Source organism: Oncorhynchus mykiss, chromosome 2, assembly GCF_057628025.1.
Source record: "Oncorhynchus mykiss isolate SJ-2025 chromosome 2, ASM5762802v1, whole genome shotgun sequence".
Classification (NCBI taxonomy): Eukaryota; Metazoa; Chordata; class Actinopteri; order Salmoniformes; family Salmonidae; genus Oncorhynchus; species Oncorhynchus mykiss.
The window spans coordinates 77853523-77993329 of NC_143023.1; the positions used below are offsets into that span (position 1 = coordinate 77853523).

General features: G+C 42.6%; 6 protein-coding genes across 9 annotated transcripts; 3 read left to right on the plus strand and 3 right to left on the minus strand.

Moving 5' to 3' along the window:
- The first annotated feature begins 27086 nt into the window (after window positions 1-27086).
- On the plus strand, window positions 27087-32619 carry LOC100135906 (vitelline envelope protein alpha). The gene is given in 8 exon segments (NM_001124273.1): window positions 27087-27851; window positions 28130-28317; window positions 28589-28686; window positions 29062-29222; window positions 29534-29726; window positions 31591-31744; window positions 32085-32157; window positions 32459-32619. Coding segments are annotated over 8 exon segments (1716 nt in total). The 5' UTR covers window positions 27087-27100; the 3' UTR covers window positions 32557-32619.
- Window positions 32620-36026: 3407 nt separating this feature from the next.
- fbxl13 (F-box and leucine rich repeat protein 13) lies at window positions 36027-63691 on the plus strand. 2 transcript variants are annotated; one of them, XM_021572820.3, is made up of 21 exons: window positions 36027-36417; window positions 36613-36719; window positions 37306-37399; window positions 37668-37735; window positions 44033-44187; window positions 44916-45025; window positions 45676-45780; window positions 48476-48571; window positions 48795-48930; window positions 52059-52111; window positions 57454-57554; window positions 59748-59877; window positions 60819-60917; window positions 61062-61182; window positions 61630-61792; window positions 61886-62005; window positions 62103-62229; window positions 62313-62396; window positions 62536-62670; window positions 62749-62912; window positions 63009-63691. In XM_021572820.3, exons 1-21 carry the CDS (start codon window positions 36343-36345, stop codon window positions 63229-63231), a joined length of 2466 nt encoding a protein of 821 aa, XP_021428495.1. In that variant the 5' UTR covers window positions 36027-36342; the 3' UTR covers window positions 63232-63691. The 2 variants fall into 2 exon arrangements, with proteins under 2 accessions (XP_021428495.1, XP_090064581.1); XM_090208455.1 differs by having other exon boundaries at window positions 61630-62005.
- Window positions 49051-60191, minus strand: LOC110496798 (leucine-rich repeat-containing protein 17-like). The gene is made up of 3 exons (XM_021572824.3): window positions 59818-60191; window positions 51059-51196; window positions 49051-50938 (listed from the first exon to the last, which is right to left on the minus strand). The coding sequence occupies exons 1-3, from the start codon at window positions 59847-59849 to the stop codon at window positions 50641-50643; spliced, it is 468 nt and encodes a 155-aa protein (XP_021428499.3). The 5' UTR covers window positions 59850-60191; the 3' UTR covers window positions 49051-50640.
- An 11974-nt stretch (window positions 63692-75665) lies between the features above and the next one.
- Window positions 75666-85900, minus strand: LOC110496807 (uncharacterized). Its single transcript, XM_021572831.3, has 2 exons — window positions 81838-85900; window positions 75666-80783 (listed from the first exon to the last, which is right to left on the minus strand). Exons 1-2 carry the CDS (start codon window positions 85664-85666, stop codon window positions 80074-80076), a joined length of 4539 nt encoding a protein of 1512 aa, XP_021428506.3. The 5' UTR covers window positions 85667-85900; the 3' UTR covers window positions 75666-80073.
- A 21998-nt stretch (window positions 85901-107898) lies between these two features.
- On the plus strand, window positions 107899-127354 carry LOC110502077 (lysine-specific demethylase RSBN1L). Of its 2 annotated transcripts, none has more exons than XM_036956097.1 (8): window positions 107899-108488; window positions 108754-108882; window positions 109070-109752; window positions 123316-123453; window positions 123600-123742; window positions 123964-124131; window positions 124246-124354; window positions 124551-127354. In XM_036956097.1, the coding sequence occupies exons 1-8, from the start codon at window positions 108026-108028 to the stop codon at window positions 126324-126326; spliced, it is 3609 nt and encodes a 1202-aa protein (XP_036811992.1). In that variant the 5' UTR covers window positions 107899-108025; the 3' UTR covers window positions 126327-127354. The 2 variants fall into 2 exon arrangements, with proteins under 2 accessions (XP_036811992.1, XP_036811994.1); XM_036956099.2 differs by having other exon boundaries at window positions 107994-108473.
- Window positions 127355-131672: 4318 nt separating this feature from the next.
- On the minus strand, window positions 131673-134658 carry LOC110496818 (transmembrane protein 60). 2 transcript variants are annotated; one of them, XM_021572849.3, is made up of 2 exons: window positions 134618-134658; window positions 131673-133558 (listed from the first exon to the last, which is right to left on the minus strand). In XM_021572849.3, exon 2 carries the CDS (start codon window positions 133480-133482, stop codon window positions 133150-133152), a length of 333 nt encoding a protein of 110 aa, XP_021428524.2. In that variant the 5' UTR covers window positions 133483-133558; window positions 134618-134658; the 3' UTR covers window positions 131673-133149. The 2 variants fall into 2 exon arrangements, with proteins under 2 accessions (XP_021428524.2, XP_021428517.2); XM_021572842.3 differs by lacking the exon at window positions 134618-134658 and adding an exon at window positions 133856-134273.
- Window positions 134659-139807: the final 5149 nt, after the last annotated feature.

The window sequence follows — 139807 nt, forward strand, 5'->3', positions numbered from 1 at the left end:
GACAGCTTTTTTTCCATCTACGTAACATTGTAAAAATCAGAAACTTTCTGTCCAAAAATGATGCAGAAAAATTAATCCATGCTTTTGATACTTCTAGGTTAGACTACTGCAATGCTCTACTTTCCGGCTACACGGATAATGCACTAAATAAACTTCAGTTAGTGCTAAATACGGCTGCTAGAATCCTGACTAGAACCAAAAAATTTGATCATATTACTCTAGTTCTAGCCTCCCTACACTGGCTTCCTGTCAAGGCAAGGGCTGATTTCAAGGTTTTACTGCTAACCTACAAAGAATTGCATGGGCTTGCTCCTACCTATCTCTCTGATTTGGTCCTGCCGTACATACCTACACGTACGCTACGGTCACAAGACGCAGGCCTCCTAATTGTCCCTAGAATCTCTAAAGCAAACAGCTGGAGGCAGAGCTTTCTCCTATAGAGCTCAATTTTTATGGAATGGTCTGCCTACCCATGTGAGAGACGCAAACTCGGTCTCAACCTTTAAGTCTTTACTGAAGACTCATCTCTTCAGTGGGTCATATGATTGAGTGTAGTCTGGCACTGGAGTGTGAAGGTGAACAACGGAAAGTCTCTGGAGCAACGAACCGCCCTTGCTGTCTCTGCCTGGCAGGTTCCCCTCTTTCCACTGGGATTCTCTGCCTCTAACCCTATTACAGGGGCTGAGTCACTGGCTTACTGGTGCTCTTTCATGCCGTCCCTAGGAGGGGTGCGTCACTTGTATGAATTTACGGTTGGATCAGAATCGCCGTTATAATCATTGGCCAGTACAGAGAATTAAGTCCAAATCCCTATCTCCATCCATGGCTAATTTACAAAAGGGGCAATTTTAGCTAGCTAGCTGGCCACCGGAGGACAACAACACAATGAGATGCAACAATTAACATTTTTCTGTCAATGATATGCTCTCAATGGGATTTGATAGGAGGGATGCCAAAATCCAAGCTGGCTTCCTTTTACTTTTTTTTTGGTGAGCCAAGACCATTCACAGTTGAGCTCGCTCAGTTTAGCTCAATACTGATTGGTTAATTTTGTATACATTTTTTTATCAAGGGAGGCCAAATGCCTTGCCTTCAATGCTACAAGCGGCAACAATGTCATACTTATTTGGACCAGACAGCATCAGATAGATGGCCTACTTGTAGAGAGACAGAGGGACTCTGTGTCACTCGCTTGGGTGCTTTCTCATGTGAGATACATTCAACCTCTTGTGAATTTAATGAAAATCATGAAACACAGAGAGACGAAAGATAAATAATGGTATGTTTTATTTTTATTTTAAACATGCGGCTATTCTGCATCGAGTGGTTAACAAAGAAATAGGTACTCCTATATGCTTAATTTATAGTTATTAATTGTTCTACAAACATTGTGTCACATAATTAGATTTTTAGCACATTGTAAGGTTGCATGATCCGACTCTGCTGCAGGCAGAACAGTTGAAACTGGAGCAGCAGCACGGCCAGATGGACTGGGGACAGCAAGGAGTCATCATGCCAGGTAGTCCTGAGGCATGGTCCTAGGGCTCAGCTCCTCCGAGAGAGTGAAAGAAAGAGAGAAAGAGAGAATTAGAGAGAGCATACTTAAATTCACACAGGACACCGGATAAGACAGGAGAAGTACTATAAATATAACACACTGAACCTAGCCCCCCGACACATAAACTACTGCAACATAAATACTGGAGGCTGAGACAGGAGGGGTCAGGAGACACTGTGGCCCCATCCGATGATACCCCCGGACAGGGCCAAACAGGAAGGATATAACCCCACCCACTTTGCCAAAGCACAGCCCCCATACCACTAGAGGGATATCTTCAACCACCAACTTACCATCCTGAGACAAGGCCGAGTATAGCCCACAAAGATCTCTGCCACGGCACAACCCAAGGGGGGGCGCCAACCCACACAGGAAGATCACGTCAGTGACTCAACCCACTCAAGTGAGTACTGTATGACAGAGTGATAGACCTTTTCATCAACATGAAAGAAAGGAGGACGGCATTGGCGGTACTCTACAAGTAGCATGAGTCAACATGTTTGTCTACTTGCACGAACCCGCACACACACATACAAGCATACAGAAATCAGAACCATGGACAGCCACATAATTTGATGATGTTGAATTTGAAATGGTGCTGGAATAGTGGATGCAGCTCCTGTTTTCTTTGAGACTTGCGGTAACTGTGGTTCTAAATCAATAGTTGTTTATTGGTCCGAATATGTTGGAAACAATAACCTGCTTGACCATGCTGTAGGTCATGTAACTGATTGTTACTGTACATGCAGGGGGGGCACTTCCCCAGGGATTTTATCCACGCACCGCTAGTGAACACATCCCTTATTTGAAGTGTTTCTAAAATCCCTGATGGGAAAAAATTAATGGTGGGAGAACTTTTGGAACCATTTCCCTGTTTGACCGCTAGGTTTTATGGGTATTATGACACCTCCACTGTTGGGCTCTATGATGTATTGCTCTCAATGTGATTGAGGTGAAGCCAAATCCAAACGGGCATACCTTGACACTTCTTTGGGTGTGTCAAGACCATTCACAGTTGAGCTTGGTCAGTTTAGTTAAACGCTGACTGACTATTATTTTATACTTTTTCTATCAAGGGAGGAGTAAATACTCATGGGCTTCCCTTGTTTCCAATGTTACTCCAGCATTCAATGCTACGAACGGCAACAATGTCATACCTTTTTGGCCAGACAGCATCAGATAGATGGCCTAAACATACAGAGACAGAGGGGTGCTGTTTAGCTCGCTCGGTTGCTTTCTCCAGTGAGATATATTAAGCCTCTTGCTAATTGAAGGAAAGTTATGAAACACAGGGAGACAAAAGATCAATTATTTAATGCATCCTTTTCTTTTTTTCTTTGATTTCTTTTTGGCATTCATGAATACAAGTCACTGCATTTCACTTTCATTTGTGAATAAAACATTGTCAAGTCTGATCACTTTTATACCCAAATAAATGCTGCAGTAGCTGTTTTCAAAAGTATTTCTGACATTTTGTTTCATAGCTGGTAAATTCATCGCACAAAGTCAAAACTACAAATCCTAGCCTATCCCACCTGGCGCAACAAGTGAAGTGTTGAGTTAATTTGTAGGAGCACTGTGCACAGGCATAAAAGTTGGTCTAATTTACTTGAAACGAAGTCTACGGCCGTGAGACTTTGCCTTTGTTTTTGGCTATTTACATTGTTTTGTTCACAAGTTAGTTTGTTTTTCAATGTTTGAGTTCCAACTGCCAGGAAAGAGAAGACGACATGGCTGCTAGTCACATAAGATATCCACATAGCAAGTTAGGCGCGCTGAAACAACTGAAGCCCATACATTTTCAATGATAGTGTCGAATTTGGTCAACAAAAAAAGAAATTGCGTATTTGATCTAATAAAAGTTTTGTAATGCATAAGTTGTTATGAGTATAAAGATATAAGTAGGACACATGACATCCTGGCAACTGAATTGGCCAACTCCCATTCGTAAAATTTGGTATCATAGCTAGCATACAGAAATCGGTGGTGATAGTCAATGTAGTTTTTAGGATGGTGACATGAACATGGATGGTGACATGAACATGTATTGGGGTCAGATGCAACCCGTCATTCAGGGCAGGTGAGGCAGAGTACTTCTTACTAGCAAATCATGTACTTTTTTGAAAACATTACAAAGCTGCTCATCTGGGGGGTTTTGTGTTTTGTTGGTGTAATTTTAGCGATTTTATTTGATTTTGGCTGGTAAAAAATCTAAGTGGTTGGTGGACCGAAAAGTTAGTTTCAGGCCCTGGACACACCTCTCGCTGTGTTAATTGGCTGCACTAATTGTACTGTTTGTCTACATAACCTGCTTCAAGCATTTACCATGTAACCCTGAGGAAGGCACTGCATGCTGAAACGTTGGTTGCTACACCAATTAAGTGCTTGGGAGCATAATTAGAGTGTGCAACTTTCTTTCTTTTTATAGTATACTTTCCGTTAGTAAGCTTCTCAAAAATGTTAGCGGGTGTGCATCAGCTTATGCCTTTTACTAAAATGTGTAACAGCAACATTTTCTCTGAGCCTTATGGAGAAGGACACAGATGTCAGTTCAATGTGTAGTTTTGATTTACATTTGGTTGAGTTGTCAATTTACGTGAATTCAACGTCAAATCAGCAAAAAAATGTCACTGTGTTATTGGATTTAGGTTAAAAGTTAGGTGAAAAAAGACTAAATTCCTTTAAATTGATTACTTTTTAATAATCCAATAAGTATTCCACGTTGATTCAATGTCATCACATTATTTTTGTTGTTGTTGAAATTACATGGAAACAATGTTGAATCAACCAGTTTTTGCCCAGTGGGATGAGATTAGCTATAAAACAGAACATTTTGATCTTTGGCATATGTTAAAAAGTTAGCTGTTCGCCACTGTGCAGCAGGTAATCAGCAGGTCATTTTTTAAAGTCATCACTTGTATTGAGTTTATATAGGCGACCATTTTTAAATTGATAGGCCACTGTGGAGTGGATTCACAGTGGTTAAAATGGACATGTAAAATCAAAAAGTCAATCAGTCAGCCATTTGTTTACCAATCCCTTAGCTATTCTCAAACTAAGTTAAGACATTTACCATTCCAAATTTGGTGTCCTTTGGTTCTATGGCTCACTAGCATAAGAGTTAAGTATTTTTTTTATATTTTAGCATATTAGCGTATGTGCTAATATGAATATACTGGTATAGTGTGGCCATCTTTGAAGGCATCAATGTTATTTTCTCAACTTCTTTAGGGACTTTTGTGATGATGTCACGCCCTGACCTTAGAGATCCTTATTTATTCTCTATGTTTGGTTAGGTCCGGGTGGGACTCGGGTGGGAAAATCTATGTTTTCTATTTCTTTGTTGTTTTGCCAGTGTGGTTCCCAATCAGAGGCAACTGTCTATCGTTGTCTCTGATTGGGGATCATATATAAGTTGTGATTATCCGTTTGGGTTTTGTGGGGTGTCGTTTTCTGTTTAGTGTCTGACAGAACTGTTCGCGGTCGTTTTTGGATTAGTTATTTTTGTTTGAGTGTTTCTTGTAAATAAATATCATGAACACTTTCCACGCTGCACTTTGGTCCACTATCCCTACCATCAACGAGAGCCATTACAGATGAGTCCTAAGACCAAATTTGGAGTGAATCTGACTTTTAGTCAGGGCCTGAAATGTTCTTTTTGGTTTACCAGCCACTGTGTCAGGTAAATCTACCAGCCACTTAGATTGTTTTGGCTGCTAAAATTACACAAACAAAACACCCAAAAAATGGATTAGCATGATTTGTAATGTTAAAACAATACATGTATTACTAGTAAGAATTCATGTTGTATTTTGTTTCATTTCATTACATTTTTTACCAAAATATCACAGATAAGACAAATATTCCCATTGTGCATGTTTTTACCTCTGCGATTGAGAGACTGACTAGTAGCCGCTTCATCTTCTCTTCCCTAGCAGTTGAAACTCATACATTTAAAAAATTGCTTCGCTTGTGAACAAAAATGTAAATAGTGTGGGATCCTGTATTTTACATTATAGCCATTAGTGTATATATATGATTAAATATTATCTGATGTTGGTTGTGTGAGGTGTCTGCATTTGTGCACTGGAGCATCATAATGAGATTAAACAACTGCTTGCTACTTGCCTGTTTGTGTGTGACAAGAACTGAGTAACATGGTGTGACCTGCATGTTGCAAAACTGTAGATAACAGCCCAGCAGATGCTTTGTCCTTGTGTTTGTATGTAACAATATTGAGCACATGGTGTGACTTGCTGTATCTTACAAAGTTGTTATAGGGAGGGGTGGTCATCATGAGGTTTAACTGAGATGGAAAAATACTGAACAACACAATAGCAGGAACTGAGCAACTGTTATAACTAGGGGGTGCTACCAGAACAGTAAGGATCTATACATCGAAGGAGGGAGGACTCCAAGAAGCACCAAGAGGCGGGGACCCGCCTGAGCGCCTGCGATAGGCTGGGTAGGCCAACAGACGGGTTGGAACTATGTCTATCACAGTATAAAGAATACTGTTTACATACATCCTGTCAGTTCTCTGTTCTGCCCTGCGTGGTATTACAGAGAGCCCGTATATACGAAAGTTGCATTTGCCATTTATTACTTAGCTAATAAAAAATACATAGAATACAATCAGTGACTCATTGTTATATTTATCCTGATACCAGATTTGAATTTACGCAACCCTAACAATTTGGTGGCCCCGACGGGATCTGGTAAAGGACATCGCTGGACATTGGTGTGCCAGCAGATTGGCCAGTACTGTCGTCAGACGGTGTGTCTCACAAATCCTGACCGGTCAACTAAAAAAGGTAAGCAGACACCTGTTGTGAAAAACTAAAGTTCTACACATTGGAGTTATCCAAATTTAGTTTTGTGAGACACCTGTTTGATGTAAGTTACTAAATTTAAACTATTATGATGTGTGAGATTGGAAAATAGTTGAGAAAGTAATATCTCCATTGGCAACAATACTTAATGATGCATTGTGTATGGGATGTACTGGTATGCCTGGCTGGTAGGTGGTAACAGAGAACACTTACTACATGTATGAGTGGTGGGTAACGGGTGACCACCAAAGCGTGAATGGATAGTCTGGGACTACATGTATGATTCATTCTAGTTGATTATAACGCAACAAATAATCTGCTCAACCAAGGAGCATCAAAAGTCGTGCTATAAATTCTCAGACAACCCAAAGATTTCTTGATGCCCTTCCAGACTCCCTCTGCCTACCCAAGGATGTCAGAGGACAAAAATCAGTTAAACACCTGAGGAACTAAATTTAACCTTGCGCAATACCCTAGATGCAGTTGCACCCCTAAAAACTAAAAACATTTGCCATAAGAAACTAGCTCCCTGGAATACAGAAAATACCCAAGCTCTGAAGCAAGCTTCCAGAAAATTGGAACGGAAATGGTGCCACACCAAACTGGGAGTCTTCCGACTATCTTGGAATGACAGTACCGTGCAGTATCGAAGAGCCCTCACTGCTGCTCGATCATCCTATTTTTCCACCTTAATTGAGGAAAATAAGAACAATCCTAAATGTTTTTTTGATACTGTCGCAAAGCTAACTAAAAGGCAGCATTCCCCAAGAGAGGATGGCTTTCACTTCAGTAGTAATAAATTCATGAACTACTTTGAGGAAAATATCATTATCATTAGAAAGCAAATTACAGATTCCTCCAAAGCTCAGGTGTCCTGAGTCTGCACAACTCTGCCAGGACCATAGGATCAAGAGAGACACTCAAGTGTTTTAGTACTATATCTCTTGACACAATGATGAAAATAATCATGGACTCTAAACCTTCAAGCGGCATACTGGACCCTATTCCAACTGAACTACTGAAAGAGCTGCATCCTGTGCTTGGCCCTCCTATGTTGAACATAATAAATGGCTCTCTATCCACCGGATGTGTACCAAACTCACTAAAAGTGGCAGTAATAAAGCCTCTCTTGAAAAAGTCAAACCTTGACCCAGAAAATATTTTAAAAACTATCGGCCTATATCGAATCTTGCATTCCATTCCTATATATATATAGGACAAAACACATTATGGCCAGTCACTTGTCCGGGCGAAGCCGGTGAGGGAGGCGCACCCTGCTCAAATTGAACAGTAATCTGTGTCGCTCAGTCATGTTGTCTATAAGGCATCATGATGCATTGTTCAGAAACATACATCTTATTTACATAAAATATGTGTTTCAATTTTCGAAGTAGATTTCATTGGTTATGCAGATAAAGCGTTTTTCTCAAAAGCAATCACTTTTGCATGTAAAAACCGGATCCTACTCATTACCCCACATGCTTATCCTACGTCACTTTTGTTTTCAGCCGATAAGGGAAATCCACCTGTACCCCTCTGCTTCCTCCTCTCTTCCTATCCAAACCACCTCCTTTTCCTTTTCTCTGCCTTGTAATGGTTGTCGGTCAACTCCACCTCTTCTCTTCCTTCCTGTTCTCTTCCATCACTTGAGCTTCAAATCATCCCTCCTAGTAAGAGTCTCTCTTCCTCTGATTGGCCCCGGTTCCTCCTCTCCTCACTCCTCTCCAGCTTTCACTATTGGACCAGGGAGGCTTTCTCTCCTTCAGTGTCTGTCTCTGGGTTTGGAAGTACGTTTGTCATGGAGTGGTGTTCTCTGAGGTCTCGCTTTCTCTGTTCTATTTATCTATGAGTCTGTTATGTGGTGGTTATTGTCATAATCATTATAGGAAACAATAGACCTGTGTGGCCCCCTATTTTCCAGTGTCTGAATTTTTTAATACACCTCATCATACTGATATGACGGATGGGCAGTTAATCATTACACACAGTAAACTAAACTACCTCCCCATCCACAGTGCAGATGTTACAAAGCATGTCAATAAGAAATAGTTGATTATTCATTTAACCTGGTGACTATTTCCAAATGAACTTGTCGTATAGAGAGCACATTAAACAAATGCTTGCTATTCTGATGTTTACTTCGTGTGTCACGCCCTGACCTTAGAGAGCCTGTTTAATGCTCTATTTGGTTAGGTCAAGGTGTGATTTGGGTGGGGATTCTAGTTTTCTATTTCTTTGTTGGCCGGGTATGGTTCCCAATCAGAGGCTGTCTATCGTTGTCTCTGATTGGGAATCATACTTAGGCAGCCTGTTTTTTTTTTGAGTTTGTGGGATCTTGTTTTTGCACAGTTGCTGTCTAGCCCTGCAGAACTTTACGTTCGTATATATTTTGTTGTTTCGGTGACGTTTCAGCATTAAATATCATGAATACTTTCCACGCTGGGATTTGGTCGCATTCATTCAACGACAGACGTAACATAGTGTGATCGCTAGCCCTATTTAGCTAGATTCTTAAACAATCCAAAATATTTAAGCATATGCATCTTAAAAGCTGCCTGCTTGTGTAGGTGTACACAGTGCAGTCATGCTCCTGGTAATCTGTGCAGCAGATTATAGAATTACTAGAGGGATAATGGCTCTGTGTAGAAATCTGCTGGAAACCCACTGGATTACTTCACCGCAGTTTATTATACTAATTTATGTCTCTAGGTCCGCTGTCTATAACACACCAATGCGAAATGACAGAGCCTAGGCCTACACGTCTATGGCTCTCCAGCCCATGCAAATCATGTAGGGGAGGTCAAGTCAACAAGGGTAGAGGTGCAGGATACACATTTTTAGATTGGAATCTAGACAATGTTTCAGGGCTGCATTCCATTCCATAACGATCCCCTCCACTCTATGGTTCCCTCCTGACCTCACTCCCCCTCATGGATATGGCTGGACTAAATCAGTGAAAACAATATGGCAGATCAAAACTAGGTGGCGCTATTGCTTACATCTACATGGTTATCTCCCCCACCTCAGGTTACTGTGCCTTCCTAGCGCGCAGTAGGCACCGGTGTGTGGCAGACAGTGCCAACCTGTATGTTTTTGGAGGGTACAACCCTGATTTTGAGGAGGCATGCGGTACAGGGAGCTGTGGAGATTCCACTTCGCCACGGCTACCTGGCAACAGGTCCACACAGAGGGCAACATGCCCACCGAGCTGGCTTCAATATCGGGAAAGAGTTGGAGATCGTCTGTCTTTCTGTCCATTATATGTACATCTATCCATTACAGAATTAACTTGTTAAACCATTCATTTCAGTCCCTGGTCAGACTAAGAGCAGACAGTTTAACAGTTTTTTTTTCTGTGTCCCAGCTGTCTTACACAGCAACAATCTATTGATGTTTGGGGACACTGGGATTCCTTTTGGAGAAAGCAACGGGAACGACATACGTCTGCAACATTCACAACAAACACTGGAACCTGCTCAATTTCCGAGGGAAGAAACCCATCCAAATCTACGGGCAGGTAAAGAGCTGTCATCTGCTCCCCACTGACACATTGTGTGGTCTGTGGAGAGTTGGCGGTTAGCTACAAACCTGCGCTGTGGTATGTTCCAATGGTCCTGTGTGGCTTCCTTTCCCTATCTCCTTTGCTTTCTGACCTCTGATCTAAAAAGATTGGATTGGTCAAAGTGAATAACTGACACATAATTACCTTGTCAAGTTATTTACTTTGTTACAGTCAAACCTACTACATAGGATGATCACATTGAAAATACTCAAATGTAGGCCTACACACACACACACACACACATACATACACACACACACACACACACACATGATGCAGAAACAAGAGACAATGGTTGTCAGAATATCTCAGAATATTTTGCCAAGGAAACATTTTGAGTGGGTCTCAAGGTATGTCAACAGTTAGGGAGACTTTTTCAAATGGGATTGAGTGAAGTAGCAGCAAATATGGTGAATGAGCAACTAACGAGCATAGAGAGCCTCACAAGTTTGACGAAATTACATATATTTTTGTATAATATGTCTCTTGACTTACTTTTGTAGCTCTTCGTTAGAAATGCGCATTTTGTAAGAAGCCTAGTTATCTATCCTTTCCAAGTTGAGCTGGATTCCTTTTGGAGAAAGCAACGGGAATGATGTACATGTCTACAACATTCACTACAAATGCTGGAACCTGCTCAACAGCGAAAGGAAGAAACCCAACCAAATCTACGGGCAGGTAAAGAGCTGTCATCTGCTCCCCACTGACACATTGTGTGATCTGTGGAGAGTTAGCGGTTAGCTTCAAATCTGGGCTGTGGTATGTTCCAATAGTCCTGTATGGCTTCCTTTCCCTATCTCCTTTCCTTTCTGACCTCTGATCTAAAAAGATTGGTTAAAGTGAATAACTGACACATAATTACCAAGTTATTTACTTTGTTACAGTCAAACCTACTGCAAAGGATAATCACATTGGTGCTGATGCACACCAGAGAGAATATAGTAGACAGTATGTGTCAAAAAGGTATTGACGAGCTATTTCTGTGTCCATGTCCTTTCTGGATGTCCTCATGCTATTTATGGTGTGCTTATGTAACATGATAGTGCAGCTGTTTCTTTGAAGTAAAGCAAATGTTTGTAATTAAAGTAATGGCCTGATGATTGATGTGTGGTGACCTTGTTGAACTGAAAGAAAAATGTGATACAGTTGGGAATTTTTGTTGTGAACTTGTGGAGCTGCTGTACATCTTGTGACCCCTTGTATTGTAAGGACAGACGCAGGACATGAGAAGCAGGTACGGGGCGTCAACATTTAATCAGCAACAAACAGGTAACAAGACAGGCACAGCGTCGGCACATGGGTAAACAAGGACATATGACAATCCATGCTGAAGCAGGGAACAGAGCGGGGAACCATACATATATAGGGAAGGTAATGACGGAGGTGATTGAGTCCAATAATCGCTGATGCGCGTGACGGGGGGAAGGCAGGTGTGCGTACTAATGGTGGAAGGAGTACGCAATGCTGGGGATGCCTTCAAGCACCAGGGGGGTAAGAGCGGGAGTGACATGTATATGGAAAAGTAATGTCCGGGGTAGGTCTGCCTGAGTATAAGTAAGTGTTAGACTTGTCTTGTGCCAAGTCTAACACATATAAACTACAGAAAACATGTCTCCTATACCAATTGTAGGTGTATTGTGTGGTCTGGGACACGATGAAAAAAACATCTTAAGCCATTTTCTCCTGCGTTTCTATCAAGTATGAAGGTAAGACCCAGATGCAGACCACGTTGAATAAACAATAGTTTCATTATCCAATAGGGGCAGGCAATAGACAGGTCAAGACAGGCAGGGGTCAGTAAACCAGAGGTGAGGCAACGGTACCGGATGGCAGGCAGGCTCAGGGTAAGCAGAGGTCAAGAATCCAGCCGGGAGCAAAGGTACAGGTCGGTAGGCAGGCTCTGGGTCAGGTGTGGTCATGCAGGCGGGCCTGGAAACAGGAGACAATGGGCTGTGAGACATGGGTTTGACTCTGGACACATGAAAGGTTGGATGGAAATGAAGGATACTGGGCAACAGAAGACGAACAGCAGAGGGGTTATTGATCTTGGAGATTGGGAACGGGCCGATAAACCGGGGGGAGATCCTGGGTGGATAGCCATACCTTCTGCCCGAGACGATACCGGGGGAGAGGAATGAAGTGGGCGGCCTTGGAAAAGCGATCCATCACAGTCAGGATGGCGGTGTTGCTATCAGACGGGGGGAGACCCGTGACAAAGTCCAGGGAGATGTGAGATCAGGGGCGATGGGGGACGGGCAGAGGTTGGAGGAGGCCAGCCAGAGCTTGTCGAGGGGTCTTGTTCCGTGCACAGACCGTGGTGGCAGCGACAAAGGCGGCGACGTCTGGAACCATGGTAGGGCACCAAAAGCGTTGTCGCACGGAGGCCAGGGTCCCACGGGAGCCCGGGTGGCAGGCAAGCCTGGAAGAATGGGCCCACTCCAGGACCGCGGAGTGGACAGCGTCAGGCACGAACATTCGGTTATCTGTGCCCCCCCTGGGTTCGGTTGGGACCGCTGCGTCTCCCGGACCTGTTTCCCGATACCCAGCTGAGTGCCGTCGCCAGGCACGAGGTGGGAAGAATGGTCTCGAGCTCTGGGGTAATTTGATGTTCTTTTACAAAGAAACATACAGCCATATTTATTTGAGGTGGAATACAATGAAGAGGATTTGAGACAGCGAATACAAATCATTGCGAGACCAGCAAGCAACGGCGGCAGCCTAGACAAACTGGACCAGGACTCAAGAGGGTAAATGACAAACAAGTAAGTTATTTTGTTGTTGGTAGCTAGCTAGTAATATAAGCTCTCTTTTTACAGACGACAGTGTTGTACAGTACAATTTGAAACATTAAAAAGGTCATCCTTTTTAGATAAAACTCTACTAAATATATTCACATCTCATCAATTACTAATTAAAACACACTATTTTGCAATGAATGTCTACAGTAGCCTCAACAGCAGTCTCTGGAGTAGCTCCATGGTATAGCCGGAGGACAGCTATTTTCTGTCCTCCTCTGGGTACATTGACTTCAATACAAAACCTAGGAGGCTCATGGTTCTTACCCCCTTCCATAAACTTACACAGTAATTATGACGACATTTGCAGGATGTCCTCCAACGTATCGGAGGTCTTGTCCACCCAATCAAAGGAACAGATAATTAATCTAGTACTGTAAGCATAAGCTACAGCTAGCTAGCACTGCAGTGCATAACATGTGGTGAGTAGTTGACTCAAAGAGAGAGAAACACAACAGTTGAACGGTTTTGAAGATATTAACTTCTTCAAAAATTAAGGAGAAGCAGTAGAGCGGAGAGAGCTAGCTTTATTTTGTTACATTTTTTTCACTTAAACTTACTTAGCTAGCTAATGCAGGGAGGGTTTTCTGGGTGTGGAATGACCAGTGGGTGAATTTCCCTGTGAGTCCAGTTTTTGTTACACATCTATGGGTTTCTCAACACTAAAGATAACAATTATATCATTAATATAACATTATTTTCTGAAAAACAATGGCAACACTAGCTATTCTCTCTTACCTTAAATTGTCCTATCAAACGTTTCAGCTGACTCCTATCAAGAAACCATATTGCGGAAACTCACAAATAAGGAAATTCTGGAGATTTTGAAATATTCTGACAACGAGTCTGAAAGTCAGGAATCAGATTCTGACAGTGAGGAGCTGCCCCCCAACCTTGTAGCCATTGAGAACCCTGAATCTGAGGATCCCTTGTCCACTGCCGAAGTCCCAGGTCCCTTTGAAGATGCTGGTGGTGATGGAGGCAGACGGACAGTGGATGAAGTACAGGAGTTCTGTGGTAGCTGGAAGGCCGCCAGCCATTTCACCCCTCCCGGCCCTGCTGTTTGCTTTGATGAGTCTCAGTCTGGAGTGCAACATCCCTTGCCATTTCCATCTGAGTGCTTCAAGTTGTTTCTGACAGAGGAGCTGGTATGAGATATAGTAGAGGAGACCAATTGCTATGCCTTGGAGGTACAGGAGAAGAGAGAGCCAGGAGTGGGGGGGAAACTCGCTGAATGTCACCCAAGTAAAAGAAGAAATCCCTAAGAGAATACTGGAGCACAAATCCTATGTTTGCAACTCTCTTCTTTGCCTCTTTTCCCAAGACCGCTTTCTAGTTCTGCTGCGATGCCTGCATTTCGTCAACAATGTTACTGCCATCCTAAATGACCCGTTATACAAAATAAGAAATATCTTACCAGCCTGACATCAGCATTTGGTCGGGTCTTTGTGCCATACAAGGACCTATGCATTGATGAGTCCCTGATGTTATGGAAAGGTAGGCTGGCATTACATCAATATATTCCCTCCAAAAGGCAAAGGTTTGGGGTCAAGTTTTTTGTCATGTGCGACGTGAAGACAGGATTTGTCCAGGACATTATAGTTTACACAGAGTCCACCACTGACATCCAACATTATAAGGGGTTGAGGTGTCCGGTCCATGGTGATGACCATGCTGGCTCCTCATCTTGGCAAGGGACACACTTTGTATGTGGACAATTGGTACAGCAGTCCCACACTCTTCCAGCATCTGCTCTCCAACAGCACAGGGGCCTGTGGCACAGTCAGGTCGAACAGGAAGGGGATGCCGGCATTCAGATGCAGAGAGGGAAGGTGGAGTTCAAGGAGAATGGTCAACAGCTTGCAGTAAAGGGGCATGACAAACGAGACGTCCATACAGCAACCATGTCGGCCACAGGAAAGGTGGACCACCTGACGGGAGAGAGAAAAATCAAACCAGACTGTGTGCTTGACTATAACCTCAAAACGGGGGCAGTGGATAAGGCGGACATGATAAACAGCTTTGTGGAATGCACTTGGAAAACTACCAAGTGGTATAAGGAGATATTTTTTCCATCTGATCGACACTGCTGCCCTCAACGGCCACATATTTCACCGCCAACTAACAGGTGAGATGATTACTAAACAAGGTATTTTTTGTAATTGGACGTACAGTTCCATTATGCAATTAGTGACAATATCGCACCCACGTACCCACTGCCTCATCATCATCTCCCTTCCCTGATAGGTAAAGCAATTACCCACCAAAAGTACAGAGAGATCCTCGAGAGAGCTGCTGGAGGAGCACCACACCCCTCGGCGCCCATCCATTGGGGGTCGTCCCGCTGCAGACAATCCCCTGCACAGCATTTTCCCTGCAAGTCCCTCAAACTGCTCAAGGTAGTCGCACACGGAGGCACTGCAAAGTCTGCCTGTCTGGCACCAGGAGAAGTAAGCAGAGGAAGTTGACAAAACACATGTGTTTAGCATGTGATACACCTCTATGTATTTCACCATGCTTTGGGGAATATTATATGCTCAAGCACTATTGAGCACATCTGCAGCAATTACTAACTGAATGACCTGACAGGTGACCTGCCATGATACTATGCCTTTAGAGGTGGGGGGTGGAAATGCAGTTGTTCAGTCACTGCAGTTTTTTTTCCTCAGGTAAAGAAAGTTGTTGAACCAACCACCACCAATACTGCAATAAAATAGACGACTATTACATATTGGCCTGTGTGTTCACTAGCATACAAAAGCTGGCCTCAATCTTCAGCTCGAAAGATGTCCAGCTCCAGTTATGATATTGGTAAATACTGTTTGTGGTTTCTGAAAGTGCAGAATAAAGGAATTATTAGTAATTAGAATACAATAAGGATATAGCAATAAAACAATATTACAAAGTAGTAACATAAACACGGCTATAAAAATAGTATATTGCATTGACAAAAATCACAAATTTGAGTTTATACAGTAAGACGGAGGGACAGGAGTCACATAGCGACATCTTTACCTCAGACAGGGTGGTCGAAGACTCTCCTCATCTCCTCCGTGAAGCTGAAGTAGGAGGAGCAGAAGGGGGACTATTTCTCCCACACAGCCTTGGCCCAAGAAAGCACTGTTCCACAGACGCTGCCAATCAGGAAGAAAATCTTGGCCCGCTCGCTAGCATCAGCGTAGGGCTGTTGCTCGTATACCAGTGAACATTATACCAAAAAGGCTCTGCAAGCTCCGAGGTTGCCATTGTAACGCTCGGGGGCTGGAACAAACAGCTCACAGAGCAGATGAGAAGAACTAGGGCCTGGTTGCGAGCTCTGGGCGAAGGTTCGACCCTGCAGGTCCAAAAGGCTCCGCGATGTGCTCCAGAAGGATTTTCAGGGCTTGGTGATGTTGTTCGAGCAGGGCGCCTTGGCTGGCGAGGGTTTGGTGGAGAGGATCTGAGTCTGCTGGGTTCATCTCTTTGGCCAGATCGTACTGTTACGCAGAGCGGAACAGGTGAACACGAGAGCAGTCTCAGATGAGGAGACTGGGATGAAGTAACCAAGGTATTTATTGAAACACATGGGGAAGATGGGGTGCAGGCCAGGGGAAGCTCGGGTGGGTTGCCGGAAACCAGGTGCGGAGGCTGAGCCTGGAGCGAGAGGGGTTGGGACAGGGTAAGCAGGTCCGGAAGGGAATAACAGGGAGTAGTAGAGTGGGGTATCCAGGACAGAGTAGCAGGACTGATGAGCGTGGGACTGGAGACAGGGACCAGAGTCAGAGCGGGCAGAACTGTAGCGGAGAGGAAAATGGCGTCAGGCAAGGGAAAACAGGATAACAGGATCTAAACAGAAACAAACGGCAAGAAACGTAGACTGACTGAGCAGAGATTATGATCTGGCAGCGTGGAAGTGGCAGGGCTGAGTATTTGTAGAGGTCTTCATTATGGAACAGGTTGCAGCTATTGGGGATTTGCTCTGACTCCAGCACACCTGTCAGATTGATGAGGGGGGAAAAACGATTTAATCCATATTAGAATAAGGCTGTAATGTAACTAAATGTGGAAAAAGTTAAGGGGTCTGAATACTTTCCGAATGCACTGTACATTGGTGGGCCAAATATGTTGACAGTGCTAATTTGGCACCCTTGCCCCTTTCTTAAATAATTCCATATTTCTTCTAAAATAAGTTGATATTGAAAAAAACTTTTGGACATATTGTAATTGGATTGTCAATCTTGCACATGTTCAAGGCCCCCCAGTACCAGAGGCAGCAAAACAACTCCACAGCATTATCAAACCGCCCCCATCAACAAATAGCTGCCTGTTAGCTCTTATTTGAATGAGCCTAATACTTTAAATCTCGTAGGGTGCTTGGGATAATGCACCTTTAATATGCAAAGTGTGATTTCAAAAATCAGCAAATTGACATTTGGATACAGGACTCATGTCCTGACATTCAGGTTCTCTCAGAAACATGGTCAAATGTTTCTGTCTCTGATAAAGGCTTGAAGTAAATGATTACAATGCATTTAAATTTGTCAATTATTATAGAAAGGGGGAGGAGTGGCCATTCATGTAAAAATCAAATTTCATCGGAATCCCAATCTTTAAATATTTATGTTTCCAAGAAATTTGAGCCCCTGGTTGTAGATGTGTCCATAAACCAGAATACACATGTATTTCTTGTTGGGATCTACCTCACCCCTGCTGCCATGGCAGATGGTTTTGGTGCTATATCGGTGTTTAACACACTGTCCTCGGAGTTGGTAATTTTAGGGGATTTGAATCTGTATTGTTTATCCCAGGATTCAGATCAATTTAGGAGTATTTGCATTGATTTTAATCTTACACAACTGATCTCAAAACCCTCCCTGGCTAAATGTGAAAAACCTGTTAACTCTTCATTGATTCATTTTACTCTGACTAATAACCACCATAAATCAAATGACAATCTATGATTATTACTCACATGTGCCAACAGGTTTGACCTTACTGTGATGCTTACTTACAAGCCCTTAACCAACAATGTTTAGAGGGGTGTGTCTGCAACCTGTCCTCCTGAACGCATCTACGTCCCCATGGAGGGGGATCGGCTGTTGACCTGGTCACACACATCCCTCGCCGCTGGACACCAAGGTATCACCCGCACTAGTCAATCCATCTCCGCTAAGTACTGGTTTCCCAATTTGGCACAGGACGTCGCCCGTTATTTGAATTCATGCTCTGTCTGTGCCCAAACAAAATCTCCCTGGCACACTCCAACAGGGAAACCCCACCCCCTTCCCATGCCCCAGAGGCCTTGGTCCCATCTGTCCATAGATTGTGTCACAGATCTTCCTCCATCTGTTGTTTTCATCACTATTATGGTTGTTGTGGACAGATTTTCTAAATCCTGCAGTTTTTTCCCTCTCTCTGATCTCCCTACCGCATTCAGGTCACGGAGGCACTGTTCCAGCAGGTCTTCCGACACTATGGCCTTCCAGAGGGCATTGTCTCCGACCATGGCCCCCAATTCATGTCATGGGTGTGGAGGGCTTTCATGGAGAAGCTGGTGCTCACGGCCAGCCTCACTTCCGGGTACCGGCCTCAGTTTAAGGGGCAGGTGGAGATGAACCAGGAGCTGGGGAGGTTCCTGAGGGGTCACATCCAGGACCGGCAGGTGTAGTGGGCCGATTCCTTCCCTGGGCGGAGTACGACCAGAACTCATTATGTCACTCCTCCACCGGACTGATTCCCTTCCAGTGTATTCTGGGTTATCAGCCAGCCCTGGCTCCGTGGACACAGATCCAGACCGAAGCTCCTACGAGTGGTTCGGGCATGCAAAAGAGGTCTGGAACGAATACTCTCCACCAGGAACCTCCCACTCCGCCTTCCCTGTAATAAGCTGAGTCCCCGATTTGTGGGGCCATTCAAGGTCCTCCGGAGGGTCAATGAGGTGACATATAGATTACAGCTCCCCACTAACTACCGGATCTCACCCTCTTTTCATGTTTCCCCCCTCAGGCCGGTGGTTCCTGGTCCCCTGGTTGAGGCTGTCCCCCACGACACACCTCCACATCGACGGAAGCCCTGCCTATGCTGTCAGATCCCTCCTGGACTCCCAACGTCGTGTGGGTTGGCTCCAGTACCTGGTGGACTGGGAGGGGTATGGTCCAAAGGAGCATTGTTGGGTTCCGGTGGATGACATTCTAGATCCCATCATCATCCGAGATTTCCACCTTCGCCTTCCGGACTGGCCCGCTCCTCGCCCTCCCTGCCATCCCCCTGGCAGTGAATTTCAAACACAAATTCAACCATGAAGACCAGGGAGGTTTTCCAATGCCTCTCAAAGAAGGTCACCTATTGGTACTCCACAATACTAACCTAACTGGCAGAGGAGAAAAGAAGGAAGCCTGTACAGAATACAAATATTCCAAAACATCCATCCTGTTTGCAACAAGGCACTAAAGTAATTCTGCAAAAAATGTGCCAAGCAATACACTTTTTGTCATAAACATAACGTGTTATGTTTGGGACAAATCCAATACAACACATTACTGAGTACAGTTCTCCATATTTTATATTGGGGGGCTGCATCATGTTATGGCTATGCTTGTAATCGTTAAGGACTTGGGAGTTTTTCAAGTTAAAAAAGAAGCAAATTACTAGAGGAAAACCTGGTTCAGCTTTCCACCAGACACTGGGAGATAATTCCAGCAGGAATATAACCTAAAAGACAAGGCCAAATCTCAAATCAAATTTTATTTGTCAAATACACGTGGTTAGCAGATATTAATGTGAGTGTAGCGAAATGGTTGTGCTTCTGGTTCCGACAGTGCAGTAATCTAACAGTTCTCCAACAGCTACCTAATACCCACAAATTTAAAAGGGGTAAATGAGAATATGTACAAATAAATATATGGATGAGCGATGGCCGAGCGGCATAGACAAAGTTCAATAGATGGTATAAAATACAGTATATGCATGTGATATGAGTAATGTAAGATATGTAAACATTATTAAAGTGGCGTTATTTAAAGTGACGAGTGATCCATTTAAAATCAAAGTCAAATCAAATCAAAGTTTATTTGTCACGTGCGCCAAATACAACTATACAACCTTACAGTGAAATGCTTACTTACAGGCCCTAACCAACAGTGCAATTTTAAAGTAAAAAATAAAAATTAGGGGAACAATAGATAAGTAAGGAAATAAAAAATAACAGTGAAAAGACAGTGAATAATAACAGTAGCGAGGCTATATACAGTAGCGAGGCTAAAACAGTAGCAAGGCTATATACAGGCACCGGTTAGTCGGGCTAATTGAGGTAGTATGTACATGTAGGTATGGTTAAAGTGACTATGCATACATGATGAACAGAGAGTAGCAGTAGCGTAAAAGAGGGGTTGGCGAGTGGTGGATGGTGGGACACCGGGTAGCGGGGGCACCGGTTAGTCAGGCTAATTGAGATAGTATGTACATGACTGTATAGTTAAGGTGACTATGCATATATGGTAAACAGAGAGTACCAGCAGTGTAAAGAGGGGTTGGGGGGACAATGCAAATAGTCCAGGGAGCCATTTGATTACCTGTTCAAGAGTCTTATGGCTTGGGGGTAAAAGCTCTTGAGAAGCCTTTTGGTCCTGGACTTGCCGCTCCGGTACCGCTTGCCATGCGGTAGTAGAGAGAACAGTCTATGACTGAGGTGGGTGGGGTCATTGACAATTTTTAGGGCCTTCCTCTGACACCACCTGGAATAAAGGTCCTGGATGGCAGGCAGCTTAGCCCCAGTGATGTACTGGGCCGTACGCACTACCCTCTGTATTGCCTTGCGGTCAGAGGCCGAGCAGTTATCGTACCAGGCAGTGATGCAACTGTAGAACCTTTTGAGGATCTGAGGACCCATGCCAAATCCTTTTAGTTTCCTGAGGGTGAATAGGCTTTGTCGTGCCCCCTTCACGTCTGTCTTGGTGTGTTTGGAACATTCTAGTTGGTTGGTGATGTGGACACCAAGGAACTAGAAGCTTTCAACCTGCTCCACTACAGCCCCGTCGATGAGAATGGGGCGTGCTCTGCCCTCCTTTTCCTGTAGTCCACAATCATCTCCTTAATCTTGGTTACGTTGAGGGAGAGGTTGTTATTCTGGCACCACCCGGTCAGGTCTCTGACCTCCTCCCATATAGGCTGTTGGTGATCAGGCCTACCACTGTTGTGTCGTCTGCAAACTTAATGATGGTGTTGGAGTTGTACCTGGCCATGCAGTCGTGGGTGAACAAAGAGTACAGGAGGGGACTGAGCACGTACCACTGAGGGGCCTATGTGTTAAGGTTCAGCGTGGCAGATGTGTTGTTACCTACCCTCACCACCTGGGGGCGGTCCAGGATCCAGTTGCAGAGGGAGGTGTTTAGTCCCAGGATCCTTAGCTCAGTGATGAGCTTTGAGGGCACTATGGTGTTGAACGATGAGCTGTTTTCAATGAATAGCATTCTCACATAAGTGTTTGTTTCATCCAGGTGGGAAACGGCAGTGTTAAGTGCAATAGAGATTGCATCATCTCTGAATCTGTTTGGGTAGTATGCAAATTCGAGTGGGTCTAGGGTTTCTGGGATAATGGTGTTGATGTGAGCCATTACCAGCCATTCAAAGTACTTCATGGCTACGGACGTGAGTGCTACAGGTCTGTAGTCATTTAGGCAGGTTGTCTTAGTGTTCTTGGGCACAGGGACTATCGTGGTCTGCTTGAAACATGTTGGTATTACAGACTCAATCAAGGACATGTTGAAAATGTCAGTGAAGACACCTGCCAGTTGGTCAGCACATGCCCGGAGCACACGTCCTGGTAATCCGTCTGGCCCCGCGGCCTTGTGAATGTTGGCCCCGCGGCCTTGTGAATGTTGACCTGTTTAAAGGTCTCACTCACGTTGGCTACGGAGAGCGTGATCACACAGTCGTCCGGAACAGCTGATGCTCTCATGCATGCCTCAGTGTTGATTGCCTCGAAGCGAACATAGAAGTGATTTAGCCCGTCTGGTAGGCTTGTGTCACTGGGCAGCTCGTGGCTGTGCCACCCTTTGTGGCCTGTAAGAGTTTGCAAGCCCCACATAAGACGAGCTTCGGAGCCTGTGTAGTACGATTCAATCTTAGCCCTGTATTGGCGCGTTGCCTGTTTGATGGTTCGTCAGAGGGCATAGCAGGATTTCTTATAAGCTTCCTTGAAAGCGGCAGCTCTACCCTTTATCTCAGTGCAAATGTTGCCTGTAATCCATGGCTTCTGGTTGGGGTATGTACGTGCAATCACTGTGGGGACGAAGTCCTCGATGTACTTATTGATAAAGTCAGTGACTAATGTGGTGTACTCCTCAATGCCATTGGAAGGATCCCAGAACATGTTCCAGTCTGTGATAGCAAAACAGTCCTGTAGTTTAGCATCTGCTTCATCTGACCACTTTTTTATAGACTGAGTCACTGGTGCTTCCTGCTTTCATTTTTGCTTGTAAGCAGGAATCAAGAGGATAGAATTGTGGTCAGATTTACCAAATGGAGGGCGAGTGAGAGCTTTGTACGCGTCTCTGTGTGTGGAGTACAGGTGATCGAGAATTGTTTTCCCTCTGGTTGTGCATTTAACATGTTGATAGAAATGAGGTCAAACTAATTTAAGTTTCCCTGCATTAAAGTCCCCGGCCACTAGGAGCGCCGCCTCTGGGTCAGCGTTTTCCTGTTTGCTTATTTCTTTTTACAGCTGACTGAGTGCGGTCTTAGTGCCTGAATCTGTCTGTGGCGGTAAATAAACAGCCACGAAAAGTATAGATAAAAACTGTCTTGGCAAATAGTGTGGTCTACAGTTTATCACAAGATACTCTACTTCAGACGAGCAACATCTAGAGACTACCTTAGATATCGTGCACCGGATGTTGTTTACAAATATACACAGACCCCCCCACCCCCCTCATCTTACCAGAGTATGCGGTTCTATCTAGCCGGTGCAGCGTATATCTGCTAGCTGAATATCCATGTCATCATTCAGCCACAATTCCGTGAAACATAAGATGTTACAGTTTTTGATGTCCTGTTGGAAGGATATTCACGATCGCACCTCGTCTAATTTATTGTCCAATCATTGAACGTTTGCGAGTAATATTGATGGTAACCGCAGCTTTCCCACTCGCCTTCTCCGGATCCTTACGAGGCTCTGTGTCGTCTGTACCTGCGTCTCTTTCTCATGCCAATAAAGGGGATGTCAGCCTTGTCAGGTGTTCACAGTATATCCTGTACTTCCCACTTGTTGAAGAGAAATCTTTGTCTAATCCGAAGTGAGTGATCGCTGCCCTGATATTCAGAAGCTCTTTTTTGCCGTAAGATATGGTGGCAAAAACAGTATGTACAAAATAAGTTACAGATAACACGAAAAAAACACATAATAGGCTACCCGGGGCGGCAGGGTAGCCTAGCGGTTAGAGCGTTGGACTAGTAACCGGAAGGTTGCAAGTTCAAACCCCGGAGCTGATAAGGTACAAATCTGTCGTTCTGCCACTGAACCGGCAGATGACTGTTCAGTCATTGAAAATAATAATTTGTTCTTAACTGACTTGCCTAGTTAAATAAAGGTTAAAAAAATAATAAAAAGAAAAGGTTAGACGCCCGTAAAACTGCTGCCATTTCTTCCGGTGCCATTTTGTTAATGTGGCCAGTGATTGGGTCTCCGTGTAGGCAGCAGCCTCTCTGAGTTAGTGATTGCTGTTTAGCAGTCTGATGGCCTGATGGCCTTGAGAAGCTGTTCTTCAGTCTCTCTAGCCCAGCTTTGTTGTACTGACCTTGCCTTCTCGATGGCAGCAGTGTAAACAGGCAGTGGTTCAGAAGGTTGTTGTCTTTGATTGCCTTCCTGTGACATTGGGTGCTGTAGGTGTCATGGAGGGCAGGTAGTTTGCCCCCGGGGATGCGTTTTGCAGACTGCACCACCCTCTGGAGAGCCTTGCCGTTGAGGGCGGAGCAGTTGCCATACCAGGCTGTGATACAGCCCGACAGGATGCTCTCGATTGTGGATATGCAAAAGTTAGTCAAGGTTTTGGGTGACAAGCCAAATGTCTTCAGCCTCCGGAGTTGAAGAGGCACTGTTGCGCCTTCTTCACAACACTGTCTGTGTGGGTGGACCATTTCAGTTTGTCGTTGATGTGTACGCTGAGGAAGTTAAAACGTTCCACTTTTTCCATTGCTGTCCCTTCAATGTGGATAGGGGGGTGCTCCCTCTGCTGTTTCCTGAAGTCCACGATCATCTCCTTTGTTTTGTTGACGTTGAGTGAGAGGTTGTTTTCCTGACACCACACTCCGACTGCCCTCACCTCCTCCCTGTAGGCTGTCTCGTCGTTCTTGCTAATCAAGCCCACTACTGTTGTGTCGTCTGCAAACTTGATGATTGAGTTGGAGGTGTGCATGGCCACGTAGTTGTGGGTGAACAGGGAGTACTGAGCATGCACCCTTGTGGGGCCCGAGTGTTGAGGGTCAGGGAGGTGGAGATGTTGTTTCCTACCTTCACCACCTGGGGGCGGTCCGTTAGAAATTCCAGGACCTAATTGCACAGGACTGTGGCTGAACAGATTCTGACAACATATCCCGAGAGAGCCCTGTTTCTGTGAAAAAGGTAATGTTACAATTGTTGATGTCTCTCTGGAATGCTACCCTTGCTTGAATTTCATCTACCTTGTTGTCAAGAGACTGGACATTGCCGAGTAGTATGCTCGGGAGGGAGCGGTGCGCGATGTGCATGTCTACGAAGCCTGACCATGAGGCCACTCTGTCTGCCCCTTCTGCGGCGCCGTTATCTTGGGTCGAATTCTGGGATTAGATCCATTGTCCTGGGTGGTGGTGCAAACAGAGGATTCACTTTGGGAAAGTCATATTCCTGGTCATAATATTGACAAGTTGACGTCGCTCTTATATTCAATAGTTCTTCCCAGCCGTATGTAATAAGACTTAAGATTTCCTGGGGTAACAAAGTAAGAAATAATTCATTAAGAAAACAAAATACTGCATAGTTTCCTAAGGACTCGAAGCGAGCCGACCATCTCTGTCGGTGCCATCTCCATAGGAGATCTACACAGGAGTTGCTTACCAAGAAGACAGTGAATGTTCCTGAGTGGCCAAGTCAGTTTTAACTTAAATCTACTTTAAAAGATATGGCAAGACCTGAAAATGGTTGTCTAGCATTGATCAACAACTAATTTGGCAGAGATTGAAGAATTTTGAACAGAATAATGGGCAAATTTTGTACAATCCAGGTGTAGTAAACTCTTAGAGACTTACCCAGAAAGACTCACAGCTGTAATCGCTGCCAAAGCTACTTCTAAAAATTATTGACTTGGGGGTGTGAATACTTATGTAAATTAGGTATTTCTGTGTCTTATTTTCAATACATTTGCAAAAATGTCTAAAAACATGTTTCCACTTTGTCATTATGGGGTATTGTGTGTAGATTAATAAAAACTGTAACACAACAAAATGTGGAATTGGTCAATGGGTATGAATACTTTCTGAAGGCACTGTATGTACTTGTGTCCCTGCTTACAAATATCTGGGCATCTGGATAGATGAAAAGCTGTCTTTAAAAAAGCATATTGATGAGTTAGTTAAGAATCTGAGAATAAAAATGGGCTTTTCTATAGAAATACAGCAAGTCCTGCCTCTCGCTAAATAGTAGAAAGCAGATTATTCAGTCGACATTACTATCGGTCCTAGACCATGGCGAAATCATATATATGAACGCGGCTGACACTTCATTAAAGCCGGTAGATGCAGGTGATCATAATGCACTGTGCTTTATTACGGGCAACAATTTTAATACTCATCACTGCATTTTCTGGTAGAAAGTTGGTTGGTCCTCTTTGATGTCACCTAGGTTGATACATTGCTATGTTTTCATTTATAAAGCCATTTGACAAAAAGTCCCACTGTACCTAACATCATTACTGAACTTTTGACATGAGTTACCAAACCTGGTCTCATGAATGGCTAACTCTGGAAATTCCTTTTGTCTCTAATTAGTTAGGTAAATCAGTTTTTTTATGATTGTGTTTATCTTTCTGCTTGCATTTTGTGTTTAGATTTGTGTATTTCCTGTAAAATTATCCCTGATAACATAAAGGTTAAATAGTATAAAAAAGTTTTGTAGGAATGCTGTTATTTTCTTTGAATGATTCATTTGGTCGTTGGTAAACATTATAGGAAGAACCTACTACTGAAAGAGACACGAGAAACAACATTGAACTTTGCAAAAGCCCACCTAAACAAGTCTAAATCCTGTGAAAATGTTCTGTGGACCACTGAAACAAAATTAGAGCTATTTGGCAATACAGATCAGTGCTATGTTTACAGATGACCAAATGAAGCTTTAAAAGAAAAGAACACCCTCCCTACAATCAAACATGGGGAGGTTTGATAATGCTGTGGGGTTGTTTTGCTTCCTCTGGTACTGAGGACCTTGAACATGTGAAAGACGTAGTAGATTATCAATGTGTTTTTGGTAAACTAGTGGGTGTCTGTTGAAGGTTGTGGGTCTTCCATCAGGACAAACACACATCAATAAACAACAGGAATGGTTAAAAAATTAACACTGGACTGTTCTGGAGCGGCCAGCGATGAGTTCAGATCAGAATCCCATCAAAAACCTATGGTGAGATATTTTTCACAGATAACTCCAGTACCTGAAAAGAAGTACCTGGATGTTCATATGTTCTTCAGATTTTGTGTATGAGATCTGAAAACAGTAGTTAGTGGAAGGCACCACTCAAACATTGAAGAATTAGAGCAGTTTGAAGAGTGACTGAAGAGTGGGACAAATTGCCATTAGAAAGGTGCAGCAAGCTCATTGATGGCAACAAGAAGCATTTTCTGGTGGTTCTGCAATGCTGACAATCCAATAACAACATGTCTAGACTGAAGTTTTTTTTAAATGTCAACTTATTTTTGAAGAAATAGTGAATTATTTAAGAAAAGTGAAAGGGAGGCAATATATTTATCTATATTAGAAATAGAATACAATAGATACATTTGTGTCTATTATTATTTATAAAATGTTTACTTCTTGAGTGTAGTTCTGCACACCGTGTGTACCTGCAAAATAAACATTTGTTAACAAATACAATGTTACGGTCACAAAGACCTTCAACTCTGGTCAAAGGCATGTCAGAGATCTATGTGACCTGAACATTGCGTTTGTCAATAAATGTTTGGGACTTCAGAGTGTGGAAAGCCTTGATTCCTCCGAACTGGATGTGAATGATTGGTCAGCCAAGGAGGTGGGGCTTTTCAACAGTTCAACACACCCCACTATGTATAAAAGCAGCAACAAGTGGCACAGTGAGCCTTGTGGGTTCCTCGGATTGTCTCTTGTTCTGAATCCATGGCCTTGCAGTGGAGTGTTGTTTGTCTCGTAGCAGTGGCCATGCTTGGCTGTCTGTGTGACGCTCAATTGAAGTGGCCTTACCAACCCCCTCAGAACCCTGCCCAACCCCTTCCTCCGAGGCCTCCTGAACCTCTTCCTCAGTGGCCTACCCAACCCCTTCCTCAGAGGCCTGCTGAACCCCTTCCTCAGAGGCCTGCCCAACCCCTTCCTCAGAGGCCTGCCCAACCCCTTCCTCAGAGGCCTGCCCAACCCCTTCCTCAGTGGCCTGCCCAACCCCTTCCTCAGAGGCCTGCCCAACCCCTTCCTCAGAGGCCTGCCCAACCCCTTCCTCAGTGGCCTACCCAACCCCTTCCTCAGAGGCCTGCTGAACCCCTTCCTCAGAGGCCTGCCCAACCCCTTCCTCAGAGGCCTGCCCAACCCCTTCCTCAGTGGCCTGCCCAACCACTTACTCAGTGGCCTGCCCAACCCTTTCCTCAGAGGCCTGCCCAACCCCTTCCTCAGAGGCCTGCCCAACCCCTTCCTCAGAGGCCTGCCCAAACCCTTCCTCAGAGACCTGCTCAACCCTTTCTTCAGAAGCCTGCCCAAAACATACCTCAACAGATACCCTACACCAAAGGCGACACAAAACAGACCTGTGAGGTTGTGGACAAGGACAAGGTGTTGTGTGGACTTTCTGGCATCAATGCTGCCCAATGCCAGGCCATCAGCTGCTGTTTTGATGGACGAATGTGCTTCTACGGGAAAACAGGTAGGTGTCAGACCATGCTCATTTTACTCTAGAACTCTTACTCTCAAGTTGTAACAGTGCGATTTTACTTTATGTTTTGCCCCCTCAGAGAAACTAGTATGTTTCTCTTAACCAGAAAACTAGTAATTGGATTCTGAACTCTTCACTCTCAACAATTTCACTTACCCACTTAGATATGGCCATTTTGTATCCAACAATCAACATGCACCAAAATGCTCCAGTTTACTCAGCGATTAGTACTACTAACTTCATGTTTCTCCTATGCTCCTTATCACCAGTGACTGTCCAGTGTACCAAGGATGGCCAGTTTGTGGTGGTGGTTTCCAGAGATGCCACTCTGCCCAAACTTGAGCTAGATTCCATCAGCCTGCTAGGGGCAAACGGAGCCCACTGCACCCCTGTCGGCACTACATCTGCCTTTGCCATCTACCAGTTCAAAGTTACTGAATGTGGAACTGTGGTGACGGTACGTGTGGCCAGGGTTTGTTTTCAGTACAATGATACGGCATCTTAACCAGAGAGTTACTGTGTTGCTCTAGCACCTAATTCAGATAATCAAGGTCCTAATAAACAGCGGATTAGAAGAATGGAGTTTGTTAAAACAGGGCAGGATTAAAAGCTTACTTACCCAGTAGCTCTTCTGGAGGAGGGATGACTATCCCTTGGCTATATAATGAGTTAGAAAGTACTTGTTTCTACTTTTTATTTCTACAATGTGATGCATGGTCTGTCTGCAGGAGGAACCTGATACTATTGTCTATGAGAACAGGATGTCTTCTTCATATGTAGTGGGGAATGGACCCTTCGGCGACATTACCAGGGACAGCCACTATGAGTAGGTGATCTTTGCCTAAAATGGGGTGTCATGCCCAATTAAATAAAGGTAAAAAAACTAAAAACTAAACATTCATATGTATATATATACAGTGTTTTTAAGTTATTAAAAATGTATATGGCATTCATAATGTATAATAATTTGTTCTTCTCTCTATGCAACAACATTTCAACTGACTTACAATGGCTGGTATTTAGTCAGGACCATTATGAGATGATTATAAGCTTGAGGGTACATGCTCATAACCTCATTATTGCCTCATAACGTGTTATACCTGTTATATAACATGTTATACGTGTTATACACCCCCAAAAAAAAGAAGTGGTGATATGTGATGTCTCTCTGATAGCTCTGAATATATTGCTTTATTCTCAGCCTGCTCTTCCAGTGTCGGTATACTGGGACTTCCGTTGAGACACTGATTATCGAGGTGAGAACGTATCCAAACCCCAACCCAGTGGTCAGTGTTGATGCAGTTCTCCACGTGGAGCTCCGACTGGCCAATGGACGTTGTCTCTCCAAGGGATGTGATGAAAGTAAGTCATAGTTTTGATATTGTTCCTGTGTATCTGATATGAGGTATACGGTCAGAGTTCATGTGAGTTTTTTCACCAGGTGTTCAGGTTTTCTGCAACACTTAATATTTTTGTATTGTATTTTATTTATTTTTTTACTAAAATATGAAGTATATATATATATACTTTAAAAAAGTATAAAGGGAGAAAGCCTGATATGAACCTAATGATGATGGAGTAATGATCACTTTTCCAAGTGCATGGTGGTTTAAGTGATTTACAGTCTATTTTAAGGTGAACTCATCCACTACCAATGTGATTTTCCTCCACAGTGCAAGAAGCATACACCTCTTACTACACGGTGGCAGACTACCCTGTCACCAAGGTCCTCAGGGATCCCGTGTACGCTGAGGTTCGCATCCTGGGGATGACAGATCCCAATGTTGTCCTGATACTGGAGCAGTGCTGGGCCAACACAAACCCCACAGGTGAAAGGCTGCCCCGGTGGGACCTTCTAGTTAATGGGTAACTAAATATTCTATACTTTTTAAACTTTTCGTTATATATATATATATATATATACAGTGGGGCAAAAAACTATTTAGTCAGCCACCAATTGTGCAAGTTCTCCCACTTAAAAAGATGAGAGGTCTGTAATTTTCATCATAGGTACACTTCAACTATGACAGACAAAATTTAAAAAGAAATCCTGAAAATCACATTGTAGGGTTTTTTATTAATGTATTTGCAAATTATGGTGGAAAATAAGTATTTGGTCAATAACAAAAGTTTCTCAATACTTTGTTATATACCCTTTGTTGGCAATGACAGAGGTCAAACGTTTTCTGTAAGTCTTCATAAGGTTTTCACACACTGTTGCTGGTATTTTGGCCCATTCATCCATGCAGATCTCCTCTAGAGCAGTGATGTTTTGGGGCTGTTGCTGGGCAACACGGACTTTCAACTCCCTCCAAAGATTTTCTAAGGGGTTGAGATCTGGAGACTGGCTAGGCCACTCCAGGACCTTGAAATGCTTCTTACGAAGCTACTCCTTCGTTGCCCGGGCGGTGTGTTTGGGATCATTGTCATGCTGAAAGACCCAGCCACGTTTCATCTTCAATGCCCTTGCTGATGGAAGGAGGTTTTCACTCAAAATCTCACGATACATGGCCCCATTCATTCTTTCCTTTACATGGATCAGTCGTCCTGGTCCCTTTGCAGAAAAACAGCCCCAAAGCATGATGTTTCCACCCCCATGCTTCACAGTAGGTATGGTGTTCTTTGGATGCAACTCAGCATTCTTTGTCCGCCAAACACGACGAGTTGAGTTTTTACCAAAAAGTTCTATTTTGGTTTCATCTGACCATATGACATTCTCCCAATCTTCTTCTGGATCATCCAAATGCTCTCTAGAAAACTTCAGACGGGCCTGGACATGTACTGGCTTAAGCAGATGGACACGTCTGGCACTGCAGGATTTGAGTCCCTGGCGGCGTAGTGTGTTACTGATGGTAGGCTTTGTTACTTTGGTCCCAGCTCTCTGCAGGTCATTCACTAGGTCTCCCCGTGTGGTTCTGGGATTTTTGCTCACCGTTCTTGTGATCATTTTGACCCCACGGGGTGAGATCTTGCGTGGAGCCCCAGATTGAGGGAGATTATCAGTGGTCTTGTATGTCTTACATTTCCTAATAATTGCTCCCACAGTTGATTTCTTCAAACCAAGCTGCTTACCTATTGCAGATTCAGTCTTCCCAGCCTGGTGCAGGTCTACAATTTTGTTTCTGGTGTCCTTTGACAGCTCTTTGGTCTTGGCCATAGTGGAGTGTGACTGTTTGAGGTTGTGGACAGGTGTCTTTTATACTGATAACAAGTTCAAACAGGTGCCATTAATACAGGTAACGAGTGGAGGACAGAGGAGCCTCTTAAAGAAGAAGTTACAAGTCTGTGAGAGCCAGAAATATTGCTTGTTTGTAGGTGACCAAATACTTATTTTCCACCATAATTTGCAAAGAAATTCATTAAAAATCCTACAATGTGATTTTCAGAATTTTTTTTCTTCTCATTTTGTCTGTCATAGTTGAAGTGTACCTATGATGAAAATTACAGGCCTCTCTCATCTTTTTAAGTGGGAGAACTTTCACAATTGGTGGCTGACTAAATACTTTTTTGCCCCACTGTGTATATATATATATATATGTATGTATGCATGTGTGTGTGTTCAAAATTAAAAGCAAGTAATTTAAATAAACTTCTAAATCCAGCTATTCTTTTTGAAGTTTGTGAACGATATAGTACTCTGATTGATCCATTTCTCCCCAGTTTCTGTCCTAGCTGGTCTCTGGTGCTCCTCACCATGACTCTCTCTCTCTGTGCGTTTATCTCCCCCCAGGTGTCCCTACCAGGATGACCGTTACCTGACCGTGCCCATCCGCTCGGACAGCTCCTATTTCCCTCCGGGAGAATTCTTCTCCCACTACAAGCGCTTCCTCTTCAAGATGTTCACCTTTGTAGATCCCACATCGATGGTCCCCCTGCAGGAGAACGTAATGAATGCAGTTCAATCCTAAATCACATTAGAACCCATAGAGACACTTGTGTAGATCTGAAAGCGTTGCATAGATGTAAAGATGGTTAAGATTCCACCTAACATCCCCTAGACCAATGTGTAGCTATTACCATATTGCTTGAACATGTACCTATTTTATACATATTGTAAAGTGCTTCCTCATACACCTATAGTGCTTTAAACATAGATAAAAACATCACAATCAGGTGAAGGAATACCTAACATAGATATAGACATAACCATGGTACAAATCAATGTAGACAAGGCTCTGTCGACCAGCTCCAGAGATGTAGCTGATTTCATTTCTGTCTCACCAGGTGTACATCCACTGTAGTGCAACAGTGTGCCACGCTCTAGCAGGCTCCTGTGAACAAACGTGCAACAGGCAAAGTGAGTGGTGCGCATGAGGACCAGGCTGTCATGTTTACACTGTGCAACAGTTTGGAGTGTGTTTTTATTGGCACAGGGGGTTGGTGGCACCTTAATTGGGGAGGATGGGCTCGTGGTAATGGCTGGAGCAGAATTAGTGGAATGGTATCAAACACATGGTTTCTATGCATTTGATGCCATTCTATTCGCTCCGTTCCAGCCATTATTATGTCCTACACTCAGCAGCCTCCACTGGAGAGTGGTTTATTTGAATCTTTAGTTTGGAGTCTTTGTCTGTGGTCTGACTGTCTTTTCTCTTCAGGGAGAGATCTTTCTGCTCAAGGCCAAAAGAAGACTAAAGGAGATGTTGTGGTTTCCAGTCAAAAAGTCATCATGATTGACCCACGTTTTTATGCTTAAATCAAATGTGTTATATGCTCCTCATTTATATGGTCTGACTTGACAATAAAAGATGAGACATCTCATTGCTTTTTTTTGTGGAAAGAGTTATGAAAAGGTTAAGTTACAAAACTTTTGTTGTGTGTTGGGGACTTTGTGGTCAGCGAAAAACCTTCAAACCTTTTCCCCTCACTTGGTCAGAGAAACCGAGGCAGGGCCCTGATAATATGCTGGCTTTGAACCACTTCCCAGCTTCAACACTAGAGGGCTTAGTCCCCCAGGCAAGGATATTGCACAGAGTATTTTACTGGAAACACTCAATGCTGGAGAACCTCAATTTTTTATTTTACGACATGCTAAAATAATGAGGCACGGACACAGTCCCCTTTAAATTAACAAAACATGTTTATTAATATATAAAGAAAACAAAAACAAATCTGTAAATTGTAAAGGCCAAAACAAGACAAACAATTTCATAATCAGAATAAATATTTCCTGAATAACTGTACTGTAGTAAATAAGCTTTACACAAGGGGGGGATACTGTTGGTATCAATACTACATGACCAAAAGTATGTGGACACCTGCTCGTCGAACATCTCATTCCAAAATCATAGGCATTAATATGGAGTTGGTCCCCCCTTTGCTGCTATAACAGCCTCCACTCTTCTAGGAAGGTTTCCACTAGATGTTGGAACATTGCTGCAGGGACTTCCATTCAGCCACAAGAGCATTAGTGAGGTCGACATTGATGTTGGGCGATTAGGCCTAGCTCGTAGTTTGCGTTCCAATTCATCCCAAAGGTGTTCGATATGGTTGAGGTCAGGGCTCTGTGCAGGCCAGTCAAGGGCTTCCACGGCAATCTTGACAAACCATTTCTGTATGGACCTCGCTTTGTGCATGAGGGCATTGTCATGCTGGAACAGGAAAGGGCCTTCCCCAAACTGTTGCCACAAAGTTGGAAGCACAGAATTGTCAAGAATGTCATTGTGTGCTGTAGCGTTAAGATTTCCCTTCACTGGAACTAAGGGGCCTACTCCGAACCATGAAAAACAGCCCCAGACCATTATTCCTCCTCCACCAAACTTTACAGTTGGCACTATGCATTGGGGCAGGTAGCATTCTCCTGGCATCCGCCAAACCCAGATTTGTCCGTTGGACTGCCAGATGGTGAAGTGTGATTTATCACTCCAGAGAACATGTTTCCACTGCTCCAGAGATCAATGGCGGTGAGCTTTACACCACTCCAGCTGACGCTTGGCATTGTGCATGGTGATCTTAGGCTTGTGTTCGGCTGCTGGGTCATGGAAACCTATTTCATGAAGCTCCCAACGAACAGTTATTGTGCTGACGTTGCTTCCAGGGGAAGTTTGGAACTCGGTAGTGAGCGTTGCTACCGAGGACAGTCCAGCTTCAGCACTCAGACAGTCCCGTTCAGTGAGCTTGTGTGACCTACCACTTTTGTATATATTGTAATGAAACAGCAGGGTGCAGGTATAACTTTAGACCGTCCCCTCGCCCATACCCGGGCGCAAACCAAGGACATTCTGCACACATCAACAACAGTCACACACGAAGCATCGTTACCCATCGCTCCACAAAAGCCGCGGTCCTTGCAGAGCAAGGGGAACCACTACTTCAAGGTCTCAGAGCAAGTGACGTCGCCGATTGAAACGCTATTTAGCTCGCACCACCGCTAACTAGCTAGCCGTTTCACATCCGTTACACAGGTCTCGAACCCTCGATCTTCTAGACCGAGGTACGGCGAGCTATCGACTGTGCCGCAAAAGGATGCTTGTGCGGCAGAGTCGATTTCCGCGATTATAAACCCAGGGTCGTTACAATATACTATTATAATAATTATTATTAAATTATAATATAATATACAGACCGATTTTGGCAGGCAGCTGCTATTTGAAACAATTCCAGCGAGGGCTAGCTTGTGTATGTGTGTGTGTTTGGTGAAGCTATACTTAGTCATGGCAACATAGTTCAGCGCATTGCTCAAATATGCCTACTATAAGTATTTGTTCAAGTCAAATATGCCGCAGAGCACAAAAAAACTAAATAATATTCAAGACAAATATGTTGCAGACCGACAAGTATTCCTCCACGCACCAGCGTCTTTGTGAAAGGCTGGTATATGCTATGGATTATGTTATTGAGACCACACTACGCGCACTTGATATTGAGCGCCCACCAGAGAATCAGGGATGAGCGGCATCATCAGGCACACATAAGATATTATAATAAGCAACTAACTCAACCATAAGCAATACATGACATTTAATTGATTACAAAATACATGACCCTTAATATTTTCAAAATACTGTGACGACCCTGGGTTTATAAACGCGGAGCATGCGTTTGCTCCGGACCTCGGGCTCGAAGGTCGAGGGTTCGAGACCTGCTCCCTGCCTGTTTCATTACAATACTAAACTCTTCCCCTACTGAAATTTAAAAAGCATGACCCTCCCATTTCCTCCTGGTAACCATTCAGAAAAACGTAGCTATAGGTTGTTGTAACATTTAAACTTAAAACATGTTTTTGCACTTGATGGACCACCGGTGGGCTGTATGGTGCACTCAAAATGTCTTGTAGTTGAGTAGCCAGCCTAGGCTACTTCTCAAATGTCTTGTAGTTGAGTAGCCAGCCTAGGCTACTTCTCAAATGTCTTGTAGTTGAGTAGCCAGCCTAGGCTACTTCTCAAATGTCTTGTAGTTGAGTAGCCAGCCTAGGTTACTTCTCAAATGTCGTGTAGTTGAGTAGCCAGCCTAGGCTACTTCTCAAATGTCTTGTAGTTGAGTAGCCAACCTAGGCTACTTCTCAAATGTGTTGAGTAGCCAGCCTAGGCTACTTCTCAAATGTCTTGTAGTTGAGTAGCCAGCCTAGGCTACTTCTCAAATGTCGTGTAGTTGAGTAGCCAGCCTAGGCTACTTCTCCAATGTTGCTGTAATAGGTTTCTCCTTTGTATGGCGCTTTGTTGCACGTTTTTTTTGTAAGCAGGATAAAGTAAAGCAGATTAATTTAAATTGAATTCACAGATGTGAGCGTAGATGACTCAACTGTTGACTCGCTTATGCGTCCTATTCGGCCTGCAGTGTTTGACACATACGCTTGCCTTTTAGCCACGTTATGACTGACTTGTGATCATTGCCCTTGCTAGTTTGATTGTATCGACATTCCCAACATTAGTTACAGTAGTCAGTTTTTGTTCAAAATATTGAGTTGTTGTAAGAGACTGCATCATAATATTGAGTTATTGTAAGAAACTGCATCCCGTGGAGGCAGAAAACAACGTACCAGGCAAGCTGTGATTTACAACCTGATGGCAATATTTTTAGACTACCAAAATATGAATTATGCATTGAACCGCATCCATCTATTCTAGCAACAATGCCTTTCTGTATGTCATGATATTTTGAGTCAAATAGAACCTATTTTGAAAACATTTTAAAAAAAGTTGTTTTTGTAGCATAACTAGGAATGTCACATTTTTGACTGATATTATGACTGTCTGTTTGTTTCATATTTGCATATATGTCAATTCCACTTTAACCGTTTTAAATGTCAACTTCAGTAGGTTAGGTCAGAGTTCGGACATCCCAAGGACCCAGATGAGATTTTTCCGTACACCCCCGACAACATGGAATCTTGGTTACTAGGTAACGGTAAACTGTACATGGAAGTGTCCAATCAGAGAACAGACCGGGGCCTGCTTGCAAACTTCTGTGTTGACAAATATTTTGATAATTTTCTATTTAGCTAGTTAACGTTATATTACCTACTTTGGGATGGAGTTTTGATATGGCTTCTTTACAAAATGCTGACCCGGCGTTGAGGGAATATATACTGAAGCATTCCTTGCCCCAAATATTTCAGGTGAGACTTTTACAATGTCACAAATTTTGCCATGCCAACTCTCGTAACCCTAACATAAAATAGCTAGCTAGCTACAGTGGCTAACGTTAGCGAGTTCAAGAGCCATATAGCAGTTGGTAGTTAACTTAATTAGCTAACGTTATATAGCTACATTTGTCCCGTAATATGTACAATACTCGTGTTGTGTTTCAACAGGCATTATTAACAGGTTTATGTGTGTCGTGTCCTGAAAGTCCATTACATTTTCTGGAAAGGAAGATTGTATCTATTCAGGAAAACCGGGACACTGCTGAGATTGATTGGTGAGTAACCTGTCACAGTATCCTACTTCTGAATGGTCTATATAAAATGGTTGTGACCTATAAATAAAAACATCTCAAAACTTCCACTTTATGAAAAACGGTGTAGGGAGTAAGTCACTGCACATGTGCATTTTCTTATTTTCAAAAAATAAATATTTCCAGGCACAACCGGAACTGGCCACCCCTCATAGCCTGGTTCCTCTCTGGGTTTCTTCCTAGGTTTCTGCCTTTCTAGGGAGTTTTTCTTAGCCACCGTGCTTCTACATCTGCATTGCTTGCTGTTTGGGGTGACATCTTCTGATGTAAAAAGGGCTTTATAAATACAATTGATTGATGGATTGATAAAGGTTCAATTTGGATACCCACTTGCTTTACTTATCAACACTCCTGAACACTGCAGTGCAAGGCCCACAGCACAATGAATGCAGTTTGGTCTGAGTATAATGACAGTGATAGTTTCATTGCCATGTTTGAAATGCAAGAGGGATTAGAATTTAGAATCATAGCTAAACTCAAAACTTTATGATACCAGGTTGATAAAAGCTGCAGTGAATTGCAGAAAATGTTAACAAAGCACTGTCTCTAGGCATACATGTGTTGACGATCCAGAACAAGTCGCCGTGACCTCACTGGCAGGAAGCATGGTGCATGACATCTTTGGGAAACGAGATGATACACTGGTAAATTTATAAATAAAAGCACTTTTCGTTGAACAAGTCATAAGTATTTGGACAAATTCACTTATACTGTATTAAAGTAGTCAGAAGTTTAGAATTTGGTCCCATATTCATTGCACTCAATGACTACATCAAACTTGTGGCTTTACAAAGTTGTTGGATGCATTTGCAGTTTGTTTTGGTTGGTAAGGTTTAGTGGTTTCCTACATACATGCTGTACATGAACATTTTGAAAATGATCTCACCTTTACATCTTTCCTTCCCTCAACAGTTTCTCTCCCATTTGTTTGAGAAGGCCTACTCCTGTTACAGAATAAGTTTAACAAATATGTGCTTCAAGTAAGTAACCCCTGTTATCTAAAGCTCACCTATTGAATACAAAAATGGTGTCCCATTTTGAGAACCATGTTTAGTTGGGATACCGAGAGGATGGATGGGCGAGGGGGGTTGAGTCTTGGGGCACTCTGGTAGCCACCACTGTTGGAAGACAAAGCTTGTCCATCCTGTCTGGAGGAAGAACTGGAAGGGAAAGGCCTTTGTACTGTAGGGGCATAGCCAGTTTGAGACACTTTGAATGGCTGCTTGACATTAGGGATTTGTTCACTCTGGACATCAAAACTGTTATAAGCACCACCATCATTTCTAAAGCTTGAGTCAGAATTACAAAGACTTCCATAGCTCTTTGAAACAGATTCTCCTGCAGGGACTTGGTTAGAATGATACAAGGGAACAGAATTAGGGCCTTTACTGCCATTACCACTGGGAGAGGCTGGACCTTGGGTAGAGATTATAGGATCAGGGACTGTGTCCTTGCAATTGGGCTTTGGACAGGCTCATGAGGCTGTAGGCTGGCTCTCTCAAACTCTGGGTTGAACTGCAGTCATTTTGGGCAAGCCCTTTCTCAATAGGGACATGGATAGTTTGGGATATTTGCCTTGGCAGCTGAATACGGGGGACATGTTCATTCTACACAGTGTCCAAGGTTTTTTGGAAAGATCTACCTGGCTTAAAAAAGGTGTTCCTCATAGACTTCACAAATTGTTTTAAATCATGAATGGTTGCAACACTGACATTCTTGACAATGTTACTAAGTGCTTGCCTATCATGTAAAGGGTTGTAGGGAGTTTGGACATCATTACCAGTGCTAGCATGTTCAGACTCTAGAACAAAGGTGCTGAGAGAGCTGGGATGAACTCATTGGGCTCATGCTGTGCGGAGATTCCGATCTGGGCAGAGCCAGAATGGCTAGAAACATGATCCCCATAAACACTGGAGTGACTGGGGTAGTTGACCTGCTCCACAGTTTATCTTGACTCATACTCGCTTGTGACAGTTCCACCCTTGGGCATTGGCCTTGGTTCAGTTGGAGTGGAGACAAGTTGTGTGAACTGCCCAGATTCCTGGGATTGGGTGGACAGGTTCTCTCTGCATAGAGACAAAGCTCGGGGATGGTTTCCTTCAAATGGACTGGTAGCTGGTGTCTGCAGAGCCAGAGTCTGGACCAGGCCCTGAGAAGCCTCTAGATTTCAAGAGGCCTGAGGCATCTCTAATTTTCTATTTGATTTATTTTACCTTTTTTAACGAGGCAAGGCAGTCAAGAACAAAGGGGACGGGGGCTGGGATAAAGATAATAAATAAATATAGGACAAAATACACATCACGACAAGAGAGACAACACTACATACAGAGAGATCTAAGACAACAACATAGCAAGGCAGCAACACATGACAACACAGTATGGTAGCAACAGAACATGACAACAACATGATAGCAACACAACATGGCAGAAGCACAACATGGTGGCAGCACAAAACATGGTATAAACATTATTGGGCACAGACAACAGCACAAAGGGCAAGAAGGTAGAGACAACAATACATCACACAAAGCAGCCACAACTGTCAATGATTCAGTCTTTGAATGAAGAGATTGAAATAAAACTGTCCAGTTTTTTATTTATTTATCTGTTATTTTACCAGGTAAGTTGACTGAGAACACGTTCTCATTTGCAGCAACGACCTGGGGAATAGTTACAGGGGAGAGGAGGGGGATGAATGAGCCAATTGTAAACTGGGGATTATTAGGTGACCGTGATGGTTTGAGGGCCAGATTGGGAATTTAGCCAGGACACCGGGGTTAACACCCCTACTCTTACGATAAGTGCCATGGGATCTTTAATGACCTCAGAGAGTCAGGACACCCGTTTAACGTCCCATCCGAAAGACGGCACCCTACACAGGGCAGTGTCCCCAATCCCTGCCCTGGGGTATTGGGATATTTTTTTTAGACCAGAGGAAAGAGTGCCTCCTACTGGCCCTCCAACACCACTTCCAGCAGCATCTGGTCTCCCATCCAGGACCAACCCTGCTTAGCTTCAGAAGCAAGCCAGCAGTGGTATGCAGGGTGGTATGCTGCTGGCAGTTTGAGTGTTTGTTGCAGCTCGTTCCAGTCGCTAGCTGCAGCGAACTGAAAAGACGAGTGAACCAGGGGTGTGTGTGCTTTGGGGACCTTTAACAGATTGTGACTCGCAGAACGGGTGTTGTATGTGATGAGGGCTGCAGTAGATATCTCAGATAGGAGGGAGTGAGGCCTAAGAGCATCAACCAGTGGGTCTTGTGACGGGTATACAGAGATGACCCGTTTATAGAGGAGTATAGAGTGCAGTGATGTGTCCTATAAGGAGCATTGGCGGCAAATCTGATGGCCAAATGGTAAAGAACATCTAGCTGGTTGAGAGCACCCTTACCTGCCGATCTATAAATTACATCTCCGTAATCTAGCATGAGTAGGATGGTCATCTGAATTAGGGTTAGTTTGGCAGCTGGGGTGAAAGAAGAGCGATTACGATAGAGGAAACCCAAGTCTAGATTTAACTTTAGCCTGTAGCTTTGATATGTGCTGAGAGAAGAACAGTGTCCCATCTAGCCATACCCCCAAGTACTTTTATGAGGTGACTACCTCAAGCTCTAAACCCTCAGAGGTAGTAATCACACCTGTGGGGAGAGGGGCATTATTCTTAACAAACCACATGACCTTTGTTTTGGAGGTGTTCAGAACAAGGTTAAGGGAAGAGAAAGCTTATTGGACACTAAGAAAGCTTTGTTGTAGAGCATTTTATGGGGAGGGGCCAGCTGAGTATAAGACTGTATTATCTGCATTTACATGGATGAGAGAGCTTCCTACTCCCTGAGCTATGTTGTTTATGTAAATTGAGAAGAGCGTGGGGCCTAGTATCGAGCCTTGGGAAAGCAGATGTTCTGATGTTATACACTGCACATAAGGTGCTCCGTAGACCTCCGTAGATGTGTACTGAATGGATATCCACGCATAAAAGGGATTCCTAAGGACATACACAGGGTGTAAGGTTGAGTCTAATATTATCAAGGTTGTTATGCTATTCAGGTCAATATGCAAGACATGCTTATCACCAAACGGGACAGAATTCTCAACTTTTTGGGCAGGAAAAAAGTTAGCGCTGATCAATATGGGTGTGACACATAGAGAGATAGACACATAGGACACATCATTGTATCACGAACTCCGTAGCTGATGTGAGTAAGACCTTTAAACAGGTCTTACTCACATCAACATTTACAAGGCCACAGGGCCAGACGGATTACCAGGACGTGTACTCCGAGCATGCGATGACCAACTGGCAAATGTCTTCACTGACATTTTCAACCTGTCTCTGACTGAGTCTGTAATACCAACATGTTTCAAGCAGACCACCATAGTCCCTGTGCCTAAGAACACTAAGGTAACCTGCCTAAATGACTACTGACCCGTAGCACTCACGTCTGTAGCCAACTAGCCATGAAGTGCTTTGAAAGGCTGGTCATGGTTCACATCAACAACACTATCCCCGAAACCATTGACCCACTCCAATTTGCATACCGCCCCAACAGATCCACAGATGATGCAATCTCTATTGCACTCAACACTGTCCTTTCCCACCTGGACAAAAGGAACACCTATGTGAGAATGTTATTCATTGACTACAGCTCAGCGTTCAACACCATAGCGCCCTCAAAGCTAAGGACCCTGGGACTAAACACCTCCCTCTGCGACTGGATCCTGGACTTCCTGACGGGCCGCCCCCAGATGGTAAGGGTAGGTAACAACACATCCGCCTCGCTGATCCTCAACATGGGGGCCCCTCAGGGGTGCGTGCTCAGTCCCCTCCTGAACTCCCTGTTCACTCATGACTGCATGGCAGGCACGACTCCAACACCGTCATCAAGTTTGCCGATGACACAGTGGTAGTAGGCCTGATCACCAACAACGATGAGACAGCCTATATGGGAGGAGGTCAGACACCTGGCCGTGTGGTGCCAGGATATTAACTTCACCCTCAACGTGATCAAGACAAAGGAGATGATTGTGGACTACAGGAAAAGGAGGACTTTTTTAAAAATTTTACCCCTTTTTCATGGTATCCAATTGTTTTAGTAGCTACTATCTTGTCTCATCGCTACAACTCCCGTACGGGCTCGGGAGAGACGAAGGTTGAAAGTCATGCGTCCTCCGATACACAACCCAACCTAGCCGCACTGCTTCTTATTAACACAGCGCGCATCCAACCCGGAAGCCAGCCGCACCAATGTGTTGGAGGAAACACTATGCACCTGGCAACCTTGGTTAGCGCGCACTGCGCCCGGCCCGCCACAGGAGTCGCTGGTGTGCGATGAGACAAGGACATCGCTACCGACCAAGCCCTCCCTAACCCGGACGACGCTAGGCCAATTGTGCGTCACCCAACGGACCTCCCGGTCACGAACCCAGGGTCTCTGATGGCACAGCTGGCGCTGCAGTACAGCGCCCTTAACCACTGTGCCACCCGGGAGGCCCCGCCCCCATTCTCAGCGACGGGGCTGCAGTGGAGCAGGTTGAGAGCTTCAAGTTCCTTGGTGTCTACATCACCAACAAACTATCATGGTCCAAACACACTAAGACAGTCGTGAAGAGGGCCTGACAAAGCCTATTCCCCCTCAGGAGACTGAAAAGATTTGGCATGGGTCCTCAGATCCTCAAAAGATTCTACAGCTGCTCCATCGAGAGCATCCTGACTGGTTCCATCACTGCCTGGTATGGCATCTGCTCGGACTCCGACCGCAAGGCACTACAGAGGGTAGTGCGTACGGCCCGTACATCACTGGGCCAAGCTTCCTGCCATCCAGGACCTCTAAACCAGGCGGTGTCAGAGGAAGGCCCTAAATATTGTCAAAGACTCCAGACACCCTAGTCATAGACTTTTCTCTCTGCTACTGCATGGCAAGCGGTACCAGAGCACCAAGTCTAGGTCCAAGAGGCTTCTAAACATCTTCTACCCCCAAGCCATAAGACTCCTGAACATCTGGTCAAATGGCTACCCAGACTATTTGCATTGCCCCCCCCCCCCCTCTGTTATTTTCTTTGTATAGCCACTTTGATTACTCTACGGACATGTACATAATGACCCCAATTACCCCGCACATTGACTCTGTCCCGGTACCCCCTGTATATAGCCCTCCTATAGTTATTTACAGCTGCTCTTTAATTATTTGTTATTCTTATCTCTTACTTTTTTGGGGGGGATTTTCTTAAAACTGCATTGTTGGTTAAGGGCTTGTAAGTAAGCATTTCACTGTTGCATTCGGCATGTGACAAATTAGATTTGATTTGATTTGTGTGAACAACACAAATCTGTCCACAATTTTTTCAGTGTGTTAAAAACAGGCACAAGTCTGATTATAAAGTCGTTTTTTTCAAAGTTTCAGAAATGCCACGTGCGTCCACTTATATCAGTGCTTTTGTAAAAAACCTAACCACTACGAAGCTTCTATTTGATCAAATAAGCCTCAAGTAGCAAATTAGCAATTCCATTTTTTTATTGACCAAATTCGGCATTCTCTCATTGACCTCATTGACTAAATTAAACTGGGAACATCTCTGGCATCTTCCTGAAGATCACTGATGTCATGATATGACCTCGTTTTTTGGGGGGGGTTCTCAGTTGTCTTGAAAGCACCAATAGAACACCACTCTTCCAATTGATTAGTCAGTTCCAAAGTAAATCATCAGCTTAGACATCAATATGAAGCTTAGATACTGTTTCAAAAATAGGCCTACAATGCAGTTGACAGTTAATAATTCTAATTTTATTAACACACTTTTGTCTATGAAGAGTGGCGGCCAATAACTTAAGATGTGTGATTGAAAGCAGATCTTCTCCCTGGGTCACTGGTGAACAAGCTGGGGGTTAGCTGGGACACTGTACTCTGTATTTCCTTTCACCTCCCTCTGTTGCAGGTAGTACAGGCCCTGGGAGGATGATATCAGTATCTAGTATCACCGACAGCTTTTGTCTAGGAAACATATGCTGCTTTCTGAATAGCTGAGTATCTGGGGGGAATAGCTCATTGAGGAAGTGAAACCTTTTGGGGTGTTGCAGATATAAATATACTGTATAGAACAATCAAAGACTTCAATTCAACAAGATAAGTGAGGCACATATACTGTAGGTCTATTCTTACCCCTATTGAATGAAAACGTCCTTGGTTCATGTTCTGCCCTGCTGAATGAATGAAGGTGTACAGGATCAGTCCTACCTGCCAACTCACTGAATTAATGATGGTTGTGTTTTGTGGGCGCCGGTAGGGCGTGGAAAAGGTTCATCTGGAATAAGCGGAAGGAGGCCAGGGAGTTGACGCTGAAGATGGAGACAGCTGAGAGGCACTACATACAGAGGGGCCTGAGGGTCGCACTCTGCAAGTGGGTGGAGTGGGTACAGGTCTGCAAGAGAAGGCAGAACGGTAGGCAACTACTATTGGCATGTGTTGCAGAGTCATTGATATAGCCTAAAGAGTTACTGTAGGTAAAGTACAGTTTAAGCATCTGGAATATTAATGGGTGCATTTTTGGCACCTTAAAAGATATTTACATTTTGGTTAAAATAGTTTACCAAACTGTAGGCCTATCTATGACTCTAATGCATATTTATGCATTACTGTCAGAGCATTACTTGTCTGACCTCAGTTCATTCATGTGCTTCAGTACAGAAAAAAAACAACTAAGTTATGCTTTAGTATCCATGTGAATCACCTGTCTTTTGCAAAGCTTCAGAATACAGTGTGAGAACATAGTTCTGAAAACAGCATGGCTTGTTTTTGGTCAGTTATGTTAAGTGGGTCAGCTGAAAGTCATTAGCTAATACTATATATCCAGACTAGTCTCTGCTGTTAGTTTAACTGATTTATGCTTTGACTAACTATGACTATTTATAGTACTCTGTATCATGGCTGTTGTCTTTTAAAAGCTGTCAGGATGTTTTGCATTATGAATGACTGTATACATTTTTATCATTTTTCCCTTGGGTCAGTGACTCAGTTATGCTTATTGTGTTAAAGTGTTGGCATAAAATACAGTTGCAACATCCATGTTTCTACCAAAAAGTTTTTTCCGCAAATATATAATTTTTCGACAGTATATTATTCACATTTTCATGCAGGACATGTATAATGCTTGTGTGTTTTCCTCTTAGATGCCATGAAAAAGATCCAGCGAGTGTGGAATGCTATCCACTGTAAGATTGTCATAGGTGCTTGGCGCTATGTGGTACAGGACTCAAAACGGACAAAGGAGTACTTTGAGGTATGGCTAGACGAGATTCATCTGATTAGTATTTACGGTATACCAATTAAGAATTCGATTTTTAAAATGTTACCTTTATTTTGACTTGGTGTCAGTGCTGAGACCAAGGTCTCTTTTCCAGATGAGCCCTGTTTAGCACAACAACAATACACATCAAAATACAATATACCCATTAAATTACACATCAATATTAACATTCAAATACACATTATTATGCTCAATACATGAAAAACAAAACACAATCATAAAAAACAACACCTTCTTCAGTAAAATGGTCTCCTAACAGCCTTAGAGGGTACAATTATTCCTATTTGTAGATCATTCCACACATAAGGTGCAAAATAACTAAAAGCAGATCTACCAGAGTTAGCTATCCCTGAGACCGGGTCTGGTATCTCTTGCATATATAAGTTAACAAGGTAAGGTACGGCGGAAGTTTAAACCGGAGGACTTGATAAACAAACAGAGTGCAATGCATTGGTCTACGAGACTTCAGAGAGGGCCAGTCTACTTTCTGATACAGAATGCAGTGATGTGTACTGAACCTATCGCCCGCAATAAAGCGTAGTGTGCTATAATAAACTGCATCCCATGGCTTCAATACAGTTGCAGCTGCATTCATATAGACAATGTAATGTGTGTGTTGTCAGAAACTGGAGAATGGTCTGTTGGAGATGAGCAGTAAGGACTCTGACGTTGCCATTGGAGAGGGACATGATGGACTCTCACTGCTACCTTGCAAGCTCTCAATAAAGGTACTCCTCTCTCTCTCGCTATTACTGTCTCCCTCATGCTCACTCGCTAAACTTGCCTCCTCTTCTTTCTCACCCTACATTCTTATGAGTCACATGTTCACCCCAGTTTTCTTCTTTAACTGTCAGATTAATTGTTTGTGAAGATTCCTAGCCTTCATGGGCAGAGGTCACCTCTATTGCATGCATCATGACTTATGATGACCCCAGTCCTTGTCCCTTCTAAGGCCACATGGGGGTCGTTCCATATGATTTTAGTCACTTTCTGACTGCTCCCCTTATGATTTGAACGAAACCTTCCCTACATGTTTGTCCATGGTAGAACCAGAAAGATGGTTGAAGGTCCACACATCAGAGAATGTTGACTTGAATGGGAATACACATTGTTTTGAATTAAACTGTCAGTCTTCCATAGGAAACCTATTGAAATCATAGAAATATAGATAAAAGAATAGACATTCCCATTCAAGTTGACATTCAATGGTGGCTGGACTGGCGGCCATATTTCTGGTAGTAATTGAAACTTAAATTTAAATATCAGTGGTGTACGAGCTGATTGGCAGAATCTACCGCACACCCAAAACTGATTTGTGACGGTGCTGTAGGCAAAAGACGAAACTGGAGAAACAGGAAAAAGTCTGCACACTACCAAATATATTTTAATTATAGCTGAGCAGTGAGTCAAACGTAATTACAGACACCTGTGGTAATCTAAAGTACCCAAAAGTGCCACTACATGTCATAATATCATATAGAAATACAGGATAGAACAGAGCATGTTATACTGTAGATGTATTTCTACTAGAACGAAACATGTACACGACATTGTTTCTCCAATGGTGTACCAGCTAAATTGCTGTGGTCTGAAGGGATAGGTCCATTCTCTTGAATTTAGCTTCTATGATTGAAATGACACCCACCCTTTATTCAAGAGAATGCTGTGTCTCAATCAATGACGAGCACAACACAAACACTTCAGACAATGTAAAATAGGGTCTATACTACAACATATGTGTATGAAAAAAAAGATCTGAGTTTACCCGTGTTAAGAGAATTGATGTTAAAGGTTAAGAAATTACTTAATTTTTATAAATAAAAAATAAATACAAATTAAATAAATTATTAAATAGCTTAACAACCCTGTTTGTAAGCTTTCAAATGGTATCAAACTCAACCCTTTATATTTTTCAGTGATGAAGACATGGAAGTCTCATGGTAGGGTGGGGTATGCAAAATGGGTCAACTTTGAGCACCTCTACTCCTGAATGTTTAGGCTTTCAGGTCCAAAACGTCACTTTCTGACCACTTCTAGAATGGGCAAACATGTTCGAAAGGTTTCGTTAAAGGCCCAGTGCAGTCAAACTTGATTTAACCGTTTTTGATGTTTTCACACTGAGGTTGGACTAATATTGTGACATTTTGAAAATTATGATACTGCTATTTTAGTGTAAGAGCTGTTTGAAAAGACTGCCTGAAATTTCTGCCTGTTTTGGTGGGATGGAGTTTTGGCCTGCCTGGTGACATCACCAGGCGCAATATTATTTAATAGATTAATAAGAAAGAGAGTTCCAAACCTCTCTGCCACTAACAGCTAGTTTTCAGTTTCCCCCTCCCTACTCAGACCACTCCCAGACAGTCCTAGCAAAATTCTTGCTTGAAAAATTGCTCTTAGCTAAGAAAGGAGGTAACTTAATTATTACCCCTGAATTGATTTGATATTGAGCTAGAAATGGCTGCATTGGAACTTTACAATCTATTATGCTCTATTATCGGTTGCCATTGCAGTTGTGTGTGTGTGTCGAATGACTCTCTCTCCCTCTGGATGATAGTGTTATTGGACCCATTTCTGAGAGTTGTTACTCAATAAAAACATGTTCCCCTGTATATTTTGTCTTCTGGCCAAGCAAGACTTGTTTTGAGTTTGGAGTGGCAGCGGGGGTTTTGTAATCAGCAGGGGTTCATGTTTAGTGTGAGGGGAAATGCTAGGATATGGTTCCTATATAGAAAAAAGTGAGCCTATTACATGCTATACAGGACTGTTTTGTCTGGGACCACCCCTGTAGGCATCTAGCAGTTAAGGCTTATTTCTTGGCAGTGATTACTACGCTGTTTTTGTCAAAAATGTTGCCCAAGAAATATTACTGGGACATGACTATGTTTCGGAAAGGAGCACAGCTCCTAAATGCTTTGTTGACATTCAGTATTTTTTTGTCTGTTTGTAAAGGTAAAATCAAAATAATTGTGGGAAAATAGCAAGAGGAATGGGGGCAGAGAGATTGTTCTGCAGTGTTTTCTTCTTATGAAATAGATTCAGATGAACTCACAATCGCATTGCAAAGGGCATAAACGGTATGGGTGAAACGTTTGAATTGACTTGCAGTAAATCAAGGCCTATGTTGAAGTGTTGTGTTGCGAATGAAAAGTGGTAGATGTGTCAGATGTTTTGGTCAAATTTGACATTGTTCTGAAATGACACCCAATAGCCTTGTAGTTAATTTGATAGGAAATAGGGTATACTTTCAGATGCAGCCATGCATAACATCTTTAAACACCAGATTGACTGAACAGTTGCTATGGCAGTGGTCACTAACGCAGGTCCTGGAGAGCTACAAGCTAGGTCGTAAAAATATCTCTATCTTCAACCTGTGCAGGGTTGGGTTGGTGACAACTGTTCCATCATAGTATTCTGTTTGGTCAGGTCTTCCAGAGACTAGACGTAGGAGACCTGCTGAAATGTGCAGAAGTGTGTCGGACCTGGAAGGCCATCGCTCAGACCTGCTCACTGTGGAGTCGGGTCAGTATAGCACACACTCACACACACCACAATGACAGGTACTGAAATTACCATAAACATTTAATGTAACATTAACTAATTGTTGTCAGTGATTTAACTCTTATGTCTACAGCATGTCTACAGCATGTTCCACGGTGCTTTCAGGTCTAATATATCCCTTGTTACCTGTTGAGTCCGGATGTGTCCTGTAATGTTTCCTCCAACATTTGTCTCTGAATGACAGATCAGTTTCTCTGTGGAGAGGGACTGGATCACAGACCGCATCGTGGAACAGATCCTACAGAAGTACCGGCCATTTGTAGTTCACCTTAACATGCGTGGCTGCACCTCTCTACAGTGGCCCAGCTTCAAATGTATCAGTGAGTACTAGCATATACACACAGACATACACACACACGCATGGGTGTAAAGATTACATACCTGCATGGAAGCGTATGCACACACACTAACACACATACAACAAAAATGCACAATTACGTAAATGTGATTGTGTTTCATTTCACAGCTACATGTACATTCAAATGACTCTACCAATATAACATTTTTGTCATCTCTAAATCATCTGATTGAGACAACACTGACAAAGCAGGAACAACAATATTAAAACAAAGTTAGTTTCACCATCTGATACAGACTAAATTTAAATGATCTATAAAATAAGACTAAAAAGTATTTAAAGAGCCACTGAACACACTGATTGGCACATGTGTTTTTCTGTTGCTCATTAGAAAAACAGGATTTCAGTCTTGGAGGTGTTTCCAGCCCGATTCCGTGTTTGGTTAATTATGTTTTTCCCCCAACCCTATTTCACTTCTTCAAAATCCCCAGAATGAATGTAAGATAACTCTCAAAAATCTGAAAATAATGTAGATGTTTTTGCCGAGGATGTTTTAGATGCGCAATTTTACATCTACAGTTGAAGTCGGAAGTTTGCATACACTTAGATTGGAGTCATAAAAAAATAAAAATAGAACTGTTTGGCCATAATGACTATCGTTATGTTTGGAGGAAAAAGGGGGAGGCTTGCAAGCCGGGGGTGCTTTGCTGCAGGAGGGACTGGTTCACTTCACAAAATAGATGGCATCAGGAAAACTATATGGATATATTGAAGCACCATCTCAAGACATCAGTCCAGAAGTTAAATCTTTGTCACAAATGGGTCTTCCAAATGGACAATGACCCAAAGCATACTTCCAAGTTGTGGCAAAATGGCTTAAGGACAACAAAGTCAAGGTATTGGAGTGGCCATCACAAAGCCCTGACCTCAATCCCATAGAAATGTGTGGGCAGAACTGAAAAAGTATGTGCGAGCAAGGAGGATTATAAACCTGACTCAGTTACACCAGCTCTGTCAGGAGGAATGGGCCAAAATTCACCCAACTTTTTGTCGGAAGCTTGTGGAGGGCTACTCTAAACGTTTGACCCAAGTAAAACAATTTAAAGGCAATGCTACCAAATACTAATTGAGTGTATGTAAACTTCTGACCCACTGGGAATGTGATGAAAGAAATAAAAGCTGAAATAAATAATTCTCTACTATTATTCTGACATTTCACATTCTTAAAATAAAGTGGTGATCGTAACTGACCTAAGACAGGGACTTTTTACAAGGATTAAATGTCAGCAATTGTGAAAAACTGAGTTAAGGTGTATGTAAACTTCCAACTTCAACTGTAACTAAGGTGTTTGGTGCAGTATTTCTCAAGTAAAACAATGCAGGACGTGTTGTCTTATGTAAACAGTCGGCACTGCTGAGCAGGTCTGTCTATTATATTGGATAGAGAGCAATCACCACAGTTGTTCACCCCATGTTAGTGTACAAATGGACATTGTCAAATCAAAACCCAAACTTAATTTACCTGTTGTAACGCATGGATTTTCCAAACTCCGTTTTCGACAAGACTTTATGACCAAAATTTTCCTATTTACACTTTGTAGTCAAATTTGACACTAGATTAACTGTTTCTGATTCATATCAATGTAATTTTCAAAGGGATTCATTGCTTTTTAAAGGCAGTCGCTCTTTAAAGATGTTTAAGATGTCAGTCATTCCATCCTTCGGTGGTTGTTTAATTCAATCTAGTGTTGCAGTATTTCGGCGGTCCTTTTAGATGTGCCGGCTCCACCTCCTCCTCCTCTAGCTCCCCCTGCAACACCATAGCAGTGTTCCACAACTCCGGATCTGTCTGGCCGTAATCTTTCGGGCCGTATTGTGTCTGATTGTGTTCTGTCTGGCCGCAGGCTCTGTTGTAGGAGTGGACGTAGTCCTCCACACTCTTTCCTCCATGCTTGGAAGGGGGGTGGCACAGCAGGCCAGAGTGGGTCACCCCTGGGTGCAGACGTAGCCAGTACACCAGGTAGTGGATGCTGGAATGTTGATTTATTTATTTCATGGTTTATTTACGAGAGACAGGGGATTTTGAAACATTGACACATTGAATGGTCAAATGCATTGTACCCATAATGGGTTAGTATTTAACTACCCACCTGTAGTTACAGACCCAGGGGTTTCCCCCCAGCCTTAGCAGGGACAGGAAATAGAGGTCTTCTAGAACACCATAGTTGAAGAAGTGCAGGCTGTTGTTGTACTGGTCAAACTCACGGAGGTGGAGGAGGCCAGACGGGCTGAGAGAGGGAGAGGAAATCATTTTTATCATCAATAGTAAGGTGAAATTAATAATTTCTTCCCTTTTTAAGTACTTCTAAAACTGTACTGTGGATGAGCATTATACAATTTGCCTATTCTAACATTCAATTGAAACTACCTGAATGCCTTGATGCCTGTCTACCTGCTTCATATAGCAAGCCACGGCCATGTGACTCACTGTCTACAGTAGCACACCATTTTCGTGAACGTCTAATAAACTGGCCACTGAGTGGATACAGAGTGAGAGTGGGGGAAGAGAGTTGATGTCTCTAGCTCTGTCAAGTGGCGCAGCGGTCTAATGCACTGCATCTCAGTGCAAGAGACGTCACTACAGTCCCGGGTTCAAATCTAGGCTGTATAACATCTGGTCCCATAAGGCAGCGCACAATTGGCCGGGGTAGGTTGTTATTGTAAATATGATTTTTTTCTTAACTGATTTGCCAAGTTAAATAAAGGTTCAATGTTAAAAAAAATAAATTAAGACTCCTCGGAGGAATGGGGGTTTGTCATTCCGTTGGCGTGACGTGGCCTATGAGATAATGAGATAAAAAAACATATCTGTCACACAAACTCACATGTACACACACTTACTTGTGTTTTAGTTCTAACCTGCTTGCCAACTAAGTAAATTAATGTAATTATGGTAATCCATATCTGAAGGGAATTTTCAGAGAAACACAAACATGAGGCTGGACAAAAACATGCTCAGAGACATAAACCTTTAATAACCCTCTACAGTCTAAGCCCTGTCTAAGCCAGGGGAGGGGTGGGAGGGGGTTCTACTAAGCTATATGAAATTGTTCTAAGAAGGTTGTACCTTTGTATCCCTCTCTTTCCCAGGTGAATGCAGAAACCTACAGGAGCTGAACCTTTCAGAGTGTTTCAACATTAAAGTGAGTAATGGCCAGGTCTACTCACGGGTACAAACTACCCTCTTGTCTTATATATTAATAGTACATTTGAATATATTAATAGTACATTTGAATAGAAAACAATTTGAAGTTTCTAAAACTGTTTGAATGATGTCTGTAAGTAAAACAGAACTCATATGGCAGGCAAAAACCTGAGAAAAAAATCCAAACAGGAAGTGGGAAATCTGAGGTTTGTAGTTTTTGAACTCAGCCCTATCGAATACACAGTGGGATATTGGTTATGTTGCACTTCCTAAGGCTTCCACTAGATGTCAACCGTCTGTAGAAACTTGAATGAGGCTTCTACTGTGATGTGGGGCCGGATGAGAGCTCTTTGAGTCAGTGGTCTGGCAGAGAGCCAGGTCCTGGTCATGCGCATTTCACATGAGAGCGACCTGCGTTCCATGGCTTTTCTACAGACAATGGAATTCTCCGGTTGGAACGTTATTGAAGATTTATGATAAAAACGCCCTAAAGATTGATTCTATACTTAGTATGAAATGTTTCTACAACCTGTAATATAACTTTTTGAACTTTTCGTCCGACGTTCAGCTGGACCTGCACGAGCGTTTGGATTTGTGTACTAAACGCCCTAACAAAAGTAGCTACTTGGACATAAATAATGGACATTATCGAACAAAACAAACATTTGTTACTAGGATTCCTGGGAGTGCATTCTGATGAAGATCATCAAAGGTAAGGGAATATTTATAATGTTATTTCTGATTTCTGTTGACTCCCAACATGGCGGATACATTTTTTTTCTTCTGAGCGCCGTTCTCAGATTATTGCATGGTTTGCTTTTTCCATAAAGCTTTTTTGAAATCTGACACAGCGGTTGCATTAAGGAGAGGTATATCTATAATTCCATGTGTAATGCTTGTATTTTCAAGATTTATGATGAGTATTTCTGTAAAATTGATGTAGCTATTCAAAATCACTGGATGGTTTTGGAACTACTGAACGTAACGCGCCAATGTAAACTCAGATTTTTTTATATAAATATGAACTTTATCAAACAAAACATACATGTATTGTGTAACATGAAGTCCTATGAGTGTCATCTGATGAAGATCATCAAAGGTTAGTGATTCATTTTATCTCTTGTGCTTTTTGTGACTCCTATCTTTGGCTGGAAAAATGGCTGTGTTTTTCTGTGGCTTGGTGGTGACCTAACATAATCGTTTGTGGTGCTTTCGCTGTAAAGCCTATTTGAAATCGGACACTGTGGTGGGATTAACAACAAGATTACCTTTAAAACGGTACAAGATACATGTATGTTTGAGGAATTTTAATTATGAGATTTCTGTTGTTTTGAATTTGGCGCCCTGCACTTTCACTGGCTGTTGTCATATTGATCCCGTTAACGGAATTGCAGCCCTAAGACGTTTTAAAGTGAGTAATGGCCAGGTCTACTCACGGGTACAAACTACCCTCTTATCTTATCTTCCAGAAGTGAAATAAAACCCAACTGTAGAACAGAAGGAAAAAATTCACCAAATCGCCCTTTCATCTTTAGTTTATATGCTTTTCATTAATTCTCTCCATAGCAGTGATGGAATGGCACTGTTCTGAAGTTCATCACCACTCATAAAGAGAGAGTTGAAGTCAGATTATGAAATCAGGGCTCAGGTGGAGGGTGCAGTTGCTTCTCGTGTATTGTGATTTACAGTTACGATTCATCTCTACTGATTACACAACATTCTTTAAATAACAAAATGCCTATAATAATAATAATATGAACATTTTCTACATTAAACATTTTGTCAACATACAGTGCCTTCACTTCAGAAAGTATTCACACCTTTTGACTTTTTCCACATTTTGTTGTATTACAGCCTGCATTTAAAATGTACTAAATTGAGATGTGTCACTGGCCTACACACAATACCCCATAATTTCAAAGGGTAATTATGTTTTTAGAAATTTTTACAAATTAATACAAAATATAAAGCTGAAATGTCTTGAGTTAATAAGTATTCAACCCCTTTGTTATGGCAGTGGTGTGTATTCATGGGTACCAAGGGAAGCCAGGCTTCCCCAAATATTTGACCAATAAATACCAACAATTATATAATCACTTATCTTTCTGTGTTTTCATAATTTTCCATCAATTCGCAAGTGGCTGAATCTCACTGGAGAAATCATCCGAGCGAGGTAAACAGCGCCCCTCTCTCTCAGTATGTGTAGCCCATGTGTCTGATGCTGGGCTAAAAGAGTATGACATATTGCGGCCGTAGCGTTTGATTGATTGATGACAGCAAGCATTTGGCTTCCCTTGATAAACAAATTATAAAATTATTAGCCAATCAGAATTGAGCTAAGCTCAACTGTGGGTTGTCCTAGTGCTGCAAAACGCCCCCAAGTGAGGCCAGTTTGGATTTGGCTTCACACCAATCAAATCACATCCTAAGCAAAACATCATTTTAGTTTCTGGTCTGTTTGTGTTGATGTCCTGCAATAACTAGCTTGCTAAATTGTCCCTTTCCTAAGCCATGGATGGATATGGGGATTTGGACTTGTGGTTTTGACTTAATTCTCTGGACAGGCCAATGATTATGACAGCAATTCTGATCTAACCGTAAATGAATATGGTGTGCCACTGGCCTGAGACGATTGAAGTTCAATATGTAGCCTGGCCATTTTAGACTCACGTTAATTAGCTAGCTAACTTACCTGGTGCATTGTTGCCCATGCTAGGAAGTTAGGCTATCAAGGATTTTAGCGAGGTAGCCTATGACAACAAAACTAAAAGCGTACTGTATGACAGAGCCATAGACCGTTTTGCCAACATGAAAGAGAGGAGGATGGCATTGCCGTTCAACTAGTCTACAAGTAAGGTGAGTCAAAAAATAATACTACTTGTGCACCCACCGCCCACACACACGCTCACACACACACTCACACACACGCTCACACACACACTCACACACACACTCACACACACACTCACACTCACACACACACACATAAATCAGTACCATGGACAGCCACATGATATTTAGCAACATTGATTGGACTAAATAGTTTTTGGTATCTTCAAGTTTGTTTTCAGTGTATTCAACTAAGCATATATAGCCTTGTTGATTTGATGGTTTGATCACAATATAGTAGCCACATCTAGGAAAACCAAAGTTCCAAAGGCTAGGCCATATATATATATAGTATATAAGAAGGCATACAATAAGTTTTGTATTGATTCGTATGACAACTTGGATGAAAAATTACTGAGGATAATAGCGGACGATATTGCCACTCCTATTTGCCATATCTTCAATCAGAGCCTACTAGAAAGTGTGTGCCCTCGGGCTTGGAGGGAAGCTCAAGTCATTCCGTTACCCAAGAATAATAAAAGGCCCCTTTACTGGCTCAAATAGCCGACCAATCAGCCTGTTACCAACCCTTCGTAAACTTTAGGAAAATATTGTGTTTGACCAGATAATACTATTTTACAATAAACAAATTGACAACAGACTTTCAGTACGCTTACAGGGAAGAACATTCAACAAGCACAGCACTTACACAAATGACTGATGATTGGCTGAGAGAAATTGATAAAAAAAGATTGTGGGAGCTGTTTTGTTAGACTTCATTGGGGATTTTGACATTATTGATCGTAGTCTGCTGTTGGAAAAACGTATGTGTTATTGCTTTACAACCCCTGCTATATGGTGGATAAAGACTTACCTGTCTAACAAAACACAGAGGGTGTTCTTTAATGGAAGCCTGGACCAACATAATCCAGGTAGAAACAGGAATTCTCCAGAGCAGATGTCTAGGCCTACCACTCTGGTGTCGTCTGCAAACTTAATGATTGTGTTGGAGTCATGCCTGGCCATGCAGTCGTGGGTGAACAGGGAGTACAGGAGGGGACTGAGCACGCACCCCTGGGGATCTCCAGTGTTGAAAATTTAGCAAGTTGTGACTAACCTGCTTGGATTTTAAATTGTCATGGTCAAAACATGTTGATACATCAGTAGCTAAGATAGTCTTCTATAATAAATAGCTGCTCTGCCTTCTTAACACTATCAACAAGGCATCTTAATCTTTTATTTTTATTGGCCAGTCTGAGATATGGCTTTTCCTTTGCAACTCTGCCTAGAAGGCCAGCATCCCGGAGCCGCCTCTTCACTGTTGACGTTGAGACTGGTGTTTTGCAGGTACTATTTAATGAAGCTGCCAGTTGAGGACTTGTGAGGCATCTGTTTCTCAAACTAATGTACTTGTCCTCCTGCTCAATTGTGCACCGGGGCCTCCCACTCCTCTTTCTATTCTGGTTAGAGACAGTTTGCTCTCTTCTGTGAAGGGAATAGTACACAGCGTTGTACGAGATTTTCAGTTTCTTGGCAATTTCTCCCGTGGAAAAGCCTTAATTTTTCAGAACAAGAATTGATTGACGAGTTTCCGACTAAAGTTATTTGTTTCTGGCCATTTTGAGCCTGAAATCAAACCCACAAATGCTGATGCTCAAGATACTCAACTAGTCTAAAGAAGGCCAGTTTTATTGCTTCTTTAATTAGAACAACAGTTTTCAGCTGTGCTAACATAGTTGCAAAAGGGTTTTCTAATGATCAGTTAGCCTTTTAAAATGATACACTTGGATTAGTTAACACAATGTGCCATTGGAACACAGGAGTGGTGGTTGCTGATAAGGGGCCTCTGTACGCCTATGTAGATATTCCATTAAAAATCAACCGTTTCCAGCTACAATAGTCATTTACAACATTAACAATATCGACACTGCATTTCTGATCATAATGATATTATTTTAATGGTCAAAAAAATTGATTTTCTTTCAAAAACATGGACATTTCTAAGTGAACCCAAACTTTTGAACTGTCGTGTATGTAAATTAGATATTTATGTATTTAATTTTCAATAAATGAGAAAACAATTCTGAAAACATGTTTTCCCTTTGTCATTATGGAGTATTGCGTGTATATTGGTGAGATAAAATATATATATTTAATCAGGCTGTAATACAACAAAATGTGGACTAAGTCAAGGGGTACCAGGCTCATCTAGATGGTTGCAGCTGTTGGGGATTTTCTTTACATGCCTTTGGCCACAGCTGAGTACCATAAAAAATATATTGTTGTTTGTTTAGTGGTCTTGTTTGTTTTTAGATTAGATTGGATAACACTGTCTATGAGACGTATAAAGAACTCTGAGGGCTCATTTGTAATGTGCTATGAGCTGTTATGCATGCTTATATAGTCATATAATGCTATAATATGTGTGATATGTGATAGGACCAGAGGCACTATAAATGTAAATACAGAGATGGTATGAATAAAATGTAACCTTGTGTTGTCCTTCACCAGGATGAGATGGTGTGTATGATTCTAGAAGGCTGCCCCACTCTGCTCTACCTGAACCTGTCCTTCTCATATGTGGCCAATGGGACTCTCAGAGAGCTCTCCAGGTAAACACCCATAGACCACAGCTACTCCAGTGATGGAAAATGTTTCCCATTTCATTAGAACACAAGGTAGAACACGACCGGTATAATGTCTATTGCTCGTGTTTCTTGGCCTAAGCAAGTCTCTTCTTATTGGTGTCCTGTGGTTTGACCATTTTTTGACCATGAAGGCCTGATTAACACAGTCTCTGAACAGTTGATGTTGAGATGTATCTGTTACTTGAACTCTGTGAAGCACTTATTTGGGCTGCAGTTATTGTTTCATGTCCCAAACACCTGTTGGGTTAATGTCAGTTGCTGCTTTTACCACCTCTTGTCAGCAAAGCCATTATAAGGGCCTGTTATTGTTCCCTCTGTGCTGAAGTACCCATTGGCCCAAGCAGACAGAGCCTGTACTGTGTCTATCTCTGTCTTTGCCTGTCTGTCTGTCTGTCTGTCTCTTTCCTTCTGTCTCTATCTCTCGTTCTCTTGCTCTCTCACTCTCTCCTAATCTTAACCATTTGGGTCTCTCTCTCATATCCTAATCTAAACCATTTGGGTCTCTCTCATCTCCTAATCTAAACCATTTGGGTCTCTCTTATCTCCTAATCTAAACAATTTGGGTCTCTCTCATCTCCTAATCTAAACCATTTGGGTCTCTCATCTCCTAATCTAAACCATTTGGGTCTCTCTCTCATCTCCTAATCTTAACCATTTGGGTCTCTCACTCTCATCTCCTAATCTTAACCATTTGGGTCTCTCTCTCTCTCTCATCTCCTAATCTTAACCATTTGGGTCTCTCTCTCTCTCTCTCATCTCCTAATCTTAACCATTTGGGTCTCTCTCTCTCTCATCTCCTTATCTAAACCATTTTGGTCTCTCTCTCTCATCTCCTAATCTAAACCATTTTGGTCTCTCTCATCTCCTAATCTAAACCATTTTGGTCTCTCTCATCTCCTAATCTAAACCATTTTGGTCTCTCTCTCTCTCATCTCCTAATCTAAACCATTTTGGTCTCTCTCTCTCTCATCTCCTAATCTAAACCATTTTGGTCTCTCTCTCTCTCATCTCCTAATCTAAACCATTTTGGTCTCTCTCATCTCCTAATCTAAACCATTTTGGTCTCTCTCTCTCATCTCCTAATCTAAACCATTTGGGTCTCTCTCTCTCATCTCCTAATCTAAACCATGTGGGTCTCTCATCTCCTAATCTAAACCATTTGGGTCTTTCTCATCTCCTAATCGAAACCATTTGGGTCTCTCCCCCTCTCTCTTCTGAATGGAAAATAGTCACTTAAATCCCAGGCCACAGCTATTACTCATGTCATAAGGATTACCCAACACTGTTATCCCAGTGATGTAGTGGAATGATGTGGCACGACGAAACAGAAATACTGAGAGGAACAGAGAGAGAAACAGATTGAGAAATAGAGAAACTAAATGTCTGTGTGAGCGCTTGCAGGACCTTGACCATGTTTATTTGTATCCTTTGTATCCAAAGAATGTTACACCTGAAAGCAATTCCATAGGCTCAGTTTTCTTTTAAACCTTATGAGCTTATAGACTAGAAATCATTGGAACCTAGCAGTGTGAAAATGCTTCACAGACCTGGCTGAGAATTAACCTGGAGAAATAGTCTTATTTCAGTTCAATTGCAAAGACTTTCAACCCTCAGCTGCTGCTGTCAACACATTCCTACACGCCACTCTCTCTCTATGGCAGTTCCCTTCTCTCCTCCTCTCTGTCTCTTTGTCCACCCTTCATCTCTGCTGTTCTTGTGGGATTTCTCTTGATTAACAATGTCTAAACTTAGGTTTCTAAAGAAAATATTCTCCCAATCAGATGCCACAGTCAATTGACAACTCTGCCAACCTCACGTCTCACCAACCCTCTCAACCCCTTTCCTGACATCCTACCTTGGTCGTTCAACTGCTGCAACCCAGCCAGATGTCAAATAATCATTCATATCCTCACTATCCAACCTCCACACCTTCACAAACTCAAGATTGTGAGAAGACTTGAATTAGTGAAATCAGGCTGATAACAGACTGCAGGTGCACATTGGCTTTAGAAATACTTTGGAGTATAACTTTTCCAATACAAATCATGGAACTTTAGAGGTGCCTTGAGCACATCCAGTATGGATATAAGGCTAATACACAGCCAGTTGTTGCCCAGTACTGCTCACATATTGATCTTAAACCCCCCGTCTGTCCAGGAGCTGTCTGAACCTGCAGTTCCTGAGTCTAGCATGCTGCCGTATGTTCACTGATAAAGGCTTACAGTACCTGGCCTCAGGGAAGGGCTGCCACAAGCTCATCCACCTTGACCTTTCTGGCTGCACTCAGGTCAGTTCCTATGGTCCTCTCTGATCTGTATGTCTCCTCTTCTATCTGCTTCAACTATATCCAGATGAGTTTGTGCTCCTCTCTTCTCCAACACGTCTGTGTCCTCTGCTACCCTGCTGTACTGAAGTCAGTTTGCGTGCTCCTCTCATTTACAAGTATGTAGGTTGATACTGGGATTTGAGAGAGGTTCTCTCTCTGACTCTAAGAGAGAAGGAGGTGGCTACAGCTAACACACTGGTTTTAGATTGCAACAGTCACCAGAGCCAGCGTTGGTCCAACTCCAGCTGGTTGAGTGTTTGTACTCTGCAGAGAGAGAGAGAGAATGGTCACACTGCCCACAAAATGAGGTGGAAACTGACCTGCACTTCCTAACCTCCTGCCCAATGTATGACCATATTAGAGACGCATATTTCCCTCAGATTACACAGATCCACAAAGAATTTGAAAACAAACCCAATTTTGATAAACTCCCATATCTACTGGGTGAAATACCACAGTGTGCCATCACAGCAGCAATATTTGTGACCTGTTGCCACAAGAAAAGGGCAACCAGTGAAGAACAAACACCATTGTAAATACAACCCATATTTATGCTTATTTATTTTCCCTTGTGTACTTTAAACATTTGTACATTGTTACAACACTGTATATATACACACACATATGACATTTGTAATGTCTTAATTGTTTTGAAAAATGTTTACGGTTCATTTTTATGGTTTATTTCACTTTTGTATATTATCTACCTCACTTGCTTTGGCAATGTTAACACGTTTCCCATGCCAATAAAGCCCATTGAATTGAGAGAGAGAGAGAGAGAGAGAGAGACTGCAGCCAACCTGTTTGTTTTAAATTACAAAGTGTACACACTGGCCCTCTCCATCTTTCTCTCACCCACCTACTCTCTAATGTACTCTGTGTGTGGTGTTTTGTCCCAGCAGATCTCAGTGGAAGGTTTCAGGTACATAGCAGCGGGCTGCCCTCTGCTCCAGCAGATAGTCTTCAATGACATGCCTACTCTGTCAGACAGCTGTGTGCTGGTACGTGTGGAGCTACCAGACAACTCATTTAGGTTCTGGACAAAATGATTGGGAGTAAGACCATATTTTTAACCTCCATTGGCTACCTGTCATTAATGAGTGAATGGACCTCTGCCTGTCACTTAGTCTGGTTTCTTCCAATAGGAGCTGGCCTCTAAGTGTCACTCTCTGTCTGCCATCTCCCTATGGGACACGCCCCATCTCTCAGACTCCGCCTTCAAAGCCATCGCTGAGGTGGCCAACCTCTCCAAGTTCAGTGTTGATGGTGAGTGTGTGTGCCTGAGTTGTGTCATGTTCCATGTCTATCTATTAGTGTTCTTTATTTGTCTTGGCAACAATCATTGTGGTGAGTCTTGTTCCCAGGGTGACGTCTACAGGAGCTCTGATTGGGTAACTGAGTGAGGCGCTAGGCCTCATTTCATGTGATTGGTCTGTGACATCAAACCATGATGCAGCAGCCAGCAGGTCATGTAGTTGGTCAACCCTGAAACTTTGCTGTCCTCGAACTCTTGGCCTTATACAGTGCTGTATCTGGCACAAGTCACTGTTAAGTGATTAGCCAATCATTATAGCTCTTCAGCCAAAGGAGATGGTCAGTTTGTTTCTGAGGATGTGATTAGTCATGTAAGACAAATGGTTCAGGGGCAGTATCAACACACACACTTTGTTTGTTATGGTGCGTGTTATTACAGTTGTCCATGTGTTTTTGTAGGTAACAGTCGTATGTCAGACATCAGTTGGAGGGCTCTGTGTCGTAGCTCTCCAGGCCTTACGAGACTCCATGCTGCTGACTGCCCTAGAATGACTGACTCCAGCCTAAAGTCCATGGGCGCCCTCAAAAACCTGGTCTACCTCAACATCTCACACTGCAGCAGGTGTGTATGTGCGCGTGTTCTGTCTCTCTACGTTAATGATATCGGGCTGTGCTACCTGACTGCTTGTGTGTGTGCGCTCGTGTGTGTTCGTAGGGTGAGTGACATGGGGCTGCGGTACCTGACTGAGGGGCCTTCTGCCTCTAAACTGAGGGAGCTGAATCTGAGCAACTGCAGCCGCATCAACGACTTAGCTATCATGAGGGTGGCTCAAAAGTAAGGTCATATAAAAACTTGCGCGCACACACACGCATATATTACACACAAGTACTGTACACACTGACAGACTGGCGTGGTGTGTGTGTGTGTACAGGTGCAGTAAGCTGAACCACCTGAGTGTGTCTTACTGTGATAACCTGTCTAATTCTGGTCTGGAGTGGCTCAGTAGCTGTTCCTCTCTCCTCTCTCTGGACATCAGTGGCTGCAACATCATGGACCAGGTAATGCTCCCATACGTTGCCGTGTAGGTGTGTTGTATTACAGTTAGCTATCTAAAACACTCCAACACAACTTATGTTTTCAGGGGTTGATTGCTCTAGGTGGGAACCCTGGCCTGAAGAAGCTGGTTGCCTCTGAGTGTGTCTGGATCACTGACATTGGCATAGAGGTACTGTTTACTTTGTGTTCTGCAGTCTGCACAGTACCTTTTGACTGTCTGTGATACCTCATTGAAAGAGTGTTAAAGGAATTCACTTCTTAAAGTAACCCTCCTCCTCTTCTCTCTCCTGTTCTCCCTGTGAAAGCAGAAGTTCTGCAGGCAGGCGAGAGGTCTGGAGTATATTGATGTGTCTCACTGTGTAGCTCTATCTGACCAGGCCATCAAGGCTCTGTCCTTCTACTGCAGGACTATAGTCACGTTACGCATGCCTGGCTGCCCAAAGGTATTCACACACACACACAAACAAACAAACAATATTACCAAAATGTCTTGCCTATTGTCTATGCACTTCCCCTATCAGATGACAGACCTGGCGGTACAGTACTTGACAGTAGGGCGTCACTTCCTGAGAGAGCTGGATGTGAGTGGCTGTGTCCTGCTGACTGATCGCACACCACGCTTCTTACAGACAGGCTGCCCACAGCTCAACACCATCAACATGGTCTACTGCAGGGGAATATCCAAGTAAGACACGCATACACACACTTCAACTGAAATGAAATGTCTAGAAACTAAAGATGTAACACTGGCAGCACAGTAGCAATGTGTGTGTGTGTGTAGGCAGGCGGCTCTGAGGCTCCAGCCCTGTGTTGAGAAGTGGGAGCACAGTAACGATGACGCCCCCTACTGGTTCGGCTATGACAGTCTTGGCCAGCTGCTGCAGCCAATCGGACGACCCGACAAGATCCAGGACACCTGGGAAGAAGAGGAGCCAGCACCAAGAAACAACAAAAAGAGGAATTTGATAAAGGCCTGTGGAGAGGACTACGAATACACAGCATGAATACACACACAGTCCATGCAGATAAACAAACGCACAACGACTTAGTTTATACAGTACACACACACCGCCTCACAATCTAAGGTAAATCAAATCCCTAACACATACACTGCACCTTACATTAACTCTAGCTCAGATATCAAGCAACGGGAAGGAATGGCCAAAGATTAATAACCAGAAAACAATATTTTGTATCTGAGAATCAATGCAGTATATACATTTATGCAGTTTATACAGAATATACATTTATGCAAAGCGTCTGCATCATACTGTTTCAAAGCTTTCTTCTATGCATTGCAACACAAGACAGATGATTGAATTTCATAATTACATCATAAAGAAAACAATTTTAGCTTGGAAATAATCATTAAAAAATAAATGTCCTCAATATGATTAGATTTATTTGTCTTTGTCAACACTTTTCCCAGTTTTTTGTATTTGCAGTAAATTGATCCCCCCCAAACCTATTTTGTACATTTTGCAGTTTCTACCCTGTGGTAAGAAAGTCTTAAGAGTTGTTCTTGCTTTGACTGTTGCACACACACTAACCACAGCAGTCTCTGAACTTCTCAAAAGTCCAGTTAGACTTCAAGCTCAATACCTGACTGAATATGTGAGACCTGAATGTTGTTCAGTGTTTCAATCTAAGAGCTCTGCTGATGACCACAAAGACAATGACTGAACTAGCCTGGCTGCCAGCATGCCACTATATTTCTGCTTGAGCCCTCTCGTAAAGCAGAAACATGACTGAGTTACCTCTACTAACCATGATCATGTGCTACAACTGTATATAGACATATAATATAGCCTGCAGTTTCCGTTATCACATATGTAGCATAGCCTTTACTTTCAGGTATGTTATTCAGTTCTAAAACAATAGATTGAGAACAGAAATCAATTGTAGACCGTTTGCTTGGGTATAATAACTGAAGGGAAAGGGGGATTGTACAACTGAATGCCTTCAACTGAAATGTGTCTTCCGAGGCCTCCCGGGAGTGGTTAAGGGCGCTGTACTGCAGCACCAGCTGTGCCATCAGAGTTCCTGGGTTTGCGCCCAGGCTCTGTGGTAACCGGCCGCGACCGGGAGGTCCGTGGGGCGACGCACAATTGGCCTAGCGTCGTCCGGGTTAGGGAGGGATTGGTCGGTAGGGATCTCCTTGTCTCATCGCGCACCAGCGACTCCTGTGGCGGGCCGGGCGAAGTGCGCGCTAGCCAAGGTTGCCAGGTGCACGGTGTAGCCTCCGACACATTGGTGCGGCTGGCTTCCGGGTTGGATGCGCGCTGCCGTACGGGAGTTGTAGCAATGAGACAAGATAGTAGCTACTACAACAATTGGATACAACGAAACTGGGGAGAAAAAAGGGGTAAAATTTTAAAAAGAAAAAAGAAGAAAAAAAAGAAACGTGTCTTCCGCATTTAACCCAACCCCTCTGAATCAGATGTCTTCGGCGCCAGGGGAACAATGGCCTTGATCAGGGGCAAAACAGATTTTTCCTTGTCATAAAATAAATCAAATACTGAGTGATATTATACGTAATATTTTGGGGGGAAATTAATGTTATACTAATACAATTTCTCAGAGAAAGAGATTTTGTTTAACAAGTAATAGTTTTCCTCTAATAGTTTTCCTCAAAAGGGTAGGTGTCAAAATTATTGACACCTCTTATGAATAAAGTAGTCAAAAGTTTAGTATTTGGTCCCATATCCCTAGCACGCAATGACTACATCAAGCTTGTGACTCTACAATCTTGTTGGATGCATTTGCAGTTAGTTTTGGTTGTGTTTCAGATTATTTTGTGCCCAGAAGAAATTAATGGTAAATAATGTGTCATTTTGGAGTCACTTTTATTATAAGAATAATGTTTCTAAACACTTCTACATTAAATGTGGATGTTACCATGATTACAGATAATCCTGAATGAATCATGAATATTTATGACTATTTGGATTTGTATTTATTATGGATCCAGCAGCTACTCTTCATGGGGTCCAGCAAAATTAAGGCAGTTTATACCATTTTTAAAACATTACAATACATTCACAGATTTCACAACACACTGTGTGCCCTCAGGCCCCTACTCCACCACTACCACATATCTACAGTACTAAATCCATGTGTATGTATATCGTGTGTGTGTGTGTGCCAATGTTTGTGTTCATCTGTTTTTTAAATATAATTTTACAGGTGGCATTAGTTACTTGATGTGGAATTGAGTTCCATGAATTCATGGCTCTATTTAGCACTGTGTGCCTCCCATAGTCTGTTCTGGATTTGAGGACTGTGAAGATACCTCTTGTGGCATGTCTTATGGGGTATACATGTCAATAAATAAAAGTAGTGATGAAGTCCATCTCTCCTCCACTTCAACCAGGAGAGATTGACATGCATATTATTAATATTAGCTCTCTCTATACATTCAAGGGCCAGCCGTGCTGCTCTGTTCTGATCCAACTGCAATTTTCATAAGTCCTTTTTTGTGGCACCTGACCACACAACTGAACGGTAGTCAAGGTGTGACAAAACTAGGGCCTGTAGGACCTGCCTTGTTGATAGTGTTGATAAGGCAGAGCATCGCTTTATTATAGACTTCTCCCCATCTTAGCTACTACTGCATCAATATGTTTTGACTGTCACGATCGTCGTCATGGTAGAAAAGACCGGACCAAGGTGCAGCATTTATTTATAAATGTCGCCAACAAAACAAAGAATAAGGACACGACCGTGATGCTTACTTCGACTATACAGGCCACTAACAAAGACAACTACCCACAACTAAGGTGGAAAAACAGGCTGCCTAAGTATGATTCCCAATCAGAGACAACAATAGACAGCTGTCCCTGATTGAGAACCATACCCGGCCAAAACATAGAAACAGAAAACATAGAAATAAAGAAACTAGAATGCCCACCCTAGTCACACCCTGGCGTAACCAAAATAGAGAATAAAAGCCGCTCTATGGCCAGGGCGTGACATTGGCCATGACGGTTTACAATCTAGGGTTACTTCAAGCAGTTTAGTCATCTCATCTTGCTCCATTTTCACATTATCTATTGCAAGATTTAGTTGAGGTTAAGGGTTTAGTGAGTGTTTTGTTCCAAATACAATGCTTTTAGTTTTAGAAATATTTAGGGCTAACTTATTCCTTGCCACCCACTCGGAAACTAACTGCAGCTCTTTGTTGAGTGTTGCAGTCATTTCCGTCGCTGTAGTAGCTGACGTGTATAGTGTTGAGTCATTCGCATACATAGAAACTCTGGCTTTACTCAAAGTTAGTGGCATGTCGTTAGTAAAGATTGAAAAATTGTGGGCAGAGCTGAAAAAGAGTGTGCAAGCGAGGAGGCCTACAAACCTGACTCAGTTACACCAGCTCTGTCAGGAGGAATGGGCCAAAATTCACCCAACTTATTTTGGGAAGCTTGTGGAAGCCTACCTGAAATATTTGACCCAAGTAAAAAATGTAAAGGCAATGCTACCAAATACACTCAATTAGTATGTAAACTTCTGACCCACTAGGAATGTAATAAAATATTAAATAAATAATTCTCTATTATTATTCTGACATTTCACATTCTTAAAATAAGTGGTGATCGTAACTGACCTAAAACAGGAAATTTTTACTCGGATTAAATGTCAGGAATTACGAAAAACTGAGTATAAATGTATTTGGCTAAAACAAGTTATGTTAACTTATGAATTCAACTGTACACTATATATACAAAAGTATGTTGACACCCCTTCAAAGTTGTGGATTCGGCTATTTCAGCCACACCCGTTGCTGACAGGTGTATAAAATCGAGCACACCGCCATGCAATCTCCATAGACAAACATTGGCAGTAGAATGGCCTTCCTGAAGAGCTATGTGACTTACAACGTGGAACCGTCATTGGCCACCACCTGTCCAACAAGTCAGTTCATCAAATGTCTGCCCTGCTAGAGCTGTCCCAGTCAACTGTAAGTGCTGTTATTGTGAAGTGGAAATATCTAGGAGCAACAACAGCTCAGACGCGAAGTGGTAGGCCACACAAGCTCACAGAACGGGACTGTTGAGTGCTGAAGTATGTAAAAATCGTCTGTCCTTGTTTGCAACACTCACTACCGAGTGCCAAACTGCCTCTGGAAGCAACGTCAACACAATAACTGTTTGTCGGGAGCTTCATGAAATGGGTTTCCATGGCCGAGCAACCGCACACAAGCCTAAGATCACCATGGTTTGTTGAGATCAGTATGGAAAAACTGGGCTGGCCTGCACAGAGCTCTGACCTCAACCCCATTGAACAATTTTGGGATGAATTGGAACGCCGACTGCGAGCCAGGCCTAATCGCCCAACATCAGTGCCCGACCTCACTAATGCTCTTGTGGCTGAATGGAATAAGTCCCCCAGCAATGTTCCAACACCTAGTGGAAAACCTTTCCAGAAGAGTGGCTGTTATAGCAGCAAAGTGGGGGGGGGGGGAACAGCTCCATATTAATGCCCATGATTTTGGAATGAGATGTCCATATACTTTTGACCATGTAGTGTATGTTGCCCACGGATAGGCTAGGAGTTTCTAACTTTGAATTTATTGGTATCTAATCTTTTCACATCTATAAGAGCCTTGGGATATAGGTAAGGGGTTAAAGCTGGCAATGCATGTCATCACAGAAAGCTACATGAGGCCAGAACCATTTGACTTTGGGTGGGGCCATCATTATTTCTTATGCTCAGCTGTCTCCTCCTTATACTTGCATTGACAGAGGGAGAAGGGGCTCCGGCATTATAACAAGACGACATGGCTGTACTTTTAGTCACATTATAATCTTATTCATATTTATCTTGACAGTACAGCTTTAATCCCATTCATATTTATTTTGACTACGTGCAACAGAGTTTCCACTCTCTGTCTTCAACCTTCAGGTATCACACTCCATCTTCTTGACACGCATATTGCCCTCTCCTTGAGTGGTGATGTAAAGGTCTGACACAGACAGACAGACACACACAGAGTAAGACATGTGATATCTGATCACTGGTTTTATAAGAGGGAGGGGAAGTGCTTGGTTACAGGTCGTCAGATCAATGATCAGTAATTATGAGCATCAGCTGACAGTCTGATCCTAGTACAGTTAGTACAACTAAGAGCTATTCTCTGATTGGCCTACTTTGATTCATGATGCGTGGCTCTAAACTCATGATTGAACATAGCAAACCAAAACACACCACTTTTAATGGGAGTTGTCAGCTCAACTGTCACGTTGCTGGTGACTTTCTTGGACATGATAAACAGTTCCTTGTTTTGGTCATCGTAGAGCATCTGAAAGTTGTCTAGTTTGACGCCCTGATCTGCGCTGGTACCGTGAATAGTGATGAAGGCCCGGTTCGCCTCGGGAAAAGCGTGCGGGTCTATACGTCGTATGGAGATGTTACATTGGCGCTGAACCTGCACTTTGCTAAAGGGGTTAACAACTAGAGTCCACTGCTTCGAGTGCTTATTCACCTCTTTCGTGGTTGAAGCGCAGGGAGAGGTCGAGAACACCGTCTGAATCAGCAAGGAAGAGTTATGGAGGTTATTTGGACATGCTGCCAGGGACCACCAACGTAAAAGTCTGAGACCGACACATTGGTTCGCAGAACAACATGGTCACCGACCATAAACAATCCTGAACATAAACATCTCACGAGGTGTGCTTACTGTTGAGTAGAAATAAGAAACAATTTGATGCGCTCCACGTCCTACGGAAAGACAAGACTATTTTGGTCAAGGACAGGTTCCAACCATAGAATGTAAAAGGTTCCAACTCCTTAATTAGGTAATCTTCTAGCCCTGGTGTGTAATCATTAGTCCAAACAGTTGCACCTTTCTTTTGGACACATTCATGTAAGTCCCTCCCAGTTTCGTTCAGTATGCTTCCGTTTATATAACGTTTTGAAACATAATTGGCTAATGACTACGCCCTTGTTCTATCAAAAACATCTAGTGAATGGGCCAGGAGGCTCACTAAAATATCTCTGGGTGTTTGGAAATGTAGTCCCAGATAATTGAAGGATGGCGTGAACATTGCCATCCAGAGGCTCATTTACCTGTTCGTTACTGCAGACTCATTGCCCTAAGACTTTCACTTTTCAGTTTGTGTAAATGTTAACTTAGTTCCAAATTAAGACGAACAAAGACCTGAGATATTATCCCACTGCTGCCACCAATGTTGTGATTGAGAGGGAATCGCGGGATTTGGGACTATGGTTATAGGGTGCAGCCAGACCTCTTGGTAGAGACTGTGGCTTCTCACACAGAGGAGACACATTTGGATAGTGTGATAGTGTTTAGAGAAGTATATATAGTAGCAGGGGCGACCCGTCATTCAGGGCAGCTGGGGCTCTGAACTCCACATTTATAGCTTACCTGTTTTGCATGTTATTTTGGCATTAATACATATCAGTTTGCAAACAATGTAAAAATATATATATTATTGAGCCGCATACAAAGTTGGTCTCTTGTTTTCTTGAATAAGGCAGCTCCAAAATGGAGGCGTTTCAGCATATCTCAGTGCTTTCAATTGTGGTGGGGCAAGCCAGCAGAAAATATGGAGCATTGCGTTGTGATTGGCTCAGTGTTCTGTCACTCATGGGGATACAACGTCACCACCAAGTCTAAGGGTAAAGCAAAATAATTCTAGCCCCTTAGGTGCTGCCAAAGAGTTACATTAGAAGTGCCCATCCAAGAAGGCTCAAGGTCATTGGCCACAAATAAAATGAAGTCAAATCACAGTATATCTACAGTACCTTTGATTGGACTGAAAATCTTAGCTAGCAGTCATCATGAATAATGGTGACAATCTACTGGCAAATCCTTTTTTAATCCTTGTCATAATGAAGAGAAATTACAGATAAAACGTATTAATGCTCATCGTCCATTACACAACAAGTTGGAAATCGCAAATTCAACAATGAATGGTTTGGGGGGAATCAGTGGCTAACTGCAAGCATTGCAAAGCAACCATTAGTCTGTTATTCAGTGGAGTGGCTGTGTGGTCCCATGTATAAGATGATTAAGGGTCTCATTTCCAAGTTTAAAATTATAAACATTCAACATTGGCCATGCTGCCAATGGAGCATGATTTGTGCTGCACTCAAAACTGTTCATTCGGAACTGTAAAATCTGACTTTAGTGAGTTCAAGACAACTGGGAACTCTGGGAAAAACGAGGTATGACTGGGAAAATACGTTTTGAACTTTCATCCAACTCGGAATTGTAAATCGGGAACTCTGCCTCTTTCTAGAGCTAGGACCTGAAGATCACAGGAGTTATGATTCAACCTTTTTTGGTGCTTTCAAGTTCCCAGTCTTGAAAGCACCATTGTCACAGACCGGCTCATAGCCTGTGGCAAAAATGAGGGGACGTGAACAGGTATAGGCCAATCAAAAAGGTCCTTTATTGTAAAACTATTAACTTTAAACAAAGAAAAGGGAATGTGGTGTGGAAGTATCATAATGTAAGGTGTATGTAAAGTGCAGGGATGCATGAATCTGTGTGTGTGAATGACTGAGTGAAAACTATGCAAAACTACAAAGGAACAAACAAAACAGGATCATACCTGGAGGAGCAGAGAGAGAGAGACAATAGTGATTAGTGAAACAGTTTAAATACTTTGAGCCCAGGTGACTCCAATCACTAACAACCCTCTGTCTGCAGGAGGAACCGCCCCTGCACTGCAGAGGAGCCGTGACACCCCCCTCCTTAAAATGAGGGTCCCAACATATTTCGACCCAACATATTCAAAACAATACAATTCTCCAAAAAGAAAAAGGATACCAGTCCCGGCTCCTAGTAGAAGCCCCGTGTCACCCAACTGACTGTCCGCCCCTCAAACTCAGCAGCCCTGGTACCTGGGGAGCAATTTAAGAGGAAAGAGGCGCAGACAGCCCGTAGGGGTCAGCAGAGAGAATATACAAACTAGGTTAAAGGAGCACGGGACAGAGCATCAGCAATGATATTATCCTTACCACTAATGTGTCTAATATCAAGGTTGAATGGTTGCAAGAACAAAGCCCAACGCATCAGGCGCTGGTTGGGATTTTGCAGGGACCTCAGAAAAATAAGTGGGTTGTGGTCAGTGAACACAGTTAAAGGGGTCAAACCAGAACCAACATAGACCTCGAAGTGCTGTAAAGCCCAAATGAGACCTAAAGCCTCCTTTTCAATCACAGAATAGTTTTGCTGATACTTATTACATTTCCGGGAGAAGAAACTGACTGGACACTCAACATTGTCATCATTCTCCATGGAAGGTTTCCCAAAATGTGGTGCTACCAATACAGGTGCCAAACACAAGAGCCTTAACTGCATCAAATGCCTCTTGACACTGGGTGGACCAGAAATTCAGCCTTGGCCTTCAGATTGGTCAGTGGGGACACTACTGCCGAAAAGTTTACAGAAAGCGCGGTAGTACCCCGCCATTCCCAGGAAGCGCATCAGTTCTTTCTTTGTGGAGGGCTGTGGGAACTGCTTCACAGCCTGGACCTTGGCTTCCACGGGACAGACAAAACCCTGACCAACAACCTTGCCTAGGTATGCGACTGTGGCTTTGGCAAACTCACATTTTGCTAAATTAATAGTCAACCTGGCCCACAATTCTTTCGAACAGGGCTTGCACTCTCCAAGGAACAAGGTAAAGGTCTGCTTTAGTAACATTGTTAACTTTTCTATAATCAGTGCAAGGTCTGAAAGTGGAATCAGACCTTTTGACTAAAAGACAGGGTGAAGCCCAATTTGAACATGGCTCCACAATACCATTGTCCAACATATACTGCACCTCTGTATCCAATTGCAGTCTCTTCTCCTATACACGATAAAATGTGTTTGATAGGCTTAGCATCTCCGATGTCTATATCATGCTTAATTAAGTGGGTTTGTGATAGAGTGTCAGAAAACAAAACAGGGTCGTTTCTAATAAGAGCTACCAATTCATCACGTTTCTCAGAGTCTAAATGATCTACCAAGACCAAGGTTTTGCAAAGTCTGGTAGTTTTTCAACCGACCTTGTAAGACCTCGTCCGAAACCCTAACTTCCTCCTCTTCTCCCCCCTCCACCAAATTAAAGCCAGGAGATGCAGTGACTGGAGCAGCAGTCAACACTGACCTCACCGCTGGAGTGCCTTCAACTTTGCCTAGATCCCGGGAGTGATAATGTTTTAACAGGTTCACATGGCATTGTTTAGAGGACTTCCTATGACCAGGGGTTTCAATAAGATAGTTCAAATCTGACACTTTATGAAACACAGTGAAAGGAGCACAGCATTTTTCCTTAAAAGGTGGACTTACAAGAGGCAGAAGCAAGTACACGATCACCGGGACTAAACTCACGCAGCTCAGCCTGTCCGTCATATTTCAGTTGAGAAGATTTTAGTTTCTTTCGCCAGTTCATCAGCCCTATACAACTTCAACCTAAAACCATTTACATCGTCAATAAGGTTCCGAGGTGGTTCCTCAGGCAAACAACCATCCTACAATACTGCTAAAGGCCCATGCTCCTTATGACCAAACACTAAGTCATTTGGGCTAAACCATGTGCTTTCCTGCACTACTTCACGAGCAGCTAGTAACAGCCAGGGTAACCCCTCCTCCCAATCTGCAGACTGTACAATATGCACGAATCAAGGATTTTAAAGTTTGATGAAAACGTTCCAAAGCTCCCTGGCTCTGGGCATGGAACGCAGTAGACTTGTTGTGTTTAACTTTAAGCTGTTTGAGAACCTGAGCAAATATATGGGAGGTAAAGTTAGGCCCCAGATCTGACTGGATGATTTTTGGAATCCCAAATGTTGAAATAAATTGAGTTAACGCTTTAACTACTGATTTTGAAGTTATGGTACTCAAGGAAAAAGCTGCCGGATATCTGGTTGCTTGACACATAACAGTTAAGTAGCTATGACCTGACTTGGACCTTGGTAAAGGCCCAACACAATTGATAATAAGATGCTCAAAAGGTTGCCCTACGGCTGGTATTGGATACAAAGGTGCTGGCTTTACAACCTGGTTTGGCTTGCTTGTGCGCTGACATGTATCACAAGTTTTAATAAACTGAGCTACATCCCACTTTAAACGTGGCCAGAAAAAATAACAAAGTATGCGATCATAAGTTTTACGAACACCCATATGCCACATCACCATGTGAAGTTTGCAACACTTTATTTCGCAGAGTAGTAGGTACAACTATTTGAAAGACTGGTTCTCCTAGACCCTGATCATAGTGTGGAACCCATTTCCTGACCAACAGCCCATCAAGAAGAACATAACACTGAGCACTATTCCACCACTGAATCAAGAACAACTTTATCAAACAAATCAGCCAAGTTAGTATCGGCCTTTTGCTCAGCCATCAATGAATCTCTAGAACTAGTCAACTGTTCTGTCTGGAGTTTGACTGGCAACTCAAGACTTTCTGGCTTACTCTCCATCTCCTTACGAGAGGCCGCGCGGGTAACCGCACAAACTGGAAATACCTCAGGAGACATACAGTTTTGATCTGGAGATTCCCTTACAGGTGACACTGAAGGTTGCTTCTTACAGATGTTTAGTTTGCCATCTGTCCACACCTTACTGCCTGCCAAGTCATTCCCCAAAATCATGTGGACTCCCTCTACTGGCAACTGGGGTCTAACCCCAACATCTACATCACCCTCTACCAGACCACATTTTAGGGTAACTTCATGTAAAGGACAAGAGAATGGAACTAAACCCATACCACTACACAACTGCCAGTATCAGACTCTTTAGAGAACGGGAAAACAGATTCCAGAATAAAATAATCTAAAGCTCCAGTGTCTCTTAAGATCTTGATTGAAACATTTGGGTTGCCATCTACCAGGGACACTACACCATCTGAAATAAAGGCTGAAAAATCACAGAGGGAAGACTGAGAATCAAACTCAACGAGTGGCTGAAAAAGCTCACACTTGTGGTCAGAGGCTGTAACAGGCACTGCCATCACAGCAGGTTTAACTTGACCTGACTTGTTTGATTTAAGCAGAGGACAATCTTTCTTCCAATGTCCTTCAACTAAACAGTAGCGACAGGTATTAGCATTAACCGGTGCTTTAAGTCCTCCAGACCCAAACTTCTGCTGAGGCCTTTGGAAAGAAGCTCCAAAAAAAGGTGACCTACTATTCCTAGGAGTAAAGTTATTTTTATGGTCACTGTTTGACTCAAAATGGCTTTTATGTGTTAGCCTGTACTCATCTGCAAGGATTGCTGCATCATTTGGAGACTTAACTTTACGTTCATTCATGTATGTAGCAACCTGATCAGACACAGCATTTTTTAACTGTTCTAACACAATCAAATTAGATAGACCCTCAAAAATACTAACTTCAGAAGCTGTACACCAACGATTAAATGCAATGTCAAATCACGAACAAACTCAGAATAGGTTTGTGAATCTGGTTTGTTTCCTGTAACGAAAACTTTGACGATATGCCTCTGGCACAAGCTCGTAGACCTTCAGAACTGCTGATTTAACTTTAGCAAAAACTTTACTGCCAGCTACACTCAGTGCTGCAAAAGCCTCACATGCTTTGCCTGTAAGTACACACTGCAACAACAGTCATGTTCAAATCTGACCAAGCACTAGCTTCCGCAATACGCTCAAATAAAACAAAGTATGTGTCTGGATCTGACTCATCAAATTTCGGCAACAAACAAAGATTCTGTGAAACAAACTGTAGTAGTCCTTCTGGTCTATTAGCATTTCTCAATCGCACTAGCTCCCTCTGCTGCTCAAAAGTTAATGAAGGGCTAGACTGAAAACTTGCACCCTCATTACTAGCAGACTGACCCCCCAAAAAACACCCATTTCTCTAAGACCCTGCTTTAATCTAGTTTTAACAGTTTAACAGTTTAACTATTTAGCGCCCACGCTAACTAAGCTAGCCGTTTCACATCCGTTACACTCACCCCCCTTTTGACCTTCCTCCTTTTTCCGCAGCAACCAGTAATCCGGGTCACGGCACCAATGTAACAGTTTAATTTTAGACCGTCCCCTCGCCCATACCCGGGCGCAAACCAGGGACCTTCTGCACACATCAACAGTCACCCTCGAAGCATCGTTACCCATCGCTCCACAAAAGCCGCGGCCATTGCAGAGCAAGGGGAACTACTACTTCAAGGTCTCAGAGCAAGTGACGTCACTGATTGAAACGCTATTTAGCGCCCACGCTAACTAAGCTAGCCGTTTCACATCCGTTACACTGGCATGCATCCCACATTTTCTTTTTTTGCCCCACCAAGATTTACCCGCTAAAATTCGCACTGTATACAGTGGGGCAAAAAAAGTATTTAGTCAGCCACCAATTGTGCAAGTTCTCCCACTTAAAAAGATGAGAGAGGCCTGTAATTTTCATCATAGGTACACTTCAACTATGACAGACAAATTTAGGATAATAAATCCAGAAAATCACATTGTAGGATTTTTAATGAATTTATTTGCAAATTATGGTGGAAAATAAGTATTTGGTCAATAACAAAAGTTTATCTCAATACTTTGTTATATACCCTTTGTTGGCAATGACAGAGGTCAAATGTTTTCTGTAAGTCTTCACAAGGTTTTCACACACTGTTGCTGGTATTTTGGCCCATTCCTCCATGCAGATCTCCTCTAGAGCAGCCACCAACTTGCACAATTGGTGGCTGACTAAATACTTTTTTGCCCCACTGTAGTAGGTATTTGAATCAGAAGATTAATAGGTATACTTCATTTCCTGGGCTTAGTTCAAACATGTTTGTATAGAAAGTCAAGAGACTGAACACATCAAAAAAGGAAATTAAGTTAAGTTTTTTTGACCGCATTACATTTTCTCCCGTAAAAATGACTGAGAATAAAAAAAACATTACAACAATCATCAATCATTCCAGTACAACGAAAAGTATTTCTACATCTTTTCATTACAATAATATATGCCATTTAGCAGTGACTTTTATCCAAAGCGAGTTACAGCAATGCATGCATACATTTGATGTGGTCCTGGGAATCTGACCCACAACTCTGACAGTGCAAGCGCCATTCTTTAACAGCTGATTCATACAGGACCACCCTCTGAGTATTTTTATTTCTCGTCACAGGCGAAAGACTTCTACGAAACCGCTTTCCAACAATACTTTCACACAGTAACCTTACATACCATAGATAATAAGGTATCTTATAATATATTACTTCAGGAACTCTACATCTTTTCCACAGATTAAAATTGTTCCATTTTAATCCATAAAAAAGTGGTGTTTCGTTTCAGAACACTATGTGGCAGTATTGTACCAACAAAGCAGGCTTTTCCAAGACCCACTGATAAAAAATAATTCAATCCCTTCTGTGCAATTTTCACAAGTATGTGGTACATTTTCACAACGCTTAGTACAAATGTCAAAACAGATACTTAAAAAGGCCGTTGTTTCAAAACTCTAAGCACATTTTAAATTCCCTAAGTACAACACACAAAAGTATTTAGTCAACTTAATCAATGTTTAATCTAGTAATACATGTTACATATTGCAATACATGTTCATATAAAGTAATTGCTTTTCATAATGCAATGCTCACATTACTTTTGATATGATTGCCTTCTCATTTTATGAAATACATTTTACTATTACTCAATCCGACTGCTCTTATTGATTGATGATCACTTAACCGATTGGTAAACCGATAGATTTTACACTGGTTTGTCTACAACAGATTTTGAGAACTACATAATGGAAATGTATGTTTGTGATATATACTGTAATGATATGATATACTGTAATGTACTATTATGATGATAACTATTATGATTTTACTTCACTGTAGGTAAAAAAAAAAATGATATTGACAAGTTCAGAGATGTGCTGTATGTAATAAATTCCCCTATACAGTACATGTATCCAAAATCGCTGGCCTCTTTTTGTGGGGGGGGGGGGGGGGGGGGGTTCACACTGCTTTACTAAAATTGCATTGGCCAATACAGTACTGTAATTCAGTAATATATGCCATTTACGTAGCAGACGGTTTTATCTAAAGTGACTACAGTACAGTGAAATACAATATATGATTACGATACAGGAGGAAGGTGTATGATCACCATCCCCATGAGTGTCCACCCTCCTCCATGCCGTGGATGAGGCATGCATTGACATCAATCCAGACCTACGCTATCGTCATCAAGGCAAAGGGTGGCTTTTGAAAAATCTAAAATCTCCAATATATTTTGATTTGTTTAACACTTTTCTGGTTACTACATGATTCCATATGTGTTATTTCATAGTTTTGATGTCTTTACTATTATTCTACAATGTAGAAAATTGTAAAATAAAGAAAAACCCCAGAATGAGTAGGTGTTCTAAAACTTTTGACCGGTAGTGCTTATATTCACCAAGCCAAAAGGTTTTTTCCCGTGTGGATTAACAATGACGATATTTACAAGGATGTCAATGAGAACCTTTGGGCAAACGTTCAAGACATCCTTGATGCAAACTAGTCTATGTTAAATGTCATGTTTATTTAATTAATTGAATTTGTTTAATTTGATTACAGTACACCTAAACTCAGCAAAAAAAATAAACGTCCTCTCACTGTCACCTGTGTTTATTTTCCGCAAACTTAACATGTGTAAATATTTGTATGAACATAAGATTCAACAACTGAGACATAAACTGAACAAGTTCCACAGACATGTGACTTAGAGAAATTGAATAATGTGTCCCTGAACAAAGGGGGGGGGGGTCAAAATCAAAAGTAACAGTCCGTATCTGGTGTGGCCACCAGCTGTATGAAGTACTGCAGTGCATCTCTTCCTTATGGACTGCACCATACTTGCCAGTTCTTGCTGTGAGATGTTACCCCACTCTTACACCAAGGCACCTGCAAGTTCCTGGACATTTCTGGGGGGAATGGCCCTAGCCCTCACCCTCCAATCCAACAGGTCCCAGACGTGCTCAATGGGACTGAGATCCGGGCTCTTCGCTGGCCATGGTAGAACACTGATATTCCTGTCTTGCAGGAAATCACGCACAGAATGAGCTGTATGGCTGGTGGCATTGTCATGCTGGAGGGCATGTCAGGATGAGTCTGCAGGAAGGGTACCACCTGAGGGAGGAAGATGTCTTCCCTCTAATGCAGAGTGTAGAGATTGCCTGCAATGACAACAAGCTGTCCGATGATTCTGTGACACACCGCCCCAGACCATGACGGACCCTCCACCTCCAAATCGATCCCGCTCCAGAGTACAGGCCTCGGTGTAACGCTTATTCCGTCAACGATAAACGCGAATCTGACCATCACCCCTGGTGAGACAAAACCGTGACTCGTCAGTGAAGAGCACTTTTTGCCAGTCCTGTCTGGTCCAGCGACGGTGGGTTTGTGCCCATAGGCGACGATGTTGCCGGTGATGTTTGGTGAGGACCTGCCTTACAACAGGCCTACAAGCCCTCAGTCCACCCTCTCTGAGCACTGATGGAGGGATTGTGCATTCCTGGTGAAACTCGGAAAGTTGTTGTTGCCATTTTGTACCTGTCCCGCAGGTGTGATGTTCGGATGTACCGATACTGTGCAGGTGTTGTTACACGTGGTCTGCCACTGCGAAGACGATCAGCTGTCCGTCCTGTCTCCCTGTAGCGCCGTCTTAGGCGTCTCACAGTACGAACATTGCAATTTATTGCCCTGGCCACATCTGCAGTCCTCATGCCTCCTTGCAGCATGCCCAAGGCACGTTCACGCAGATGAGCAATAGCCTGGGCATCTTTCTTTTGGTGTTTTTCAGAGTCAGTAGAAAGGCCTCTTTAGTGTCCTAAGTTTTCATAACTGTGACCTTAATTACCTACCGTCTGTAAGCTGTTTGTGTCTTAACGACCGTTCCACAGGTGCATGTTCATTAATTGTTTATGGTTCATTGAACAAGCATGGGAAACAGTGTTTAAAGCCTTTACAATGAAGATCTGTGAAGTTATTTGGATTTTTACGAATTATGTTTTAAAAGACAGGGTCCTGAAAAAGAGTTTCTTTTTTTGCTGAGTTCATGTTGTAATTGTATCTGAACAATATATTTATTTTTTGCATCAATGATTTTGAAAGTTGATCACACTTTTGATCACACATTGGATAGAAATGATGGAAATTCGATTTTTTGTCAATTGTGATGGGTAGTGCAAATGTATTACCTTCTGCTAAAACAGTGTAACGTACTGTAATTTACAGTACTGTAGCATATTACATTCAAAGGGAAATTTTGGACCATGTACCTTGCATATTTTTCTATTTAATTAACTGGTTGTTAAAACAACTAAATTGAGAAGATATCATTATGTTGTATTTTGGTGATTAAATCAATGTTATCATGATATTTCACTGTAAACTTATATTTTGGCTCAAAGGTTGTGTGGTGAAAGATGTCTCCAAACAAAATGAATGCACAATAAAAGGTTTTGAATAAAATACTTGCTGTGTTATATGTATTAGCAGTTTGGAGTTTTGTTAAAAAATTGTAGAAAATGTACCACATTCTTGAGAAAATAACACCAAAGCGATTAGGGGAAAAAACTGTGTCAAGAAATCAAGAAGATGTAGGTGTTGACCCACTATAATATTTCAAAGAGTAAATAAGATACAATATATTCAAACTGCTTGTTAAATAACAACCACTATAAACACCCAAAATATGAAACAGCAGTACAATCTGAATGTCTGCATTTGCACATTAATAAACAGTGCTCCTCCCCAAAAAATACATGTTTCCTGTTTATGTCGCGGATCCATTGAAAAATTGCTGAGGCCTTATAGGGTTTCCCAGCCCCGCTGTTTGACAATTGCAACAGCTGAGTACGCCAAACGAAGAGCCAGCTGTTTAGCTCACTTTGCATAGCCTCTCGGCCTGATCATCATTCTGACAGTCTTGAAAGACTGTCTGTCATTTGTTGGGTAGTACTCTGTAGATATATTATGCCACGTCCCCCAGTAGATCCCGTTCCTCACCCCTTTGTACTTTCCCACATAATATCTCCCGTTGAGATTGGCAGCCATGCAGGCATCAAACCACCAGCCTGAGCTGTAGTAGGCCCCACAGTTCCCTGAAGGGTAGCGGTCATAGTCCCTGTCAGGAGTCGTAAAGAACCTGTTGTTGTGGTTGTAACTCTTGCTGAATTGAAGTGCATCTCCCGCCGTGCCCGAGTACCCACCCACAGACAGGCGGTACCGCAGCCGTTCGCCAGCCACACGGAAGAGCCTGTACTCTGCGTACTCCCTCACTCTGTTAAAGTCTTCCAGCTCCACCCGGAGGACCATCTCCCTGTGTCGGGTCAGGAGATGGATGTGGTCATTGCCCAGCCAGAACTCCCCAGCCCTCATGTTACCGAAGCCCGTCCGGTATTCAGCCCATGTCCTGTTGAAGTTCACACTGCCGTCCTGACGGAGCTGAATGATGGTCCACCCTCCATCATGAGACTCCATGTCACAGAACACTGCGATGGTTACATTCTTAGGGTCAGGGGTCACTTGGTAGACCCCACTGTTCCTTTCCCCCTTGGCCATGTGGTCAGAGCAGTCTCTGGGTGCCATGGTAACTGTTGAGTGGAAGGATAATGGAATGAGAAAATAAGCTTAGAGTAATCCGTCATCCTTTCTGAAAAAAAGGTGCTTTGGTGCGTAACACAAACACAAATGTTCTTACTGTAGTCCTTTCTTACTATAGGCCTTGCTGTAGGCCTTTCTTACTATAGGCCTTGCTGTAGGCCTTTCTTACTATAGGCCTTACTGTAGTCCTTTCTTACTATAGGCCTTACTGTAGTCCTTTCTTACTATAGGCCTTGCTGTAGGCCTTTCTTACTATAGGCCTTGCTGTAGGCCTACGTTTGGTCATTTCCTGCAGTCAATGACCGAACGTGCCCTATTTGGCCTCATGCGTGGAATGTTTTTCTTTTTTTTTAAACAGACAAAAATGCTATGTCAAAAAGTTTTGTTATATTTCAGTCTTCTGTGATGTATATACAGTGTAATATTGGAATGCAAACTCAAAATGTAATACATTTCAACTCTATATCTGACATGGTACAGGTGTCTTGTTTTTTTTTAAGCCCATAACCATGTGTGTGAGGTGTATACCTTTGTTTTATGTTTTCACTGGTCTTTGAAGGGTCAACCAGGAGTAGAAAGAACAAAATGGTAAACAAGGAAAACACCAATCATATTTAACAGCCCTTGTTATTCAAAAGGTATTGAATACCTTTGCAATGAGTGTCAATAGAACTTTATAATTTATCTTAACCACTGAGGATAGCAATAGGGTTTTCGTGGACAGTATTCTGAATTTTTAATCGCCATATTTGTATAGCTTGATTATATAAAGTTTACCATTTTTTTTTATTTTACTATTAATAAGTCAGCACATTTGCTATCTACTACAGCTTACCTGGTACATAATATGTTTTGATATGGCTTGATTCAGTGAACCCTTACGAAAGATTGACTTTCAGTTTATTTGTATTTTTACAGGAACAGTGCACATGAACCAACGTTAAGTTCAAACTACACTGTATGTATTCATCAACTGCAATGTAATTATCATAATCCATTTAAATGGCAGACAATAGCAGGTCAAGTCAAATTGATTTATCTTACCTCCTGGTGAAATCTGTGCAGGGTTTTGAGGCTGGTTCCCTGTTCTGTCAGTCTTGCTGCCTACCTGGTCCTTCTCTGTGAGCAGGACCTTTGGGTGCCCTCCTTGTAAAACCTTTCGCCCACTTGTGTCCTTTGTGTCATTCAGACTAGCAGATACCCGGCTGGTCTTCACACTAAGTTCTCTCACACTGGGGGCGGAAGACTCAAGTATGGGGCTGGGGGTAGAGGACTCAGGGTTGGTGGTAGTTGGACTATGGTTAGAGTTGGCCAATGGGATGGGTTTAGTAGTGGAAGTTTTGGGGCTAGGGTTTATGCTAATCTGTTGGCTTGAGCTGGTCTTACGTTTTAGACTGGCAATAGTAGTGGTAATTGTGCCAGGGCTAGTGGTTGTTTTCCGGCTAGTGTTAAAGATGTTTTTTGAGCTAGAGCTGAGGGTAGTTTGTTGGTTAGGTCTTGTAGTTCTTGAGCCAGGGATTGCGGTCATTTGTGGGCTGGGGTCAGTCGTGGTCCTTTGGCTTGAGGTACTAGATGTCTTGGGGCTAGGTGTGGGAGAAGTGGTCCTTTGACCTTGGCTGGTGGTTTTGGACCAGGGCTTTGGAGCAGTTCTGGGCTTCAGGACAGGTTTAAGTTTTGGTCCCGGTTTATGTCTTGGACCTGGAATAGGGCTTGGGCCTGGCTTGAGCTTTTGGTCTGGTTTGGGTTTTGGGCCAGGTTTGGGCTTAATGCTTGTTGAGCTGGGTTCAGGATGTTGTGCAGAATTTGTCTCTGGACTGATGCTGGTACTGGGGGTCCTTGAGCTGAGGCTAGTGAAGCTGGTCATTGAGCTGGGGCTAGGGGTGGTTTTGGTTTGGTTTAGTGTGATGATGCTTGAGCTGAAAGAGCCTGTCCAGATCCTTGAACTGGTGATCTTTGAGCTAGAGCTAGTGGTGCTACTGCTGAGGTTGGCCCCAGGGCCGGAACTAGTGGTCTTGTAACTTGGGTTAGTTATCTTTGGGGTGATGCCTGGAGTGTGGCCCGGTGTGGTGCTACTTTGGCTTGTCGTCATGGTCTGACGACTGTGGCTTCTGATCCCAGGGCTGAGGCTAGTGGTGGGGGTTAAAGTTGCACCATTTATGTTACTGGTCTTTGGATTAAAGCTGGTTGGGCTGGGTGGTCTGGGTTTTAAGATGAGTTTTGATTGTGGTCTAGGTTTAGTCCTTAAGCCTGGAATAGGCTTTGGGCCTGGTTTGGGCTGTAGTTCAGGTTTTAGGCCGGGTTTGGGCTGTAGGTCAGGTCTGGGCTGTAGGCCAGGTTGGGGCTTAATCCTAGGTCTGGTAGTCGTTGTGTTGGGTTCAGGGTTTTGGACAGATGTCCTCTCAGGGCTGGAGCTAGTACTAGTGGACCTTAAGCTGAGAGAAGTGAAGCCAGTCCTTGGGCTGGGGCTTGTGGTGGTTGTTGTTTCTGGAGTTGAACTTGAGCTGGAAGTGCTGGCCTGGATGCTTGAACTGATGGTCTGTGGGCTAAGGTTAATGGTGGTGGCTGGAGGAGAACCAGTTCTGGGATTGGCCTCTGGAATGGAGCTGGAGGAGCCAGTTGGACTTGATGGTCTGAGCTTCAGGACAGGCTTTGGTTTTGATCCAGGTTTGGGTCTGGGGCCTGGAATAGGCCTTGTGCCTGGTTTTGGCTTTAGGTCAGGTCTGGGGGTCCACCGGGACCCAATTCTGGAGCTTGGACTGGTGTTCCTTGGGCTAGGTCTAGCAGTGGTTTTAGTTCCTGGAGTTGAGCTACTGCTACTGCTGGCCACAGGGCTGGAACTAGTGGTCCTGTAGCTTGGGCTGGTAATATTTGAGCTAGGACTAGTGGTGGTGGCTGAAGAGTGTCCCAGCATGGTGCTGATTTGGCTGGTACTTGTCTTAGTGGACTGTAGACTGGGTCTTGTAAAGCTGATTGCAGAGTTAAGGCTACAAGTAGGGGTTGAAGTTGAGCCAGTTCTGAGAGTGGTCTTAGAGTTGAAGCTGGACGAGCTGGTTGGGCTGGGCTTTAGAACAGGCCTTTGTTTTGGTCCAGGTTTAGGTCTTAGGCCTGGAATAGGCTTTTGGCCTGGTTTAGGTTTTAGTTTAGGTTTAGTGTTGAGTCCTGTTGTTTTTTTTGTCCTTGTCCATGCAGGGCTGGAGCTGGTGGTGGTGGTCCATGAGCTGAGGCTAGTGAAGCTGGCCGTTGAACTGGAGGAGCTAGTCGGACTGGGTGGTCTGGACTTAAGTCTGGGTCTGATGGCCTGTTTAGCTTGGTTGGGCTTGTGCTTCTGGACAGGTCTGTTTCTTGGGCTAGTAGTCCTTTTTGATGAGCTGGTGGTTGTTTGGTTTGTGCTTGTTGTGATACTTGGGCTGGTTCTGGCAGTCCTGTAGCTGGTGCCTGAACTTGGGGTTGTGATGGGGTCGGACCTGGTGGCTCCCTGGTGAGGTAAAGAGGAGATGGTCCTTTGACTGGAGCTTGTGTTAAGGTTTGAGCTTGTCCTTGTGCTGGAGATGGAGGAAGATCTGGGGCTAGAGGTTGAGCTGGAGGAAGGACTTGAAATATATCCACGGCTGGTGTCTGAGCTAGATCTTGGGCTGGGATTGGTGGCAGGTCTAGGGATGGAGTTTGATTTTTGATCTGGTCCTGAGGAGTCAGGTCTGGGGATTGAGTCATGTTTAAAACCATTGCTTGGGCTGGGTGAGGTCGTGTCCTGATCATCTGTCATCAGCGGTCCTATGCTGTCTCTCTGCACACTTTGGACAGTTTTTTCTACCTCTTTCTCTATCTTCTTCCCGGGCTCTTCTTGATCACTTTCTTTCTTGTCTTGATCACTCTCTTTCTTTTTCTCATTCTTTATCTCCTTCCCTTGCCAAGGATGTTGACTCTGCCTCTCCTTCTCCATCTTCCTCTCCCTCTCTATCACCACCTGATTTTCTTCCTTCTTCTGGATCTCTTCTCTATTTCCCCTCCCTCTCTCCTCCTCTTTCTCTCTATCCCCCTCACGCTTTCTCTCAGTCTCCAGCTCCTTCTTCCTTACCTTATCCCCCTGACTCTCCTTCTCAGTTTGCATCTTTGTTTCCCATAACCTCTCTCTTTCATTTTCACTCCCCCTGTCTATCTCACCCCCTCTCCCCCTCTCCCCTTCTAAAATGCTCTCTTTCTCCATCTCTGTCTCCCTTTCCTCCTCTTCCTCTCTCTTAGTCTCATCCTCTATTTTTCTCTCCCTCTCTATCTCCCATTCCCTGTTTTCCTCCTTTTCCCTTTCCCATTCGTTCTCACACCCTTTCTCCCGTTCTCTCTTTCTCTCCTCTACAATATTTCTCTCATTCTCCATGGCCCTTTCTTCCACTCCGTCCTTCTCCATCTCCATCTTCCTTTCTCTGCCCCCTTGTCTCTCTGACTTCTTCTCCCCCTCTTTCTCCTTCTCCCTCTCTCTGTCTCCCAATCTCACCTTCTCCTCTTCTTTCTCCTTCTCCCTCTTTCTGTCCCCCAGCCTCTCTCTCTCTCTCTCCCTCTGGCTCATCTTGCACTCCATGCAGGCTCTCTTCAGCTGCTCCACAGTCTTCTTTAGCCTTTGCACCTCCTTCACCGTCCTCTCCAACTCCCTGAGCTGCCAGGGCAGCATGATGTCCAGCGGAGGCAAGATAAATCGGTAGGGGCATGCTTCCTCTTCTATTCCCTCTCCCCCACACTTCCCTGCAGGCTTTAGAGTTACTAGGCAGCTCCCAGATTCTGTACCCCACTGGAAGGTTCCCTCGCTGGGGTTTGCATAGTTCCCAGGGGTCATGGAGATGGCCAGCAGGGCTCCGCACACGTAAAGCACAGCTAACCCCATCGCTATCCTGAGTTTTAAGAATGATGAGAGGGTGAGAGGGTGAAAGCCCCACCTCGGTGTGTGGGAAGCTGTGACAGAGAGAGGGAGGGAGGAAAGGAGGGGAATAAGGAGGAGGGGGCTGAGGGATTTCTTAAGAGTGGTGTCTGCATATGTGAGAGGGATGGAGAAAGAGAGAGAGAAAAAAACGGAATGGACGTGAGGGATAAAGAATTGGGCGTCCACTTCAAGGGGGTATCCATGTCTGTGAGAGAGACAGGAAAGGAGAAGGGAAAGAGTTTTGGGGGATTAAAGTAGTCTTTGGTTGCTTCAGCATGTCACCAAACAAACAGGTACAGAGCTAAATCGGTCCTAAAAGTGAAAGGCGTTAATACAGCATATTGTAATCCCTATTATTATTTTACACATGGTCTTTAACATAATCAAAACATCTAATGAGGGCCATTCGCAACGGATTCTCACTACATGCTGTAATGATAAGCACACATTGTTTTCTTTCCTTGTGTATCACTTCTGTGAATATGCATATGTGACAGTTGCTTTGGCTGGCATTTACCCATGCTTCCTGACAATAGGGCTGACACACATGTGAATGACAGATGAGACAGGTCCAAATATACATTTATAGCACAACTTTGTCAGATCCTGGGCGGTAGACAAATGTTTGTTGCATTACTGTTCATTAATACTATATCTCATATCTTTCTGTCTTCGGTTCCTCAGGCTTCAAAGAAATCGCAGGCAAGAATTGATCTTCACATATTTATTCCAGAGGGTTTGTGGTTGTTAAATACAGTGTATGGGTAATGATTTGTCTTAGTTAGAAGAATTGTAGGCCAATTATTACACATTCTATTCATGGAAATAAAATAGTTTTATTGCCTTTGGAATGTGAAATACAATACTGTACTTCAGATTTTTGTTTAAAAATAAATATGGAAAAACAATACATTCTGGGCCGGTTTCCTGGTCCAAGATTAAGCCAATTTCTGAAGATTCAACATTGAGCTTTTTAGTCCAGGAGTAGGTTTTACCTGGACCTGAGAAGGGTAGAGTTTCACCACATTTAAAGTCCCAGTTTATCCCATGGTGACAACACAACAATTACTTTGTATCTCCCTCTTTGCTCTCACTGACCTCTGCTATTTGATGATGGAGAGTATGCTTCTCAGATGTGTTTCAGCAAAGACAACCAGAAGTTGTATTTTCCTTTTGTTTGACAGGGACAGTGTGATGGTGTGGAGAGAGACATTGAGGGATGTAGGGAAAAGAGAAGGAGTATCTGAGGATATCACAGGCTCATGCGTCAAATGATAGTGATGAATTAAAGTGTTAAAAAACATACTTTTTTGGTGGTGTCACTATTTCTTGCCATGTAATCAACCTCCAATCCTATGTATCACTTATTATAGTGATTGAATGCAACAACAGGATTTGAACCATTGCACTACAGCACACTGCAAAATACTGTAAAATACTTCAGTAAAAATACTTTAAAGTACTTTTTAAGTCATTTTTTGGGTATCTGTAGTTTCCTTAACTAATTATATTTTTGACAACTTTTACTTTTACTTCTCTACATTCCTAGAGAAAATAATGTACTTTTTACTCCATACATTTCCCTGACACTCAAAAGTACTCGTTACATTTTGAATTCTTAGCAGGACAGGACAATGGTCCAATTCACACACTTATCTAAGAGAACATCCCTGGTCATTCCTATTGCCTCTGATCTGGCAGACTCACTAAACACACATGCTTGGTTTGTAAATCATGTCTGAGTGTTAGATTGTGCCCTTGGCTAAACATAAATAAAACAAAAACTAGAAAATTGTGCCGTCTGGTTTGTTTAATATAAGGAATTTGAAATTATTTATACTTTTACTTTTGATACTTAACTATATTTTAGCAATTACATTTGCTTTCGATACTTAAGTATATGTAAAACCAAATAATTTGAGACGTTTACTAAAGTTGTATTTTACTGGGTGACTTTCACTTGAGTCATTTTCTATTAAGGTATCTTTACTTTTATGACATTTGGGTACTTTTTCCACCACCGCCTTCCTGTTCCATAAAGGTTTACTCCTCTTCACTGATGCTGTAGTACATTTCAAATAAACAACTATACATAAAAGGGATGCTTGGCCGCATTCTCTCTTTCAAAGTGGCCATGACAAGGACACAAACCAGGACCAGTTATCCTGCCACCACTTAGCTGAAAAGCTAAAAGCAAATCCAGCCGTCTCTCAAGGATTGGTGTGAGAGAACTGTTTACACTCTAGCCATCTTTTCTCAAGAGGACCATAATGGAAATAAGTCCAAGACTTTATTGTGTGTTCTCCTCGATGATTTTACTCACGTACATTTGTCTTTTTCAAGTTTTATGTGTGCTTGTTTTTTAAAATGGTTGAATTAATAAACAAAGCCGTACGTACTAACCCTAATCCCTTGACTGATGGGTATTCATTTAGCAACCAAGAACAGACTATTTATAACACAACCTGGTATAAACTCACAATGCCTACGTAGTTGAAGAATTAAGTTGTCCTGAGACCCTAGACTAGACTCCTCACCCAATGGCTCAGGTTAGGATTTGGGTAAGAGAAGGCTGATCTTCTAGATCTGTGCCTAAGGGCGATTTCTACCCAGAGCGATAGCACTACACTGCACAGCCAATTTCCTTTATCATTTTTTATATCCAAGCCATTAATACCCTCTGCTGTGGCTGTAGCCATGTATGGTCAGGAGTGTTTTTTTTTTATCTTCAGGGTGCCCTCTCTCTGAACAGTGTTTTGAATTCCCTTGGTAAGCTGGCTTGGCCCACTCTCTGTCCTGGGTTGTGTAAGCACTACGCAGCACTGTATTTTTTCCATAAACCGGCTAAAATAAACATCTGACCATCAGTGAGGCTTCGCTGCCTAGACTAGACTAATAGATCAGGCCTCCTGGCAGGCCTCTCCATCTCTATCCACTCTGGGCAGAGAAGTGACGGTCGTCTGGCCTGTATGTCCGTCTGTGTGTAAGTGCCCTATTCCTGACTGAGCTGAAGTCACATATCTGTCTGTGACGCCATGCCACTTCCCTGTAATGCCATACTTCCTGGTAGGCCACTCCAACTCTATAGAGAGAAGTGGCAGTTATGCCGGCTCTATGCTTAAGTTTGCTTAGCAAACCAACCAGAGTCTCATCTGTCTGTGACACCATGCCCCTGTAATGCAGCACTTGGTCTGTGGATCTGATAGCATAAACACAGTAATATAATGAAGTACTAGGCATGACAAGTCACCTGTCATTGCCATGAGGTTATGTTCAGTCTAGAAACTGTTGTTGAGGCTGATCAGCTGAGTTCTGGCTAGATAGGACAAGGTGAGGTTAAGTACTCTGACAGGAGCTGTCAACTAATTACTATACTAGTATCCACAAAACACACACACATACACACAATCAGTAATAATGAATTCATATCTTCCCCAGCCTTTCAGGGTTGGGTCAATTCAATTTCAATATCAATCAATTCAGGAAGTACACTGAAATTCCAATTCCAAATCTGTTTAAATACTTTCAAAAATTTGAACATTTGGAATTGAAATTGGAAATTGGTTTACTTCTGAATTGACTTGAATTTAAATGGATGTCACCCTAATCCTGATATTTTTTACCTGAAGGAGAAGTAGTGTCCTGGAAAACAGTGTGTCAGTACCTTTATGTTTGCCAGCTAATTTACAACGGGACATTCTACATTTATAATCCTCATTGTGTGTCCTGAGGGACCACTATACTGTATAACTGTTATTGTTCAACTGTGCATGTCTCCATTTAGTTTCATAGTGCATGCAGGGCCGTAACCAGGACTTGAGTTTGAAGCTCATTTGCTGCATTTCTATACAATTTAAAAAATATATATATATATTTAGAGAAAAGCGAAAATCAAGCAAAAATGACCCCAGACATCATCACCTTGGCTGCTGTAGGCTTATTCACCTCAGTCGATCTACAAACACATAGCCTATTAGCTATACAATTGTAATGTTATACCTCTGAAAGGGGGAAAATATGATAAATTATTAACACTAACACGTAGCATCAGTGTTGAAACTAAAACATATTATATTTTTTGAACTGTATTTTTTGCCTTTTGATTGCATTTTAATGGAGGCCTACATATTGTCTTGGGGGACCCCACACATCTGCTTGCTTCATCTCTCATCGCATGCATTGCAGCCTGCCTCAGCCTCACCCCTCAGTGTTACATCTCTGGCTGTCTCAGTAGCCTACTCTCTGTAAAGCAAGATTATTATGAGAACTTTCTAGTGTATTTGCTCCTGCTGAGGTAGGCTCTGTTTAATGTTAACTTCCTTCATCCTTCTAGCTGGCTAAGTAATACTAGCCAGAGACCCCTTCAACGTGGCTGCAATAGAAGTCTCTATCGGCAGCTAGCCAGCCACCTGATTGACTGACATATCTGACATAAGCAACCATTTACAAGTTGTGCACTCTCAGAGTCGTTTATTGTTTGTTTGGGGGATGTCTGTAGACACTGCAGGTGGTCGTGGGACAGTTTATAAAGTGCTTTTATGTCCAGCATCTTGTTAAAGGCCTCAGGCTCTCGGCCTGTGCCATGAGAGGGTGGAGTTAGCTGAGAGAGTGGCGAATGTTTTGCTAGTAGAAGTCTTCACAGGTCCACCCAAACCCAAATACCCGAGACCCGACCCGGGAACCGAGCGGACCCAAAATGTGGAGGAGGCCGTAGGAGGGCAACAACCCAGCAGCAGGACCGCTACCTCCGCCTTTGTGTAAGGAGGAGCAGGAGGAGCACTGCCAGAGCCCTGCAAAATGACCTCCAGCAGGCCACAAATGTGCATGTGTCTGCTCAAATGGTCAGAAACAGACTCCATGAGGGTGGTATGAGGGCCCGACGTCCACAGGTGGGGGTTGTGCTTACAGCCCAACACCGTGCAGGACGTTTGGCATTTGCCAGAGAACACCAAGATTGGCAAATTCGCCACTGGCGCCCTGTGCTCTTCACAGATGAAAGCAGGTTCACACTGAGCACATGTGAAAGACGTGACAGAGTCTGGAGATGCCATGGAGAACGTTCTGCTGCCTGCAACATCCTCCAGCATGACCGGTTTGGAGGTGGGTCAGTCATGATGTGGGGTGGCATTTCTTTGGGGGGCCGCACAGCCCTCCATGTGCTCGCCAGAGGTAGCCTGACTGCCATTAGGTACCGAGATGAGATCCTCAGACCCCTTGTGAGACCATATGCTGGTGTGGTTGGCCCTGGGTTCCTCCTAATGCAAGACAATGCTAGACCTCATGTGGCTGGAGTGTGTCAGCAGTTCCTGCAAGAGGAAGGCATTGATGCTATGGACTGGCCTGCCCGTTCCCCAGACCTGAATCCAATTGAGCACATCTGGGACATCATTTCTCGCTCCATCCACCAACGCCACGTTGCACCACAGACTGTCCAGGAGTTGGCGGATGCTTTAGTCCAGGTCTGGGAGGAGATCCCTCAGGAGACCATCCGCCACCTCATCAGGAGCATGTAGGGAGAACATACAGGCACGTGGAGGCCACACACACTACTGAGCCTCATTTTGACTTGTTTTAAGGACATTACATCAAAGTTGGATCAGGTTTTCCACTTTAATTTTGAGTGTGACTCCAAATCCAGACCTCCATGGGTTGATACATTTGATTCCCATTGATCATTTTTGTGTGATTTTGTTGTCAGCACATTCAACTATGTAAAGAAAAAAGTATTTAATAAGTATATTAGTATATAGTATATATTTAATATTTCATTCATTCAGATCTAGGATGTGTTATTTTAGTGTTCCGTTTATTTTTTTGAGCAGTGTATATATATAAACTCAGCAAAAAAAAGAAACGTCCCCTTTTCAGGACCCTGTCTTTCAAAGATAAACACTGTTTCCCATGCTTGTTCAATGAACCATAAACAATTAATGAACATGCACCTGTGGAACGGTCATTAAGACACTAACAGCTTACAGACAGTAGGCAATTAAGGTCACAGTTAGGACACAAACTTAGGACACTAAAGAGGCCTTTCTACTGACTCTGAAAAACACCAAAAGAAAGATGCCCAGGGTATGCTCATCTGTGTGAACGTGCCTTAGGCATGCTGCAAGGAGGCATGAGGACTGCAGATGTGGCCAGGGCAATAAATGGCTATGTCCGTACTGTGAGACGACTAAGACAGTGCTACAGGGAGACAGGACAGAGAACTGATCGTCCTTGCAGTGGCAGAACACGTGTAACAACACCTGCACAGGATCGGTACATCCGAACATCACACACGCGGGACAGGTACAGTATCGTAACAACAACTGCCCGAGTTACACCAGGAACACACAATCCCTCCATCAGACTGTCCGCAATAGGCTGAGAGAGGCTGGACTGAGGGCTTGTAGGCCTGTTGAAAGGCAGGTCCTCACCAGACATCACCGGTAACAACGTCGCCTATGGGCACAAACCCACCGTCGCTGGACCAGACAGAACTGTCAAAAAGTGCTCTTCACTGACCAGTCTCGGTTTTGTCTCACCAGGGGTGATGGTCGGATTCGCGTTTATCTTCGAAGGAATGAGCGTTACACCGAGGTCCGTCATGGTCTGGGGCGGTGTGTCACAGCATCATCGTACTGAGCTTGTTGTCATTGCAGGCAATCTCAACTCTGTGCATTACACTGAAGACTTCCTCCTCCCTCATGTGGTACCCTTCCTGCAGGCTCATCCTGACATGACCTCCAGCATGACAATGCCACCAGCCATACTGCTCGTTCTATGCGTGATTTCCTGCAAGACAGAAATGTCAGTGTCCTGCCATGGCCAGCGAAGAGCCAGGATCTCAATACCATTGAGCACATCTGGGACCTTTTGGATTGGAGGTTGAGGGCTAGGGCCATGCCCCCCAGAAATGTCCGGGAACTTGCAGGTGCCTTGGTGTAAGAGTGGGGTAACATCCCACAGCAAGAACTAGCAAATATGGTGCAGTCCATGAGGAGGAGATGCACTGCAGTACTTACTGCAGCTGGTGGCCACACCAGATACTGACTGTTACTTTTGATTTTGACCCCCCTTTGTTCAGGGACACATTATTCTATTTCTGTTAGTCACATGTCTGTGGAACTTGTTCAGTTTATGTCTCACTTGTTATGTTCATACAAATATTTACACACGTTAAGTTTGCTGAAAATAAATGCAGTGAGAACATTTCTTTTTTTTGCTGAGTTTATATTTTTTTTATGAGAAAAAGGAGAGGAGAGGATGAAGACAGGATGAGGAAAGGAGGATACTTCAGACAATTGACACACACCCTTAAGACCTCTGATGGGTGTGTGGACGGAGAGTGTGTGTGAGGGTCAAAAGGGAGTTACTGAGTCTTACTAGTGATTCATCAACGTATCCATGGTAACCCACTCTCTGAGTGTCATTTCTCTATCCAATATACACTCAAAAATCATTTAGGGCCTGAGAAATAAACAAACTCTGTTGGAGTAATTCACTGTCAGGATTGAACTATGCTGTGTTTTCTCTATTCTCCATTCTTTCTGATGGATTTTAAGCCCTATACTTGAATGTTGCATTAGAATGAGGGAATGGTATTAAACGGGATTCCTTTCCAGAGTGTGCATTTGAACAGAATTATTTAGATATGGTACGGTTTGCATATTTTCACTGTGTTTATTTGTTGATGTATGTTACTGCACATATAAGACAAACTTTTCCAGATTAGTAGTGCATTGCTGGAAACGTTTGAACACTGTTTATAGCACTTAGTTTTTTTTCCTGTAACTGAGACACAAGATATGTAATATTAATAATTAATAAATGTGAAGAAAAAAAATTGCTGAAGTTGAGCATAAACAGGCCTATTATTATTATCAAGGTTGTAAATGAATCTGAGTCATGTTTTGGAATGACATCTCTCTCTTCCTCACACTATTTGGATTTTTACTAGACCTATGAAAAGTTAAGGGTTGAGTAAGTTAGAATTTTGTCCAGAAATGTACCCAAATTTCTATGTAAATAGTTTATGGTTAGTGAATGGTATAAAGTAGTTATATTTGATAGATACTACACCCTATTATTACAAAGCTATTTTAGCAGTCACACTAGCTGTTTGATCCAAACAGATTCACAAATAATGGGAACTTGTCTCTCTTTGCAGATGTTGCTTCCCTCCGAGGCAACTATTGCTAGGCAACCCCCTGCACTTAAGCCAGTGTGTAACACTTTTCTTGACTTGAAGGAGAGGCGGACCAAAATGCAGCATCGTTTCTATTCATGGTTCTTCAATAAAGACTCTACACATGAACAGACTAAAAAAATAAGAAATGTGAAAAACCAAAACAGCCCTATCTGGTGCAAACACAGAGACAGGAGCAATCACCCACAAACACACAGTGAAACCCAGGCTACCTAAGTATGATTCTCAATCAGAGACAACTAATGACACCTGCCTCTGATTGAGAACCATACTAGGCCGAAACATAGAAATACCCAAATCATAGAAAAACAAACATAGACTGCCCACCCCAACTCACGCCCTGACCATACTAAATAATGACAAAACAAAGGAAATAAAGGTCAGAACATGACACAGTGTGAGAGATTTGCTAGCAAACGTTTATGCTATGAAACTAAACAAATACTTATTTGCTAGATTCATGATAGTGTTGTTTGACAAAGGAAAGGAAAGTGAACTTCAAAACCTAATGTTGTTTTATTGTGATTTGCAACTTTTGTTGGTAAGTAATGAATCTGCTAGCTTCTGAAATAACTTAATCATATTTTAAAGTGCACCTGATGTCTCTCCCCAGCTAACATCAAATGTTCCCACAACTTTTGAGAAAGTACAGTGCCTTGCGAAAGTATTCGGCCCCCTTGAACTTTGCGACCTTTTGTATTTTTTTGTGAAGAATCAACAACAAGTGGGACACAATCATGAAGTGGAACGACATTTATTGGATATTTCACACTTTTTAACAAATCAAAAACTGAAAAATTGGGCGTGCAAAATTATTCAGCCCCCTTAAGTTAATACTTTGTAGCGCCACCTTTTGCTGCGATTACAGCTGTAAGTCGCTTGGGGTATGTCTCTATCAGTTTTGCACATCGAGAGACTGAAATTTTATCCCATTCCTCCTTGCAAAACAGCTCGAGCTCAGTGAGGTTGGATGGAGAGCATTTGTGAACAGCAGTTTTCAGTTCTTTCCACAGATTCTCGATTGGATTCAGGTCTGGACTTTGACTTGACCATTCTAACACCTGGATATTATTTTTTAACCATTCCATTGTAGATTTTGCTTTATGTTTTGGATCATTGTCTTGTTGGAAGACAAATCTCCGTCCCAGTCTCAGGTCTTTTGCAGACTCCATCAGGTTTTCTTCCAGAATGGTCCTGTATTTGGCTCCATCCATCTTCCCATCAATTTTAACCATCTTCCCTGTCCCTGCTGAAGAAAAGCAGGCCCAAACCATGATGCTGCCACCACCATGTTTGACAGTGGGGATGGTGTGTTCAGGGTGATGAGCTGTGTTGCTTTTACGCCAAACATAACGTTTTGCATTGTTGCCAAAAAGTTCAATTTTGGTTTCATCTGACCAGAGCACCTTCTTCCACATGTTTGGTGTGTCTCCCAGGTGGCTTGTGGCAAACTTTAAACGACACTTTTTATGGATATCTTTAAGAAATGGCTTTCTTCTTGCCACTCTTCCATAAAGGCCAGATTTGTGCAATATGCGACTGATAGTTGTCCTATGGACAGAGTCTCCCACCTCAGCTGTAGATCTCTGCAGTTCATCCAGAGTGATCATGGGCCTCTTGGCTGCATCTCTGATCAGTCTTCTCCTTGTATGAGCTGAAAGTTTAGAGGGACGGCCAGGTCTTGGTAGATTTGCAGTGGTCTGATATTCCTTCCATTTCAATATTATCGCTTGCACAGTGCTCCTTGGGATGTTTAAAGCTTGGGAAATCTTTTTGTATCCAAATCCGGCTTTAAACTTCTTCACAACAGTATCTCGGACCTGCCTGGTGTGTTCCTTGTTCTTCATGATGCTCTCTGCGCTTTTAACGGACCTCTGAGACTATCACAGTGCAGGTGCATTTATACGGAGACTTGATTACACACAGGTGGATTGTATTTATCATCATTAGTCATTTAGGTCAACATTGGATCATTCAGAGATCCTCACTGAACTTCTGGAGAGAGTTTGCTGCACTGAAAGTAAAGGGGCTGAATAATTTTGCACGCCCAATTTTTCAGTTTTTGATTTGTTAAAAAAGTTTGAAATATCCAATAAATGTCGTTCCACTTCATGATTGTGTCCCACTTGTTGTTGATTCTTCACAAAAAAATACAGTTTTATATCTTTATGTTTGAAGCCTGAAATGTGGCAAAAGGTCGCAAAGTTCAAGGGGGCCGAATACTTTCGCAAGGCACTGTAATTTCAGACATGAGTTTTGAAAGTAGATCTCAAGAGCCAAAACGGATCCATGAAAATTGTACACAACTGTGTACTACGTCATCCATTTGTTTTTGTTTTATGTGTATGCAATTCATATGATATGTTATGAATTTGTAAGTGCTTAAGATCCCAGGCTGCATCTTTAAGAGTTCCAGTGATTTTCCAGAATTTACCCAGAATGTGGTTACCATGTTCTCAGTATATTCAATATTAATAATCTAGACAGTGGAATTGGAATATTGCAAGAACATTAATGTGTCCAGCTTTCTGAGGGTTAGGAGAATATTTCATCAACATCATGCCAAACATACACAGAACATGGTTGCCATGTTCTCAGAATGTAAGATATTAATGTTTTCATGGGAGCGTTGTGTCCAATGATGTTTAAAACATAGGACGTTTGAAGCTTAGCGATTAAGAGCATTGTACAAGTAAACACAAGGTTACTGGTTCATATCCCTGAGCCGATTGGGTGAAAAATCTTATCCCTTCTTGCTCCTGTAAGTTATTCTGGATAAGAATGTCTGCTAAATTATAAAAACGCAAAATGTATTCAAGACCCTGATTGGGCTTTGGAGGGGTTCCAGTGCACTGGGACAGCACTGCCCCGACTCCTACTTCGGAGGCCTCTACCTCGACGATGAAGGGGAGAGAGGGGTCGGGATGTGCCAGCATGGGAGCAGTGGTGAAAAGTGCCTTCAGCGTCTCGAACGCCCTCTCCACCTCCGCTGTCCAACGAAGCCGCTGGAGACCTCCTCTCATCAGGGAGGTAAGAGGCGTGACCACTGTGCTGAAGCCCAGGATGAACCCCCGGAAATAGTTGGTGAACCCCAGGAATCGCTGGACTGCTTTCACTGAGTTTGGGATGGGCCATGACTTGACTGCGCTGACACGTTGCTCCTCCATCTCCACTACCTCTGTGGATATGAGGTAGCCCAAAAGGGACACGGACTGCTGGAAAACCTTTTTTTTTCTAGTTTAACATATAGATTATGCTCCAACAGTCTTTCCAACACAGACCTGACCAAAGAGACATGCTGGGTGCGGTCAGCAGAATAGACAAAAATGTAATCTATATAAACCACAACACCCCATCCCAGCATGTCCCGAAACACTTTGTTAATAAAGGCCTGGAAGACTGAAGAAGCATTAGACATGCCAAAGGACAACACGAGATACTTGTGATGCCCCATAGTCGTGGCAAAGGCTGTTTTCCATTCGTCTCCGGCACTCCTCAAGTCCAGTTTCATGAACTACTGCACCCCGTGCATTTGCTTGATGATAGTCGGGATGAGGGGTAAAGGATAGCTGAACTTAATGGTGGCTTTATTCAGTGTTCGATAACCATTGCAGGTGCGCAGTCCCCCATCTTTCTTCTTAACAAAAAATAAGCTAGAGGAGGCTGGTGACATAGAGGGGCAGAGAAAACCTTGCTGGAGGCTCTCCATGGCCTTAGTCTCCGCATAGTAAAGGGGATAGACGTGTCCTCTCGGGAGGGCTGCGTCAGACAGCATGTCAATGGCACAGTCCCAGGGGCGACGAGGATGCAGGCGTGTAGCCTGGGTCTTAGAAAAACCCGGTGCAGATCCTGGTGTTCCTCCAGTAACTCCACTTGAGGGGCGTGGTCCGGACTTTCCACCGTAGTGGTGCTGACAGACACTGCATCACCACCTCTGACACTCCTGCGACCAACCCAGCAGTCTCCTCCTGGACCAATAAATAACAGGGTTATGCCAAATCAACCGGGGGAGACCTAAAACAATGGGGTGCGTGGGGCTGTCTATAATCAAAAAGGTGATCTGTTCTAAAGGAGTGTCATGGGTCAGTGGAGGGTAGGTTGGGGAGAAATTACCCCTTTCTCCACAATAGGAGCAGAAACTGAGATTCCTCCTTCTCCTATGCACTGCCTCGGGCAAACGTGCAGAGCCCACCTCCATCGGGACCACAGGAGGTTGTCCAACCGGATCGCCATGCTGATGAGCTGGTCGAGTGACAGGTTGTCATCACGGCATGTCATCTCTGTTTGTACCTCCTCCTACAGTCCGCTGTGGAAAACGGTGACCAGAGCCGACTCGTTCCATCCGGTGGAGGCCACGATGGTCCAGGGCAAACTCCGAGGCGATCCTAGATCCTTGGCGTTGTCACAGGCGTTCACCCCCTCTCTGCCCTCCACAGGATGATCAAACACAGAACGTAAGAGGAGAATGTAGCGCTCGTAAGACTCGACCTCGGGTCCACCAGTTTCCCAGACCGTGGCACCCCAGTCCAGGGCCCGTCTGGTCAGTGCCAGCCTCGGCGTGGCGAGCAAGGTACAGGTCGCATTGTAGAGGGAATCCCTTGCATCTCGCTGGCGCCGCCGTCAAAGCGCTCTGGGAGGGACAGGGGTGTTCTGCAGACCGGCTCAGATGGGACGGAGGCAGGTAGTGGTGGTGCCAGAACCGGTGCTGGAGACTGGAGGGACTGCACATTTCCCTCCAACTGCAGGATGGTTGCCAGTATGCTGTCCATGGAGCAACCAAGTCTGAAGAGACAGTCCATGTGATGCTGGACTGTCCCTACGATGGTCGCCAGCTCGGCCTTTCCCACTGTCTCCAACAGAGAGGTCAATTATTCTGTTCCGTTGTATAAGGATAGGAGACAGGCGCAGGAATACGAAAATAGTTTTTGGATTTCCCTAACAAAAATAGAGTACGTCATGAATATGACAGGGACGAAGCCCAAAACAAACATTTATATATAAATCAGGGATGTAACCCAAACAAAAGAGCAAGGTGTAAACCTCTAATACATGGGACGAGACCCGTAATAACAATACACAATAACAAGAGCACACTAACACAATATGTAAACTGTAATACAATGCAAAGTAAACGTAGCACGAAAGCCGATACCACAGAGCACAGGTACTCACAAGTACAATTGGAACAATAATCGACAAGGACAATGGGGAACAGAGAGAACAATTATACACATACTAATCAGGGGGGAATAGGAACCAGGTGTGCGTAATGCGACAAGCCTGTCCGGGGTTGGTCCAGTTCCAGATCCAGTTCAGTGACACCTAGAAGGCCGGTGACGTAGACCTCCGGAGCTGGTGAAAGGAATGATCAGCAGTACTGGGGGGATCCATTACAAATGTATTATTCAAATTCAATACTTATATATTCATTTTCACTGTTTATTGCATTCATTATTTGCGTATTAAGTTTAGAAACTGTCATTTTAAGTTGAGATCCAAAAGGCACTACATAGTGAATGACCGCAAATCAGCTATGTCCAAATCTACAGTGCCTTCAGAAAGTATTCCACCCCTTGACTTTTTCCAAAATGGTGTTACAGCTTGAATTTAAAATGGATAAAATGTAGATTTTTTTTTGTCACTGGCCTATAATGTTTTTCAAAAATGTGTCCAAATTAATAAAAAAATGAAACGCTGAAATGTTTTGAGTCAATCAATATTCAACTTCTTTGTTATGGCAAGCCTAAATAAGTTCAGGAGTAAAATGTAAAGAAGTCCTTCCTAACTTCCTAAAAAAAATGGAATATAGCTATGCACAGGCAAAATCATACAGGAAAGCCTGGTTCAGTCTGGTTTCTACCAGACACTTGGAAAAAAATTCACCTTTCAGAAGGACAATAACCTAAAACACAAGGCCAGAAGACAATGAATGTGCCTGATTGGCCCAGTTACAGTTTTGAATTTAATCTGCTTGAAAATGAATGGCAAGACTTGAAAATGGTTTTATAGCAATGATCAACAACCAATTCGACAGAACTCGAAGCAGTTTGAAAATAATAATGGGCAGATATTGTACAATCCAGGTGTGCAAAGCTCTTAGAGACTGACTCATTAAAACTCACAACTGTAATCTACGTCATCAGAGTGCGCAGCGGAACACTGCATGCTGGAAACACGTGCTTTGTTATTTTAACTAAATCATAACCAATCTTTGTTAAACATAAATACCAAACTTGTTATTTAATGGATTACGCAATGCAGTTAGCTTTTAACAGCTAGGGCCGCTATTTCTTGTCCTGGAATCGCATTTAACTGACAGGTTAAAGTCTGCTTGAAAGAGCAGCTAACCTAGCTAAGCTGCTAATGTTAGCCATCAAGCTAACAAAGTTAGTCCCAGATGAGTTTTCTAATAGAGCCGTCTTTGTCTGGAGAAGTAAAATAATCTACTACAATTTGTTTCGGGACAAACTGGTTCACTCAGAGTGCCAATGCGGCAATTGTTTGCTTGCCAAGGATTATAGTCTTGAGGTGGCTTCAGTGATCATGCAGGTCGCCAGCCTACATAAGAAACTGGGGAAAACGCAAAGCGGAATGCTTTTCTACACCGGTGGCTGGATGGCGTTCACGCATATTGGTGCATCTCTGTCTTGTCATTTGTCATTATCCGACTGGCCGGTGTTGCCCAGAGTTTGTTCGTCAAGGGAGCCATCTCTCTTCTCCCATATGATAGCGGAGTCAAAGGAGCACAGCAAGAGGAGTATGACAATCAACGATGGTCGTATCTCACAAGCTGTGTAGGCCGAAGAAAGCGACCTCACGCAAAGCAGTCTGCACTCCCAACTAGAGGCCTGGAGCTGATACAAACAACAAATAGTTACTTCCCTGGAGCCTGATCTTCCAGCACTTTCGTCGCTGGGGGTATCTGTGTTTGCAGCCACTGTGCCTACTCCTACGTCCCTGTGCCTACTGTCACTGTGCCTACTCCGACGACGTTGGCAACCTTCCGTCCCTGCTCTGGATCGAGCGGGGATTCTCCATCTGTCAAGGCCTGCACCATCCTGTAAAGAGTGAGAGTGGGCGGATTTCCCTGACCTTCTCGTCAGCCGTGATTTTGGGCAGCTCCATGATAATAATTGTGACCGTTCCTGATTCAAAAACAATGTCCTATCCAGAAGCGAGAGTAAATTACATTACTAAGCTCCTCCCGAATGTACTACGCCAGGACATGGACACCGATTTTATCATAGTCCATTGGGGTTTTAATGACATTATGAAGGGCAGCTCTGAATAGTTGAAACTGGATTTTTAGTGTCTGCTAGACTCTAATAAAATACCCATCATATCTGGCTATGTGATTATTGCAGCTCAATGGGTATAACTTTTGTTGACAATTTCGATACCTTTTGGAAACAAAACACGTTTCATGAGGAGGATGGGATCCACTCAAGTCATGTGGGTTCCTGGATCCTTTCACACAATTATAAGGCTGTGTTAAGACAATGACTTATCAATGACCCAAGCCCAGTTAATCCCTGCCGTTATGTCGCTGAGTCATCATAATGCTTTAGCAAATGCACATTATACCAGCGGCATTGGTAGACAAAATGTAAGTAGCCTAATTTATGTCCCTATAACTGCCCTGAATGCCTCTGCTGATCCTACAGCTATTGTATGCAACAATCATGTGCCTATGAACCAGATTAATGCTGTTAGCACTCAGGCGGTGTGCCCTAGTAGGAAGTCCACTGTGTGCCGCTCACCCTGCACTAACATAAATAGCATGAGAATATCTACTTCTGCTACGATTCCCAGTAAATAAACTAAAACCAGCAAGTATCCTAGAAAAGTGCTCAAAATAGCCCATGTTAACATATGTAGCTTAATGGTTCATGAAATTAAGAACTTGCTAGTAACAGATTCAATTCATATTCTGACTATCTCTGAAACTCACATAGATAATACATTTGATGATACAGTGGTAGCAATACAAGGTTATAACATTTACAGAAAACACAGAAATGCCAGTGGTGGAGGTGTTGCTGTTCATATTTAGAACCACATTCCTGTAAAGATTAGAGAGGATCTGATGTTAAATACTGTTGAAGTAATATGGCTACAGGTTCATCTGCCTCACCTAAAGCCCATTCTTGTGGGAAGCTGCTATAGACCACCAATTGCTAACAGTCAGTATCTGGATAACATGTGTGAAATACTTGATAATGTATGTGACATCAACAGAGGTATATTTTCTGGGTGATTTAAATATGGACTGGCTTTTATCAAGCTGCCCACTCAAGAAAAACCTTAAAACTGTAACCAGTGCATGCAACTTGGTTCAGGTTATCAGTCAACCTAACAGGGTAGTTACAAACAGCACAGGAATTAAATCATCAACAAGTATTGATCACATCTTGTCATGTATCTCCCCAAGGAGAAGTGGGTGTGGATTCGGGCGCAGGAGAGAGCAAACTTCAAAAAATAGTGTTTTATTAACAAGTCCAAAGAACAGGAACAGGACTACAACAGTAGCCTCAAAACAACCGGACACCGTCCAGAAAAAAACACCTGTTCAACAGAACAAAAGAAAACGCAACCCAAACAAAATGACAGCTATCGTAACAATCCCGCACAAAACCCAGAAGGTATGGCGAGATTAAAATACCCCCCTAATTACCCTATATTGAACACAGGTGAAACGCAAGACAGACATAACCAAATGAAAAGGAAAAAGGATCGGTGGCAGCTAGTAGACCGGCGACGACGACCGCCAAGCGCCGCCCGAACAGGGAGAGGAGCCACCTTCGGTGGAAGTCGTGACACATCTTTACTAATGTTGCAGAACTTTGCTTTAAAGCAGTATCCAGATCCATTGGATGTAGTGATCACACTATAGTAGCCATATCTAGGAAAACCAAAGTTCCAAAGGCTGGGCCAAATATAGTGTATAAGAGGTCCTACAATAAGTTTTGTAGTGCTTCCTATGTTGTTGATGTAAAGAATATGTGTTGGGCCGTGGTGTGTACTGAGGAGCAAACAGACGTTGCACTTGACACATTTATGAAATTGCTTATCCCAGTTGCTAATAAGCAAGCATCCATTAAGAACATGACTGTAAAAACTGTTAAATCCCAGTGGATTGAAGAGGAATTGAAAAATTGTATGGTTGAGAGGAATGAGGCAAAAGGAATGGCAAATAAGTCTGGCTGCACAACCGATTGGCAAACGTACTGCAAATTGAGAAATCATGTGACTAAACTGATTAAAAAGAAGAAGAAACTACACTATGAAACAAAGATACATTTAGGGAAAAAAGGCTCCATCATTCATTGAATCGGATGGCTCATTCATCACAAAACCGACTGATATTGCCAACAACTTTAATGATTTTTTCATTGGCAAGATTAGCAAACTTGACATGCCAGCATGACATGCCAGCAACAAACGCTGAGACTACACATTCAAGTATATCTGATCAAATTATGAAAGACAATAATTGTAATTTTGAATTCCGTAAAGTGAGTAGAAGAGGTGAAAAAAAGTATTGTTGTCTATCAACAATGATAAGCCAACTTGGATGGATAATTACTGAGGATAATAGCGGACGATATTGCCACTCATATTTGCCATATCTTTAAGCCTACTAGAAAGTGTTTGCCCTCAGTCATGGAGGGAACCAAAAGTCATTCCGCTACCTAAGAATCGTAAAGCCCCCTTTACTGGCTCAAATAGCTGACCAATCAGCCTGTTACCAACCCTTAGTAAAGTTTTGGGAAAAAAAGAGTTTGATATATTGCTATTTTATAGTAAACAAATTAACAAATTGGTATTAGAGTAGGGGCCTGAGGGCACACACTTAGTGTGTTGTGAATCTGTTATGAATGTATTGTAATATTTAAAATTGTATAACTGCCGGACCCCAGGAAGATTGCCTTGGCAGCAGCAAATGGGGATCACAAATCGCTGACAAAGGTGATTCCAACATGTATTGGCTCAGGGGTGTAAATGCTTATGTAAATTAGATAATTATGTATTTCATTTTCATTAAATTAGCAAACATTTCGAAAAGCATTTTTTCACTTTGCCATGATAGGGTATTGTGTGTAGATGGGTGAGAGAGAAAAAAACTATCTAATCCATTTTGAATTCAGGCTGTAACACAACAAAATGTGAAATAAGTCAAGGGTATGAACTTTCTGAAGGCACTGTATATGGAGGTGTAGGTGATGTCATTGTTCAGTTCTGCTTCCACCGTGTGGCACATTTTAATGTTTCAGCATGGCCGTGATCTCATCCCATTTATATTGCCTCAAATTGTATAAGGTCGATGTAGTGATAGTACACTGAGTTCCCAAGCACGGAAAACCAAACAAATGTGGATGGAAAGTTACTGAGGATAATAGCGGACGATATTGCCACTTTTATTTGCCATATCTTCAATCTAAGGCTACTAGAAAGTATGTGCCCTCAATTCTGGAGGGAAGCAAAAGTAAAGCTACCCAAGAATAGTAAAGCCCCATTTACTGGCTCAAATAGCCGACCAATCAGCCTGTTACCAACCCTTAGTAAAGTTTTGGAAAAGATGGTGTTTGACCATCTTTTAATTTTAATGTAAACAAATTGACAACTGACTTTCAGCACGCTTATAGGGAAGGGCATTCAACAAGCACGGCACTTACACAAATGACTGATGATTGGCTGAGAGAAATTGATGATAAAAAGATTGTGGGAGCTGTTTTGCTAGATTTCAGTGAGGCTTTTGACATTATCGATCAAAGTCTGCTGATGGAAAAACGTATGTGTTATGGCTATATACCCCCTGCTATATTGTGGATAAAGACTTACAGTTGAAGTCGGAAGTTAACATATACTTAGGTTGGAGTCATTAAAACTTGTTTTCAACCACTCCACACATTTCTAGTTAACAAACTATAGTTTTGGCAAGTCGGTTAGGACATCTACTTTGTGAATGACACAAGTAATTTTTCTAACAATAGTTTACACACAGATTATTTCACTTATAATTCACTGTATCACAATTCCAGTGGGTCAGAAATGTACATCACTAAGTTGACTGTGCCTTCAAACAGCTTGGAATATTCCAGAATATTATGTCATGGCTTTAGAAGCTTCTGATAGGCTAATTGACATAATTTGAGTCAATTGGAGGTGTACCTGTGGATGTATTTCAAGCCCTACCTTCAAACTCAGTGCCTCTTTGCTTGACATCATGGCAAAATCAAAAGAAATCAGCCAAGACCTCAGAAGAAAATTGTAGACACACAAGTCTGGTTCATCCTTGGGAGCAATTTCCAAACGCCTGAAGGTACCACATTCATCTGTACAAACAATAGTACGCAAGTATAAACACCGTGTGACCACGCAGCCGTCATACCACTCAGGAAGAAGACGCGTTCTGTCTCCTAGAGATTAATGTACTTTGGTGCGAAAAGTGCAAATCAATCCCAGAACAACAGCAAAGGACCTTGTGAAGATACTGGAGGAAACAGGTACAAAAGTATCGATATCCACAATAAAACAGGTCCTATATCGACATAACCTGAAAGGCCACTCAGCAAGGAAGAAGCCACTGCTCCAAAACCGCCATAAAAAAGCCAGACTACGGTCTGCAACTGCACATCGGAACAAAGATCGTACTTTTTGGAGAAATTTCCTCTGGTCTGATGAAACAAAAATAGAACTGTTTGGCTATAATAACCATCGTTATGTTTGAAGGAAAAAGGGGGAGGCTTGCAAGCCGAAGAACAACTTCCCAAACGTGAAGCACGGGGGTGGCAGCATCCTGTTGTGGGGGTGCTTTGCTGCAGGAGGGACTGGTGCACTTCAAAAAATAGATGGCATCATGAGGCAGAAAAATTATGTGGATATATATTGAAGCAACATCTCAAGACATCAGTCAGGAAGTTAAAGCTTGGTCGCAAATGGGTCTTCCAAATGGACAATGACCCCAAGCATACTTCCAAAGTTGTGTCAAAATGGCGTAAGGACAACAAAGTCAAGGTATTGGAGTGGCCATCACAAAGCCCTGACCCCAATCCTATAGAATTTTTTTAGGAAGAACTGAAAAAGAGTGTGTGAGCAAGGAGGCCTACAAACCTGACTCAGTTACACCAGCTCTGTCAGGAGGAATGGGCCAACATTTACCCAACGTATTGTGGAAAGCTTGTGGAAGGCTACCCAAAATGTTTGACCCAAGTTAATTACCAAATACTAATTGAGTGTATGTAAACATCTGACCCACTGGGAATGTGATGAAAGAAATAAAAGCTGAAAGAAATAATTCTCTCAGCTATTATTCTGACGTTTCACATTCTTAAAATAAAGTGGTGATCCTAACTGACCAAAGACAGGGGATTTTTACTAGGATTTAATGTCAGGAATTGTGATAACCTGAGTTTAAATGTATTTGGCTAAGGTGTATGTAAACTTCCGACTTCAACTGTACCTGTCTAACAGAACACCGAGGGTGTTCTTTAATGGAAGCCTCTCCAACATAGAATCAGGAATTCCCCAGAGCAGCTGTCTAGGCACCTTACTTTTTTCAATTTTTACTAATGACATGCCACTGGCCTTGAGTAAAGCCATTGTGTCTATGTATGCGGATGACTCAACACTATACACATCAGATATCTTAACTGCGACACTTAACAAAGCGGCGGATGTGATGGATTGAGACACAGCCTATGCGGCACTTAACAAAGAGCTGCAGTTAGTTTCAACAAAATATTGTAACCTCAACTAAATATTGTAGTAAATAACATGGAAATTGAGCAAGTTGAGGTGACTAAACTGCTTGGAGTAACCCTGAATTGTAAACTGTCATGGACAAAACATGTTGATACAACAGTAGCTAAGATGGGGAGAAGTACAGTATGTTCATAATAAAGAGCTGCTCTGCCTTTTTAACAACACTATCAACAAGGCAGTTACTACAGGCTCTAGTTTTGCCGCACCTGGTCTACTGTTCAGTCTTGTCATCAGGTGCCACAAAGAGAGACCTCAGAAAATTACAACTGGCTCAGAACAGGGCAGCACGGCTGGCCCTTAAATGTACATGGAGAGTTAACATTAATAATATGTACGTAAATCTCCCATGGCTCAAAGTGGAGGAGAGATTGACTTCATCACTACTTGTTTTTGTAAGAAGTGTTGACATGCTGAATCCACCAAGGTGTCTGCTAAACTACTAGCACACAGCTCGGACACCCCATGCATACCCCACAATCCCCAAGTAAAGAACAGACTATGAGAGGTGCACAGTACAACATAGAGCCATGACTACATGGAACTCTATTCCACATCAGGTAACTAATGCAAGCAGTAGAATCAGATTTTAAAAAATAGATTAAAATACACCTTATGGAACAGCAGGGACTTTGAAGAGACACACATACACATAAGACACACACTCTACACACGTACACATATATGTTGTATTGTAAATATGTGATAGTGGAATAGTGGCCTGAGGGAACACACTAAATGTATTGGATAAAGTGAAATGTAATGTCATGTAATACTTTTTTTTAATGTATAACTTCCTTAATGTTACTGGACCTCAGGAAGAGTAGCTACTGGGGGATACTTAATAAATACAAATACTCACATCTTTGTGGTGCAGAGGTTTAATGCACTGCATATCAGTGCTAGAGGTGTCACTACAGACCCTGGTTCAATTCCAGACTGTATCACAACTGGCCGTGTTTGGGAGTCCCATAGGGTGGCACAAATGGCCCAGTTTCTGGGTTGGGATTTGGCCGGGGTAGGCTGTCATTGTAAATAAGAATTTGTTCTTAACAGACTTGCCTAGTTATTTTAAAAAATATTCTAATGTCCTCATTTATTTCACTATCTCTCACATTGAAATACCGTTACAGTGACAATGTCCATTATATAAATGCATTGTAAGAATGTAGTTGACTTACATTGTGCATAGTGTAAATTGTATAAATGATAGCTCGATTTTCCCGCTTGCAACATGTAAACAACAGTGTTTACTGTTTTCACCCCCCGCTTCTTGTCTTCTGACGTACTACACAAGGGACCGCCCCTCCCCTGTCTCTCAGTCACGCAGCAGCTACGTGTGAGTGTAAAAAATAGAAACTTCCAAGATGGCCGAGTCCGTAGGTTCCATGCATTTCTCAGCTAATGGCAAAACAAATCCCCCAAACCCCTTGGTACCCAAAATACCGCCAGAGAGTCGACTACAGTCTACCAATGATGTCTACCCTCCACCGCCAAAGAAAGTCCGAATCGAGGAGAAGAGTTTGAAACACAATAAATTGAACGGGGACTTAGTGTGTGCAGGGGAAAAACACAACGGGAAGCAGAGTTATGGAAGCCCAGCGAAATGGAGTTTCGGCCCGGCCAAGCCGAGCAACTCCACCGCGCCAGCTCTCACACGAAAGATCTTCAAGATCAGCAACTTTCTCGCCTCTCCTGCGAAAGTGAAGAAACCGAATGAGAAACGCCACAAGGAAAAGGAGAAGAGCGCTAAAACGCAGAGTTCACTCATGGAGAAAGTGAACCCTGGGAGTTGCCATACAAAGACGGAGAACGGTGATACAGCGTGTGGTAGGGTCAACATTGTCAGTCTTTTGAATCACAGATGGAATGTAAAAAGTCATGAAAACTAGGTTTGAAATAACTAAAGCCAGCTGATAGGATTAGTTAAGCAGTGCTACTGTACAGTAGGCCTACATAATGCTACTAGGCCCAGTAGATTATAATACCACTGATTGACAGAAAGGCCTACAGTTGAGATTAAGTTTAATTAAATGTTGATGGTTCAGAATCAATGTGTTTGTTACTTAAACTGTATTCAATTTCTGTATTTTAGACCACACTGGCAAAGATGAGAGAGAGAAGAAAAAGGAGAGTGATAAAGAGAGGGACAGGGAGAAGAAGAACCACCAAGTTATGGTTGCGAATGAGAGGGAGAATGGAGAGGTGAAATCTCCCCTGAACGGTATGGATTAAAAATAAATATACAAATAAATAATGGTGAAATCATGGAGATTCAATGCCAAGTTGGCAGGTGTTCACACTGTTTTAGCTTCCCTCATAATAAATTGAGCCAAAAGCTGTGAAGTAGGTAGGTCATGCACACATCTTATTTACACCTGTTGGTTTACACTGTCTTCTCTTCCTTGCAGAATCAACAGAAAAGCCAAAAGTCAACTCGGAGGACGAGCTCCTCTTGAAAAAGCTAAAGAAAAAGAAGAAAAAGAAGCACAAAGACTGCGAGAGGGAAAGACGCAGCCGTCCCAAGATGTACCACCGCTCCAGTCAGACGGTGTGTTCTGGTATGTCTGTGGACCTGCCGGACCTGCTCAACACACCAGACAGGAGTAACTACAACACCAATAACAGTTTCTTTCACACCTTCCCAAGTCCCCATCAGGATCCTTCCAGCACCACCACTACTACCTCCGTGTCCACCTCCACTACCTCCATGGTCAGGGAGAGGTTGGGCTACGGCTCCCCCCTCCACAGTGCCCAGTCCCAGGGCATGTCAGGGCTGGAGTTTGGCCGTCTGATCCACGTGGAGCAGCAGGCCAACGGAGGAGCCTCGGTGGCCCACGCCTACTGCCAGCAGCTGGCTTGTCTCTCCCCGGCCGAGATGCAGCGCTTCGCCCAGGAATTTGTCACCCTGTCATTCAGCGAGGACCAAGCTGAAGCGGCCCACTACGTCATGGGCATCATCCATGGAGCAGCCTCCTACCTACCAGACTTTCTGGACTACTTCTCCTACAAGTTCCCCAATGCGCCGGTCAAGATGGAGGTGCTCGGGAAGAAGGATATAGAGACCACCACCATGGCCAACTTTCACACTCAGGTCAGTGGATGGATGAGAATGCTTTATATTTTTATCATCCTAAAGAATCACCACCTCAGTACCAGCCACTTACACACACTGGTGCTGATGTATATGTGTGACTTTGAAGTGCATGACTCTTCCCTAGGTTCTACTAATGTAAATCATTGACTCTTCACTAGGCTCTGCTAGTGTGACACCTTGACTCTTAAGTAGGTTTTGCTAGTGTGACTACTTGACTCTTCAGTAGGTTCTGATAGTGACTCCTTCACTCTTCTCTGTGTTTTTGTTTACTTTCAGAATCTGCATTTATATTTCCCCTCGACCAGGGACTCTTAGTCCTGTATCCTAGCAACCCTGTTTCCTTCCTCCCTGCAGATAGTTTGAAAGGTCTACTGCTCTCTATGTGAGACCACACATGGTTGAGCATTCAGCGATGCTGAAGATGAAAGGCTATCACTTACTACTTAATGTGATTCTATCATGTGAACAAACATTGCAGCGTGTTAAAGGATTATTAGTGGGCTTCAATTGCCATTAGCTATGTGAATTGGGGCATAAGACAGACACTTGCTACTGCTAGATGTTGCTGGTATGAATTAATTATTTATTCAAAACATTTTCTCAATATTAATGTATGGGTAGATGAATTCCCTTGATCAATTACATGATAAAAAGTAGCACATCTGCATGACCACAGATGGTTGAGTTCCTCACGTTTTAACCTTACGAGGTCATTCCCTCCAAGTTCCAGTTTTACAATTAAGAATAAACACACGGCAGCAGTTTGTTTTGTTACAGAGCTTGCACAGGTTTCAGAGTTGTCTCTACTAGCAGACACTATCACACGTCTGCATGAGATGTACACCGGGTTAGGTAAACAAAGCTTTTATCATTACAGTGGCATGTACCAACTCAGTGATATCTGGCAGAGAAGCATGAGTTAAATTGGGCTTTAAAAAGTACAGTTGTAAATGTAACCTCCAAAATAAAGCCTGAGTAATAGTGGTTGGATGACTGTGGGACTGGGCTTACACATGACAAACAAGAACATAATCAAATTGCGCATTTGAGGTGTTTTCCTGTTTGTATTTGCATGTGGCGTCAGGCCTCCTGAGGTAAGGCTGGTGAGAGGTTAAAGATTGTTGATTTGTGAGGTCAGTGGAGATTTGTAAACCGAATGGTGAGAGGGCAGTGTTTAATAACCCTCTAGAATCTAAGCCCTGTCTAAACCGGGGGTGGTTCTAAGCTAACATATGGAATTGTTTTAAGATTGTGATACCAACGATTATTTTGCTATTTGATTTTGAATTTTAAGACCCCTTAAGGTATATAAAAAAATTGTTTAAAAAATAAATGGTTGCATGAAACATTGAATTTGGTATTATTGCGATCAGCCAATAGAAACTCATTGAATGGCTGATTTACTATATGGAACAACCGATAGTCCCCCAAAAAATCAAAAGGAAGTTTATTCTGAAGTGTCTTTCCTATATCTGAGATAAATGAAGATCAGGAAACAATTTTTATTGTACATGTATTTATCCCCTTATTTTAGGCACTAAACAATCTCCATACTGGTATGGTACCTTCAGATGAATCTTGTGCAAAACGGAGAGCACCATCCTATTCATGAGTCTCATCTTTCAGTAGTGTTTTCATAATAGTTTGTAGGCCAACCCGTTTGAACTCTACAGACGTTTTCGTGAGAAGACCAGTTTTCGGGATGTCTCATGATCTGACAAACACCACTCTGGCTCTGCCACCTTTCACTGCAGATACAGAAGGGCGATATCAGCGGATGTGATGGATTGAGACACAGCCTATGCAAAAACGAAACGGATATTTCTAGCTTAAACAGATGGATTTATTTCTTTTATGTTAATTAGATTTCCGCGGGGGCACACATTTTAGTCTAAGGGTTTTAAAGTACCCTCCAGAGGAAGTTCCTGCTGCTATTTCAATGTCATTTCCTGTCCTAGCGAGTTTAGGTTTCACCTCCGAAGAATGACAAAGGCTACTTGTACTTATTCACAAATTGGGTGTGGGAATTTCCACGTAGTTGATAAACAACAAATAGGCAGTAGCTGTGAGTGGGTAAAATCACTGGGGAAGCCAAGCCCCCCTGACCCATAACCATATTACAACCTACAGCTGCAAGAAAAAGTTTGAACCCTTTGGAATTACCTGGATTTCTGCATTGATTACTCATAAAATGTGGTCTGATCTTCATCCAAGTCACAATAATAGACAAACACAATCTGACTAAACTAATGACACACACATTCTTATTGAAGACATTGAGTAATCATTCACAGTGCAGACTGGAAAAAGTGAACCCTTGAATTTAGTAACTTGTAGATCTTCCTTTAATAACAACCTCCACCAAATGTTTCCTGTAGCTGCTTATAGGATTTGCACAACGTTGAGGAGGAATTTTGAATCATTCCTACTAGTGATGCACCAATATGACATTTTTGGACGAAACAGATATCCGATATTTTCCTTGCCAAAAAATCCAATACCGATATTTACAATTTTTGCGCCCTTTCAAGCGTTCTAGTACAGTTAAATAGTTGACACACACAGATGCAGCGGTCTAAGGCACTGCATCTCAGTGCAAGAGGCATCACTACAGTCCCTGGTTCTATTCCAGGCTGTATCACATCCGGACGTGATTGGGAGTCCCATAGGGCGGCATACAATTGGCCCAGCGTCGTCCAGGTTTGGCTGGGGTAGGCCGTCATTGTAAATAAGAATTTGTTCTTAACTGACTTGCCTAGTTAAATGAAGGTTACACACACTATAGCTATATAGCTAGGTGTCATCTAAAATAACCCTCATTAATAAGACAGTTCTTATTTGATTAATGGTGGTGGGACCCATCTATGTGACGCTAGCCACAATAAGGATTAGCCACAATAGTGGACTTTGAGGTTAGCCTTCAAATTAAAAGTGTCATTGACAGTGATGCAAATGAACACAAATAGTAGAATTATGCCATAATTGAATAGATCATGCTAAGACAATAATTTGCTAATTTGACAATCTGTTGAAATCACACAATCTATTATACTTTAGAATTGCATTGTGGGGCATACTTATTTCACTGTACTTTTTACCTATGGATTGTGGATCAATGACATGGGGTATCAGTCTACTCAGTGACACCCAGAGAACATTAGCATCATAGCTCTTATTGTGGGGCCCTGAAACAACTGTGAATTGAAACACATTTATTGTCAACTTGTTCTGTTGAACACTATTCCAGAGGAAAAACAATACTGCGTGGATGTTTTGAAGTCTGATAACTCTGAGGATGACGTTGGGAAAAAATAGCTTGGGTATTGAGTAGACTGTTACCCCTTTTCATTGATCCCCAATCCTTAGGTAAAGCTGTACAGTGCAATATGAATGTCAATACACACAATAGGCTTACTGGGGAGGTGATTTCACACAGTCACAGTTCCGCGATAAGAGCTACAACGCTAATATTTGCGTGAACTCTTCACAGTTGTGTTCTGTTGGTGTCACTGAGTAGACTGATACCCAATTTTATTGCTTCACATTCCTACCTTGTTTAACGTTATCTAGTATAAATATGGCATGATTCCACTAATTGTAACCTTCTGCATCACTTTCAAACAGGTACTTGTATTTTGAAAGGCAGAGTGCAAATTGCGCTATTATGCCTAATTCTTCTTCTGGTTAGCTTCACAACACATGACCTGGTCAGGTCGAGCCTCACTAGCCAGATGAAGCTAGCTGGCTGCTTATAACGTTAGCTTTGGGCTACAAGGTTAAGTAGCTGGCTAGCTATTCATTTTCATGAACTAAAGTCAAATTTCAATAGGTGAACAACAAGTGGATACCTAGCTAATATTTACTCACAAGGATTCCTATGTCATTGCTAAGAATAGTGAAAATGACTGCAGGTTTTGCTGGTCGTTGTTTTCAGGCTGGTTGTATTGGTGTTAGCTAGGTACCAAGCTAAATAAAGCTAGCTACCCCAGAAGTTGTGGTCGAAGAAATTATGCTTTATTACCAACGCGGTATTGTAAACACATCGTTCGTGGCCGGTGTTTGCTTGTTTGCAGACTTTTTTGTACAGCTTTGACAGTGCTACTGATAGTAGTGGTTGCGCTTGGCTTGCACATGCAAATTCAGAACACACAATCTGTGTTATTTGACGTGTCAAATTAAAAGCTTATTTAACGCGTCAAATAGTGTTATTGTCAAATAGTGTTATTTGTCATATCTTTTTTGACACGCAAAGACCCAAACGGCGTTCCATAGTATGTCGTGAAGCAAATAGCAGTGGCGCTATTACTGTGTAACTCCGGTAGGGCAACATCTGAACAATAGTGCACTTGGTAACGTTAGTATGTACCGGTGCTCAACTAGTCGTGAAAACCAACATCACCCACAAATGACTGCTCGATCCACACAGCAAACGTGGGCTAGGTTAGGAATGCTGTGTTTTACGTGATGTCATTACGTCATGTTACGTTATATAGGTATGCTCCTTTGACATTGGTTTTTCACATCAGCGTTTACTTCCGGCGCCGACAGAGATGGCCGCCTCGCTTCGCGTTCCTAGGAAACTATGCAGTTTTTTGTTTTTTTACGTGTTATTTCTTACATTAGTACCCCAGGTCATCTTAGGTTTCATTACATACAGTCGAGAAGAACTACTGAATATAAGATCAGCATCAACTCACCATCAGTACGACCAAGAATATGTTTTTCGCGACGCGGATCCTGTGTTCTGCCTTACAAACAGGACAACGGAGTGGATCCTATGCAGCGACCCAAAAAAACGACTCCGAAAGAGAGGGAAACGAGGCGGTCTTCTGGTCAGACTCCGGAGACGGGCACAGCGCGCACCACTCCCTAGCATTCTTCTTGCCAATGTCCAGTCTCTTGACAACAAGGTTGATGAAATCCGAGCAAGGGTAGCATTCCAGAGGGACATCAGAGACTGTAACGTTCTTTGCTTCACGGAAACGTGGCTTACTGGAGAGACGCTATCCGAAGCGGTGCAGCCAACAGGTTTCTCCACGCATCGCGCAGACAGGAAAAAACATCTTTCTGGTAAAAAGAGGGGCGGGGGCGTATGCCTTATGACTAACGTGACATGGTGCGATGAAAGAAACATACAGGAACTCAAATCCTTCTGTTCACCTGATTTAGAATTCCTCACAATCAAATGTAGACCGCATTATCTACCAAGAGAATTCTCTTCGATTATAATCACAGCCGTATATATCCCCCCCCAAGCAGACACATCGATGGCTCTGAACAAACTTTATTTAACTCTCTGCAAACTGGAAACAATTTATCCGGAGGCTGCATTCATTGTAGCTGGGGATTTTAACAAGGCTAATCTGAAAACAAGACTCCCCAAATTTTATCAGCATATCGATTGCGCAACCAGGGGAGGAAAGACCTTGGACCATTGTTACTCTAACTTCCGCGACGCATATAAGGCCCTGCCCCGCCCCCCTTTCGGAAAAGCTGACCACGACTCCATTTTGTTGATCCCTGCCTACAGACAGAAACTAAAACAAGAGGCTCCCACGCTGAGGTCTGTCCAACGCTGGTCCGACCAAGCTGACTCCACACTCCAAGACTGCTTCCATCACGTGGACTGGGAGATGTTTCGTATTGCGTCAGATAACAACATTGACGAATACGCTGATTCGGTGTGCGAGTTCATTAGAACGTGCGTTGAAGATGTCGTTCCCATAGCAACGATTAAAACATTCCCTAACCAGAAACCGTGGATTGATGGCAGCATTCGTGTGAAACTGAAAGCGCGAACCACTGCTTTTAATCAGGGCAAGGTGTCTGGTAACATGACCGAATACAAACAGTGCAGCTATTCCCTCCGCAAGGCTATCAAACAAGCTAAGCGCCAGTACAGAGACAAAGTAGAATCTCAATTCAACGGCTCAGACACAAGAGGCATGTGGCAGGGTCTACAGTCAATCACGGACTACAGGAAGAAACCCAGCCCAGTCACGGACCAGGATGTCTTGCTCCCAGGCAGACTAAATAACTTTTTTGCCCGCTTTGAGGACAATACAGTGCCACTGACACGGCCTGCAACGAAAACATGCGGTCTCTCCTTCACTGCAGCCGAGGTGAGTAAGACATTTAAACGTGTTAACCCTCGCAAGGCTGCAGGCCCAGATGGCATCCCCAGCCGCGCCCTCAGAGCATGCGCAGACCAGCTGGCCGGTGTGTTTACGGACATATTCAATCAATCCCTATACCAGTCTGCTGTTCCCACATGCTTCAAGAGGGCCACCATTGTTCCTGTTCCCAAGAAAGCTAAGGTAACTGAGCTAAATGACTACCGCCCCGTAGCACTCACATCCGTCATCATGAAGTGCTTTGAGAGACTAGTCAAGGACCATATCACCTCCACCCTACCTGACACCCTAGACCCACTCCAATTTGCTTACCGCCCAAATAGGTCCACAGACGATGCAATCTCAACCACACTGCACACTGCCCTAACCCATCTGGACAAGAGGAATACCTATGTGAGAATGCTGTTCATCGACTACAGCTCGGCATTCAACACCATAGTACCCTCCAAGCTCGTCATCAAGCTCGAGACCCTGGGTCTCGACCCCGCCCTGTGCAACTGGGTACTGGACTTCCTGACGGGCCGCCCCCAGGTGGTGAGGGTAGGCAACAACATCTCCTCCCCGCTGATCCTCAACACTGGGGCCCCACAAGGTTGCGTTCTGAGCCCTCTCCTGTACTCCCTGTTCACCCACGACTGCGTGGCCACGCACGCCTCCAACTCAATCATCAAGTTTGCGGACGACACAACAGTGGTAGGCTTGATTACCAACAACGATGAGACGGCCTACAGGGAGGAGGTGAGGGCCCTCGGAGTGTGGTGTCAGGAAAACAACCTCACACTTAACGTCAACAAAACTAAGGAGATGATTGTGGACTTCAGGAAACAGCAGAGGGAACACCCCCCTATCCACATCGATGGAACAGTAGTGGAGAGGGTAGCAAGTTTTAAGTTCCTCGGCATACACATCACAGACAAACTGAATTGGTCCACTCACACAGACAGCATCGTGAAGAAGGCGCAGCAGCGCCTCTTCAACCTCAGGAGGCTGAAGAAATTCGGCTTGTCACCAAAAGCACTCACAAACTTCTACAGATGCACAATCGAGAGCATCCTGGCGGGCTGTATCACCGCCTGGTATGGCAACTGCACCGCCCTCAACCGTAAGGCTCTCCAGAGGGTAGTGAGGTCTGCACAACGCATCACCGGGGGCAAACTACCTGCCCTCCAGGACACCTACACCACCCGATGTCACAGGAAGGCCATAAAGATCATCAAGGACATCAACCACCCGAGCCACTGCCTGTTCACCCCGCTATCATCCAGAAGGCGAGGTCAGTACAGGTGCATCAAAGCTGGGACCGAGAGACTGAAAAACAGCTTCTATCTCAAGGCCATCAGACTGTTAAACAGCCACCACTAACACTGAGTGGCTGCTGCCAACACACTGACACTGACTCAACTCCAGCCACTTTAATAATGGGAATTGATGGGAAATGATGTAAATATATCACTAGCCACTTTAAACAATGCTACCTTATATAAATGTTACTTACCCTACATTATTCATCTCATATGCATACGTATATACTGTACTCTATATCATCGACTGTATCCTTATGTAATACATGTATCACTAGCCACTTTATACTATACTATGCCACTTTGTTTACATACTCATCTCATTTGTACATACTGTACCCGATACCATCTACTGTATCTTGCCTATGCTGCTCTGTACCATCACTCATTCATATATCCTTATGTACATATTCTTTATCCCCTTACACTGTGTACAAGACAGTAGTTTTGGAATTGTTAGTTAGATTACTTGTTATTACTGCATTGTCGGAACTAGAAGCACAAGCATTTCGCTACACTCGCATTAACATCTGCTAACCATGTGTATGTGACAAATAAAATTTGATTTGATTTGATTTGATTTAACTAGACATTGTGCCGATATCAATGTTGGCATTTTTAGTTAATATCGGCCAATTCCGATATGTTCACTGATATATTGTGCGTTTCTAATTCCTACCCTCAAATCTGTTTCAGTTCATCAATATTTCTGGGTTGTCTTTATTGCACAGCCCTCTTCAGGTCACGCCACAGCATTTCAATTGGGTTAAGGTCAGGACTCTAACTTGGCCATTCCAAAACACAAATTTTCAGCCATTCTTTAGTTGATTTACTTTTGTGCTTTGGGTCATTGTGTTGTTGCATCACCCAACCTCTCTTAAGCTTGAAGTCATATACTGCTCCCCTGACATTCTCCTATAAAATGTATTGATACACTTTTGAATTCATTGTTCCCTCAATAATTGCAAGGGGTCCAGGCCCTGAGGCAGCAAAGCAGCCCCAAACCATGATGCTCCCTCCACCATGCTTCACAGTTGGGATGAGGTGTTGGTGTGCAATGCCCTTTTTCCTCCACACATAGCTTTGTGGCTTTTTCCCAAAAAGTTCAATTTTTTTCTCATCTGTCCACAGCACATTTTCCCAGAAGTGTTGTGAAACATCTAGGTGGTCGGTCTTGGGCAAACCTGAGACGTGCCGCAATGTCTTTTTTTAGACAGCAGTGGTTTCCTTCGTTGTGGCCTTTCATGAACACCATTGTTGTTCAATGTTTTTCTGATAGTGGACACATGAACACAGATTTCCATTGTTATAGAGTTTTCTGAAAGTCTTTTTCTGTTACCCTTTGGTTATTTCTCACGTCTTTCATGATTGCCTTTTTTTGCTCTTGGAGTGATCTTTGCAGGAGACCCACTCCTAGGTAGAGTAGCAACAGTCCTAAATCTTTTCCATTTGTAGACAATTTGTCTTACCGTGGAATGATGTTGACCAAGGTCTTTAGCAATGCTTTTGTAACCCTTTTCAGCTTCGTGCATCTCTATAATGTTGTTGGGATGGAGGCATGGTTCACACTAACCAATCTTTCTGGAGAAGAACAGATTTGTCAGTAACCAGGCTTTGTGTGCCTTTATTTTAAAGGGCAGGGCACCTGTGCAACCCACACCTCCAATCTCATCTTAATTGAAACACCTGACTCCAAATAGCTTTTGGAGAAGTCGTTAACACAGAGGTTCACTCACTTTTTCCATTCTGCATTGTGAATAATTACTCAATGTCTTCAATAGAAATGTGAAAAGTACAACTATTTGTGTGTTATTAGTTTAGTCATATTGTGTTTGTCTATTATTGTGACTTAGATGATCAGACCACATTTTGAGTAATCAATGCAGAAATCCAGGTAATTCCAAAGGGTTCACAAACCTTTTCTTGCAACTATATGTCAAATCAAATCAAATTTTATTCGTCACATGTGCCGGATAAAACAGTGAAATGCTTACTTATGAACCCTTAACCAACAATGCAGTTAAAAAATATATGGATAAGAATAAGAAATCTAAGTAACAAGTAATTAAAGAGCAGCAGTAAAATAACAATAGTGAGACTATATAGGGGTACAGAGTATGTGCGGAGGCACCGGTTAGTTGAAGTAATATGTACATGTAGGTAAAGTTATTAAAGTGACTATTAGTGGTGTAACGGACCGTAGTTGATCCGTACGGATCACCCCCCCACGGTTTAGCATGCATGTGAACCGCGGATCAATTGCAAAGTTTAACCATCATAGTGTGACATACAGTTTTACTACCGCTGTTACTTTTTAAAGTAGTAATTCCCTAAATCTCGATGCAGAGTTGCAGTGAAAAGATAGACAAGACAGATGCGTGCTGTGTTTTGCTCTGAAGCCTGAAGGTTGATTTGATATTTTTTTTAAAGCAGTTGTGTGTACTGTTCACGTGAACGGGGCATGTTAAATCAATCCTGAATGACGAGCTTTAAACATCCCAAGGAGCACCGTGCAAGCGATAATATTGAAATGGAAGGAGTATCAGACCTGGCCGTCCCTCTAAACTTTCAGCTCATACAAGGAGAAGACTGATCAGAGATGCAGCCAAGAGGCCCATGATCACTCTGGATGAACTGCAGAGATCTACAGCTGAGGTGGGAGACTCTGTCCATAGGACAACAATCAGTTGCATATTGCACAAATCTGGCCTTTATGGAAGAGTGGCAAGAAGAAAGCCATTTCTTAAAGATATCCATAAAAAGTGTTGTTTAAAGTTTGCCACAAGCCACCTGGGAGACACACCAAACATGTGGAAGAAGGTGCTCTGGTCAGATGAAACCAAAATTGAACTTTTTGGCAACAATGCAAAACGTTATGTTTGGCGTAAAAGCAACACAGCTGAACACACCATCCCCACTGTCAAACATGGTGGTGGCAGCATCATGGTTTGGGCCTGCTTTTCTTCAGCGGAGACAGGGAAGATGGTTAAAATTGATGGGAAGATGGATGGAGCCAAATACAGGACCATTCTGGAAGAAAACCTGATGGAGTCTGCAAAAGACCTGAGACTGGGACGGAGATTTGTCTTCCAACAAGACAATGATCCAAAACATAAAGCAACATCTACAATGGAATGGTTAAAAAATAAACATATCCAGGTGTTAGAATGGCCAAGTCAAAGTCCAGACCTGAATCCAATCGAGAATCTGTGGAAAGAACTGAAAACTGCTGTTCACAAATGCTCTCCATCCAACCTCACTGAGCTCGAGCTATTTTGCAAGGAGGAATGGGAAAAAATTTCAGTGTCTCGATGTGCAAAACTGATAGAGACATACCCCAAGCGACTTACAGCTGTAATCACAGCAAAAGGTGGCGCTACAAAGTATTAACTTAAGGGGGCTGAATAATTTTGCACGCCCAATTTTTCAGTTTTTGATTTGTTAAAAAAGTTTGAAATATCCAATAAATGTTGTTCCACTTCATGATTGTGTCCCACTTGTTGTTGTTTCTTCACAAAAAAATACAGTTTTATATCTTTGTTTGAAGCCTGAAATGTGGCAAAAGGTCACAAAGTTCAAGGGGGCCGAATACTTTCGCAAGGCACTGTAAGTTGCTAGCTAGCATTAAACTTATCTTATAAAAAACAATCAATCATAATCACTAGTTAACTAAACATGGTTGATGATATTACTAGATATTATCTAGCGTGTCCTGCGTTGCATATAATCTGACTAAGCATACAAGTATCTGACTGAGCGGTGGTAGGCAGAAGCAGGCGCGTAAACATTCATTCAAACAGCACTTTTGTGCGTTTTGCCAGCTCTTCGTTGTGCGTCAAGCATTGCGCTGTTTATGACTTCAAGCCTGTCAACTCCCGAGATGAAGCTGGTGTAACCGAAGTGAAATGGCTAGCTAGTTAGTGCCCGCTAATAGCGTTTCAAACGTCACTCGCTCTGAGCCTTCTAGTAGTTGTTCCCCTTGCTCTGCATGGGTAACGCTGCTTCGATGGTGGCTGTTGTCGTTGTGTTGCTGGTTTGAGCCCAGGGAGGAGCGAGGAGAGGGACGGAAGCTATACTGTTACACTGGCAATACTAAAGTGCCTATAAAAACATCCAATAGTCAAAGGTTAATGAAATACAAATGGTATAGAGGCAAATAGTCCTATAATTCCTATAATAACTACAACCTAAAACTTCTTACCTGGGAATATTGAAGACTCATGTTAAAAGGAACCACCAGCTTTCATATGTTCTGAGCAAGGAACTGAAACGTTAGCTTTCTTACATAGCACATATTGCACTTTTACTTTCTTCTCCAACACTTTGTTTTTGCATTATTTTAACCAAATTGAACATGTTTCATTATTTACTTGAGGCTAAATTGATTGTATTGATGTATTATATTAAGTTAAAATAAGTGTTCATTCAGTATTGTTGTAATTGTCATTATTACAAATAAATAAATAAAAATCGTCCGATTAATCGGTATCGGCTTTTTTTTGGGTCCTCCAATAATCGGTATCGGCGTTGAAAAATCATGTTCGGTCGACCTCTAAAAGAGAGTAAGACAAAATGAGTGGAATGCATATTGCAACCACGTCAAAGGAATCCCCCTCCACCTACAGTCCTATTTCAAGGTCGATCAAGGAAGTGAGTAATAGACATTGCCACATATTACACAGTGACCTCGGCTTTGGTCATGCATTGGTCATGCGTTTTACACTGCTGCTACTAGCTGTCTATTATCTATGCATAGTCACTTTACAAATTACCTCAACTAACCTGTACCCCCGCACATTGACTCGGTACCGCTCCCCACTGTATATAGCCTCGTTATTGTTATGTAATTTTCTGATTCCTTTTTTAAAAACTTCCGTTTATTAAGTATTTTCTTAACTCTATTTCTTGAACTGCAAGCATTTCACGGTAAGGTTGTATTCGGTGCATAGGGATAAAGATAAATTACTTGTCCAAAGAGAGACATTGGATAGACCGCTTGGCCACTCTTGCCCCAGCAGGCCTTAATGAGGAGAGTCATTTTTCTTGTTTTTTTGTGGTAGGTTATAAATAGGCTGAACATTTAGGTAATGACATAATAGAAATAAATTGTCTGTCTTTTATTTGATTCTCATGTTTCCCCCACAGCTCCCTCTGCTGGGATCTCTTGATTGGGCCAATACTGACTGTGAATTTGAAATTATGCCCACCTGTGTGGTATTGTTGTTGTGACATTAATTTCCATTGCCTTGCACACTGAAGTAACGTGCTCAGGGCCCTCATACCACCCTCATGGAGTCTGTTTCTGACCGTTTGAGCAGACACATGTACATTTGTGGCCTGCTGGAGGTCATTTTGCAGGGCTCTGGCAGTGCTCCTCCTGCTCCTCCTTGCACAAAGGCGGAGGTAGCGGTCCTGCTGCTGGGTTGTTGCCCTCCTACGGCCTCCTCCACGTCTCCTGATGTACTGGCCTGTCTCCTGGTAGCGCCTCTATGCTCTGGTCACTACGCTGAGAGACACAGCAAACCTTCTTGCCACATCTCGCATTGATGTGCCATCCTGGATGAGCTGCACTACCTGAGCCACTTGTGTGGGTTGTAGACTCTGTCTCATGCTACCACTAGAGTGAAAGCACCAATCAGCATTCAAAAGTGACCAAAACATCAGCCAGGAAGCATAGGAACTGAGAAGTGGTCTGTGGTCCCCACCTGCAGAACCACTCCTTTATTGGGGGTGTCTTGCTAAATGCCTATAATTTCCACCTGTTGTCTATTGTCAATCAGTGTTGCTTCCTAAGTGGACAGTTTGATTTCACAGAAGTGTGATTGACTTGGAGTTACATTGTGTTGTTTAAGTGTTTTTTGAGCAGTGTATTTAGCTAATGAATGATTGGTCAATATGCATCTAACTTATAGCCTCTGTCTTCAAGGGAAAATGCACTCAAACTATCTTTTGGTATTTTTTTTTATTAGGCCACTGTTGATACAATCCCAAAATATTTTTCATGTCAGCAGCTAAGTTTTTTTTTAAAGATATTTTTGCCTTTTATGAAGCAGAATGTCACAAGCTACATAATCATGGTAATGCAAAAATATTCTAACCTGTTTCTCCCGTGTCTCTGCCGCCAGGTGAAGCGTACCTACTCCCAGGGGACGTACCGTGCTGGGGCCATGCGGCAGGTCAGCCTGGTGGGGGCCGTAGACGAGGAGGTGGGAGACTACTTCCCCGAGTTCATCAACATGCTGGAGGAATCTCCCTTCCTAGAGGTTGGTTTAGAGTGTGTGTCTGAGAGAGTGTTTGTGTAATTTCATCAGCACTGTGGTATTATACTTTTGTTTATTTGCACATAAAATAAACTGAAATAACAGAAATAAATATATACCAGTAAATAAGCTTATGTGTGTGGTCCCAGCGTACCCTGCCCTGGGGCACGTTCTCCAGCCTGCGCCTGCGGAGCCCCACAGAGAGTGACGACGGACCCATCATGTGGGTCAGACCAGGGGAACAGATGATCCCTGTGGCTGACATTCCAAAGTCCCCCTTCAAGAGAAAGAGGTACATTGCTTGGTTTAGTTTGGCATGGTTGTTTGTCCACCATTGTGAGAAGATTGCTGTAGGTCTAAGTTTGCTAGGGACAAGAACCAAGTCATTGCAGCAAGCCACCAACATGACATAAGACATTCAATTTAATGAAGCAGTCTGTGGTATCCTCATGCCACATCCTATGGCATTTAGCTTTTACTTTAAAAATGCATTTACATTTCCCTCTGTTCCAGGTCGACCAATGAGATCAAGAACCTGCAGTACCTGCCACGGGCCAGCGAGCCCAGGGAGATGCTATTTGAGGACCGGACCAGAGCCCACGCCGACCACATCGGACAGGGCTTCGAGAGACAGACCACCGCCGCCGTGGGGGTGCTCAAGGCCGTGCGCTGCGGAGAGGGGTGGGTACACATCTGGTCTCTGTTGCCCTGACCTAACCCCCTTCCCTACCTGTACACACCGGAGTTCCTCTTTATGACAGTCTCTCCCTCTCCACTGTCTCTCTCTCTCTGTAGTGATGCTCCTGCCAGGGTAACCAAAGACGTGGTGTGTTTCCACGCTGGAGATTTCCCAGAGGTGGTCCAGAGGCTCCAGCTAGACCTGTACGAACCACCCCTCTCACAGGTACGTCTGAGATCAATGGATTCTACATGGATCCTCAGAACAGATTATTAACCAATGATTGTGTGTGAATGGTGGCTTTAACCAACAAAATGATCTCCTCTACTGCCTTTTCCTCTCCCTCCTCCCATTCTCCTCTCCTCCCTCCTACTCTCCTCTCCCTCCCATTCTCCTTTCCTCCCACTCTCCCCCTCCGTAGTGTGTGCAGTGGATAGATGATGCCAAGCTGAACCAGCTAAGGAGAGAGGGCATCCGCTACGCCCGTATCCAACTCTACCACGACGACATCTACTTCATCCCCAGGGGAGTGGTGCACCAGTTCAAGACTGTGTCTGCTGTCTGCAGCCTGGCCTGGCACATCCGCCTCAGACAATACCACCTGGACCAAGAGAGGGAGGAAGAGAGCTGTACTTCTACAAGGGCAACAAGTCAAGTCATAGAGGAGGAGGAGGAAGAAACAGAGGAGAGTGAGGAGGAGTGGGGGAAAGAGGAGGACACTCTTACACAGCCACGGACGCAGGTGAAGACTGAGGAAGAGGGAGGAGAACGAACACCCGTACTGGAGCCGCCACTAGTTTGCAAGGAGGAAGACGACACAGAGGAAGAGAAGGGAGGGGAGAGAGGAGGCTGTACACCTACACTGACATCACCTTTGGTCAAGGAGGAGAGAGTGGAAGGAAACCCACTCACAGAGACACTACTGGAAGTCAAGGAGAGAAAGGAGGTTGACGAGCATCACAAGATCGAAAAGATGGAGAGAAAAGGAGCAAGAGATGTCAGCACATCCACACAGATGGCACCACAAGTGCAGATGGAGGGAGAGAGAGATGGAGAAGATATGGAACTCTCGAAGGCATCACAGCATGCTGGGATAAAGAGAGAGGAGGAAGAAAGACACCACAGGACACCTCCACAAGTCCAGAAAGAAAGAGAGAGGGGAAAGGATGGTAGCACAGCCACACAAACACCACCAGTCAAGAAAGGGAAGGGGAAAGATTTGGAGAAAGATGGAAAAGAGAGGGAGAAAGAGGAGAGGGTGAAAGATAAGGAGAGGGTGAAAGAGAAGGAGAAAGTGGAGAGGATGAAAGAGAAGGAGAAAGTGAAAGAGGAGCGGGAGAAAGATAAGAAAGAGAGGGTTAAAGATAAGGACAGAGAAAGGGAGAGAGGGAAAGATGGAGAGAAGGTGAAGGGGAAAGATGAGAGTGTGATGGAAAGCACCACACAAACACAGACATCTCCACCCATTAGGAAAAAGGAGGATGAGGAGAGGAAACACACACACCCATCCCAACACGCCCAGAGGGAGGAGAAGGGAATGAGAGAGGCAGACACAGCCTCAAAGACACAACCTCAAATCAAAAAGGAGCGAGACCGGGACAGAGGTGGTAGTAGTACACAGACACAGTCTCACACACGGCTAGAGAGAGAGGAGGGCAGAGAGAGCAGCACACATGGACATAAACCCTCACATGGAAAGAAGGAGAGAAATGGTTACAGGGAGGGGAAAGAGGGTAACCCATCCATACACACTTCACACACCAAGCCAGGGAGAGAGGAGGATGGAAAGGCTGTCACTTCTAGAAATACACCGTCTCATGTGAAGAAGGAGGGGAAGAGGGATAGAGGGGTCAACCATAAGGAGGAAAGGAAGAAACCGCCCCCTGCCCCTAGCTGCCCCCCCTCGGACCACAAACCCCCACGGACGCTTGTAACCTTTGACCTCTTTAAGCCTATGGAGGCATTTCAAGCCCCGCCCCTCTCCCTGACAGACAAGTCTCACCACCACAGCGACTGTCGAGGTGCTCTCTCCAAGTCCGAGAGCCGGACGCTAGCACCCTCTAAAGGACCAAAAGTAAAGGACACAACACAGACCAAACCTACAGTTCCTTTCCAGGACACACGGCCGCAGCACTCCCTAAAACACCCCATGAAACCACACACCACACACGCACAGCAGAAAGCCTTTTTATTATGAATGTGTAGTTTTCTCTCTCTTACTTAGTCTGCTCCCAGATCTGTTGCTGCTTCAGCCATACTATCATTGTCATGTCATAGTACATATACAGAGGAGTTGAATTGGCTAAAGCACATACAGATCTGGGACCTAACCCTGTTTGAAAACTTTGGAAATCCTTTTCTTTCCTCCATTCCTTGAAGTAATCACTGATCTAACACAGTTGGGTAGGTAAACGCAAATTTTCCACCACGTAGCTAATACCAATAGTCATGCCAGCATCAGATCTGAGGACGGATGCATTTCATAGCATCCGAAGAGGGCTAAAGTAAGAATTTACGCTAAGTAGCTCACTTTCCGTTTGTTAGTGAATGTACGTAGTAGGTTCTTTATATGAAAACCGTTGTGACCTGTGCACTACTTAGCTACACTATTCTCTTAAAGCACCTACTCTAGGTACTATACAACTCAGTCCCAAAACAGCCCCTTGGTTCCTTTGTCTTCTCCTAGCCTTTCCTACTTTGAAGTTTGCAGATCTGACAGGACCAGATTGGTGTACTTTGGCAATATGGTTCCCCATCTAGACAGAATTTCCTTAGTCTACACTAGACTATACAGAAGGGGGTAGTAGGGGATAGGCGTCTATTTTAAATAGAGAACTAGTCTGCCTGTATGCTATGGGGAGCTTCTACCACGTTCCTTATACCTATCCAGGCACTTCAGTTCTGCCAACACAGAAGGGCTCAGAGCGAGGGGTTGTTTTTGGACCAGGCTTACATGTATGATTCAATACAGGGCTGTAAATGATACGTACCGAATCTGTACAGTATGGATGTACTAGTACTGATGTGAGAAAATGTATACAGAAATGCATATATTTTTTGTAAGACAAGTTTTATTTTCCATAGAACTTATTTATCATTTTATGTATTTTTTTGTTCAGATGTATGTGAGAAACTCTTGTAAATACCTTTTATTCCTAAAATTAAGACTTGGTAGTGTGATTTATACTTTGACCAGAACCTCTCAATAAAAGGTTCCTAATATTACAACGGCCTCTTATTCATTGTGCGCATTCTCATCTGACCAAGTTGAAAACTGAATTGACCTTGGCCTTTCTAGGGAGTTTTCCTAGCCACCGTGCTTCTACACCTGCATTGCTTGCTGTTTGGGGTTTTAGGCTGGGTTTCTGTACAGCACTTTGAGATATCAGCTGATGTACGAAGGGCTATATAAATTGATTTGATTTGATTTGATTGACCCCAGCTCTGATCACACACTCACTGAATCCAGCAATCATCAAACTAGTGTAGTTTGATTTTTAATGCACATGTCTGTTAAAGGACAATTCCACCACTTTTCAACCTAATTTTCATTATCTCCAGCATCAACATATGCAAAAACGGTGCATTTCTATGTTTTGTTGAAAAAAAAGATAAAGTTGAAAAGTTATGAGTTTTTTGGTGATTTGGGTAGCAAGAAAATCCACTCGCTTGGGATAGAAACTCGATCCTACCCTGTGTTGTCACAGAGAATCATTTTCCCCCTTATCTTTTTAACCACATATCATAGAAACGTGCTGTTTTCACATATGTAGACACTGGTTTGGTGCTGGAGATTATGAATATGCGGTTGAAAAGTGGCAGAATTGCCCTTTAACCTTGTACAACCAACCGGAAATCTCATTCTGTTTCACTATGCAGATGGCGCCGCAGTAAAAAGTCTAGCAAAAAGAAAGTTAGACGCACAAATATCATACCCCTGCAAAATGCTAACCTTACTGTCATGGTGAGAGGTTAGCATGCCTTGGAGGTATAATATTTGTGCGTCTTAACTTTCATTATTCACGATTGATTCAGGACTGTCTGTAATCATGGCAGAATCAACATGACTGTAGAGGTGTTTAGGAACATATTCTATTCTTATTTACAATAAAAGGGACTCCAAAATGACAATATTTACCATGAATTTCTATTGGGCACAAAATTATCTAAAACAAACAGCAAATGTATCCAACACATTTGTAGAGTCACAAGCTTGATGTAATCATTGCGTGCTAGGAATATGGGACCAAATACTATACTTTGACTACATATAAGTGAATTTTGTCCCAATACTTTTGGTCCCCTAAAATGGGGGGACTATGTACAAAAAGTGCTGGAATTTCTAAACGGTTCACCCAATGTGAAAATTCTCTCTGGTTAAAGTGGACAGTCTGCACTTTAATATCGTAGTCATTGTATCATTTAAAATCCAAAGTGCTGGAGTACAGAGCCAAAACAACACAAATTGTGTCACTGTCCCAATACTTTTGGAGCTCACCATACATTTAAAGTGAAACTCCCAACACATAACATGGGCCCAACAGACAAAGCCATGGCCAGGAACATCCAAGATCCCCTTCAGTGTCTGCAGATCTGATGGAACCTGATAGGTGTAAGGCTGCCGACAATGGGATTTTGTGTCTGAGAATTTCAGTTTGCTTTTTCAATGGGAGTCATCTGTTCTCCGATGAATGACAACGGATGGTGATTCTCTGACAAAAAAGGCACAAATGGTCCGTCTTTTGGCAGACAAACTTGTCCGAAAATAGTTGACTTGAGTAGATCTACATCATAGGCTCTATACGATTTCATCTATGTTCAGGAGTATGAGTTTGGCCGTAGCCCATTACAGGTAGAATATTAAGGAATGTTCTATGAAGTGTTGTCAAACCAGGCACACCCCCAGCCGGTGTTTCTCAATCCATTCCTGTGGGACTCTAAAGGGATGCACAGTTTGGTTTGAACCCAGCATTAGCCTTATTCAGCTCATATGGCTAGATGATCCTTTCTTAGTCGAATCAGGTTTGTTGGTGCTGGACTAAAGCAAAATAACATTTACCCTCCTGGGTGTGCCACAGGAATATATTGAGAAACTGCTATAACAAACAACAAAATATCACAGAAGACAACATGGCGTTAATATGGTTATAGATCCCTTTCTAACCCTGATTCTGTGGTTGCCAGTAGGAATCATTCCACCAATTTGGTGCCTTTTGAGATGTGTAATTTGTGAAAAAAAACATTGATTTCACCAAATTGTAACATTCTGTCATAAAGAGGAAATGTTCAACTTAATGAATGACACGTTTTACCATCTCAATACTATATTAAGTACAGAATGGTTACCTGGAGGGAAATGGGGGAGGGTTACGCTTTTTTCAATTTCAGTCAAGGGGAGGGTTAAGTATTTTTTTAATATAGCTTAGGGGAAGGTCATGTCATTTGTAATTGATAAAATGTCAATATTTTTCAATGTTTTAGAATTAGTTGCTTATTAGGCTATACACTGTGTATACAAAACATTAGGAACACCTTCCCCCTTTTTCCCTCAGAACAGCCTCAATTCGTCGGGGCATAGTTTCTTTGACATTCAGACGCTGAGATACAACCTTCTATAGCAGAGGAGACCAAAATTAACTTTGCTTGGGAAGTCATCTAATTCTGTTACTATCAATTGATTAGGCTATTCACTTTCTGTACAATAGAATATGTTTTTTATGGAAACACTTGTGACCGTCTCTCGTTGGGTTAAGCCACGGAAGAAGAGTAGCCAGAAGTTAAAGCTTAGATTTTTCTACATCGGTAGGCCTACTTTGTCTGGGGTGGAAAGGTCAGCCTAACTTTTGAAAGTACCATGCTTAACGACGTCTACGATTAAATTATTTGCAAACAGGGACAGTTTGTTGCAAACAAGACATACTGATTTGGCATGGGAGAAATATGAAAATATGTACACATAGGCCTATGTCCGTTCTTGGCCTGTGATTTTGGTCATTTGTGTGGTATTAAAAAAGATTCTGCTAATATGTAATATGACGTAGAATTGCACAAATGTTTATAAACTGCTATTTTTTTCTCTGACCTGCAAAAATGATGATATATTCATGCAATGCTTTTACTATAAAAAATATTTTTCCACCACTACTCTTGTCCACAGTGTTCTGTGAACCCACAACCTTCTGATATCAAAATTCCAGCGTTGCCATGTAATGCTTACAGGACAAAGAACAGTTTGTAAAACTCCATATATACAGTGCCTTCAGAAAGTATTCATAACCCTTGACATATTTCACATTTTGTTGTGTTACAGCCTGAATTCAAAGTTAATTAAATATGTTTGTTTTTCTCACGCATCTTCACACAATACCCGATAATGACAGAGTGAAAACATGTTTTTAGACATTTTTCCAAATTTATTGTAAATTAAATACAAAAATATCTCATTTACATAAGTATTCACATCAAAGAGTCAATACTTTGTAGAAGCACCATTGGCAGCGATTACAGCTGAGTGTTTCTAGGTAAGTCTCTAAGTGGCATTCCACACCTGGATTGTGCAATATTTGCCCATTATTCTTTTCAAAATTCTTCAAGCTCTGTCAAATATGTTGTTGATTATTGCTAGACTTCAGGTCTTGCCATAGATTTTCAAGTAGATTTAAGTCAAAACTGTAACTTGACCTAGAAACATTCACTGTCTTCTTGGTAAGCAACTCCAGCATAGATTTGGCCGTGTGTTTTAGGTTATTGTCCTGCTGAAAGGTGAATTCCTCTCCCAGTGGAAAGCAGACTGAACCAGGTTTACCTATAGGATTTAGCCTGTTCTTAGCTCCATTCCATTAATTTTTTATCCTGAAGAACTCCACAGTCCTTAATGATTACACGCATACATGATGCAGCCACCACTATGCTTGAAAATATGGAGAGTAGGACTCAGTAATGTGTTATATTGGGATTGCCCCAAACATAACACTTTGTATTCAGGACAACAAGTGAATTGCTTTGCCACATTTTCTGCAGTATTACTTTAGTGCCTTGTTGCAAACAGGATGCATGTTTTGGAATCGTTTTATTCTGCACAAGCTTCCTTTTCCCACTGTTAATTAGGTTAGTATTGTGGAGTAAATAAAATGTTGATCCATCCTCAATTTTCTACTATCAAAGACAAACTCTTTAACTGTTTTACAGTCACCATTGGCCTCATGGTAAAATCCCTGAGCAGTTTCCTTCCTCTCTGGCAAATGAGTTAGGAAGGAGGCCTGTATCTTTGTAGTGACTGGGTGTATTGATACACCACCCAAAGTGTAATTAATAACTTAATTCTCAAAGGTATATATAATGTCTGCTTTTTTTTGTTTTACCCATCTACCAGTAGATGCCATTCTTTGCGAGGCATTGGGAAACCTCCCTGGTCTTTGTGCTTGAATCTGTGTTTGCAATTCACTGCTCGACTGAGGGACCTTACAGATAATTCTGTGTGGGGTACAGAGATTAGGTATTCATTCAAAAATCAAAGGGGTTGAATACTTATTGACTCAAGACATTTCTGCTTTCAATTTTTTATTAATTTGTAAAAACAATTACAAACACAATTCCACTTTGACATTAATGGAATATTGTTACGGCCAGTGACCAAAACATCTCTGTTTAATCCATTTTAAATTCAGGATGTAACATAAAATGTGGAAAAGGTCAAGGGGTGTGAATACTTTATGAAGGCACTGTAAGGCTCTGGTCTGTCCAATAAGTGAGGGTAAACGGTAGACATGTTCTCTGCTATCCACTTTGTTTTAATTATTATTTTTGGTATAGGGCCATTTTGTTTTTTTCAGCGTTCAGGGAGGGTTTATGTCAAATATATTTTTGCTGCAGTGAGGTCCGCTTTTCTCCATGTAACCGTTATTTTAAATAATGTTCACTCCCTAACTAGGGCTTTACAACGATGGTAAAAACTGAGATTTTGGGGAAAAGTGGGTTAAAATCTTCCTGGAAGTCACAGAGGGACATGTAAAAATGCTGAATTTTGGCACTTTAGCAAGTCTTTATTCAAATAAAAACATCTGATTTATTTAATTCTCTGTGGTCTATATTAAAGGGAACTTCATTGAATATAACAGTCTTTAATTTCAGGCTTTGAAAATGTCTACTTAAAATATCAAAGGAACGCAAAAGGCACTCATTTTGTGGAACGACCCCAGTAACAGTACAAGTCCTGTCCCTGAGTCACCAAGACCTACAGTTACAACACCCCGGAGGGCAGGCAATCCCTCCCTCCATACTCTCTGGATTGGGTCAGATTACCAGTTATGTAATTCACTTCATTTCACACTGAGCCGTGTTCCAAACCATAGAAAATGTACACCTTCTCCCTTCTTTGAGGTAGTCACTGATCTGCATGTGATTGGATAAATGAATGCAGGGACATACTGTTGTATAATCAGTCATTCTGCTTTCACCAATCCAACCCAGGCAGATATTTGAAAACTTCAGCAAAGTAGAGACATTTTATGGTTTGTGTGTTTCTTCATGGTCTCCAGGGGAAAACATATCCCTATCACACTTAAAAGAAACATATTCAATACCAATGTTCACATATAAACCCATTGGACCTAACGGTCCCAGTTATCAGAGAATAACACAGGCACATGCACAGACCAGTCAGTCTGTCTGGAGAGCAAGGGTTCGAGTCTGCTTACGAATTCTCTGAATTCTCAACCAACAAGTCTCAAATATCACACGGCAGAAAAATTATTCACTGGAGCATCAATTGAGTCCCACACATATATTTGAAAAACAATGAAAAGTTTGTTAACAAAATGACAGTAAACAGCACAAAATGTCATTCAGTTACCAAACTTTGCATTTGCATTGTTCTTCGAGTAAATGTATTTTTGTAACATTTTCTGAAGAAACAGGAAAAAGTTTCTGCACGCTCCCAGTCAGATGCAAATGTTTTTAATTATAGCTGAGCAATAACAAATCAGCTATGGATCAGCTGTGGAATAGTCCCAGTCTTGACTTCAGTCCACCACACTGAGCCAGATGTCCGTCAGCCTCTCCAACCGGGCGCACAGCGTCAGACAGAAGCCCAGTTTCAGCAGCATTGCCACCAGGTACAACACCCTCTGCCGCAGGTTCTGCTGGTCGTCCCGTGGGTCATAGCCAGGCTTGCACCGACCCGCCATCTTCACCACCAGCATGAGGATGAGAATGGTGTCAAATGTCCATACAGGGAAGAAGATGAGGAACCAGTTCCAGTGGATCTTGGAGTCCAGTTTGAGGACCAGCATGATGAGGAATATGAGGGTGAAGGTCCATGACAGTAGGACTCTCTGGGCCAGAGACATTCTCATTTAAGTGAGGGGTGGCCGCCTGGAGGGTGTACGTTAACCGTGACACTGGCAAGTTCTGGTCAAGCGTGAGATGAGCCTGAAGGTGGGACACACACACACAACTAGGATGAGAGACAATATTTGCTAAACATGCCGAATTACACTGGATGTAGGAGGGAGTAGCAATGTTGTCTTCCTGGCAATGGTGGATCATCATCATCATCAATCTAGTTTGCCATTGATATGACAATTTCCACTTAGTCAATTAATGACAACAATATATTAGTTAGCGTATCTAGCTATAGTTCAGCAACTACCGGTAGCTAGCTAGTCGAATTTAGCCAAATCTAATCGAGCCGAATTGACATTTGAGACAGGCAGCCATTCTCCTTACCTGAATCAGAGGATTGGTCACCCAAAAAAATGTATCTGTAAAATCCATATCATGAATAATACTGTGTTTTTATTGGAAGTTGGTTACGAAGTGGCTACAGCATTTTCTAATGTTTAGGTTTATCTTCCGGGAGTAGTTAGTGGAAAATAAATTGGACCCTCCTATAAACCACTACGATGAAATATTCTCATGAGGTTTGTCAATCATACAAAACACCCCTCTGATTGAAGGAAAATAAAAACGTGGAACCGTAAAGTACATAAACGCTGTCCATACTTGGTTTAGTTCAGTCAATTAACTAAATGAAATATCGTCTATTATATCACAGATAAGCCATTATATTGTCCAGACACTCCATTGGCCACTCTAACGTTGAAAATAAATGTCTTCAAAAATGGAAGGAAGTCGAGGAGGCAAGATCAGGTGGGACCCTTCTAGCCAATGAGAGGGCAGATACGAGTGCGATAACAGGCACAACTTCGACATAAAGTATTTTCTCTCAAAATGTATACTTAAATCCGTACACTCGTAACAACCTAAGTATTGTGAAACTACACGAAACAAATAAACCATTACATTTTTTGTTTACCAAATTCGACACTCAATAACCTCCATACAGAAACTCCTCGCTTAGTGAGCGAATAAAACGCCACCTGCTGGAGAATACAGATTTTGGGCCCAGTTACCCCTTGCCTCTGCCTCTGATTATATTGACAAAATAGACATGACCGCTCTAACAATGGAAATACATGTTGTACTCACAGATGGAAGGCAGGCGGTAGGAGGCAAGATCAGGTGGGACCATTCTAACCAATGAGAGGGCAGATACGTGTGTGAGCAACACGCCATAGAGATAGTTAAGGCCTCAATCTTTGTGTCTGTGCCATTATAAACTGGGTGGTTCGAGCCCTGTATGTCCGTGGTAAGGCAAAATACTTATTTTTACTGCTCTAGTTGCGTCGTGCATAAGAACAGCCCTTAGCCGTGGTATATTGGCCATATACCACACCCGGGCCTTATTGCCTAATTGTAGCATCTGTGACAGCGCCTTCTAGGCCATCTCCATTTTTTATAAATAGTTTTACATTTAAACATCCAGTCAAATATCTGTCTCATTGTTCTATCTGTGGTAGTAGAAGTAGTATTAGTGTGTCACTAGGTAATGATGTAAATTATAACACTTTTTATGAACGTACGTGTACAAACGTGTGTACGTTTGTTTACCATATCATGGGCAGGAGGATCTAACAATGGGAATTCAAATCACCTGTTGTATTAACCTCCGTCACGTTGTTGCCATTGTTAATAAAGCAATTGTTCACGAGAGGGCGTGCTAAACAAAAAAAAAATTGCACGACTTTGCTGCGGTCAGATGAACGCCCTCTCGTGTACAACTGTTTTAAAACCTCTTAAGGATCCAACCCTTTTTCACCTTTAGCCTAAAATGACATACCCAAATCTAACTGCATATAGCTCAGGACCTTAAGCAAGGATATGCATATTTTTGATACAATTTGAAAGGAAACAGTTTGAAATTTGTGGAAATGTGAAATGAATAACAATGGCAACGACACCATCGAGTGATTGCATACAATGGCTTTTCTACAACTGGTTTACATTTAAATAAAAAATGTTATTTTGATAAATAGGCTACTATTTCAGTCGTTGTTTTCTTGTTCTATATCTATGGACGCCACCCAGTTGTTCATTCTAAATGTTCCGCAACGCACTTATCGCTTGCTAGCCAGCCAACTAAAGCTAACAGTCAATTCAAACCTTGCAGCTAGAATACCAGCAAAGTAGCTGCATTTAATTTCGTTTGAACTGTTTTTCTATTGGCATTCTTTTGCACATATCCATTAAAATGATGTTGATTCATTTTGACTGGCTGAGAAAAGATGTCCTTCTAGTCCTGATACATAAATTCGAAATAGGACAGTGGAGATCGAATTTCAATATTGAAACAATGCTGCAAATGTTGAGAGACAGACATCAATGTTTGTACAAACCCCGGTTGTGTTAGGCTAGAAGCAAGGGGAAATAATGTCTAGATGCTTTTTACAGTGGAGATCAAGTTAATGAATTGGCTGGGCTGAAGGGACACTGGCTGCGCAGGGAATTCTCAGATGGAACGGAAAACAAGATGCCCATTTTTGCGTCATAGGATTACCGCTAAACGTTTTTTAGTATGGTTTGGAATATGTCTCAACCAATCACAATGCTTGTTTTGACCAACCCTTTGCAGAACAACGTTCTTCAGCCGCCACAGCCACATTGATGCTCGAAGGTAGAACGGGGCTAGTGACTGTTTCATCGAAAGTATACTATAGGGGCTTGGGAATAGAATTACATTGCTAAAGTAGGCACATATTTTGTAGGAAACAACTTTGCCATCATCGTATTGTCAAATGTACTTTAGACAGATCGCAATGTTGTCATTAGCTAGCAAAGCTTGTGAAAAATAGATAGTAATGCTAATGTTAGCTTGTTCAAATCTGGAGGTCTCCCCTCAATCGTAGTTGGGTAGCTAACATACTGCATCTAAAGTCAATCTGTCGAGAAAAGGTTTCCTCCTACCAATTATTTGCCTTCTTTAGAAATTACATGTTTTCAAGCCACAGTAATGCACGTTAGAAAAAAATCTTCACCAGCGCCCAATGTGGATGCATTGAGTAGAATACTCAGTTGGTCATTAGTCCTAAACATTAGTCCTAAACCTAAATCAATAAAACGTCACAATAAATTGCTGAGCGCTAGATTCGCCTGCTGATGGGCAATGAGATCCCCAGCTCAGCTAAAAGCATTGACAAATTGGTGCCGTTTTCAAGGTATTGTTAAATAAATGTTAACTACGATCAACAAAAATACAAACGCAACATGTAAAGTGTTGGTCCCATATTTCATGAGCTGAAATTAAAGATCCCTGTAATGTTCAAATTTTGAGCACAAATGTGTTTACGTCCCTGTTAGTGAGCATTTCTCCTTTGCCAGGTTAATCCATCCCCTTTACAGGTGTAGCATATCAAGAAACGGATTAATATATTGATAAAAGTAATCTTGTCCGAAAGAGATTTACAAGGTTATCAAAACGTCACGCCAGGGTAAACCTACACATAACACAGCCCGTTAAGAGGCATGGAAAATATGTTTCCTGCACAATTTTTCCCCTCATAAAGCTCTTTTGTGGAATAAGTCATTGTTCTACCCCAGCTCGCATGAGAGGAATATTGACTTTGTTCTTGATATTTTCGACAACAAGGGTAATATTCTCACATATGAACAATTTATAACATTGAAAGAGTTTCCAATACCTTTCAGAGAGTTTATTTCTGTGATCAAAGCCGTTCCCAGTGGTCTAACTACACTTATGAAAAATAATCTTAATTTTGGAAATGATCACAAAGTTTATCCAGAACTCAGATTGGAAGGCGTGGGTTTACTTGAGAAATATTGTTGTAATAAATATACAAGACAAATTCTTCATTCACAAAACCAACTTACACCGAGAGGAAAGTTTTTCTGGAACATGCTTATTCCTGACATTGTCTGAAAAAAATGCATGGTTAAGACCTTACAAATACTGTATACCAAACAAAGTTAAGGAAGTGCACTTCAGCATTTTACATAAGATATATGTAATTCTATGATTTCCAAATTTGTGGCTATTGATGATATCTGTGTTTTCTGTGAAAAAGAAGGTGAGAATCTGTCTCACTTGTTCTTTGAATGTAAATTTGTGTCAGCATTTTGGGAAAACGTTGCAAAGTACTTATTTACTATTATGAACACTGCCTATAATTTCAACATAAAATATATAATATGTTACTATTGCAATGATAACAAAACCACTGAAATTATTGTTAATTGTTTAAATTCTTGTTGCCAAATACTTTATACACAAACAAAAATTCCAAAATTCTAAACCAAAATTACACATTTTTCTGATTGAATTTAATTATCTTATTAAAACACTAACCCTAGTGAATAACAACAAGAATAACATCTTCATGAATCATTATAATAAGATATTTTCAGAGTGAATATAATTGCACTTAAATTGTTTATTTTTTTTATTTTAATTAATATTTGTATGTTTGAGCATTGTTAATACCTGCGTTTGGTTTGCTAGACATGTTTGATGTAGCAATGTAAGTAGATTTTTCTATTATGAATAAAATACATTTCTAATTAAAAAAAACACAGCCTTTTAAGTGTTAGGATTTATGGGTAATTATGACCCCTCCTCTTAAACGAAATGACGGCTTGCCTCTTATACAACCATCGTTCCCTTATGCCATAGTTTGTACATCTCAATTGTTATATTGCTTAAATAGGTCTCTCATTAGTATCTTAGTCATAATTTTAGGCAATGTTGGAATGATGCATTTCATTGTTTTGCTTACTTTGTGTATTATAATTAGCTCATGTGCTTTTCTTCACCAGGAGGGGACACTATATAATGTTTTTGGGTCTGTAACCATGTTTGCCAGTGACAGTCCCTTCCCATTCAAATACTGTATTCTCTTTCAACAAGAAGTTTAGTAATAGACCCATGTAATTTCGGTTGATATAGCCAGGGTTGTTTTGTTTGCGCAATGTGCTGTCTGTGCGTTGGTATATGGTCTATTAAAGGGGATCCTCGTGATTGTATTTTCCTTTCTTTTTAGAGCACCTAATAAAATACTTCAAATGGTAGGCTAACCGCATCTCTCTCTCTCTCTCTCTCTCTCTCTCTTTGTCTCTGTGCGGTGGCTTAGAGCATAGTCAGAACTACAAATGTTTGATTATTCCATGCAAAACAATTGCGCATATTTAGCTCCATCATCAGAGTAATTCAGCAAGTAACTTCATGCTTTCCGTGATCAGTAAACATCAATTGATCATGTAATTTCAGATATGTATGGTATAGCCTCACGATATCGCTCAATATTGGCCACCGCCATTAATAGGGTATTTGAGTGATATAAAATAAAAGTGAGCTATACCGGAGTATGTATAGTGTATAGTCTTTTTTGGCCTCTGCCTGTCAAGCAGGAGAAGGATGAAATTTGCAGATGTAGGCAATTGTTAGCTGATAATGTTTACTTTGCAAACTAGAAAACTACTGGTTGAAACTTTGTACAGTTGGCTAAACATAGTGGTGAGTAGACAGACCTAATGTACTTTTTTTCTCCAACCAATGTAGGCCTACCTAGCAAAGTTAACTAACATTATCCCCTTTTCAACATGTTGTTTTAAGAGCGTATTTTATCACAATTGCTGCTGACAGACATGATAGGCTACATTGATTGATTTACCACGTTGAATTGGCTAGCTAACATATCACCTCAATATGGCTAGTTAACGAGCTAACTTTAAGGAGATAAACTAGATGGCTATATACAAATATTGTTTAAGTTTCTTGCCATCTATAGTGGGGATGACAGTAGTCCGACTGACAACTTTACCAGGACGAGGATTTGCCGATGTCAAGCTCTTTTCAAAAGCCTAATCTCTGGTAAAGCAAGCTAAATGTGGATAGGCCCTCTAGTATCTGAAATGACATGATCAATTGTTTACTGATCATGAAAAGCATGCAGTTATTTGGTGCATAACTCTGATGGAGCTAAATGTGGAATAATCGGAAATGTGGTGTTCTGACTGCTCTTCAAGAGGTGATATTAAACCCAAATAGTTCTAACATTTATTTCATCATCTCTAGAAAACGGCATGCAGTTGTCAATGGTTTTAGCAGAGATGGTGGTCTCCTTACCCCCCAGCAGCCAAATCTAAGGCACAGCACTGTATTGTGAAGTTTTGTTGATAACGACCTATAACGGGTTATATCCATGATGAGTACTCTATCTCTAAGACAACAGGCACAACTCAGATAAAGTCGGGTTTTTCAAAGTTGCTTAAATGCCACGTGTGTCCACTTAGTGTATTAGTAACAATCTAACCATTATGAAACTT

What these genes read in the sequence shown, in the direction of transcription:
- fbxl13 (XM_090208455.1), top strand. Translation starts at nt 36,343, where the DNA reads ATGGCTTCTTTACAAAATGCTGACCCGGCGTTGAGGGAATATATACTG. An exon ending in GGAAACGAGATGATACACTG is followed by an intron (nt 37,400 to 37,667) that starts GTAAATTTATAA and finishes TTCCCTCAACAG; the next exon opens with TTTCTCTCCCATTTGTTTGA. An exon ending in CTCCAAGTTCAGTGTTGATG is followed by an intron (nt 61,183 to 61,629) that starts GTGAGTGTGTGT and finishes GTGTTTTTGTAG; the next exon opens with GTAACAGTCGTATGTCAGAC.
- LOC110496798 (XM_021572824.3), bottom strand. Translation starts at nt 59,849, where the DNA reads ATGAGCTTGTGGCAGCCCTTCCCTGAGGCCAG. An exon ending in CAGCCCTTCCCTGAGGCCAG is followed by an intron (nt 51,197 to 59,817) that starts GTACTGTAAGCC and finishes TCCCTCTCTCAG; the next exon opens with CCCGTCTGGCCTCCTCCACC. An exon ending in CCCTGGGTCTGTAACTACAG is followed by an intron (nt 50,939 to 51,058) that starts GTGGGTAGTTAA and finishes TCAACATTCCAG; the next exon opens with CATCCACTACCTGGTGTACT.
- LOC110496807 (XM_021572831.3), bottom strand. Translation starts at nt 85,666, where the DNA reads ATGGGGTTAGCTGTGCTTTACGTGTGCGGAGCCCTGCTGGCCATCTCC. An exon ending in TGCACAGATTTCACCAGGAG is followed by an intron (nt 80,784 to 81,837) that starts GTAAGATAAATC and finishes TCCACTCAACAG; the next exon opens with TTACCATGGCACCCAGAGAC.
- LOC110502077 (XM_036956097.1), top strand. Translation starts at nt 108,026, where the DNA reads ATGGCCGAGTCCGTAGGTTCCATGCATTTCTCAGCTAATGGCAAAACA. An exon ending in AGGAATCTCCCTTCCTAGAG is followed by an intron (nt 123,454 to 123,599) that starts GTTGGTTTAGAG and finishes GTGTGGTCCCAG; the next exon opens with CGTACCCTGCCCTGGGGCAC. An exon ending in TCCCCCTTCAAGAGAAAGAG is followed by an intron (nt 123,743 to 123,963) that starts GTACATTGCTTG and finishes CCTCTGTTCCAG; the next exon opens with GTCGACCAATGAGATCAAGA.
- LOC110496818 (XM_021572849.3), bottom strand. Translation starts at nt 133,482, where the DNA reads ATGAGAATGTCTCTGGCCCAGAGAGTCCTACTGTCATGGACCTTCACC.